At 40.1% G+C, this 144,179-nt stretch overlaps 1 protein-coding gene, 1 long non-coding RNA gene and 1 other non-coding gene across 3 annotated transcripts; all 3 read left to right on the top strand.

Moving 5' to 3' along the window:
• The first annotated feature begins 45,101 nt into the window (after positions 1–45,101).
• Positions 45,102–45,936, top strand: LOC126416271 (uncharacterized). Its single transcript, XR_007575428.1, has 3 exons — positions 45,102–45,415; positions 45,574–45,680; positions 45,857–45,936. It is a non-coding gene; the product is annotated as an uncharacterized LOC126416271 (long non-coding RNA).
• Positions 45,937–47,754: 1,818 nt separating this feature from the next.
• Positions 47,755–143,312, top strand: LOC126416618 (acylglycerol kinase, mitochondrial). The gene is made up of 8 exons (XM_050084374.1): positions 47,755–47,899; positions 48,264–48,383; positions 64,605–64,776; positions 81,300–81,500; positions 81,729–82,050; positions 101,556–101,711; positions 101,900–102,036; positions 142,950–143,312. Exons 1-8 carry the CDS (start codon positions 47,790–47,792, stop codon positions 143,061–143,063), a joined length of 1,332 nt encoding a protein of 443 aa, XP_049940331.1. The 5' UTR covers positions 47,755–47,789; the 3' UTR covers positions 143,064–143,312.
• Trnas-cga (transfer RNA serine (anticodon CGA)) lies at positions 115,844–115,918 on the top strand. The gene has a single exon. It is a non-coding gene; the product is annotated as a tRNA-Ser (tRNA).
• Positions 143,313–144,179: the final 867 nt, after the last annotated feature.

Here is a 144,179-nt window from a genome sequence, read left to right as displayed (position 1 = left end):
TTGTTTGGACAGATGAGTGCAAAGAAACTTTTCAAGAACTTAAAGATGCATTTCTCAGAGATGGATGCTTAGTTCACTTTGATCCTGACTAATTAGTTGTGTTGCAAGCTGACGCTTCCTCTTACGGAATCGGTGCAGTGCTTTCGCACAGATTTGGTGATACAGACAGGCCATTGCTTTCGCATCAATAGTGTTGTCCAGAGCTCAGTGTAACTATTCTCAAATCTAGAACGAGGCATTGGCTATTGTGTATGGTGTCATCAAATCTCACCACTGTTTGCATGGCAGAATATTCTACTTAGTTACGGATCACAAGCCATTGCACTGCTTGTTTCATCCAATGAAGGCGGTTCCTGTGCAACTGCCCAAAAATCGCAAACATGGGCTTTGTTGTTGTCTCAATAAAAGTACGAGATTGCGTATCGTCCGACAGCTCAACATGGTAATTCGGACGTACTTTCATCTCTTCCGATTGATCCTTACACAGACTTTGACGGTTCTGTTGCATTTTGTTGCCACATCGATGCTGAGAATTCTAAATTGCTTCAGTCCTTTCCTCTGAACGATAGGAAAATTGAACAGGCCACGAAGTTGATCAGATATGAACATTTTTCTAAAATACATTCGCATATCTAGGCCTCGCTGATTGCATAGCATAAAGAGCTCTACAGTGTGCCTATACTTTCCATCTCGGCATAGCCTCGCTATACCGCAAAGTGTGATTCTTGTTCAAAATGACAGTGGACAGTCACGTATGTAGATCACCAAAGCTTTGCAAAAAGAAGTGTTGTTATTACTTCACCAAGGACACTGGGGTATTGTCCGTACCAAACAGTTAACGCGTCGACACTGTACTTGGCAGGATATGGACACCCAAATAGAAGAGATGACGTCACATGTGCGGGACATGAGTCCGCTCCGTCACAAAAATTCTCTGCTTGGCCTAAGTCGCAATCGCCATGGCAACGTGAGCACATAGACTTTGCGGGATCTTTTTGGAACATTCGTTAGATGATTGTGGTAGACTCTTATATCAAGTTTCTTTTTGCTGTGTCAATGAACTCGACAACGTCACGTAGCACAATTCAGGCGTTGTTCTCTATTTTTGGCCTCGAAGGTTTGCCTGAAGTCATACTGTCGGACAACGGACCTCAGTTCAAGTCAAATGAATCTGAAACATTCTCTGAACGCAATGGCATACAGCATCTAACTAGTGCACCGTTCCTTCCACAATCAAACGGCGAAGCGGAGCGCCTTGTCAGAATATTCGACCAGCAGATGGCCAGACTTCGCACCGCAAGCATTACAACTCTTCGACCAGCAGATGGCCAGACTTCGCACCGCAAGCATTACAACTCTTTCTCGCCTCCTAACGTTCGCATCCACGAGATGGACCTTCGTCGTCGGAATTATTTCACGGCCACAGCCATAGGACACTGCTCCAACTGCTCCATCCTCCTCAGCATCCGGCGTCGAAGGAAGGCCGCAAGTATCGTTTCTCGCCACATGATATTGCGTTTTTCGGGGTTTTTAGAGGCAGCAGAAGGTGAGCGCGAGGCGAGGTCCTACGACGACTTGGCGCATGCATGTATCTCATTTCAAGCCCAGACGGACTGCAGTGCCATCACAATCAAATTGGCCACTGTCATGTGCACGACGATCCTTCTGTATCTCTTCCCCCAGATTCACGAGTACCAAGGACAGCGCGGCCACAGGAGTCGCCAGAGTGTGTCATCAAGACACCACGGGACGACCGCATGGAGACGGAGCCTTCGCCTTCTCCGCCTCCTGAACACGGTCACGCTGCAGCAGCCGACACTTTCGACATCTGGGTACGGGCCTCAGGAGGTGGATGCATACCGTTCTGGCCGTTTTCCGGGGGGACGTTTCCGCCAGAGCGCAGGCTGGATGGCGGGGTGCGACAGGAAGTCTGACGTCCCCTGCAGCCACAGCTTCCGGTCCATCTGAGCGTCCACGCTCCTGCCTCCCCTCCCGTTGTCTTGCTCCTCATAGGCCGGTATTACACTATCAAATTTCTTTGTCAAAGATTTGATCAAAGATGTGATCAAATATTCCGTCAAATATATTTGACAAAGATCTTTGACGTAGCGCTAGAAGGGGTATTACACTGTCATCATATCATATTTTTCGTCAAAGTTCAAGATGGCTAACAACAACAACTTGTTATTAACCGCAGCAGTTGCATGTACCACAGTTGCACTGTGTGCACAAAATACCTGGGTGAAGCCGTGGGTTTTACGACACGATGAAAGCATTCGACAAAACTTGTTACATGAGCTTATAGTGGAGGACGTCAAGTCGTACATCAATTACTTAAGAATGGATGAGCATACATTTCTGTATGTGCTCAATGAAGTGTATCCTCATATCACAAAGCACAATATTCACTTAAGAACTGCTACAAAAAAATGGTTCAAATGGCTCTGAGCACTATGGGACTCAACTGCTGTGGTCATCAGTCCCCTAGAACTGACCTAACTAACCTAAGGACATCACACACATCCATGCCCGAGGCAGGATTCGAACCTGCGATCGTAGCAGCAGCGCGGCTCCGGACTGGAGCGCCTAGAACCGCACGACCACCGCGGCCGCTGAACTGCTACATCTGCAGGAGACAGGCTCACTGTAACACTCCGATTCCTTGCTAAGGAGACGGTTAGGTTAGGTCAGGTCAGGTCAGGTCTCCAATCTTCTTAATCTAATTTTGTATTCAGCGTGATTCACGTTGTAAAGCGCCTCATCAGCTTCATACATATCTATTAATTTTGTAGTTGTCGGCACACACCAATTGTATTTACTGGCAATGTTCATAAAAACACTACAGACGACAGAACGCTGCAGCAATGCTAGCGCTCCATGTGGTAACATGTTACACTGCAGTGAACAGAAGACGAGCGACTTCTTTGATCAAATCTACAGCGAGGCCCTAGATTTGATCAAATATTGGACGACATTTGACAAAGTTCCCTATTACACCGTCAAATATCTTTGACAAAGATATTGGACAAAGATATTTGATAAAGAAATTTGATAGTGTAATACCGGCCATACGACGACGGCCCCTCGCTTTGTGGGAGAAGGGAGCAATGGTACGGCTTAAAATCAAGCGCCAGCACGCCAGTCGGGAACGATAGAGAAGAGATGGCTGTGAGGCGACATCAACCAATAGCACGCTGACCGACCCCTCTCCAGGACAGCAACGCGAAAGTAGCGGCCCCTATGTGAAGAGGACCGACCGGTGACAGCCAGTTGAATAGTAGCTTCAAGACTATGACTTGGATAGATGTGTCAACGCTCGTTACATCACTTGTACTCTCTATTGTCTATGCTGAAGAAGATTCATTATTTCGTATGTCTCCCTGTCCTTGCGATCCATCTGTGTAATTGCGAAGCTAAGTGTTGTATCTTTTCATTTTGTAATAAAACTCATTAATACGATTTGTTTGAGTGTCTGTCTAGCGAACCGAGCATGCAGGATTCCTAGACACGACGACGAGCACGGAGACATAATACGAGTGCTACAAGAGAACCTTCTGTATCCATACCTTGCACAGCGTATGCATGCATTATCAGCAGCTGATTTTCGTGCACAAGTACACGTCTGAAAATGGTTCATTCAACAGTGTGTCAGCCCTCACATTAGTGCAAATGTGCTGTTCACGGATGAGGTTTCGTTTCACGGCAGATCATTAATTTGTTAAAGAGTTGTAGAAACCGAGCTCTAACATGGCAATAAAGCGTTTCCAGACCCATATCCATATATTTTCTTCCTCTACGTGTGGGGAACGCTTCCTGCAAGTTTAACCGTACATTACTGTTACACCATTATACGTATCAGGCGAGAAAACGACTACTTGAAGAAAGCCGGTGCTCTTGCTCTTCCACTACTGAGCTGCTATTTTCTTAGTATTGTGTGCTACTTCACTGCATACACACACTGTGACAACGACGAGGTCATTAGAGACGAAAAGTAAATGACCAACGTGAAAGTTTTGTGTACATGATAAACTGAGTTCTTCTGGTAGGAAACCTAGCGCCACTGTGAGCCGTTACCCAGGCTGCTGCTTTGGTGCGGTGGACCATACGTAGCTCCGTTATTCTTGTAAAGTGCTTTACCACCTCCCCGATTGTTCGTCCAGGCGTCTGGGTAATTTATAGGGCTCTGGAGCCGAGAAACGTGCAGACTCCGAAGTAAACCAGGAATGCTTCATAAAGTGGCGTTACTGCGCCGCCAACTTTACAGCCTCTAAAAGACTCTGCCCTCGCTACCGGAGACATCGTAACTGCAAGCTTCAGAAGGAGGAAGGGGGTGATACAACTTCCTTCGACTATGAAATGGGTGGCGTTAAAAACCAAACGAGGGCATCAATCGACAGTAAAAAAATCATTGGCTCGCGCCTGCACATCTCCAGTTCCCAGCATTGTTAAAACGACGGTGGAAACTACACAGGACACTGCCCTAACACCGGCTACAATAAATAATCAATGAATTATGCATTTATAGTCTTTCAGCTCCGATCTCTCACAGAATGCATGTACTGGATTCATGAATTGTTTGCAGAATTTGTTTCACTTGTATATATTATAAAAAAATGTTCAACGTGCTTGCCGCTAAAACTCAGAAACGAGTACCGGTACCATCAACGGAGTTGCATGGTGAGGTATCCCTTTATCCTCCATCGATGAAGAAGTTTCCCGTTTTTACCTGAAGGGCGTGCTTTTGAAGATATAAGGGCTGGGAAGTTTCGCCCTCCATAAATATCTAAAACACCGCAGAACATTCGAGAACATTCCAGAATATCAGAGAGTATACGAGAGCATTCCACATTTCAGAATTCTGGAATGTTTCACAACGATCCGGAATGTTCAGGAACGTTCGGGAATAGTCTGGAACATTCTTAAAGATCCTAGAATGTTCGGGAACATCCCAGATTATTGTGGAACATTGTGAACCATTCGAAGTCTCTTCAGTACTTTCTGGAAATCGCCACTTGTGAGGCTACCCTTTGGTAGCGGTGTATAAAGAAAGACCCGATGTGGGTTCGAACGTCAGTTTCCTATCAGTGACGAAGGGAGGAGCCGAAAAAGTAGTACAGTGAGTGAATAAAAAAACAGTGAACTGTGAGTAGTCGAAGTGATACAGCAACTGAATATAAATCGAACATAAAGTGTGAAAAGTATGTAAGTGTACTTAGTCTATTAATAAAAAGTTGATTTTATTTATATTTTAGATAATGCCCAAACGTAAAAGAGGAGTTGATCTTGCCAGTTCTGAAGCACAACGGCGAAAACAGAAAGAACAGCGAAAAAACGAAACAGGCGAAGGGAGTGAAGCATGTTCAAGTTCCCAGTGGACGATGATGAACACCGGGAGAAACAGAGAAATCAAAGAAGAACGAAATGAACGGACTGAAGAATCCAGAACTGCGACACAATCTCATAATAAAACACTGCGAACTCAAGCCAGCCATGAAAATATCACGCCGGCCGGGGTGGTCGAGCGGTTCTAGGCGCTACAGTCTGGAGCCGCGCGATCGCTACGGTCGCAGGTTCGAATCCTGCCTCGGGCATGGATGTGTGTGATGTCCTTAGGTTAGTTAGGTTTAAGTAGTTCTAAGTTCTAGGGGACTGATGACCTCAGAAGTTAAGTCCCATAGTGCTCAGAGCCATTTGAACCATTTTTTAAAATATCACGCTACCAGAAGCGCGGACAAATGAACAGGACAACCTATCAAATGAACCATTCCCCTACGAGCCGACGAAAGAATATAACAAACACGTCGCAATCGGAAAAAGTGGGTAACATCCGCCAATTCTGCAACGCGAAAAAATTCACTGTCACTAGAGAAATATCAGGATTCTGTTGCATGAATGGATAAATTGGATTTCAACCATGGAAGCACCTCCGCAGGAATTTTTAGCATTACATGACAGGGGAAACTCTAGAATGATAACACTTCCTTCAAAAAGTAAATGCATACAACACCCGCTTCCAAATTACTTCTTTCGGTGTTACTTCCACCAACACTGACAGAGATGAAATCGATTACGTTTTGCTCCATCCAAGGACAAATCTATCATAACATTGATACCACAACCGAAAGAAGACCATAAATTTCCGCAAATATATTTAATCGGAAATGAACAAACAGAAATTAATCAACGATGTGCAAATATCAGTGGACTGATACGAGAAGCAGTCCAAGACGTACATAGGATCTTACACAAATGCATTCAACTGATTCACATATTCAAAACAGCACTAGACTGTATGACTTCTGATGACTATAAATTTATAATTCGAGCCGACAAAAAACCGCCTGTAGAACACGAACGTCAATCTAATGCACCTCAGATAGCAGAAGTCGCCATCGTAATTGTGGACAGAGAAAACACAATCCGTGACATGATTGTACTTCGAAGAAGAGGAGGACTACAATGCCTTACAGAGTCACACCGTTCTTATGACGCCCTCTAATATCCGTTAACATTTCTGCACGGAGAGGACGGATATCATTTTAATGTGAAACAAATCCAACCTGAAACAGGCGCAGTAACAAACGAAAAAATGCATGTTTGATCGTCAGCTGCTTTTTAAAAAAAAGAAAACGAAAAAAAAATATCCCCCAGCGGTAACCTTATCGCTTGATTATGTACAACGAGGTAAAGCAAGAAGGGAGGTGGCTCTACCGACTTTCGCTGTACGTTGTTTTGAAGACGGAGTGGGCGGAACCTGCCGCCATATTAAGTAGCCCAAACATTTGCAGACTACTGTTTATGATTACTTCTTGTCCATTCTTTCTGTCGTGTGCGAGCAACAACTGTTTCAAACACTAAACATCATAATGCATACATGCATAACATGGTTACCGGAAGGCAATTTCGAACGTTTGTCTGGTCTTGAATGCGTATTTGCTCTAGTAATAAGACACATTTGGCCTCGTTAACGTAGCATTTGTTTTGTTGCTATATTTTGGATAACCACAAAGCAAAGGAAGTCATGTGAAGAGCATGCTTTCGTAATCCATTTAATTCCACTTGTATTTGTAAGAAATTAAATGATTGTGTGGCATTGTCGCAAGTCTTATTTCAGGTGACTCCACAGCGGGCGACTTGAGTGTCGGTGACGATGAGGACAACACGACACCCAGTCCACCGAAGGAGAAAATCCCCGACCCACCCGGGAATCGAACCCGATCCCGCTGCATGGTAGACAAGCACTTAACCACTCAGTTAAGCATGCAGACATTGTAACGACAGCAAATGAAACTGGAACTCCAAAACCAATGCTTATTTGCGTAGTGGTGTCGGTACTGCTTCTTGTTCGTTACATTTTCAGCTTTCCACTCGCACGCACAACATTTTTAGTGTTCACATTTGCAAAAAACTTACCTACGTGTTCTTTGCTAGCCCACAAACGTGTGCAATGAGGAAAGAAGCAAGGCACGCTGTCGCATCTTGCGCATGTCAACAAAGTGAATGATTATTGAAATGAAAGAAACAGAACTGCATAGAGGTATACCTCAATGCAAAATAGAGTTCTTGTTTTATTCGATTGTCAGTACATTAGTCTCACTATAGTTTACCCATCTTCTCACTTTGAAATCTTACCATGACGTGTCATTCAGTGTGGCAATAATAGCAACTTACAGGGTAAAAAAAGATACAATTTTTGAACGTTTTCCAGCATTGTGGAATGCTATAAATGTGATAAAGACCCCTTAAATGGATTTTTTTGCTTTAACATGTATGTGATTAACATTTTAGTAATTATAGCCTAACCTGTGTAAGAGGTAGGCCTATGTTTCCAACAGAAGCCTATTTGCTTCCTTTCCCTGAATATTTCTCGCCAGTAACCCTGCCAGTTTTTCAGGAATAGCACAATTGGAATGCATGTCTACTTTGATTATCTGCTTGATTTCTTTTTTAATTTCGTTTTGAGGTTTTCAGAGTAGGGTAAGGTGGGGTAAATCCGACCGTGTGGGAAAACCCGACCGCTCTCTATTTGTGAGAAACGGCAAAGCGGAGCGATTTCGCATTAGGGTTACCCTATAGAGCATTCGAAACAACGAAAATGTCACCTTGACAGCTTTGCCGCATTTGACATTTAGACGCCCAAAAGATAAGAAGTGTGCTTTCGATTGTTTCAATTTAATTTTTGTGCAAAGTGCATCACTAGATTAATCTTATTAAATAAAACGATCGTAAAACAAACGGTAAGCGATTTTTGTAGTACATTTAGTGACCTATTCAGTGTATGTATCGTTTTTGTTGGAAATGTCGTGTAAATTGTTTCTATGTGTGTTAAATGAAACATGGCATGATGGGGTAAATCCGACCGCTAAATGGTGGGGTAAATCCGACCGCATATTTTTATCGTTTTTGTGTATGGAATTATTTATTTATGTAAACAAAGTTCATTTTTGTTTATTTTTAGGAAACTGGTACCAAATTACAAACAAAAAATGACAAAACGCAATCAAAACGATATTCGCCGAGCAGTTGCTGCAATGCAAATGGGAATGTCTTTACGAGCTGTCGCTCATGATTTTAACTTTCCGAGATCGACATTGCTGTTGAACCGCCGTGCAATGAAATCACCTTTTTTAAATTACAATTTACATTCGTTTAACTTTCAGTACATGTAGTACTCTAAACATTGTTATTTTTTGAATACATTTTGTTTATTTACGTAAAAAACATAATTGCTTTTAATTATTTCCCAAAAAACCGTTCATTTAGAACTATTTCTGTGCAAAATCAGCCAAACAAATAGGGGTCGGATTTACCCCACCATTTTTGCAAATGGCAAAAAAAGACGTTTCTTAAAATACGGATATCTCAGAAACTATTGATGGTATAACAAAAATATTTTGCAAACGGTTGCTCCTTTACATTACCTATAATTTAACGTATATAACGTTAAGATCCGACCTCGGATAAGCGTTTTGTAGCCACAAGAAATTATTAGGTCGGATTTACCCATCTTACCCTATATAAGTCTACACCATGCTATGTCATATACCAATAGTAAGTTACTTAGTTTCATGTTCCATGTATCATATACACGATAAATCGTAATGATACGGGACGAGTCATTACATATTGAAATCAATTTTTTGTGAATATGTCTCCATGCTTATCATTTATTAGTTTTTACGTTTTTTATTAAAGACAGACCGATGTCAGTAACTCCTACCCATCTTCTGTGGAACAGGAGGCGTTATCAAAGAGAAACATTTTTAGATTAGTTTCAAATCTTACTTTGCCGTGTGTCAGGCATTTTTTATCAATGGGTAAGTGATAAAAACTTCTGGTTGCAGCATTGTGAACCCCTGTTTGTGCTGCAGACAACCTTAATGTGGCCTACTGAAAGTCATCTTTTTCTTCTGTTATTGTAATTATGTACTTCATTATTCCTATTGAAGCGCAGCAGATTATTTACAACAAACTTTATGAGCTAATAACTATACTGTGAAACGGATAGATTGCTACTCACAAGCCGAGCACATGCCAGGCACGGCGGAAAGAGTGTCAACACAATTTTTTAGCGCAACCCTTCAGAAAGGAAGCACAGCACATATACACATTCATAAATCGTAAACACGAAACTCACGCACGCATGGCCGCTATCTGCGGTTGTACTAGCCATAATCTTTTTTGAAGGAGGAGGTGATGTGACACATAAATAATAATTATCGGCGAGAGGAATTTAGGGCATCAGATGTTGCCCCAACAATCGGCGCGGTTATGCAGCCGTGTGTTGAGCGGGGACGAGACCTTTGACGCAGTGTGGCTCGGATGTCGGAGCGTTTGCGATTTGTAAGGCAATGGAAAACACAGGAAAGAAGAAAAGAACGGACACTGAGTAAAGTAAGGCAAATCTGAAGTCAAATGACAGAAATAAAACCACTACAATAAAAGTAAACACTTCAACAATAATTCATTCATACAAGAGAAAATATTGCTTGAAACGTTCCACTTACGAATGAAATGTGATTCCTTTAAACTTTAGATTACGATCGGATCTATTTGTACACCCATAAACAACACAAGCTGACATTTTTGATTACAACTTACAATCAAAGCATCGATCACGGTCGAAGCTGGGCACGAGCACGTCAGAGTGACGTCATGGGCAAGGGTCACCGTGTGAACTACGGAGTTATGAATGTGGTGAATTTTTTGTTTCGGGCTAGTTAATATGGCGGGCATCGGCTTGAAGTCTGTGACGTGATGAAACGACCCTTCTTTTTTTTTACCTCCATCATTATGTATATTAAATGACAGCAGCCAGCGATTACATGTTGGCTTCATCTATAGATATCCTTTTCATAATCTATACTGATCATAAATGAAATAGTAACTAAATATATATAACTACAGATTTCATCACTGTTTCTAGTTACAGAATAATATTTCACTTTTAACAAAAATCCGTATAGTTTGTATATTTTGTATTTAGTTGTCAAAAGTACCAATGGGGACACTACATCCGATCATACCATTCAGAAATCTCAACTCACCAAAACTACGAAGGTTGCCCAGAGAGTAATGCACCGCATTTTTTTCTCAGCCGAAAACAATGCTACGAATGCGAAACATTACGTATGTATTATTTCAAGTCTCGTGAGTGAGCGCGCCAAGTTTCCGTCACTTCCAACAGATAGCGTAGCTGCAGGACAGTTTACAAAATGGTGTTTGTAAGAGATGTACGTTACAAGCAACATGCTTTCTTTGAATTTCTCACTGCAGGGAAAGAAACGGCAGAGAATACTCACAACGCTTATGCAAAGTCTATGGAGCATCTGCTGTCGGCAGAAGTACAGTTTTTCGCTGGGCTTGGAGGATGAGGTCATAAGAAGGCGGTTCGGCGGAGCTCTAGATTTGTAGCGGTTGGGGAGATCATCGACAGCTGTCACACCTGACATGTTGCAGCTTGCTGATATTGTCATTCGCCATTAACGGATGCCATTCGTGGAAGACATTTTGAGGACGATGAGGAGGTGATTCACACAGTGAAGCACTGGCTTCGTCACCAGGACAAGGATTGGTACTGAAAGGGCATGCACGACCTTGTTTAGCGCTGTAGGAAGGCCATAGAATGGGATGGGCATTAGGGTGTTTAGATAAAATACGATGTGGTTCTCATTATGTTAGATAAAGAACTTTTTGAAGAAAAAATACGCTGCATTCCTTTTTGGGCAACCCTCGTATGTAATAGAACAACAGTTATTGAATAACATCATCAAAGTCCAACTTATGACTGCAAAGTACGAAGGACACACACTATTTATTCCCAGAATACCACTGATTTCTACTGAACTGCATTCCAATTTAAAAGACTGCAATTTACAATCAAATTAACCTACAGTTTTGAAATTAACAAAGCACAAGAACAAACTTTAAAGTATTGCAGCATCAACCTCAAAGGCTCCTGCTTCTCTCACGGTCAGTCATACGAAGCTTTATCACAAGTAGGAAATTCGAAAAATTTGTACATATATAACTTGGATAACAAAATGAAAAATGTTTTTTCTAAACAAGTATTGTAAATAGTTATAATATGTTTTCAATAAATTTTTTTACCTCTTATGCCTCAACAAGTATTGTAAATAGTTAGGATAAGTTTTCAATAAAAAAACTTTACCTCTTATACTTTGAAGTTTATCCTTTTATTCCAACTACCACACAATCTCGTATCAACTCCCTGAGCGAAGCAAGGTACCCCAGCTAGGCATAGATTACAGTCGAGAAAATCTGTCTGTGTAGCTGATCAGTGGTTGAAAGGTTGTTACCAATTTTGTATGAAAAAGAAAAAAAGACGTTATTCCTGTACAGATGATTTAGTTATTATTTCTTTCATTCTGTTACTGATAAAACCACAAGAACGTTTCGCAATGTAACTAGTTTCAACTACACAGTGGCCATCTTCAATGTCTATAATAGATCTGTAGGTGGGGAGACATGGGAGCTGGTACCTTGCTAGACAATGACTGTGACGATGCTCTAAAGAACATTGTAGAGACAGGTCCAAGGGACTCCAGCCACTGTTGTCATCCTGTATGTTGGCGCTAAACCTCATTGGATGGACCTGAGGACAAGAACAAATTTGACAGGACTTCTGTCAATGCTGAAATGAAGTGAAATGATCGCCTGTAGTTCAAAAATGTTTGTATTGACGCGTTTTGGGTGGAGCCCATCTTCAGAAAATCAAATACAGTAGACTTTTTAGTATTCTGTGTGGAATGCTACAAGAAGAGAAGTGTGTCAAGAAAAATAGAACTTTATTTCTAGTACAGAGAGTACACGAGTAAACAATAACGTTTGGTTCTGGACATCAACTGAAACATCTTCACAATGAATGCTACTGGAAAGATCGTTCTGATCCGATGAGACTTGGTCTAACACAACGCAGTTCTCAAAGGTACAAGCTGTGTACACAATCTGTCACAGTAGGGAAACACTGCCATTGCCGAAGTCCATATAAGCTGCACTAATGAAGTCTTAGGTCCCACCTGGTGTGCACGGCACCCTGACAAACAGACTCGCTGAATTTCTGATGTCAAGTGTTGAGTCGAGATGTGGAGGTTCAGACTGGAACGCACAATGATTGGCGAGCTGCTGGGTGGCGTCCTATAAGGCCATCTGCAAGAGCAATACTAGGGTTGTGCCAGTGTGACCTTGTGGAAGTGAGCTAGTGCTGGCAACCATTCTATCCAGCAGATGTGGCGCCCCTGTGTACTGCAGCAGCTGTCGCAGGCAGGATAAACTGTGAGTTAGTTTCAGGTGCTTGACAGGACGGCAGCACACAGCGCTCTGTTGTGTGGTTGGCGACTGGATTGCAAGGTGCCAGTCAAGACATCCCTGTTTCATACAGAGGGGATGGCAGAGCTGTCTCACTGTGTGGCTAGCAGCTGTGACTAAGGTGATAGTGGAGGATGCAGCATTCCCTTCCCCTATGGAGGAGGTGGCAGGGCCATTTCCCACAGATGTAGCATCCCATCTTCCCCAAGGAGAGATAACGAAACCGTCATGCATAAGAAGCGCCACCCAAAGGAAGGAGACATCCCAACATAAACCAGGGGCGAGATGCTGAGAGTAGGGCACAACAGGCGCCCAATGCGGGACCCACAGGGCATGCCATGTAGTGCTGGCCAGGAGGCCATTGTCAGTGAGACAGTGGCTGATGGGAGACAGCTGTTCGAACCAATGGTGGCCACAGACACGCAGGTTTACTGATGGGCTGGCCAGGCAGCAAAAGCTGAAGAGAACACGATAGCGGTCGGGTCTGGCCACGACAGTGCTAGGTTAATGTTCCAGGAGATCGTCATTTTGTCACCATTTTTAGGAGGAGCCCAGGACGCTGAGCTACCCTCAGAGGGAAGGCCGATCTTGGCTGCAGAAGGCGCAAAAAGTATCTGGTGTGGCCAGTGGATAGTAGCCACCAGGAAGACTGGGACGTGGTGTGGGGAGGAGTAGACGTGGAAAAACGAGAGACATGTAGTACCATCGTCAAGAAGAGACAGTCAGACTGCTGAAGGCGGCGAGACGTGGTGCAGCAGGGCGTTGGTGCAAAACTTCCAAGACCAGTGTGCAGGAGATTCTGGGAAGACCATGAGGCCGCATGAGACGACAGCAGTGAAAGATGCCCAGGAGGATGGGAGTTAAAGGAACAGGAAACACCAGGGCTGTGACAATGGAAGAGAGCACTGAGTCAGTCTGCAGTGTGGCTTGTGGAGCAGGAGCCAATGGATACCATGTTGCAGGAACTGGCAGAGCCAAGGTACAGGAGCCACAAGACTTGTTGCTCAGGAGCTAGCAGAACCCATGGCACAGGAACTGGTGGAGCTCGAGGTTCAGGAGCAGGTGGAGCCCAAGATGCAGCCTCTGGTGATGGCGGAGCAGGGGGCACCAGATGAGCTGCCATAGTTGAGCAGGCAGCATACGAGCTGGTGGCAGAAGAATCAGTGCTACAGGAGCTGGTAATGTTGGAGTCAGTAGTACTGGAGCTGGTAGCACTAAAACTGGTTGCGATGGAGCCAGTAGTGCAGGATTCAGGATTCTGGGGCCAGTGATGCTGGAACCAGTGGCGATGGAACCATTGGCGCTAGAGCAGGTGTAACTAGAGTCTGCAGAGGCGCCAGGTCTGGAGGCGAGGGTGCCAGTGGCACTGGGATCTGAAGTAGCAATGTCGGATCAGGGGATGCCAGGATGGATTCAGAGGAGACAGCGCTGAAGTGTGCTGGAGGCAGAGGGGCCAGAGGCTGAAGATCTCCAGGCAGTCAAGAGAGAAATGTCAGGAATGGCAAAAGTCTGAAGAAGGGAGGGCAGTGGGTCAAGGAAGGTGGGTCGTGAATCCAAGGCATTGTCAAACTCTGGAGGAAGCAGCAGCAACAGAGATGAGCCCTGGACAGTGGGAGTCAGTGGCTGTGACCTAGGTGATAGCCGAGGATGCAGCAGCCTTTGTAAAAAGGGAGGAGCTACATGTGCACATCAACGCCATCAGCGCTCAACTGAGAATGTGACATTATTAGTCAGGAGTCGCTCTCTGTGGAGTTCGGTCGCCTTGAGTGAATCTTTCTGTTTCACGCCACTTCAGTTTGCACACTGATGTTGATGGGAGAACACACATATCCAGTCCCGAGCAGAGAAAATTTCTGACCCATCTAGGAATGACTGAAAATCAGCAACGATAATCACAAGACCACCTTGTACTTGGTGTGTAGGCTATTCTATCTGACGTTCTGAAGCTGGGCTCTACCTGAAAAGTATCAGTAAAAAATTTCGTGAACAGTAAGTGACCTGTTCATTTTTAGTGACCTATCTCAAGTCTATGGGATGATCGCAGACTTCCTGCATCCTATGACAAAAACAAAATTACGACACATCACATCATGAAATTTGGCTGGTACTGCTTGACTAAACATGCTGTTAGAGAGGAAGATTGTAAGTGAGGCAGTATTTCCTTTAGAGTGGGAAAAAGGGGAGTTGTGCAACAGCGACGATAGTTGTTAAAAAATAATTCTGTAGGCGAGATGAAAAATCCGAGTTCAATACACACCCATAGCAAATTTTGTAGAGTGCCAGAGGAGAGGGATATTCCTATTGTGGACATTTTGATGCAATGTTTAGGTGAGTAGAGGTAGCACAAAACTAGTTGTGTGTGTTAGCGACGACCATCAGTCGTTGGCAGTATCTCACCTCATCCTAGCTGCTATCCGACATCCGCCAGTTTCAAATAAAGCCCACCTCATTCTGCCTGCACACTCCCTCTTGCAGCATGAGTTGCTCACCACTGGCGACAGACGGATCGTTCCCTGGTGATGATGTGCAATAAAACACTCGGGTAGCCTATGTTCCATTTGACCCAAAGAAATTACTGAACACCCAGGAAGCGACCACAGAGTACAGTGATCGGCAAAAATATGGAAACACAATGAATACAACACATTACCATGCCTAATGCGGTGTAGGGCTACTGTTGGCATTCAAAACACGCCAGAATGGATAAATACGATTTTTAAGGGGATCTTATACCATTCTTCCTTCAAAATAATAACAAGTTCAGGTAATGATCATGAAGGTGGATAGCGATTATGCACCTTTCTCTCCAGACTCAATCACAAAGACTCAGTTATATTGAGATCTGGTGACGGTGGTGGCCACAGAAGCCTGACAGTTCCTCCTCATGCTCACAAGTGATCCTGTACTCTTCGAATACAGCTTCACTATTTGGGAACTAACATTGTACCACAGGATGGATCTGATGAGTCAAAATGGTCACATAATTCTTGGCAGTAATGCGACCTTGCAGAGTAATCATGAGGCTCATGGAATACCATGGTGTGGCTGCCCAAACCATCACCTTACTCCCGCCATGTTTCACTCTTATAGAATAAGCTCGGCCAGAAGTTATAAATGGTGTGCATCAAGACTCATCTGACCAAAAAATCTCTTCCATTGCTCCATCGTCCAGGGTTTATGGCTTCGGCACCACCTTTTCGTGTTAAGGGCATTTGTAACGCTAATGAGTGGTTTTGGGATTCCAGATCGCCCTGAAATTCCCTGATTATTAGCTCCATTTGTGTTGTTTTGGTTCTGACAGGGTTTGCAAGTGCGTCATCCAGTGGTGCCTTAGTTTCTGCAACTGTCATTCTCTTATTTTTCGTCAAAATTCTCTTCAATGACTTTCTGTCATGATCACTCAGCACACACTTTCATCCACGTTGTGACTTAGTGTATGATGTTTTTCCGCTTTCCGATTATGCGGTAAAAATATGCGCCTCGATGCGTTTTGAAATTCCAAATGCTCTGGCTCCCTTGGTTACGAAAGCACCCAATATAAGCGCAACAACAATTTACGCACATTCGAAGTCAGTTACCTCCGGCATAATCCTCTCACAATTACATAGAACACTTATGATCACGACTGACTCTTGCAATATATTGAGGACATTGCACAGGTGCGGTTCATAGTCAAACACAACAGTGCCACCGGCAGGCTCTCCTAGCATCTATGAGTACGTTCAACCATGGTTTCTCGGAGTGTTTCCGTATTTTTGTCCATCCCATGTAGTTACCAATTCAATGGGCATATTTTTGTTTTCTTTTTTTAATTTTTTATGTGTGACGGAAACTAATAATTGAGTCCCTTGTACGGCTGAAGATAACTGAAATCAATCTAGCTACAGGTCAAAACAGATATATTTTATAGAAACAAAGATTTTGTAGCGTATTCTATTGATATTGCTACTACTGCCGTATCTGACACTTATATTTCTTGTTAACTGCCAGTGCCACACACTAATGCAAAAATTTTCATAAGTAACCAATATTATTAATAACAGTTAGTTTCCCAATAGGAAAATAAAACAGCACACTTCACAAGAAGGACAAGTGTACACAGATTTGTCAAACAGTGTGAAACGTTCCTTCTCGTCCAGTGTAGAAAGGTTCTGTAACGTCTGGTGATGCCCCAGTTGCGGCCATGGCCAGAGATCACGCACCTTTAGCGTCATACAGTGTATGAGACAAATCACAGGGTGTATTGGTTCGTAGACTTCCTCCAAAAACGTTTATTGGGAGTCCTGGGTAATATCTCTGTACTGCTATATATAATCAAGCTAAACAAAGGCCTCCTGCCTTGCTTTGACACACGACACAGGATTCCTCTACGTCACTAATCAGTGCCCTCCATGTGCCTGACTACTTTCAAAAACTCCCAAACCCGAGACTGTTGGACTCGACAACGAAGACCACGGCAAGTAATTTCACCTTCACGAATCGGTTTCTACCATGTTCTCTCTAAACAAAACAGGATCACAGTCTAAAGCCAAAGAGACTAAGGATGTCACAAGAACTCCATACTTCAAATTTCCGTTACAGCAAAATGGAATTTACTATCTCCCAACCCTCGCCAAGTCCGCTTCATTCATTAGACAACGTCTCCAACTAGCCAGCTCCTCCACGCTCTTCAGCAGACCTTGTACACTCGCTAAACAGCAACACTGCTCAAGATTACGCACTTCCAAACACTTTCTAAGTTTTCACATAGAAAGAATAGCTGTATCAATCCCCCACTTCCGACTTCCTAAATACAGGCCGCCACACCATCTCCACCTCAGACGACTCAAAAATTCGACTCCAGCACCCCACCAGGGCTGCTGACCAACTGATCGACTTCACATGCTCCTGGCCGCCCCACCATGTTATTGTTAACCAGCGGGACCTTTGAGCTAATCAACCTCCAGAGCAGCAAGCAGACACTTACACTGGCCATTTCCTGTTAACGCTCGTAGTACTACTGTAAAGTTCTGCTGCCTGCTGACACATCCAGAAGTTTTTGTTCCGAAGATTATTAGGAAACTCCAGCATTACTACGAGAAACACTCATCTTTGAGAACAGCCATGACGTGCTAGGTCACAACCCTTTAGACAAATTTTAAAAAAAAGACTTATCTCCAGGCAGGAAAACAGTCTCCACTTCCCAAAAGCTGGGAAATCGGCGCTGTCACTCACAGCAGACACCAGCACTCGCTGATGGTCATGGCTTATAAATGATATGCCAGAAGCGTACATGATGTCACTATATGCAACCTGTGCAGTTATAGTACTGAAACTGACCACTGTATGGTTGAAACTGGTTATATTGTGAACTGTTACTGTGGCTGTGCCAATAACAGAATAAAAGGACATCTAAGTTTTCAGTTTTACGCATATAATGGAAAATGTTTGTTCATAGAGTAAAGAAGAATATCTAATTACAGTTAGTACGTCTTTCGATTAAGCTAGCACTGTCTGTTTAATATGAGGATAGTAATTGACACTTTTTCCCAATTTCCATTAGTGATACAGATGTCGTTGTTATCTTCAACGAAGACCATCCAGTCTTTGTGAAAGGTGTTCTTCGTTGAACGACTGCCGAAATCTGTTAACACTAGCAATGGTACACAATTTACTTGTCAGGAATTTAAACTATTTTTCGAAACTAGCTGCCGAAGGGAGTACCGTCAACTACGGAGTACATTTCTTTCACCTTGTACTAGCATAGATGGAAGTCCATCTGCTGACAGGCACAGAACACGATGCACAGCCACCACTAATACTTCTAAACCAGCTTTTAGACAGGTCAGTTCAGTGTCTGCAGCTTGTTCAGAATACTTCCTGCAAGGCTACATTTTGATTTAATAGTCGCTATCTACTGAGTGATAGGACAATCAACAAGTGTCTGCAAAATTACGTTTGGTCATAGTGACAGTATCATAGGCTTCCAAGAGACGGCGAAGTTGTTGATAATGCGTCGTATTAAGTTTAGGCCATCAAGTGCTATGCATCAAACTGTACCAAGTTAAGATATGTATATGTACACTGAAGTGACGAATCAAAATTAGTACGAAGGCTGTGATTCCAACCTGGATATCCTGCTCACTAAGCAGATATGCTAACCACTATGCATCTGCCTCGTGAGCAGGAGACATGGATTCAAATCTCGACCTTGGTACAAATTATCATCAATCACTTCAGCCTGCCTGCACACATCACAAATGTTTGAGACCTGGAAGGGTCTCTGGAACCATATAGTTCCTTTTGGTGCAGCAAATTGTTTTTTAACATACTCTTAATGAATGTTATTGGTTATTTTTTATTGTGTTGTCATATTTCTGTTCTACTGCTGTACTGTCAAGAAATTGTTTAAATTATAGTTATAGCAAGCAAAGCACTGTAGCAGTAAAGCACTTTAATGCTACCATGGACATCTGGCTGAATTAACAGTAACATTCAGTTGCAACATTCCCAACCAGTATGAAAAATTTCTTTGTAAAACTGGTCTGCACACTATGGATGAGCGAAAGAAGGTAGTCCTGGTTTAAGCAGATTGGCCCCTTATTCAGGAGGGTGGAGGCTCCAGCCTTCATCTGACCACCCTGGTCTAAGTTTTGTGTGGGTGCCCAAAATGCCTCGATGGTTCATACTACAAGACCACAGCTAACTACCTGTCCCAACCTTTTCAAATTAGACCTTTAATTATGTAAATGCCTTCGTATATGGATTACATTATTTTTGCTGTGCTTCGATTGAAGAAGAGAACAAATCCAAAACCTCTTTTGTGGGGAAATACAAAAAACTTCCTCCTGTTCTTATTTTTAATTTCATATCAACCAGACATTTATATGAGATTCTTTACATTACCCTCCAATATCAGTACCTTGGAAAGATGAATTGGATTGATCTGAAGGACACATCACAATATTACAATCTGAGGATTTGTTCTCTTGTTCAAACTGATCATGAATTAGGCACTAAAAATCCTTATTAGAACATCAGAAACAGTTATATTTTCACACAACTTTCATAATAGAGCATGTACAGGAAATGTCTATACTAATCACAGGGTTTTAAAGCATTATCTATCAAATTTACGACGAAAATCTTTACTGTCCTTCAATCTCATAGTCATCTGCAGTAGCTGTTGTTGGTCCCATCAACCTTTCCTCATAAAAAGATCTGTACTCATGTGGAATGTATGTAACTGTCTTGTACATACATCCTTGATCTTCTTGTCTAGTAATAGAATTTTTCCACTGTACGCCATTTCCTGAGGACTGTGGGACATACTTGCTCTCTTGCAGCACAGAAGTGTTCTTCACCACACCATCAGTGAACTCAGATGTGCTAAAATAACCTTCAGGTAAGAAGTATTCTAACTGTCTGTATATGGAAATCAAAAATGAGTACATTTCCAGGGATTTGATTATTGTCATTTTTGCCAAACTAACATGCTTTTAAACCATCCAGAATCATTCTTTATGAATAACTGTCATTCATTTAGTGAAGTATCTCTATTCTCAGACGCCAGATATTAAACACAAAGCAGTATTCTGATACACTGCAAACACAGGGTTTTAAGCAAATGAACAGCAGATACACACCAGCTTTTAGAGCAACCACAGCATTGAGGGTGGATAAACTCTAATCTGGCACATGTTCCTTCTTCAGACTAAAAAATATTTCAAAGTCCGATTAAGCTGACACCAGTGGTTTTCATTCTCTTTTTACAGATTACAGTGTGCATCTATACGCTAACACATGTTCGATGAAAACAAAAACAAAAATGTATGTTTTGGCGCTTGTTCCCTTCTTCAAACTACTGATTAAATTTTAATGCCAAGACATGTCCAATATCTTTTTGAAAGGTATCTTTACATGAATAAAACCACTACTACTACTACTACTACTACTACTGTTACTACTCCTACTACTTGTCTTACAGAAGCAAACTTGCCAGTTGCTTGGCAATTGTCTTACCTATCACAGTAGGTACCATGTCTAGAGCAGCTGGTAAAATAAAATTTTCTGCTGTAGGATGAGATTTCTTGTTCTTTACCACAGAGTAGGTAACTTTGTAAGAAGAAATCATAGTTTATTTTGTGGAAGGATTTTCTTTTTCTTTCATTTCTTTTAACTGCTAAGAAAAGTATTCTCATGATTTTTTACTAAGCTACAATGATTTGGCTATAAATGTCATTACATTTCATAAGCAAGCATGATTTCAATAGACTGTGTAACGAATGACACACTGCTGTCATTCTTCACTTCTGATAGTAGACCTTTTAAAACCAAAATTCAAGTAATGGTTATGTCACAGCCGAAGCCCAACACTGGCCAAAGTCGAAACTGGCTGGCCAGTCGAGAAGTGGCCAATGTCACTTTAAACTGGCTGGCCAGTGTCCGATTTTTCTGATTTCGGGATTCAGCCAACGAGTTCGTGAACTGGCTGTGACCAATCTGCCAAACTCCAAAGAAAGAAGGAAAGCAGGTTTGATTGAATAACTGCAAACTGTATAAGTCAGGCAAATTCCAACATTGCTGTAAATTGACTAGCCAATGTCTGATCTTTTCTTGAGTTCAGGATCTGGCTGGACAGTTTGCAAATTAGCATAGACACGTCAGCCAGAATAGGAAGAAAAATAAAGAACGGATGAACAGGTATAAATTCCAGCTGTACACATAAATTTATTTGCTCAATCTCACTTATAAAAAATACGAACTTTATACTATCTATTCACTTTATAAATCCTTTTTAATATGACTGGTGTTCACTTATTATAAGTTAAGCTTTTATAGCATTTGGGATTACACAATATTTTCTTATTTCTGCATTTGCATCGATTTGTGGCGCATTTGGTAGAGCAATTGCATCCATTGTACCCTTGGCCACTGGTGAGTGACTGTAAAGACGATGTGTTTCGCAATGGTTTTTCTTCTTTCGCCACGCATTCCAGCATGAGCTATTTCTCACGCAGAATGGCGAACTCGTTTCTGGTATAAAGTTGCTTGAGAATACCATGTTCTGTTCCCAGCTTGTAGAAAGTGTCTTCGACATTCATGACAACTACAAGAACGCAAATGGGCGAACCAGGAGCAAGTAAAAAAAAGAAAACAGATAAACAAAGAAGCAGTTTTTGTAAATAGCCAACGAACAGTATTCACAATTAATCCAATTTGTCAGGAAGAAAAACAAGGAGATAAGGTAGGACCTTCTTTGAAAGCAACAGCTATCATGTGCACGGGATGTTAACACTGAAACTGAATGAAATGCTGTCTATTGCACAATGTTGTCTCACCACAGTATGCAGTGCGATATAGCCAGGGATATCCTGATGTATGCACAATCACATCACATTTTAGCCAGGAATCTTCAGACAAATCGCAAAATAGCTGGCCAAACTCAGATCCACCCCAATTCTTTCAAGTAATCGGACTTTGGCCAATCCTCCCTGCCGAAGTGCAAAATGGCTGGCAATTCACGATCTTGCTGGTCTTCAGGCTTTGACCACAAAGTTATATTTCCTGCGTTTTCGTATAATCACACATTTAGAACTGACTCACTTGAAATATCATGTTGTAGTGCTTACAATTAAAAATTTGTCCATGCTGACAGAGAATCACCGGTCACAGAACACAAATAACAATTAAAAATTATAAAAATTCGATAAAACTGAACTTTTCACTGATCGTTACAGAATAAAAAAATGAGTCACACAGTACGATTCGACAGCCATCTACCATACTACCACAGTATAGTGTTGATTTTTTTGTCAAAAAATAAAACATGTACATGGGCATAAAGGTTGTAGTTACTCAAAAAGCAAAGAAATCAAACTATTATTTTTTTTAAATCACGAAGAGGGTCTTACTATAAAATGTGGCAACCCTTGGAAAAGTAATGTACAGTTTAAAAACACCAATGTAGTACTGCTCTTACCTATAATTTCAAGTCGAGTACGTCAACTCAGTAGGGACAAATATTAAGTTTTAGAATATAAGGTTTCTGATTTTCAATTTCTCTATTACATGGTTTTCTCGACCTCTTATGTGTGGTACAGTGGTACAGTAATGGATAAATCATTATTATGTTTCATCACAGGCAACTTCTGACATTCTTCTGTGAATAGACTTGAAATATTTAATAAATCTTTATTTTCAATTCGAATGTTGTCAGATATTGGTGAGATAAAAATAAAACACCTGACATGCTTTAAATCTGGTGTAATTCATCAAGTCAAGTTTCCAATATCCAAAAGTGATTATGCCTAATAAAAATTATTTGTAGTGTGAATTCTATAATTTCCCACTGATGTTTCTTCAAGTGACTTTGACTACTTATTTATTAGTTCTCAGTACTTTCACTAGGTTATGATATTTGTTGCAGATAATACATCACTTTCTTCAACTAATAGGTCCATTCAAAATGGCAATACATATTAATAGAAAAGTCTATAAACAATTAATGGCATTTTGCCCAAACGACATCTATTATTGAGAAACATTTTCAATAACTTTTCAATATGGAAACACAATCAACTAGTAATGAAGAAAGATTCAGGAAGAGCATGAAAGATTTTTCCGTTGATGACACCTACTATTCCATTGATAAATTTTTAGTGAATGTATAACAGCACCAACACCAGCATTAACAGCAGTAATGTGATTGGTATAAGTAAAATTTTTTATGGTATTTATTTTGATCTGATGATTATCGACTACAATAACCTAGTATCATTTAAAATATTTTAGAAGACATACATAAATATATCTGTGTTTCCACAGAGAAGAATTTCTTACATGTGTACCCCCCACCATCATTCATGTAAGTCAACTTTCGTGTGGAAATACTCTCCTTCCACACTGTCATGTCAACCTATATATAAATTTCTAAAGTTAAAAGCCAATTAATATCCTCACTGATGAAGGAAAAGGAAGCATCATATTTAAAACACCTGTGACCTATCAGAAGCTTGAGTTACTTACTAATATACCTTCATGGTGTTGTACATAGCATCCAAGTACTTAACGCAAAATTTTAGAAAAACTGTTTTTCCGAATGCAATATGTATACTGCAGTGATAAAAAAGATTATTGCACTCAGTAGACAGCTCCTTTACTAGTGTATTGAATACCTCCAAACGGTTTCTACAAGATACCTATTCCCATATTAAACATCTATGGGACTGTTTTTTCTTTCTCGACTTCATAATAATGGACTAAAAGCTGTGTGATCATATTTACCCCCACACGATTACTGGTTCAATTTGGGTGAGACAACCTTCTCCCTACAAGAAGTTTCATTTGTCGCCATCTTGAAAGTTACATAAATAGTGTTTCCAACTTCAGTTTGTAGAAACAGTTACTTTTGTGAAAGGGTAGTGGTGGGGAGATGCATGTGTAAATAATTTATGCCTGTGGAATCCTGGTTTATTAAGGGGTTTTATACTATCAGTACTTATCTATAAAATTCATTCATACTGGCTGTCACATCACAGCACCATCATGTCAGTGTACATTCACACCTTCCATAATGTCATGTCATGTGAATTCGCTTAGCCCAATACGTAATGTCGAAAGGAGCGTTACGAGTTACCATCCATGACACAAAAAGTCAGAGTAGAGTATCGGAATTGTGGAATAACAACAATAGAGTTTATTAATGGCCAAAACAAATTTCGTAACGTATATTCTTGATCAGTTTTGTATTGTAAAGTGGAGAGAAGTGAAACAACATTTCAAAACATGGAAATTTATTTGTTGGCAAAAACTGTATTACAAACACAGCAAACAGTTTTTATGGGGGAATAAACAGAGTATTTTTTTGTGTAGCTAATAACATCATGAACAACTGTATTTTTCTCCTTCATCAGAGCTGACTTCTTTACTTAAAATATGAATTAAGGAAAATTACTTCATCATCTTACATTCTTATTTATATATAGCATGTTGTCAGGCCTGTCCTGTTATTGTAAAACCTAAACGATCTTTCGTTTTCATATATCTGGCCCCACTTTTGGAAGAACACTCGATGGAAAAAGTCCGGAGCTCATGGTCTCACAGTCATGTTCTCACTTCCCGAGCACGGGTTTTCAGGTTCGATTCCCGGCGGGGTCAGGGATTTTCACCTGCCTCGAGATGATTGGGTGTTTGTGTTGTCTTCATCATTTCATCATCATTCATGAAAGTGACACGATTGGATTGAGCAAATGATGGGAATTTGTACGGGTGCTGATGACCGCGCAGTTGAGCACCCCACAAACCAAACATCATGATCATCTTCATCGATGGAAAAAATTTCTAAATCGCCAGTGAATATTTGAAGTTTGCCGCGAAAACAAGGCACGAAAATAAAAGAAAGATTAAGAAGGTAAGGAAGCACAAAATCCACTGCCAAAACATGAGTGTGCCAGGCGAAAATAGGTTAACTTTCGAAGTTAGCAGACAGCACTACCATCAATACGTGACATGACGTCCTTTGACGGCCTGTATGAGCGCCTCAATTTGAAATGCATTGTGGAATGTTTTGACATGATGAGACGGCCAGTGTGAATTGGCCTCTGCTTAGAACAGAAAATTTGTAACAGGTGTTGATATGTACAGCTACTGAGAGGGAAGTTGTAGTGCCACCAACTGTGAAATATGTATATACGCTTGCTTTGAAACTGTCCACTGTAATTCTTATTAAGATTTTATCGGTGTTCTTTAACATGGTTTAATTTTTGCTGTTGGAGATACTTATCGTTAGGAACAGCTCGGCCTGAAACAAGAATAACCAACAGCATTTCATGACATTCAAGTCGTGTCACGAGACGTCGTTCGCATGCTACTGTGGAGACTCCATATCGGATTTCTTCATATTCAGATTCTTTCTGTACTATAACTTTTCAGTCACAGCACTATGTCGCTTACAAGCAATGGCGCATCGAAGACTTATCAAAAACGTCGTTCCTAGTACGATTTTTTACAATTAAATGTCATTTAATGACACATCAGCAGAGATCCTATAATAAATAATTCTGAGCCCAAGACATCTATGTGAATGTTGTCATCTCACAGTATCTTTGCTTAGCAATTATACAACGCTAATAATTCAGATCGTTCACGAAAATAATTTAAAATATAGATACATTATTAACATTTCAACATTAAAGGTCGCTCCTGAAATCCATTACTGGCTAAGAGAAGTAACTAGAATCCATTCCGATTCTGTACATATCATGCAATCAGATACTGACAATTACTGTGTCTTTCTTAAATTTCTTAATCTGGTGACGGTTGACAAGCTGCTGTGAAAGTAGAGTATTGTAGCTTAATTTGTGCACAGACACGTATCAAAAATTAATGTTTCTATGAGAAAAGCTGGTTTCATATACAAAACTGTGAGAGTGTTGAGTGCCATGATCAAAATCAATAAACAATCAAAGATGCTCTTTCCAGATATGGATAGGGTAAAATCTATAGTTAATGAAAAATGCTCAATATTGGATAAACTGCAGTATTTCAGTGCTATCTGCTCAGTGGAAATGGAAATAAAGGCAAATATCCAGTCTCATATTTCTGTGGATAGTTCAAAACTCACATGTGTTTTTGTGGCAGGTCCAAAATGGTTCAAATGGCTCTAAGCACTTTGGAACTTAACATCTGAGGTCATCAGTCCCCTAGACTTAGAACTACTTAAACATAACTAACCTTAGGACATCACACACATCCGTGCCTGAGGCAGGATTCGAACCTGCGACCATAGCAGCCGCATGGTCCCGAACTAAAGGGCCTAGAGGCAGGTCTCAAGGTCTCACATTTGCAGCGAATCAGGTCACATCTGATAAGACTGTCCACCCTGTGTTTTTGTACTGAAAAATACTTTAACTCAGCGCCAAAAACTCACACTCACTGATGTTTGCTGCATAATGAAAAACCTCTTTCGGTTATTAGCGACAAAGCAGATACTTCTGATGTGCCCAACAGATCAAAGATTTTCCTCCTTTTGAGACAGCAGCAGTTCAAGGTTCACCCCTCTGAGAATACGACATGCAAAATAAAAAGAGACCGTTAGAAACAACCAAAGACTGCAAAGCTGACAAGTCATCCCACACAAAGCATTCCACATATAAACAGAAACAGTGTATTGTGGATGAATGAAAGGAAACAGGCAGCACATGTGAGGAACGTATGATATCAGCAGAGGCAACCCAGCCACTATCTGATGTTGATACAAATGGACAATGTGCACGAAGCTGTGACAAGAATGTCGAGCTCAAAAAAAACAGAAATGATGGAGCGGAAACAGTCTTGGGTTGTGATTGAAATACAGAAACCAGCCCCAGACACTCCAATGGTAACTCAAATAGAAAATAAAGAGGCAAGGAAAACTGCCAAACATGAGACTGTTGCAAACATTACAGAAACAATGCCAAACAAGGATATTCGAAGGCAAACATGGTGACTGAAGATGTAATTTGACACAAGATCAAATTGTAACCTAATCCAAAGATCTCTTGTAATAAAGGGAAACAAAACTGAGGACTACACAAGGCATAAAAATTTACATTAGCCAATAGTGAAGGAAGGATTTCATGAGAGAAATTCAAAACATATTAGTGACATAAAACCCCTGATGAAATCAATATCAAAAAGAGACATCTAGAGTAATTTAAAAATGAAGTAACGCTTATTTGAGGAAATCTTATTGCAAACTTCAATGACAGCACAATTTGTGATTTATTATATGTTCCACTTAATTGTTCATGTTTTCATTTACTTCTTTGTTATTGCAACAGTTGTTTATCTGTTTTCTTGTTGATTTTCAAATTTTTCTCATTTAAAACTACATTTAAACTACAAAGATGCAAGCCTATAAAGTTCTTATGAGATTACAATTTCAAATATTAACAAGATAAAGTCAGAACCAAAAGTTGTTGCCCTAAAATAATATTTATGTGAGTCATGGACAGGTATAGCCTTGTTGCAAGAAGTTTTGATGTCTGATTATAAGATCGCAGGATGTGTTGAAATACTGAATGTTGCACTTGAAACAAATTTTGGGACTGCCATTTCAATCAGAGAATGGATACCCGTATCTGAAAATGAGAGTTTATAATCCAGTGGAGCAATAAGCATAAAAGCTTTTGACTTCACTCTTATTAATCTCTATGCTCCTTCAGCAATCTCGAATAAAACGACAGTGCAAGAGTTTTGTAAAGAATAAATTATTTATTTATTATAAAGAAATCTGAAAGACCTTTTAATTGAAAGTTATTATACTATATTTTAAACAACAAAAATCAGACACCAGCTATTAATGTCTCTAACCAATTAAAGCACCTACTCACTGCCTTAAAACTTAAGGACATATGGAAACCAAATATTCAGTATATGTCAAGTTGTCTCTACAGTCCTGTAGTAGAATTGACAGAATCTACATTTTTCAGGGTCGTGAAAGATATTTGATTGAAGGTGAAACGACTGACTTGATGGTTCCGGAATCAGTGCATCCTAAAAGTACCATTATCGTAGGAAAACGACTTATAAGACAATCTAAAAGAAGTATGGGCGTTGTACTTGTGCTCGACTGATAGGCATGCAACAGTGATAGATTGGTGTTACAACAAGGCAAAAGCAAAGCTGAGGGTAGTTATTATCCAATACAGCCAGAAACGATCTAGAGATGTGAAAAATAACATAGAATCTTATTGCGCACCAGTGAGGAAATTGTACGATTAGGTGAATATTTCCAACATATGCTTACAAGATATTTTTAAAAAATTAAGGCCAAATCGCTAAGCATTAAGGAAAGAGGATGGAAGGACTCAAATTAAATTGTCAGAACTGTAATGGATGATAAAACTTCTTCTCTGTATCATCTCTTGAGGTGCACCAAGAACAGACAGTGAACCTTCATTGATGAACTCAGAACTAAGAATGGCATGGTCCTCACATTTCAGAAGGAGATAATGACAGAGCTTTCTATTATGAAAATCTCTATTCTGCAGATAAGATATGAGAACATCTCTTGAAGATTTCCTTGGCAGCATGGTCCCACAGCTTTCAGAAGAGAAAACTGAAGATCTTCTTAATGAAATCAGTGAAGAGGAAATACACAAGACCATCTGCACCTCACCTTTAAAAAGTCTCCAGGACCAAATGGCTTGCCTGTTGGATTTTATAAATGGTACTAGAATATACTTAGTGAAAATTTTATACAGGTGGCGAACGAAGCTAATCAGGAAAACAAATACCAAGTGTAATTGAGTAGGCTTCCACAGCTAGAATCAGTCGACATAAAAAGTTTCTGGGTATGCCGTCGTGTCATAATGTATAATATTATACCATACCTGGAAATCTTTTATGTCGAAATACCAAATGAATTTAAAAAGAGTGCAATAGTGTTAGTCTCAAAAATTAAACAATTCTCTCCTTTTTTCCCTGCTTAATTCTGTCTCTAAAATAATCTTAAGAATCATAAACAGCAGACTTTCACATATGGCCAAAAAAGATTGTAACATAACATCAGTCATGTGCACCTGGCAGAACCATATTTCAGAGCTAGTAGCATATAGAGAACCTCTGTGACTAATGTAAAATGTGCACTCATGTTTATTTATTTTCATGAAGCCTTTGGCTGTGTGGATCATAGGTTTATTACTCAGACTATGAGGAAAATGGGTTTTTATGAACAAGTTCTGAATGTAATTAAGAATATTGTGACAGGAAACAATGCTAATAGACCGGTAAATTATCAAAAAATGAAGCAAATACAGTTAAGATGTGGAATTTTCCAAGGAAGCTCACCCTCTATGCTCTTGTTTGTCTTTTACTTAGATCCATTCCTTCATAATTCTTATGCCAGACTAACAGGAATAACATTAACAGGGTATCAGACAGTCGTAAGACTGTATGCCAATGACACAGTGAAATTATAATTACAGTTCCAAATTAGAAATAATTATCAAAAAATACATTCTTGTATCAGGAGCAAACACCTACGAAAATAAATTCAAACTTCTAAATCTATGGGGCTTTCACCATATTAACACAGAATGGGCAAAGGCAGTAAGTCAATGTCAAGCACTTGGAATAACTCTGACCTCTTTTCCAACGAAGTTAATAGCTTTTAATTGGAGAAATATGTCAGGGCAGGAGTTACATGAGAGTATCTACACCATAATATAAACCAAGTGCAGACAACAAAATTAATCAACAACTGCATTCCCTCAATGCTTACTACGTGGTGCAACTGTTTATGTTACCCAAAATAATATTCAGGAAGGTTATGCCAACTGTCACCAACTACCTGTAGAAAGGAGAAGTATACAGAGTAGACACAAGAACAGCTACTCTAGAACCCAAAAACGGAGGTTTGGGATCAGCTAACATAAAAAACGAGGCCTCTGCACTTTTTACAAAAGGAATCACTGCTATTGTAAAAGAAAATTGAGACAGCATTATATCTAAAGTATTCGAAATTCTCAGGCCTGGAAGTCCCCGAGCACAGGTTGATGTACCAACAATAAACTGATGGTTCCAGCATGTAAGGACATACTTTGTGGAAATAAGTTACCCCAACATTGGAATCACAACTTCGACCAGGGACATTGTACTTCACAGAAAGAAACATGAGAGGAGAAATAAAATAGAAAGGAAATATTCAAATATGGAATTGGTTGGTATGTGGAAAAATATCAACAATGGCAGACTTTCTTCTGAAATATGCAGAGCATGGTGTAAAACTGTAAATAATATAGTTAGCACAAATGAAAGGCTGAATGAAATTAGGATTAGCTAAACAAACCTGTAATAAAAGTAATATTGCGAAAACAGTAGTACATAGACTTACACATGTTGGTAATAAACAAAGCTGGAAATGGCTCAGAAATCAACTAGCTTTTCTTACAAGATCTTCAGAAGACCATTTTGTACCAGCAATGTTCTGCATGCCACAGCCTTGATACTTTCCCATATTAAAGAAAATGCCGTTCATTGGTTAATGGGGCAGTATGTGAACTATGTCATTAATGATCTGGGGATGACAGTATAATTAAATTCTGAACATATATGAAGTACGAATTACATTCAATTATCAAGTACTCAGGCCAAAAAAAGAAGTATGGAAACACACTTAAAACTGTTTTTGATGGAGTGGGAATAGGATAACAACAGTAAACATATAAAAAAAACGAATATTATGTGAGGACTTGTGTGGCACATTTGAAACTCTCTTCCTTCATTTACCTTCAGAAGTAGTTCAAGCAACACATCAAATTGCATAGTGAATATGTTCTGCAAGAAGAAGTTAAATCATTTCATGCTGCGGATATGGTTTTTGACCTATATTGCCCCTTATTTCATTGTTTGTTTATTTTATTTTAGCACATTGACTCTTTTATTAATGTGACAGTTTGGGGAAAGGTTTGACAGTGATTCAGTTTTTGTTAACTTTTATGTTGTTGTTGTTGTGGTCTTCAGTTCAGAGACTGGTTTGATGCAGCTCTCCATGTTACTCTATCCTGTGCAAGCTTCTTCATCTCCCAGTACCTACTGCAACCTACATCCTTCTGAACCTGTTCAGTGTATTCACCTCTTGGTCTCCCTCTACGATTTTTACCCTCCACGCTGTCCTCCAATACAAAATTGGTGATCCCTTGATGCTTCCGAATATGCCCTACCAACCGATCCCTTCTTCTAGTCAAGTTGTGTCACACATTTCTCTTCTCTCCAATTCTGTTCAATACCTGCTGATTAGTTACGTGATCTACCCATCTAATCTTCAGCATTCTTCTGTAGTTCCACATTTCTTCTTGTCCAAACCAATTATTGTACACATTTCACTTCCATACATGGCTACACTCCATACAAATACTTTCAGAAACGACTTCCTGACACTTAAATCTATACTCGACGTTAACAAATTTCTCTTCTTTGGAAACGCTTTTCTTGCCATTGCCAGTCTACATTTTATATCCTCTCTACTTCGACCATCATCAGTTATTTGGCTCCCCAAATAGCAAAACTCATTTACTACTTTAAGTGTCTCATTTCCTAATCTAATTCCCTCAGCATCACCCGATTTAATTCGACTACATTCCTTTATCATCGTTTTGCTTTTGTTGATGTTCATCTTACACCCTCCTTTTAAGACACTGTTCATTCTGTTCAACAGCTCTTCTAAGTCCTTTGCTGTCTCTGACAGAATTACAATGTCATTGGCAAACCTCAAAGTTTTTATTTCTTCTCCATGGATTTTAATACCTACTCCGAACTTATCTTTTGTTTCCTTTACTGCTTGCTCAAAATACAGATTGAATAGCATCAGGGAGAGGCTACAACCCTGTCTCACTCCCTTCCCAACCACTGCTTCCCTTTCATGTCCCTCGACTCTTATAACTGCCATCTGGTTTCTGTACAAATTGTAAATATCCTTTTCGCTCCCTGTATTTTACCCCTGCCACCTTCAGAATTTGAAAGAGAATATTCCAGTCAATATTGTCAAAAGCTTTTTCTAACTCTACAAATGCTAGAGAAGTAGGTTTGCCTTTCCATAATCTATTTTCTAAGATACGTTGTAGGGCCAGTATTGCGTCACGTGTTCCAACATTTCTACAGAATCCAAACTGAGCTTCCATGAGGTCGGCTTCAACCAGTTTTTCCATTCGTCTGTAAGGAATTCGTGTTAGTATTTTGCAGCTGTGGCTTATTAAACTGATAGTTCGGTAATTTTCACCTCTGTCAACACCTGCTTTCTTTGGGATTGCAATTATTATATTCTTCTTGAAGTCTGAGGATATTTCGCCTGTCTCATACATTTTGTTCACCAGATGGTAGAGTTTTGTCAGGACTGGCTCTCCCAAGGCTGTCAGTAGCTCTAATGGAATGTTGTCTACTCATGGGGCCTTGTTTCCACTTAGGTCTTTCAGTGTTCTGTCAAACTCTTCACGCACTATCATATCTCCCATTTCATCTTCATCTACATCCTCTTCCATTTCCATAATATTGTCATCAAGAACATTGCCCCTGTATAGAGCCACTATATACTCCTTCCACCTTTCTGCTTTCCCTTCTTTGCTTAGAACTGGGTTTCCATCTGAGCTCTTGATATTCATGCAAGTGGTTCTCTTTTCTCCAAAAGTCTGTTTAATTTTCCTGTAGGCAGTATCTATCTTACCCCTAGTGAGATAAGCCTCTACATCCTTACATTTGTCCTCTAGCTATCCCCGCTTAGCCATTTTGCACTTCCTGTCGATCTCATTTTTGAGACATTTGTGTTCCTTTTTGCCTGCTTCATTTACTTATTTTTTATATTACACTATAATTCATTGTGTTTTAATACAATAAAATATTTTTGTGAAGAAAGGCATGGTTAGAGACATGTGGTTTTGGTGTTGGAGAAAGCAGGTTCATGTTCTGCTACATGCAAAAATTTGTTCCCCTTCTTTGCGTTTGTAACATATTCCGCTTCTTTCTTATTCATGTAATGGAAATATGTGCTGCAGAATTTGATATTGTGCGCATCTAAGAGAGCGTTCTCCCTCAGGAATGAGTTTTTCGATTTTGTGACTTTGGTTTCAATAAAAATCGAATGACGAAACTCCTCAGCAATGATATTTATATTGTAGCTTGTTACGTATATTTGGCTGTTTATTCTGAGTATGCCGCAATTTCCGAGGCTTTGGATAGGCAGGAATCTAAGACGATAACTTATATTGCTGTCAGTGAAACAAGAAGCAATCATATTTTTAGTCTTGCTTGTCACAAATACTTTTGCTTGTTATTCTGATTACGTCTCGATTTCCGAGTGTATAGTTAGATAGGAACCTAAGTGCACAGCTGAAACTGACGAGAGTGGAAAGATGAGCAATGACATTTATATTTTTGCTTGTCACAAATACTCGTATTTTGCTCCAGTCAAACCGTTAACATATTCAGCAGTCATAAAAAAGATCGGACCACGCAGCGAGTAGTAATGAACTCTGTGCAAAATAGAAAATGGACAATGATATCATGGGGCCTGACGGTTATTTGTACCGTTGTGACGTGTACAATGAGTGCAGTGGTCAACGACCGAGGTAGGTCGAATTACTAAAGAGTGTACATTGTATGTGTGTCATACCTTTGAACTGATGATCATTGATTGGTTCCCTTCTGAGCAACCATAACTCGCTCCATTGTTTGGCGGGTCCGGAACTCCTTTCAGATCAGTCTGTGAAATTATTTTGGTTGTGGCGGCTCCTGCAACTTGTTGTGATGCAAGATGTACATGCGCTCCTCTTCTATGTAATTAGCTTGAGCAGTGTTAAATAAAAAAGGGGTGTCAAAGTGCTTGTTACATGTGCCTTTCACCCTACAGTGGTGACCCCGAAGTTATTAGAGGGTAAAATTACTCTTCCAAGCCTTAAGTATGATCCAATGTAATTACGATGACACCTGGCCCTGTCAAGAGGGATCAACAAGGGCCACCGGCAATAGGATCTTTCCTACAGTTGCTTATTGTGCCTGAATCGCCTCGTGCCTCTCCTGGCAACACCTTATTGAGATAGGGTATGTAAATCAACCACCTTTTTGGCCTATGAGGCCTCAATTGTGGTTTGAACAAGTGGACGCCATTTCTCAACTGCACAACATTCCTTCAGATGCAGACTAATTCGCAGACTTAATTTTGCAGCTGGACTTGAACGTAATCGAACCTGTTCTGACTGCTCTGATTCACCAATCTTTTACTATGTTTAAGAAGACTGTCTTGCAGCGATTTATTGACCCCCCCCCCCCCCCCCCCCACTCCCAGAATCTCGACTGAACAAGATTGTGCACAGTATTTTTGGTGTCGAGAAAGCCCCATCACAGCTGCTACACTCGCTCTATGTTTTGGCGGTTCTGAAACTCTTTTCAGATCAACCCATGACATTATTTTGGTTGAGGCAGCTCCCACAACCTGTTTGTGAAGTTTTATCCGCATTTCCTGACGTGTCAATGGACGAATTGGCTTTGATGTGTGTGTGTATCAAAACATGTGGTGTGTAGTAGAAACCTTCTCAGTGACAAATCTAAAGTGTTCCGTGAGAAAAATTTACGTGTGCTACAATAAGAATGCAGTGGGAATGTATTCACATCTGTTGGACGAATGTTATGAAAACGAACACTCCAAACATTTCATGACAATTAATCTGTAAAAAACACACCACGTGTCATAAAGAAAGCGTGTAAATCGTCTGAGGATGAATCACAACGATTCAAAACCGGTAACGGTACCCTTTGAATAAAGGAACTGAAAGTAAATTTGTGGCTGGTTGCTGTCTCAACACCATCAACATTTGTCTTCAAACAATAGCCACGGTCTCCATCATGTCATCAAATGACAAAATTGCATTATATTAAGCTTATTTATTTATTCAACTAAAAATCGTTCAAGACTGCAGGATAGGCCTACATAATTGGTTTTCAAATATTGTACAAACACACACGCATACACACATTGCTACAGAAAATTAAACATAGAGAATTGCAGATTCGAGATGACGTGTTACGTAAATTCGATCAAGGCGACATGCAGAGTGACTCGTGACATATGTATAGTCAAGTTTGTTGCCATGTATCGTCTCCCATGTATCGAATACATGCAATTCCTGTATCAGTTGCCGCAGCTCGTAGCTTTTAATGTGCGCATACAGCTGAAGTCGCCTCCAAATAAGACATGTTCATAACGACCTAAGAATAGTGGCGCAATCTCCTCTGCATAAACAGAGATCGACTGCGCCTTCTGTTGGACCCCTACGTTTCACAGACGTTGATGATTCGTACTCTTAGCACTGTGAGCGCCTGTTTTCGCACTGACGGTAAGTACACCACGACCTCGGTTTCTATGCCTTCTCACAGAAGTATCACTGTTCCGCTGCCGCTGTCTGTAGTGGGTATAATGCATGTTTTGTACTCATAGAGATTGGGAAAGCTCTTGACACATACTTCCTATAAAAGGACGATGTCGATGTCGGATGCACATAGCATCTCTCGTAATAGTTGCAATTTGATTGACATTCTAATTGTATGAATGTTAATAGAGGGTGTTCGATACGCTTGCCGCTGTTTCTCAGTGTGTAAATCGGACGTGAATGCCTATGTTAACTAGTGTGATGCTGCTCGGCGACATGGTGTTGGTGCGACCGTCTGCTTCTTTCGTGCGGTTAACATCCTGTGGACGCCGCATCCACTATTGCGGCTGCGTCGTCGATCTGTGGACCAGTATCCGATTCATTGGCCCAGTTCCTGTGCTGATTGTCCGTCTCTCTTCAGGCTGTCCATCGTAGATGATTATTACTCTGCATCCGTCGATGAGCAAGTATGAAAGTACATGTTGTGTCAGTTCCTTTCTGATCTGTCACACCCCACTGATAACTGGTAGGTCGTGAAGTTCGACATTTTCCCTCCAAGTGGCTGAGCACCCTTCCATATGGGCATAGAGTATCGATCACCAAGTCAGACGGAAAATTCGAAAATTCGTGTGCTTCATAATCCCTGTCGTGCATGATCAATAGTTACCTCTCCAACACGTCCATCGGAGAGACGAAATTTGAGATCATGTTTAGTAACTCGAATGACTTTGTCACGTACTTCATCATTAATCACTTTGACGTACACATCGTTGCTCACTATGGAGAGTTGTATTCAAATAAGTTCGTTTTAATCAAGGTTAACTTAGTCTCGTAGGAACCTTTCCATTTCATAGGCTTTTGGTCAAGCTTGTTCATTCTAAAAATAAATCTTGAGTGTCGACTTTCAGTATGCATGTGCCATTTTACAATGAAGCGCAAAAGAAACTGGTATAGTCATGCGTATTCAAATACACAGATATGTAAACAAGTAGGATACTGCACTGCGGCTGGCAACGTCTATAAAAGACAACAGTGTCTGGCGCAGTTGTTAGAACGGTTACTGCTATACAGTGAGAGGTTATCAAGGATTAAGTGAGTTGAACATGGTGTTACAGTCGGCGCATGAGCGATGGGACGCAGCATCTCCGAGGTAGCGATGAAGTGGGGATTGTCCAGTATGACCATTTCGTGAGTGTACTGTGAATATCAGGAATCCGGTAAAACATCAAATCTCCGACATCGCTATGGCCGGAAAAAGATTCTGCAACAATGGGACCAACGGAGACTGATGAGAATTGTTCAACTTGACAAGTGCAACCCTTCAGCAAATTGCTCCAGATTTCAACACTGGGCCATCAACAAGTGTGAGTGTGTGGACCATTCAACGAAACATCATCAATATGGGCTTTCAGAGCCGAAGGCCCATTCGTGTACCCCTGATGACTGCATGATACAAAGCTTCAAGCCTCGTCCGGGCCTATCAACACTGACATTGACTGACTGAAAACATGTCGCCTCATTGAACAAGTCTCTTTTCAGATTGTATTAATGCGAATAGACTTGTATGGGTATGGAGACAACCTCATGAATACATGGACCCTGCATGTGAGCAGGGGACTGTTCAAGCTGGTGGAGGGTCTGTAATGGTGTGGGGCCTGTGCAGTTGGAGTGATACGGGACTCCTGATGCATTTAGACACGACTCTGACAGTTGACACGTAGGTAAGCATCCTGTCTGATCACCTGCATCCATTCATGTCCATTGTGCTTTCCGACGGACTTGGACAATTCCAGCAAACAATGCGACAACCCACATGTCCAAAATTGCTACAGAGTGGCTCCAGGAATACTCCTCTGAGTTTAAACGCTTCCGCTGGCCACCAAACTCCCCAGCCATGAACATTATTGAGCATATCTGGGATGCCTTGCACCGTGTTGTTCAGAAGAGATCTCCACCCTCTCATGCTCTTGCAGATTTATGGAGAGCCCTGGAGAATTCATGGTGTCAATTCCCTCCAGAACTACTTCAGACATTAGTCGAGTCCATGCCATCTCATGTTGCGGCACTTCAGCATGCATGGAAGGGGGCTCTAAACGATATTAGTCAGGTGTACCAGTTTCTTTGGCTATTCAATGTATATCGGTGTCTTCAAAACCAGCGAGGATGCCAGACAGGTAAACATCCGCACACCCAAAGTTCTGCAGCAGGGACGTAGACAGACATCCGAGTCGCAGCACCACCGAAGGCAGACTGAAGAATTGAGCTACAAACAATGTACATGAAGTTGGATAAAACTACAATTTTCACTAAAAGTTTAATTTCGTTGAATGACGCTATCCTTCATCGTAATAGCTGGATAGCATGTCTCGGAGCTAAATTACTGTTAGCTTCAGAGTGCTAGACATTTGTAATTAAGTTAGGGACCGTGTGTGTCGACGAGTTGGCATTTTTCCAGTACAGTGGAGCTACATTTTATGCACCTTCTCATTCTTTCGAACACTCAAAAACTATTTTTCAGGAGTTTTTACTGACGTAGTTGTACACTGTACTACTACATTTGTAACCCATTTTCCGAAACATAAATTCCAAAATAAGACATCACTCTGATTGAGCTTTATGACAGTAGGAGCAACGAGCTAGCCAGTGACGTCATAGGCATCACATGACTCAAATGGAGCGTTTTAGTGGACTTTCAAATTATTTGACTTTCATTTCAGTTTTTATAAAAGAATACTGAAAATCAAGCGGAAAAAAGCATGCTATGAGCATAAAATGACATAATTAACGATTTAAGACGCTTTCCAGAAAACAGTCAAATACCATAGTACCTTTCTGTGCAACCGAATACTCACTCCATAGACGTTTATAGCGGCTTTTTTTTCAGTTAGACACCATTTAGTCACTGCTGTGTAATAATAATATCCATGTTCACTCAGTATCCGCTTCTTTTAGTGTAGCCTCTCTTTTCCTGTTCCTTATATTTTACTATTAAAGTTTATCTGTCCATTACATATAAATTGGATAATCTTCTTGTAGGTTTTAATGTTGGGTTCAGATAACAAGGAATTGATTGGCATTGGCTGTAGAATTTTGTTCTTGATAACAAATGTTAAAAATTTGTTCCTTGCCTCACTATATTTTCTGCATCGAAATAATATATGGTTCATATTTCCCCGAGTAGTATCGTCACAATCACAGGCTGTTGTTGGTTTATATGCAGTCAGTATAAATGTACAGGAAATGTCCCATAGTTGAGCCTTATTCTGCTTAGTGTGGGTGTTGCTTGTCAGGGTCCATAAACATACTCAAACGAAGATCGTAGTTGTATTTCTGCATAGTTGCCTCCTTTGCGTCTTGAGCTTTGCGTCCATTCGTTCTACCAGGATTCGAATGTCCTTTTCAGAATAATTTGTCTATACTCTATATAGGGAAGCTTTATGTCTATGGTTTTCCCTTGCTCATAGGTTGCTTTTCCAATTGATATGCTTTTTTGTTGCCTTGGACTCCACAATCGGCTTCCACCCACGTAAAGGCAATCTGTTTTCGTCTTCTGATACATCCATAATACTAATAACGAACTTGGAGCAGGTACTCATTAGTGGTTTTTGAAACTTTCATATTCGATATTGCTTGAAGTATATTTTTCGAGAGTGATAACTTTGTATTAGGTCTGTATTTCTTATCCACACATCATTGTATTGCCTTTAATACTACGATTGTTTCGGCCAGATAGGTAGAAGTGGTTGCTGGTAATTTATATTTTTGGGCTATCTGCGATTGTCGACTGAATATAGCACAACCAGTGTTGTCCTCTCCTGCTATCTTTGATCCATCTTTGCATATATGGATTACCCATTGTCTTGTTTCATCCATATGTCTTTGCAGTGCCATAATTGTCTCCAAGAAATCAGACTTTTCCTCTGTCATTTGCAATGAGATGCAATGCGTGATGATGAAATAGTCATATTGGTAAATGGCGCACTGCATACTTGTGGCAATATCTTTGCGCTCATTTGCAAAATCGTTACATGGCAAATGAAGTCAAAAGGCGTTCTGCCCCAATTTCCTGGACAACAACAGTACAGTCATATTATTTGATGAATTGGATGCTGCAAGCATATCTATCATTCCACAAGCATCTTCCTCTTTATATGGAGGGTATCTCTAGCGCTTCCACCAGGAGTGTATTTGCTGGTGTGGATTTAATTACTCCTAAGCATTTGTGTATACAGTAGTACTGCAATCTATCCAGCTTCTCTAACATTTTGCAAGTCATGTATTTGCAGTATATACATCCATAATCCAATCTGGATCTAATGAGTGAGCAATGTAGGAGAAATGTCACTGAAGGATGTGCTCCCTATCTTATTGTAGTAAGTGATCGAATAATGTTAAGTATTTGCTCACTGGATTCAATTAAATATGTGCCATCTAAGTAAGCTTGCTGTCCAGTGTCATTCCTCAGAACCGAATAAGTGCTTCAAGTTGAATTACTTTAACATCTACATGTGTTAACGATATCTTGGTGCACAAATATTCCCAGTGAATATGTCCACTGAAGATTTCTCTGGTGTCATCATCAGGCCATTTCCGCAAAGCCACCAACTCAGATTCTCTACTCATGATGTAAGGTTGGTCATCGCCTCCTGTAATGAAAAATCGGATGTAAACATACGTATGTCATCTGCAAACTATATAATTTTAACTGATTGATTTACTACCCTCTCCATATCATAGGTACAGTATATTGCATGTATTAGTGAGCTGAGTACCAACCCTTGTGGTATGCCATCGTTCATCATGCATGCGCCCTTGAATCCAGAATTTTTTCTAATATATATAGTTCGTCCACTGAACAATGATGACATATCTTCTAAAAACTGAGGTTGAGCTCCTACAAGTAGTAGCTTATCTAATAGTGCATATGTCTGAATATTATGATATGCCTTTGCAATACCTGAAAATTGTGCTACTTTATCTCTCACCAAAGCCCCAGCTAACTGGAAACTAATATTGAAATGTTTTCTATGTATCTTCTACCTATATGCAACCTAAATTGCGACCCAGCTAGTAAAGATGAAGATTCTTCCCACCATTAGAATCGACTTTTTATTAAAGAAGAGGGCGAAAAAATCAGCCAAGCAGTTGCAAAACAAAGATTCACTAGCCTGTGGTCTAGGTTTTGATATTTCTAAAAATGGCTTGTTCAGAAGGAGTGGGTTTATTACATCACATGATGGTACATTAGATTAGCTGAAGCTGAGCAGCTCTTGTCATATAGAAAATCGAGCAAACAAGAATTATCCCAGGCTATGGCTTTAGATAGCAGCCAGATTACATTTAGCATACTTCAGAATGAATGCTCACTAGTAAATGCCCACAGGTAGAGTCTCTAGCCAACATAAAATTGTAATAGGAGTCACAGAATAAAATATTTGCATAAGTTACATGTACATCATGTTCACTACTTTAGCTAATACATGAAGACAGTGCAATCGGTCTGTAAGGAGTGACTAGTAATGAATCATTCACGTTTTTCATATATGGGGACTATGATCTGTCTCTTCCATTCTGGGGCAGATTCTTGATGCATCCAAATTCCGTTATAGATTTGAAGAAGTAATTCTACAGCACTGTCAGGCATGTTCTGTATCACAGAATATGTGATCTGATCCATTACTGAGGCAGTGTTAAGGCTCTCTTTGATGACTAATGTCAACTCACCAGTATTGAACTGGGTGGTTAGCATATGATGAGTTGCAGGAAAATCCCTCTGTCTCCTGAATAACTTATTGCAAACACATGGTGGAGCAGTAAGGTTACAGAATTTTTCCGTCCACTCATATGGTCGTATATTATTGACTACAGGGGCGATAATACTAAATCTGTTGAACTTTTGCCATATCTCTAACGATTTTGTATTCTCGCTCAAACTATTTCAATATTTTTCCAAATTTTCGATAGATTTCAATATTTTCTTGGTTATAGCTGCCATTTGTTTATAAAACAAAAAATTGTTCATCTTGGATCGTTTAACATGTTCACATAATGCTGCCATTCTAACTTGTATTGCTTTATTGGAGTCTTCATTCCACAATTGATTACCCAATCATCTAGCTTTTGTTGATAAAGGTAGCTTTGGAATGGATTCATTTGCTGTACGATATATGCTGTTCTCTAGTTGTGTAAAAGGCCTGTGTGGATGTTTTTTCTGTTGATTTTACCTCTAATTCAAGAATGTGGAAATGTTTATATCAATCTGCTTTGTTCATCTCCCAAGCCAATTTGTTTGCAATATGTGCTTAGTTGTTTGTCTAGTATTGTATATTCATAGTAATAGGGAAATGGTCTGATCCCATGGTATCCTGCACAACTGACCATGCTGTGACTAGTTCATACAGGGAGAAGCTAATGTTATATCCGCTGCAATTGCTCGCATCCATGGTCCTTGGTTTAATGTGATAAATCCATCATTGTATATTATCATGTTGTAATCATCAGTTCAAGACATTATGTACTCTCCTTCCTTATAAATCATATGATTCCACCATGCTGTGTGGTTGGCGTTGAAATTCCCACAGATTAGGAAGGGTTTTGGTATGTGTTCACAACATTGTGTACATTTGTTGTTTGAAATTCCTACAGGTTGAGGGATGATACGCAGATGTAATGAATGGAGAATTGGCATGTGTTAGTACTGACTTCTACTGCTAAGACTTCTAAGCCAAGGTTGGGTAGTGGCATGGTAAGTGGTTTATAGTTGAATTTTGTACTAACCAATAAGGCTACTCCATCTGTCCTGTCCCTTCGATCTGATCTTATTACGTACTTTATATCCTAGACATCTAACAGACATACTTGGTTTAATCTAGGTTTCACTTATGACAGTGATGAGTAGTCATTAGCATAAATTTGTGCATGTATGACTCTCTGTTAGCATATACAGTTCTGGCATTCCACTGGAGGACTTTAATAATCATCACTCTGTTTATATGAGTGAAGTGTAAGTATGGCCTGTTTCTGTGCTGATCCATATTTTTTTATGCTATTGAAGCAACCGTTTTGTATATATTAGCTTGATCCAACTATCGTTGTTTAATGAGGTAAGCTGTGTTATTAGATTTGTTATTCTAGGTATCAGCTGTTCGATTATCGCCATATTCTTGTCCTCCACTCCTGATACAATTGCCTGTTGTGGTACGGGGGTATGTGATTGTGGTGCTTGTGGATTATCTTTAATAGAGATATTAGTAAATTTATATTTGCAAAAAGAGGACTTGGAGTTGGCATAGTCTTTATTTGTTTTGGCCTACTGTGGTGAACAATTGTCGTGAATCTGTCCTGAATGATTTTTATGGGGAGTTGGACGGACTGTTTCTCCCTCTGCAATTTACTCCTACCAAGATTCCCTGCCACAGTAGCATGTAGTCTTTGGTTTATATATTCTTCAGCTTCCTTAAAGGATACACTGTATCTAGCTGATGCTTTCTTGATCTCTAGTTGTTTGAGCTATATTGGGCAAGACTTATCTCTCAATGTATGGTTCCCCTTACAGTAGAAGCAGCATATTGTTTCGCTTGTGCATTGAGCTGTCTCATAGTTCCCTCCACTTTGATTGCATCGAGCCTGTGACTAACATTGGTTACTAAGACGGCAACATAAAGGCATCTAAAACACTGCGACACCAGGGGTTTGTACGGTCTAACATTGCACGTCATGCCATATGTTGTCACATTTTTGGTAGGAACTGCGATGTGAATGTGGCCACACATGTTTGCCTGGGTATGTGGTTCGTCGTTTCCAAATTATTTATTCTCTTGTTCATTCTGCATACATGGGTGAGCGTCTTTCAGCTCCAAATCTGTTAAATCGGAATCTACGTTTCTAAAAAGTCCCTGCAGATTTGTTCTGTGATTTAGTATGTATGCTACCATCCATTTATGATGTAGCAGGTTGTTCTCTGCAATCTTGTTTGCGATGTGTATTGGTCATCTGGCTAGAAAGGTATGTTGTATTAGGTTTAGGTGCTCCGACGTGGATGGAAGAACTGTGACACACAAATATACATCTTTTGCCCTGTGAAACTTACCTAAAGTTGTACAGCAGCTCATTGGATGTGCTTGCAGACAGATACAACTAAGGAGTGGTTTGTGTTACTGAATATAGTGTCAACGAGACTATGTCCATCCTGGGTGGCACACTGTCAATCACTGTAGTAAACACTTGTCCTTACGCAAAGCTATAGGTAGCTCCGCTTCCATAGTCTCGCAGGCTGATCTCCACTACTAACTGTAGCTTCAAGCACCAGCCTCGGAACTCCGTACTAGAACTGTCATATATCAACACCAAACACGAAACCCGTTGATACCTGTGGCCGCTGTTTGTCACAATGCGGAAGTCCATCTCATTGGCGGCGGCACGGAGCTTGCTGATTGGGCTGTGCTTCTGGTTGGCAGCGATATTCAAAGCATCACCCATAGCACTAGTTGGGAGCTGTCTGAGTGGGCTAGCTCTGGTCGCATTCATTGGCAAGGTCACTACAGTTTGCAGTCTCCCTTGTTGGTAAATCAATATGAATTCTTTTTCCCCCACATTCTAGAGATATGAGATGTTCTGCTTGTACCCAGAATCTGAGGTAGATAGTATCTTCCCCAGGGTCATGGTGTGGGATTACCATTATCACTGTGGTTACCATTAAGCTCCTCAACAAATACATAAAATGGGACTGCTGTATCATTATAGTACCCATTTTTCGACATATGTTAGCACTGTATTTGTTTGCGAACGGTTTTTCCTTGGTATATTATTCTTTAATTGCGTAAGTTATGTTCTAAATGAGTTACCGTCCAGTACAGTCCTCAAAATCCCTCTACGGGGAAGGGGACTTGATCCTTCACTTATATCAAAAAGTGTCAGACATGCATGTGTTGTGTGTTGTCTAATTTGTTGCCTCCTTTGTTATTTGTTGCTGGTGTTAAATGGTGACTGCTCGCCTCTTCTCTTTTACTTCTTCCTTCAGCCCCAATGTGCGTTTTGCTGCGGAGCTCGTCGTTTGCTCGACATTCATACTCATGTTCAGGAGAGACCTCTTCCCTCCCCAAATGTGCCACTGTCCATATTTATAGTACCAGTATTTGTTCTGATTATGCAGAGTTTTGGTCCTTTTTATTTATTTAACACACTCGGTTTGTATGTGTCGTAACAACTTTGTCCTGCTGTTTTCGCAAAAAAATGAGAAATTAACTATTGCAATCCCATTTATTCCGTTGCTAACCAAAGATACAGAATTTAATTTATGTTTATACACAATGGTACGTTCCAAAGATAAATGTAAACAATTGATGTTGACTGTTGATATCTTTGTTGTATTGGTCCGGAGTAGTGATGGGCTAAACTGCGATTTTCCGATATCAGTGATTTCTGTGAATGCTACTTTTCAGTATCTGTTATTCTTAACTGTGATTTGTCGCAGTTAAGAGTCGCAGTTAAGGAACCTAAGTCGCGTATCCCTCCGCCACTGCTACTTCTGCTACTTCCGCGATTTCTGCGACTTCTGCTACTTCTGCGACTTCTGCTACTTCTGCGATTTCTGTGACTTCTGCTACTTCTGCGATTTCTGTGACTCCTGCGATTGCTGCGACGTACCACCGTATGAAAAAGTTACATCTGTCCACACAGAAAATTGCATCTCAACAAACCTGTCATTGGTAAGTATGTTTTACGTTTATTCTTCCGTTGGCTTTAATTTTGTATTAAAGAAACAACTGTGAAAATATTAATAGTGTAATTAATATGTAAGTAGCCGCACAGTACCGTAATAGTTCGTGTTTAGAAAATGAATTCTAACATATTGTTATGTTCATAGGTACCTGAACTACATTTCAGTCACTCAGTAAAGTGATAATTCAAAATATCATTGTCAACAGATCTGAAGAAATTGCCAGTCTTTAGACCGTTTTCGTCAGACGACAGGTTAGTTTCTAAGCGTTTTGATGGACTTAATTACTTCAGTGAGATCGTTCTTGCGAATGTGATATAGCAAATATTAGCAAATGTGATATAGCAAATATTAGCAATCTACTCTGTCAATTATATTGCTAGTAATTAGTGACAGCAAAAATTGTTTAATAATCCTTGTGTTTTTGCAGACGCAGTTCTGACTGATTACTGGTTGCTGTACATATCTATCCACATCAAGGCTGTTGAGAGAGACTCGTGAAGATTCAAGACAGCTCTTAGAGGATTTGCAGTTTAAAAGTGAAATAATTATGAAATAAGTGTATGACTGATTAAAGTGTTTTATTGAAGTTGTTGTGCGATTTTAAAGGAATAATAAATGTTAAATACATTGAGTGGATAATAAAAATCTCATTTTCCACATGTTAAGCCGTCCTATACCCGTAATTTTCCGCCACTTATTTATTGGTAAACACTTGTTGGAGAGTGACATGCCGCCCCCCCCCCCCCCTTTCTCCACAATCTTGGTGTGACACTGACCTGTAACATATCCCGAAGTCTACGATATGCATTTTGAGGCTGTTGATATGAAAGTGGGAAGTACAGATCTTCCAGTTAAATCAGGAATAGCTTACATGCATTACTTGAAAGTGACACAGGAAAAGCTTACTTATGTAGGTGGTAGTAGTGTCGGCAAAAAGTTCTTGTGTGTGAAGTTGCCATGTAGAACACCAGGTGTAAAACTTTTCTCCCGAGTCTTGAACTGTGAGGCATTCATATGACTGTTTTCATTTCTCTACACTTATACAGATGTCTGAGTTCTGCTGTGTTAACATTGCAAAGTCCTGTAGGCATGTGGAGTATTAACCAAAACTGTCATATTGGAAGCAGAATCAAACACATTTGTTACGTTACTCGATATTTTCAGGAGAAAAAGGCAATGTCGCTTCTTATTAATATAATACATTCAGAGTCACAGCAGTATTTGACCAACCATAACTGATGCTGAATGTGCATGTCGTCATATAATATGAAGGGCTTATTTCAATAGTGGTACAAGTCCATTACCTACACTTTTCTGTCTATAATGCTTCTGAAATTAGTGATCCAAACAAACATAAATAAAGGCTCCTCTCTAGCAAGAAGCCATATGGTGAATATTTCTGGTATCTCAACTGCAGATTTTTCAGCACTCATTTAACTTTACGACTCTATATCTCAAAATTAACAAAAATGGACTTGTACCACTATTGAAATAAGCCCTTCACATGCACACACAGCACATCGATCTCGTGAGGCACAAGGCTCTCATAACGTACATACGTCGGTCAACAGATGACACTAGGAGAAGTATGTTAACTGCGCTTTTTAGTTGCTACTTGCGACTCTTAGTTGCGATTTGTCACAGAAATCGCAGTTTGACTCGGTAGTGAATAGCGTAGTATGAACTTTGCTCAACAGATGGCAGTGCTAACTGCGCTTTTTAGTTGCTACTTGTGACTCTTAGTTGCGACTTGTCACGGAAATCGCAGTTAGACTCCATAGCGTATCGCAGAGATGGACGTAGTACGAACTTTGACCCACAGATGGCACTGTTAACCGCGCTTTTTAGTTGCTACTTGCGACTCTTAGTTGCGACTTGTCACGGAAATCGCAGTTAGACTCCATAGCGTACCGCAGAGATGGACGTAGTACGAACTTTGACCCACAGATGGCACTGTTAACCGCGCTTTCTAGTTGCTACTTGCGACTCTTAGTTGCGACTTGTCACGGAAATCGCAGTTAGACTCCACAGCGCACCGCGGAGATGGACGTAGTACGAACTTCGGCCAACAGATGCCACTGTTAACCGCGCTTTTTAGTTGCTACTTGCGACTCTTAGTTGCGACTTGTCACTGAAATCGCAGAAAGCAGTGCTAAATTCGACCAATAGATGGCTCACGTCTTTCAATGTGAAATACTACTTGCGACTGCTAACTGTGACTGAAATCGCAGTTAGATTCTGTAAAGTTGCTACTGTGATATCTGTGACTTCTCAGTCACTGTGATTTCTAACAGATACGCGATTTCCTGCCCACCACTAGTCCGGAGCACGTGTAAGATGTGTCGTCTGCTACTGTAAACATGTCTAGAATTGTGAAGTTCTTTAGAGTTATAAGAAATAATTGGAAGAAAAGTGTATTTGGAACAGCTGCTTTATCATATGGAGTGTCTTATGCCAAGGATAAATACGAGTAAGTATGCTTTGTAATCACATTTACATTATGAGTTTTCTCGCTGTGCTGTACAATACTGTCAATGTTACGGCTACAGTAAAACTGTGACCAAAAAAATAGGCTAATGTAGTGTATGCCCGGGTGTGATGTAATTGTTGGTTTTTTATTTTCATTTACCTCTTTGTCAAAAAAGTCGCAAATTCATATTCGTTTACAAGTTTGTCTGTTGTATGCTGACCGTGCAGTTGAAAATTTGACAGTTGCATTTCTTGTTAACGTAAAAATTTTCCTTCGATACATTCTTATGTCGCTGCTGTCGTAGTTGTTCCATTTTTGCCTTTGCTAAACTTCGATAACATTCATTTTAATTTTGATTCAACAGGACCAATCAGTTGATGAGAGACTACTGTTTGAAGGCGTTAGAATATGGGTCACTACCAATTCCAAACGAATATAATCCTAAGAAAATAGTGGTGATACTGAATCCAGTTGCTAACAAAAGGTAAGAACGCTCGCCATCTACTCAGTTGATAATTCTAGTTGTTGTTTTGCATACTGCTGTTCTTGGTTCTCATAACATAGGCCTGCAAAACCTTTGCTGTATAATTTTTACGCATATATGGGAGAAAATTACGGAATGCCTACAGCAAAATAAGTATGGATCTACACTTTTATAACATCCGGTGTGCATACAGGGTGTCCCATTTATTTTGACCACCCTAAATGACTGTTTGTCCAGATGCAAATTACAAAATGTTTCAAGCAAATGTTCTTTAGCCATCACGGGGACATCAATCAGCATGATTGCCTTCACTGTAGCTTTGTTTTTTTACAAAGATATGAAAAATGGTATGACTTTTTTAAATGGCACCCTGAATTTTTTATTCGGTAATTCATTTCCTCACCTAAACACCTATTCAAAAATGTATCACAGTGTACCATTCACCGAAACTCAACGTTATTAATTACACAACACAACATTGACATTGACGCTGCCAGCATTTGGTGCAGGTACGGGGGGGGGGGAATGGATCACATCCACGTGCTGATATTGACAGAGGACAAATGTAAACATAAGTAGAATGCTTACCCGTCATTCCATCAACTATCGTCAGTTGAAGAGTTGTGTGAGTAGAATACACACCAACGAAGAGAAGGTAGACATGCTACTCATCTATGGGGAATGTAAGTTAGCAGAACAGTAATTACAATACTGTTTTGTTGTGTACGGGTGCATTTAGTACAATAGTTTAGTCCTTTTAAATACTGTTGTGTAGAGTGGGCATACAGTAAAGGCTGTGCTTCCTACAAACTGCATCGACGTAAGATTTATTTTATTGTTGTTATTGAAGGTAGGTGAAATGCTACGCAGGCAGTGGAACTGTACAGAGAGCAACATCCTGACAAGAACCCACTTTCCTGATGAATGTTTTCTTGTCTTGTTGCAACGCATCAGGAAACGTTAAGTTTCAACCCATGTCAACGCAATCGTCATAGCACTCACACAGACGAAGCTGCCGAAGTTACTGCTCTCACTTCCGCTGCTATGAATCCACATGTGAGCACACAACACCTCGAACACGAGGTTGGCATTTCTAAAACCAGTGGACATCGTATTCTTACACATCACCGGTTCCATCCTTACCATGTACACTTACATGAAGAATTGCATGGGAATGATTTCCAGAATCGTGTACAGTACTGTCAGTGGGCACAGCAGCAAATTCTCACCAACCCGAACTTCTCCAATGTTCTATTTACTGATGAATGTTCCTTCTCAAACAAAGGACTGGTAAATACAAGGAAGGCGTTATTGGTCCAGTGCCCATGATGGCTTAGACAGGTGGAACATCAGCATCAATAGGAGAGTGAACGTCTGGTGTGGGATGCTTGGTACTTCAATTATTGGCCCTTATTTCATCAATGGTAGTCTAAATGGCACAACAAATGCCAGCTTCCTTAGATGAATTTTTCCTCCTCTTCTGGATAAAGTGCTACTAAGAACCAGGATGCGTATATGGTATCAGCACGATGGATGTCCAGCACGTAATGCCTTGCATGCACATCATGTTCTGAACCGAAGGTATCCTGCCAGATGGATTGGTCGAGGAGGAACAATTACTTGGCCTGGTAGGTCTCCTGATGTAAATCCACTGGACTTTTTGCCTTGGGGATGCATTAAAGACATTGTCTATCGTGATTTTCCAACAACTCCAGAGTACAAGCAGTTACATATCGTGCTTGCTAATTCTCTTCAGCAGGCAGCACTGGAAGCAATAAATAATTCTTTCATTTAATGAGTGCACCAGTATATCTGTGTCCAGGGTCACCACTTTGAGTACCTTTGAATGTTCTACTCCTGGGCAATGGTACAGGAGAGTCAAAGTCAATTTTGTGTTATGTGTATATTTGGTTTTCATTTGTTTTCTGACAACTCCAGCAAGTGGACGAGTTTGTGATTCCAGGCTCAAAGTCAGTGTTGTGTTATGTAATTAATAATGTTGTGCTTGAGTGAATGGTACACTGTGATACATTTTTGAATAGGTCTTTAGGAGAGGAAATGAATTACTGAAAAAAAATACAGTGTGTCATTTAAAAAGTCATGTTGCTGTTCATATCTTCGTAAAAAACAATCATGCTGGTTGATGTCCCCCTGATGGATAAAGAATATTTGCTTGAAACATTTTGTAATTTGCATTTGGACAAACATTTATTTGGGGTGGTCAAGATAAATGGGACACCCTGTATAATAATAAACTGCTGCTTTCTCGAGGCACTTTAATCCTACCTTAGTAGTAATCCGCAAGGAAAAATTCAAGTTTCTGCAAGGTAGATAGCTTATACACGCAGGATGTCCTAGAAGGAATGGTCAATATTCAGGGATATGACAGGAACAATCATTTGAAGCAAAAAAAAAAAAAACATGGGTTCTGAAATGTATATCTTAAGAGCCATGAGCGCTTCTTCATCTTTGATACAGTGAAATGCATCTCTTGTTCTCAACAAGTACTCATAGCTCATAAGGTATGCATTTTAGAGCCCTTGTTTACTAGATTTTTTTTTACTTCAAATGATTGTTCCAGTCATATGCCTGCATATTGACCATTCATCAGAGCACACCCTGTATAACTGATGTTAGGATGATGATGATGGAGACATCAGAATGAAATACTCCCTCTTCATGCATTGATACAAACATGATTATGCTGTGGGAAACGTTGCTGGCAGACTCTTTGTGTAAAGATTATCACATTGTAAAACTTCAGAAGTAAAAGAGAGAGAAAGCAACAGATGCTTAAATTTTTCAACATATAGCCTTATTTACACATTAATTTGTGATGTGAATATAAAATGATTCATTCCACATCATTAAGATTTATCATTCAGATGATCCATGGAACATGAAACTAACAAAACTAACAAACAAACTCAGAGACTTTGTCTTTAAATTAACACTTCGGTTTCCAAAACTACCTTTTCCTGTGATATTACATTCCTACAGATGTTTCACAATAATTAATTTGTAATAATTTGCTGTTAGGTGTGTGCTGCAGTCTTGCCAAACAAATTAGAAAGATACAGAATAAATGGTAATGCTTTGAGATAGTTAAAATTGTATTTAACAGATGGAATGCAAAGGGCAGTAGTAACACCAGGAACTGAAAATTGTTTCTCATACTGGAAAATTATTTCACACGGCATCCCACAAGATTCCATCTTAGACCCAACCCTGTTTTTATTTTATGTAAATGATATACCACTAATGATATGAATATAATAGAGGGAAACATTCCATGTGGGAAAAATATATCTAAAAAGAAAGATGATGAGACTTACCAAACAAAAGCGCTGGCAGGTCAATAGACACACAAACAAACACAAACATACACACAAAATTCAAGCTTTCGCAACAAATGGTTGCTTCGTCAGGAAAGAGGGAAGGAGAGGGAAAGACGAAAGGATGTGGGTTTTAAGGGAGAGGGTAAGGAGTCATTCCAATCCCGGGAGCGGAAAGACTTACCTTAGGGGGAAAAAAGGACAGGTATACACTCGCGCACGCACACACATATCCATCCGCATATACACAGACACAAGCAGACATGCTTGTGTCTGTGTATATGCGGATGGATATGTGTGTGTGTGTGTGTGTGTGTGTGTGTGTGTGTGTGTGTGTGTGCGCGTGTGCGAGTGTATACCTGTCCTTGCTTGTGTCTGTGTATATGCGGATGGATATTTGTGTGTGTGTGTGTGTGTGTGTGTGTGTGTGTGTGTGTGTGTGTGTGTGCGAGTGTATACCTGTCCTTTTTTCCCCCTAAGGTAAGTCTTTCCGCTCCCGGGATTGGAATGACTCCTTACCCTCTCCCTTAAAACCCACATCCTTTCGTCTTTCCCTCTCCTTCCCTCTTTCCTGACGAAGCAACCGTTTGTTGCGAGAGCTTGAATTTTGTGTGTATGTTTGTGTGTCTATCGACCTGCCAGCGCTTTTGTTTGGTAAGTCTCATCATCTTTCTTGATATACCACTAAGCTGCACAGGGTAGCCACGTGGTCTAAGGCGGCTTGTCACGGTTCACACGCCTTGTCACAGTTCACGCGGCTCCCCCCGTCAGAAGTTTGAGTCCTCCGATGGGCTTGGGTGTATGTGTTGTACTTAGCATAAGTTAGTTTAAGTTAGATTAAATAGTGTGTAACCTTAGGGACTGATGACCTCAGCAGTTTCATCCCATAGGAACTTTACCACAAATTTCCAAAATATACTGCTAAATATAACATCGCTCTCAGTTTTATTTGCAGATGACACATCTGTACTCATTGGGATGAGACCACAGGAAAAAATTCCCCAAAGAATCATTGACACACTAAATTGTTAAGAACATTTATGTATGGAAAAAACACATCTCACATTTAAAACTAAACAGTCTGAATCAAGTGACTTCCAAATTATCCATAAAAATCACTAGGCTAATTTAAGGAAGCAGAATCTGTCAAATTCCTGGGGATATTTTTAGAAAAAAATTCATCCTGGTCTTTGCATATAAGTTACTTGGCAAACAAGCTAAACAGTATAGCATTCGCAATGACAATATTGCCCTATGCAAGTGACATTGACACTAGGGAAGTTGTTTAACGCAACTATTTTGAAGCCATTGTAAGATAAGGAATAATCTTTTGGGGCAATGCAAGTAGTGTAAATAGAATATTGTTACTCTGAAACACTGTTATTAGAAAAATGTGTAATAGTAAGCCTAGAGAGTCATGCAGACATTTATTCAGGAGTCTTAAAATTTTAACTATTTGATGTACTTACATTAAGAACCGTTTTTCTTTACCCGTACCAATCCAGAATTATTTATAGAAAACCATTTTCAACATATGTGTGACACAATTAACAAAGACAAATTCAAGTTGCCACTTCATAGACCAAAACTCTACTCTCAGATTCCTCATTACATGGCTATGGAAATCTATATAAATTTAAAATGTAAAACTTTCACAGTATGAAACTAGGTTTACTGAAGATAAGATTACATGCCACTCTAGTGCAAAATATTATTATTCACACATGGAATTTTTAAAAGATGATTTCTTTGTAGGGTACTGAAATAGATTTGTATTGTTGTATGTATCTCTGGTAAATTATCTATATTGATGAGTCCCCTGTACAATCAATGATTTATATATGTATGTCATGTGACTTTAAAACTCTGATTCTGATTCCACACCTTGAGTCCAAAAACATTTCCCATTTTACTTGTAAGGATGATGTGTTGGTCACGAATAAGAAAATAACAGGTACCAGTAGTGCTCAGACTGGAAGCACGACGAAGAGGTAACTGTCATAGTTTTGAAGGAAAACCTTTAAATTTGTATGAGGCAAGTATTGTAAGTGCAATATTCCTTCCAGAAATTCTTTTCTTGCACAGAATTTGTGTAGCAATGAAACTTAATAATAGATTAAAACTGTATGCCACATCAAGAATCAGACCAAATATTTTGTCTTTTGTATGCACTTGTGTGGCAACTTAGCCTCCAGAGCATTCACGATTAATCTGTATAGGCATGTATCATATTGTCTGTTAGTCCTGGAACAGTTTGTAATGGAAGGGAGCCTCTATGCTACATATACCATGTAAAGAAACAGAAACTATGGCATGGTAGGTGTAAAACAAAGCATGAGGCTACAGAGGGAGAGAGATGCTAAGTGACATTTGGCTAATTTGACTGTGAGAAGAGTAATGTGTGAAGGCTTCAGTGACTACCATCCCACAATTGCACTGAAAGACCTCTCTAAACTAAAAAGCTCCATCCGAACAGGTCTCGAAAGACCCAATGGTACTGACCAACTGCCGTGTCATCCTGAGCCTATAGGTGTCTCTGGCTGCAGACATAAAGGGGCTTGCGGTCAGCACACCCCTCTCCCAGCCATTGTCAGTTTTCGTGACCGGAGCCACTACTTCTCAGTCAAGTATCTCCTCGGTTTGCCTCACAAGGGCTGAGTGCACCCCATTTGCCATCAGCGCTCGGCAGACTGGATTGTCACCCATCCAAGTGTCAAGACCAACAGTGCTTAACTCGGTGATCTGCCGGGAAACAATGTTACCACTGCGGTAAGGCCATTGGTGAAAGACCTCTCACAAAACCAAAAGAAATTGCCATCATGTGTAGTGGCTGTCAGTGTCACCAAATTTTGTGTCCAGACATACATTGATAAGACAGGATGTGAAATTGAGGGTAAGAAAGCAAAAGCAGACATGTTTGACACTGTTTTATAATGCTCCTTTACAAAGATAGAGCCAAGCTTACTTACCCAGCTTAATTCTCACACGACTGTAGGGTCATTAAAGTCACTGGAAAAGTTTGGATTGTGGGAAGGAAATCAGCAGTCTCCAGTGAAAGGAATCATCCTAGCATTTACCTTAATGCAATTTAGATAAATATTAATCTGAATGGTCGGGTGAAGATTTGACCTGTCACCCTCCCAAATGTGAATCCATTTTGATAACAATTTCACCATGTCGGTCAATAAAACTTTTCTTAGATTTCTTATATATGATCCAGTTATCCGTATTGGAGTGCTTTTTAAATGCAGGTGGACAAATATCCAGTCAGTTTGTATAATATTTCAAACTGCTCGAAAGATTGGAAATTTGTTTTAAATGTTCAGAAATGTAAAAGTGCTTGCTTACGAAAAATTCAGAAATGTAGTGTTGTGTGATTATATCAGTGAGTCACTATTAAATCTGTTGTCTCATACAAATGCATGGGTATAGCAATTTGTGGGGATACCAAACAGAATGATCACATAGGCTCATTTGTAGATAAAGTAGGTGGCAGATTTTGGTTAATTGGTAGGAGACAAGGAAAATGCAGTAATTCTACAGTGGGGACTGCTTGCAAAATACACATGTGGTTCATTCTACCATATTTCTAAAGTGTGTGGGAGCCACGTCAAAAAGAATGAACAGAGCATATTGGACATACTGGTATACAAAGAAGGGCAGCATGAATGATCCAAGTTTTTTTTACTCAGAGGAGGGTTTCACAAAAATGCTTGCTGAGAGCTGTCAACTATCTAGTGAAAACCTACTTATAAAGTTTTAAGAATCAGTTGAGGAATCTATAAACATGCTGCAGCCCCTTACAGACTGCTCCTTTTGAAATTGCAAAGACTAGGTTACACTAATTGTAGTGTGTACAGAAGTCTTTCAGTCTTTCCTTCTCATCCCGTGCGGTAAGGCTCCCCTGACCTGAGGTTCTGGGCGACTTTTCTGAACTGTACCTGTTTCCCTAAACCTCTCCAGCCCTTTTCCTTTACCCCTCTTCCTCCCCCTTCAACTCTTATGCCAGAAAGAACCACTGGCTCTGAGAGCTTGTAAAAGTTAAACCTTTTTGTGTGCGTGTTCTCCTCCCGCTGATTGGTGAGTAGACTTTTTATCTATCCATTTACATTGTATTGTCAGTAATTGATTATTATCATTCAGGTATTTAAATTATCTTTTGTTTTGTGCTCAGTGCAGGAAAAACCCACAATATGCTGTACAATGGGAGTACCATTTGCCATGCACTTCACATTCATTTGCTGATTGTAGTTGTTGATATAGAGTAAAGGTAACCACTCACAATATGGTGTGGTCCAGGCGTTGAATAGCAAGCAAGCACATAAACAAGACTGAAATCATCAATAAGCTTTCAGGCAATGTCTATATAACACACACATTTTTCTGACATTATAGCATTACTGTGGTGAAGACATGCAGCAGTGAGACATTTGAAAACTTTGTTAGTTAGTTAGTTACTATCATGTTCCACAGATCATTCATACGATTAATCACAACGATGTGGAACTAGTCATTTTACATTCACATACACTTTCATTTGGAAATATGGCTACATGCTGACGATTTACAAGAGTATTAGAAATTCAAGAATAGAATTTTTTCTGTGGAACAGGAATTGTCAAGGACAAACTTTTTCAGTTTGTTTTAAAATTTAACTTTGCTGTCTGTCAGACATTTTATATCAGTGATTGTTGTGGTTGTTGTCTTCTTCAGTTTGAAGACTTGTTTGATGTAGTTCTCCACACTACTCTATTTTGTGCAAGCCTCTTTATTTCTAAATAGCTACTTCAACCTATATCTTTTTGAACCTGCTTATTGTGTTCAACTCTTGGTTTTCCCCTACAGTTTTTACCCTCATGCTTCCTTTGAGTACTAAATTTGTGATCTGTTGCTGTCTAACAATGTCATGTCAAACGATCTCTTCCTTTAGTCAAATTATGCCACAAATTTCTTTGAAGCTCAGTTCTATTCAGTACCTCCTCATTAGATATATGAAGTACCCATCTAGTCTTCAGCATTTTTCTGTAGCACCACATTTCAAAAGCCTCTATTCACTTCTTGTCTGAATTGTTCTGGTCTATGTTTCACTTCCATACAGGGCTACACTCCATACAAATACCTTCAAAAAAGACTTTGTCACACTTAAAACTGTATCCAATGTTAACAAAGTTCTCTTCTTCAGAAATGTTTTTCTTACCATTGCCAGTATACATTTTATATCATCTCTACTTTGACAACCATCATTTATTTTACTGACCAAATAGCAAAGCTCATCTACCATGCTACTTTTAGTGTCTCATTTCCTAATTTAATTCCCTCTGCATCACTTGATTTAATTCAACTACATTCAGTGACCCTTGTTTTGCTTTTGATACTGTTCATATTATATCTTCCTTTGAAGACACTGTCCATTCCTTTTACAATCCAAAGGGTCCACAGTGTAGAAGATATCTCTTTGAAACATTATGTACTAAAGTCCAGATTGCTACTATAGTAGTTTAATGGTGCATTGTCATGGATCCATTTGAGTTAGAATGCTGTCTTCAGATCATCTTTGAAAGGTTACATAACATTTTTTGTAACTTTCACAGATGGTCTGAATATGGCATACTATTAAAAATGGATCCATTACAATAAATACATAATTAAATTACTATAGCAGCACCGAGCAAGGTAGCGCAGTGGTAGCACACTGGACTCGCATTCGGGAGGACGACGGTTCAATCCCGTGTCTGGCCATCCTGATTTAGGTTTTTCGTGATTCCCCTAAATCGCTCCAGGCAAATGCTGGGATGGTTCTTTTGAAAGGGCACGGCCGACTTCCTTCCCCATCCTTCTGTAATCCGATGAGACCGATGACCTCGCTGTTTGGTCTCTGCCCACCAAAGCAACCCAACCAAACCTACTATAGCAGCAATGAAGACTTTATTACATACTGTCCATGCCCAGCCTCATAAACAGTTCAAAATTTCCCAGTGGGAAACTATGTAGATATATTGTTACGAGTAAACTTTTTCAGTACTAATTCACAACCATACATTTCAATATATTGATCACTGCAAAATCTACATTTTCAGTGCTTTTGAACTTTAGCTCTGCCTTAACATGTGTAACAACTCTCTCCTTTTCACATATTAGTTTTATATGAGTAAAATGCTGAAGTGTAATATTTTATATTTAACGTATCTAACCTGATGGTCATATGATAGGCACAAGGATTATATCTTTCCACAGCTCTCTAAGTTTCCCAAACAGACAAGCAGCTCTCTTGCTCATTGATCAGTGGAGAAATTACTGATAATTATTAGAAGAGACTGGAAGGTAAGCAGATGGATCAGGTGACAAATGTCATTATAAAATGAAATTGTGCTTTTCATGAAAATGAAATGGAAGTGGGCAAGGCATGTAACCATGTGAATTGATGGTAGGTAGACTAAGAAACATCTTTTCTGGACTTGAAGAGAAATGGTCATTTAGTGGAAAACTGGTAGATGGCCTTAAAAAATGTGAGGAGGCAACATTAATCCTTGTATCTAAAACCTTAATGCTTAAAAAAGGCAAGTCCTATATCCAGCAGAAGTTGCCAGATGGATGACGAAGACGACGACGATGATGATGATGATGATGATGATGATGATGATGATGATTCAATAGAAACTACAGCAATCATTCAATGAACATAAGAGAGAAAAATGAATTTCCAACGGATAACATTTCTGTAACCTTTGTACGTGTACACTGATGAGCCAAAATATTATGACCACTGCTCACTGCAAAACCGAATACTGCCTGGTGGCACTGTGGACATGGAACACTGTAAGAAAAGTAAAAAGTGGAGCAGAGATGAATGGGGAATCATTTAGCAACGATACAGGATGAAGATGGGGAAATCCACCGATATGAGTGACTGACAAAGGGCAGACTGTTATGACATAGCACCACAGAACAAGGATCACAGGAATGGCAAAACTTGTTGGCACTTGCATGCAACAGTTGTGAGCATCTATAGACATTGGTTGAAGGATGGTGAAACCACAGATAGGTGACAAAGTGTCAGACAACCCTACCTCATCATACAATATGTAGTTCGGAGGCTTGCCTGCTCTGTAAAACATGATAGATGATGATCTATGGCTGATCTCACAACAGAGTACACAAGCATAAGTGTCTCAGAACATGCCATTCAGTGCACATTGTTAAACATGTGACTCCTCTATGTACTGCCCCTGAATACTACCGTGTAGAACCGAAATTGTCATCATTACAATTGCAATTGACATGGGACCATCAAGATTTGACCAAGGATGAAAGGAAGCATGTCACCTGGTTGAATGAATCAGTTTCCTTATTACACCAAGTTGATGGTCATGTCAAGATATGCCAGCATCCATGCTCTGTACCATGGGTGCAGGCTAGTGTGTGTGTGTGTGGGGGGGGGGGGGGGTATTATACTATGGGGAATATTCAATGGTCTTTCATGGGACTCACGGTAAAGCACACACACTATAACAGCTATGTAAACATTTTTTGAAACTACCTGTCTCCCTTAATGCCTGATGTCTTTCCTACCAATGATGGCATCTTCCAGTATGATAACTTCCTTGTCACTATACCAGAGCCATGCCACAGTGATTTGAGAGCATAATAGTGAACTCATATTAATGTCCTCGCCACAAAATTCGCTTGATCTGACCGCTGTTGATCACATCTGCAACACTATCAGGTGCCATATCCGCAAATCACTAGCCCATAATTTATGGTTACCACATTATTTGTGTCTAGAATTGCTGGTGAATTAAATAAAAATTTAGTTTCTGCTGGAAATTATATAACTTTCTTGGCAATTGCCTTTCCGAGATTGACTTCTGAAATACTCCTCTGTGATACAGACAAGAGGGAGATTGAGTCAATAATTAAATCACTGAAGACTAAGGACTATCATGGTTATGATGGAGTGTCTAGCAGAATATTAAAGTACTTTGCTGCACATGTTAACCCTGTATTTAGCCATATTTGTAATTTTTCCTTTAGGAATTGTCAATTTCCTAAATGATTAAAGTACTCAGTAGTAAAGCCACTTTATAGAAAGGGAGAAAGGGTTAATGTAGATAATTTTAGACCTATTTCTATGCCATCAGTCTTTGCAAAAGTTATTGAAAAGGCTTTCCCCTAATAACGAAGTTCGGTGGCAGGAGGAACAAGACTTTTGGCCAGGTGAATACAGGGTTATAAATACAAAATCAAATAGGGGTAACGCAGGAGTAGGTTTAATAATGAATAAAAAAATAGGAGTGTGGGTAAGCTACTACAAACAGCATAGTGAACGCATTATTGTAGCCAAGATAGACACGAAGCCCATGCCTACTACAGTACTACAAGTTTATATGCCAACTAGCTCTGCAGATGAAGAAATTGATGAAATGTATGATAAGATAAAAGAAATCATTCAGGTAGTGAAGGGAGATGAAAATTTAATAGTCATGGGTGACTGGAATTTGACAGTAGGAAAAGGAAGAGAAGGAAACATAGTAGGTGAATATTGACTGGGGCTAAGAAATGAAAGAGGAAGCCGCCTGGTAGAATTTTGCACAGAGTGTAACTTAATCATAGCTAACACTTGGTTCAAGAATCATGAAAGAAGGTTGTATACATTGAAGAACCCTGGAGATACTAGAAGGTTTCAGATAGATTATATAATGGTAAGACAGAGATTTAGGAACCAGGTTTTAAATTGTAAGACATTTCCAGGGGCAGATGTAGACTCTGACCACAATCTATTGGTTATGAACTGTAGATTAAAACTGAAGAAACTGCAAAAAGGTGGGAATTTAAGTAGATGGGACCTGGATAAACTGAAAGAACCAGAGGTAGCACAGAGTTTCAGGGAGAGCATAAGGGAACAATGGACAGGAATGGGGAAAAGAAATACAGTAGAAGAAGAATGGGTAGCTTTGAGGAATGAAATAGTGAAGGCAGCAGAGGATCAGGTAGCTAAAAAGATGAGGGCTAGTAGAAATCCTTGGGTAACAGAAGAGATACTGAATTTAATTGATGAAAGGAGAAAATACAAAAATGCAGTAAGTGAAGCAGGCAAAAAGGAATACAAAATCTCAAAAATGAGATCGACAAGAAGTGCAAAATGGCTAAGCAGGGATAGCTAGAGGACAAATGAAAGGATGTAGAGGCTTATCTCATGAAGGGTAAGATAGGTACTGCCTACAGGAAAATTAAAGAGACCTTCGGAGAAAAGAGAACCACTTGCATGAATATCAAGAGCTCAGATGGAAACCCAGTTCTAAGCAAAGAAGGGAAAGCAGAAAGGTGGAAGGAGTATATAGAGGGTCTATACAGGGGCAATGTTCTTGATGACAATATTATGGAAATGGAAGAGGATGTAGATGAAGATGAAATAGGTGATATGATACTGCATGAAGAGTTTGACAGATCACTGAAAGACCTAAGTCGAAACAAGGCCCTGGGAGTAGACAACATTCCATTAGAAGTACTGACAGCCTTGGGAGAGCCAGTCCTGACAAAACTCTACCATCTGGTGAGCAAGATGTGTGAGACAGGCAAAATACCCTCAGACTTCAAGAAGAATATGATAATTCCAATCCCAAAATTTAAATTCTAAAGGTGGCAGGGGTAAAATACAGGGAGCGAAAGGCTATTACAGTTTGTACAGAAACCAGATGGCAGTTATAGGAGTCGAGGGGCATGAAAGGGAAGCAGTGGTTGGGAAGGGAGTGAGACAGGGTTGTAGCCTCTCCCCGATGTTACTCAATCTGTATATTGAGCAAGCAGTAAAGGAAACAAAAGAAAAATTCAGAGTAGGTATTAAAATGCATGGAGAAGAAATAAAAACTTTGAGGTTTGCCGATGACATTGTAATTCTGTCAGAGACAGCAAAGGACTTGGAAGAGCAGTTGAACAGAATGGACAGTGTCTTGAAAGGAGGGTATAAGATGAACATCAACAAAAGCAAAATGAGGATAACGGAATGTAGTCAAGTCAACTCGGGTGATGCTGAGGGAATTAGATTAGGAAATGAGACACTTAAAGTAGTAAAGGACTTTTGCTATTAGGGGAGCAAAATAACTGATGATGGTCGAAGTAGAGAGGATATAAAATGTAGACTGGCAATGGCAAGGAAAGCATTTCTGAAGAAGAGAAATTTGTTAACATCGAGTATAGATTTAAGTGTCAGGAAGTCGTTTCTGAAAGTATTTGTATGGAGTGTAGCCATGTATGGAAGTGAAACATGGATGATAAGTAGTTTGGACAAGAAGAGAATAGAAGCTTTTGAAATGTGGTGCCACGGAAGAATGCTAAAGATTAGATGGGTAGATCACATAACTAATGAGGAGGTATTGAATAGAATTGGGAAGAAGAGGAGTTTGTGGCACAACTTGACTAGAAGAAGGGATTGGTTGGTAGGACATGTTCTGAGGCATCCGGGATTGGTTGGTGAGACATGTTCTGAGGCATCAATGGATCACCAATTTAGTACTGGAGGGTAGCGTGGAGGGTAAAAATCATAGAGGGAGACCAAAAGATGAATACACTAAGCAGATTCAGAAGGATGTAGGCTGCAGTATGTACTGGGAGATGAAGAAGCTTGCACAGGATACAGTAGCATGGAGAGCTGCATCAAACCAGTCTCAGGTGTGAAGACCACAGCAACAACAACATTTAAAAGGCTGTGTATGTAAGGATAATTTATCATTTTATATCCCACGATTTGCTATCAAATGTACAGTTTGGCTTTAGAAGTCGTTTAACAACTGAAAATGCTATATTCTCTTTTCTCTGTGTGGTACTGGATGGCCTAAACAAAAGGTTTCAAACACTTGGCATATTTTTTGATTTAACTATGGCATTTGATTGTGTTGATCACAAAATATTGCCCCAGAAGTTGGACCATTACGGAGTACGGGGAGTAGCTCACAATTGGTTCACCTCTTACTTTAGCAACAGGCAGGAGGTCATAATTCACAATGTTGATAACGTCAGTATTGGGGCCACTGCTGTTCCTTATTTATATAAATGATCTGCCCTCTAGTATTACAGGTAACTCTAATATGTTGTTGTTTGCTGATGACATTAGCTTGGTAGTAAAGGATGTTGTGTGCAACATTGGCTCACTTTCAAATAGTGCAGCACATGACCTAAGTTCATGGCTTGTAGAAAATAAACTAACATTAAATCACAGTAAGACTCAGTTTTTACAGTTTCAAACACACAATTCAATAAAATCTGGCGTTCTATTTCACAGAATGGGCATATGATTAGTGAAACTGAACAGTTCAGATTTCTAGGTGTTCAGATAGGTAGTAAGCTGTCATGGAAACCGCACATTCAGGAGCTTGTTCAAAGACTTAATACTGCCATTTTTACTATTCGAATGGTATCTGAAGTGAGTGATCATTCGACACACAGATTAGTCTACTTTGCTTACTTTCATTCGCTCATGTCATATGGTATTATATTTGGGATAACTCTTCCCATTTTCTAAAAGGATATTTTTGGCTCAGAAATGGGCAGTTCGAGCAATAAGTGGTGTAAGTTCACAAACCTCTTGTCGATCCCTGTCCACGAGTCTGGGTATTTTGACATTGGCCTCTCAATATATATATTCCTTACTGTCATTTCTTATTAACAGTATTAGCTTATTCCCAAGAATAAGCAGCTTTCACTCGGTTAATACTCAGCAGAAATCAAACCTGCATTTTGATTGGACTTCCTTAACTCTTGTGCAGAAAGGTGTGCAGTATACTGCTGCATCCATTTTCAATAAGCTACCACTCGAATTCAAAAATCTCAGCAGTAATCCACGCGCTTTCAAATAAAAACTGAAGAGTTTCCTCATGGGTCATTCCTTCTAGTCTGTCAATGAGTTCCTTGAAAAATTAAGCTGATTCTTATTGTATTGTTGATTGCATTTACTTAAACTTATGGACTGACTTTTTGCAGATTCATAAACATTTATTTTTATGTGTTATCTGTTATTACTTTTATGTCGTAATTTCATGTACTGACACGTTCCATGGCCTTGGAGATATGCTCCTCAATTTGGTCCTACAGAACTAGATGTGTAAATAAAAAAATAAAATAAAAATTTAAAAAAAAAAAAAGACATCTAGTTTCACATACCTACCAAGGATCTGTCAAATCCATGTCAGCAGAATCACTACTGTGATGCATTCTACAGGTACACAAACATGACAATAGGTAGGTAGTTGAAATGTTTTGGCTCATTGATGTATACATGTATGTATGTATGTATGTACTATTCTACAGGTTACACTTTCAGAGAATTTCCAATACGAATGAAAAGTGTGGCTAATGATGTTCTGATTTTAAAATCTGGAATCTTTTGCTGGAATTTACCATTTGTATGATACTACTGTGAAAAATCTATTGTTTTGTGAGTTTCTTCAATCAATGTTCTTTGAATTGTGCTATGTAGTGAATTGTTGGCTCATAATATGCCGAAGAAGCTAAAGGCAGAAGTACAATAATTGATGGAAACAGAAAGTTGTGTCTGTATATACTTTCATCCTTGTGCTGTACCATTGTCTACTGTATCCACACAAATAAATCTATAATGGCAACAAAAGGATGTAGTTGACATGTCTTTCACTAAGCGACATGTGAGGTGTTCGTTGTGTTCCGTCAGTATCTTGAGAATCCAATAAAAATGTAAACAGACAACTAGAAATACATAGCACAAGGAATTATGCATTTATATTTCAGTTTATTAATGTTCATAAAAAAATGTGTTCATTGCACATTTATTGGTGTTCCTTCTTCAGTTTTCAATAATTATACTGTTCATTGCAATAGTGTTCATTGGTATAATTCTCTTTTCTGTATTTAATTTCAGGAAAGCAAAGAAAAATTTTGATAAATACTGTGCTCCATTACTTAATCTTGCAGGAGTATTTGTTGATGTTATGCAGACAGAATCTGTCGGCCATGCTTGTAATATAATAGAGAAAATTGATGCCAGAACTGATGCAGTTGTTGTTGCTGGTGGAGATGGGACTCTCTCTGAGGTAAAGAAGGAAACAAAACTCTAAACCCAAATATGTCTGTTCCTTTTTTTTACATATATAATGTAGGAAGGTATTTTTCACGTACCAGGTATTACGTTTACATTCCTAACTGCAGCAGTGCTTAACATGAAGTTACATACATTCACTGTATTGAGGCTGTGAAATAACTTTTGTCGTTGTTGTTGTGGTGGTCTTCAGTCTGAAGACTGGTTTGATGCAGCTCTCCATGCTAAGCATCTTCATCTCAAAATAACAACTGTAATTTACATCCTCCTGGATTTGCTTAATGTATACATCTCTTGGTCTCCCTCTGTGATTTTTACCTCTCACACTGCCCGACAATACTAAGTTCATGTTCCCTTATGTCTCAAAATGTGTCCTTTTAACTGATCCCTTGTTCTTGTCAGGTTGTGCCTCAAATTTCTTTCCTCCCCAATTCTGTTCAGTGCCTCCTCATTAGTTATGTGATCTGCCCATCTAATCTTCAGCACTCTTCTGCAGCACCACGTTTCAAAATCTTCTATGCTCTTCATATCTAAATTGTTTATCATCCATGTTTCACTTCCATACATGGCTACACTCCATTCAAATACTTTCAGGAAAGACTTCCTGAAACTTAAATCTCTTACTTGATGTTAACAAATTTCTCTTCTTCAGAAACATTTTTCTTGCCATTGCCAATCTACATTCTATCCTCTCTACTTTGGCCATCATCAGTTATTCTGCTGTCCAAAAAGCAAAACTCATCCTGTTACCCAAAGCACAGCAGAGTGAGTGGCAGGTGGTAATGTGTATGCATCACTTGAGGCTTCGTCGACTTGTGATAGTCATGGCCGCGGATTTCTAGGCCTGCATTGTCAAATAGGGATTTTAGTAATCCCCTTGATAGGTCAGGGGTGCACAAAATGAAGGAAGCAGCTACTTGGGTAGCAGAGTACTTGTGGAGTGCACATGAGGGTTTTTAGGCTAGATGGTAGCTCTGATGAACACTCACTGGTCGATGCACAGCAATAAATGCGTAGTAAAGTAAACTGACAAAATATTTGTAATAAAGTTCCTGAATTTACTGCTCTCCAGGAAAGTTCTCACATGCAGATTACTCTTGGATCGAAAGTTGGCAAAAACCCAAAGTGGAAAGCTCTGAGATATTTACTGAGCAATGGAAAGTATATCGGAAAGACAGATTTGAAGCCATAGGAGGGGGAGGTTCATTGCACTTGACAAAAATTTTGTCTCTGTTGAGGTTGAAATTGAGTGTGACAGTGAAGTTATCTGGTCACGTATAATAGGTGCAGGTGAAACCAAGTTAATTGTTAGATGTTTTTACTGGCCACCTGATTCCACTGTGATAATTCTAGAGTCATTCAAAGGAAGTCTTATGATCAATAGTGTGTAAATAACCAGATCGTGCAGTACTTCTTAGAGATGACTTTAACCTATGCTAGCTCAGCAGCTCACATGCAATGGAAATATCTTAGACCTTGTAGCTACAAATAGGCTGGACCTTATTGACAGTGTCAGTATAGGAAGGGGGATTAGCAATCATGATGTAATTATAGCAATTATAGTTACAAATGTTAATAAATCACTCAAGAAGGCTGAAAGTGTGTTTCTGCTAGATAGAGCAGATAAGAAATTGTTAGCATCTCACTTAGAAAGTGAACTGACATCACTTTGTTCCAGTAAGGTGGACATAGAGGAATTATGGGCAAAGTTTAAGCAGATTGTAAATTGTGGTCTGGAGAGTTATGTGGCTAGTAAGTGGACGAAGGATGGACCCACCATGGTTTTATAACAACATTTGTAAGATGCTGAGGAAACAGAGGCTGTTGCACTCTTGATGCAAAAGAGAACACACAATGACAACAAACAAAGGTTAGTTGAAATATGTGCATCTGTGAAAAGATCCATGTGCGAAGCATACAACTACCATCGTCACACCTTAGCAAAAGATCTGGCAGAGAACCCAAGAAGTTTCTGGTCCTATGTAAGATCACTAAGCAGGTCTAAGGCTCCTATTCAGTCCCTTGTTGACCATTCCAGTGTGGCAGTTGTAGATAGCAAAATAAAAGCCAAAGTTTTAAATTTCACATTCAAGAAATTGTTCACATGGGAGAATCGTACAAACATACTGTCATCTGACCACTGGACAGACTCCCATTGGGACAACATAGTAATAAGCATCCCTGGCGTAAAGAAACAACTGAAAGATTTGAAAGCAAATAAATCACCTGGTCCAGATGGAATCCCAACGTGGTTTTACAAAGAGTAGTCTGTGGCAATTGGTCCCTTACCTAGTCTGCATTTGTCATGAATATCTCACCCCACAAGTGAGTAGAAAAAAGCTTAGTTGATTCCAGTATACAAAACGGATAAAAGAATGGACCCACAAAATTACAGACCAATATCCCTAACTTCAGTCTGCTGAAGAATCCTTGAACATATTCTCAGTTCAAATGTAAATAATAATAATAATATTCTTGAGATTGAGAAGCTTATGTCCAAGGATCATCAAGGTTAACGAAAGCATCACTTGTGTGAAACTCAGCTTGCCCTTTTCTCACATGGTATATTATGAACTGTGGATGAAGTGCAACAGGCAGATCCCATATTTCTAGATTTCTGGAAGGCTTTTAACACGGTGCCCCATTGCATGCTGTTAATGAAGTTACAAGCATTTGGAATAAGTTAACAGATATGTGAGAGGCTTGAAGACTTCTTAAGTTGTAGAACCCAGTATGTTGTCCTTGATGGTGAGTGTTCATCAGAGACAAGGGTATCATCAGGAGTGCCCCAAGGAAGTGTGATAGGACCACTGTTGTTCTCTATATACATAAATGATATGGGAGACAGGCAGGGCAGCAATCTGCAGTTGTTTGCTGATGATGCTGTGGTGTACAATAAGGTGTTGAAGGTGAGTGATTGTAGGAAGATACAAGATGATTGAGACAAACTTCCTAGTTGGTGTGATGAATGGCAGCTAGCTCTAAATGTGGAAAAATGTAAGTTGATGTGGATGAGTCAGAGGAACAAACCTGTAACATTCAGAGAGAGTATTACTATTGTCCTGCTTGACAGTGTCAAGTCATTTAAATATCTGAGCATAATGTTGCAAAGTGATATAAAATGAAACAACCATGTGAGAACTGTTGTAGGGAAGGTGAATGCTTGACTTTGGTTTATTGGGAGAATTTTAGGAAAGAATGGTTCACCTCTAAAGGAGACTGCATATAGGATGCTGGTGCAATCTATTCTTGAGTACTGGTTGAGTGTTTGGGATCTGTATGAAGCCATATTGAAGGAAGACATCGAAGCAATTCAGAGGCGGGCTGCTAGATTTGTTACCGGTAGGTTTGAACCACACATAAGTGTTACGGGATGCTTCAGGAACTTAAATGGGAATCCCTGGAGGGAAAGCGACATTCTTTTTGAGAAACACGATTGAAAAATTTTGGAGAACCAGCATTTGAAGCTAACTGCTGAATGATTCCACTGCCACCAACGCTCCCACCAATACATTGACATAAGGACCATGAAGATAAGACACGAGAAATTTGGTGTCATATGAAGGCATATAGGCAGTTGTTTTTCCCTCACTCTGTTTGCGAGTGGAACAGGAAAGGAAATGACTAGTAGTGGTTCAGGCACACCATATGGTGGCTTGCAGATTACGTAAGTATATGTGGATGTTATACTTTAAATGTCTCATTTTCTAATCTAATACCCTCAGCATCACCTGATTTAATTCCACTACATTCCATTATCTTTGTTTGCTTTTGTTGATGTTCATCTTATACCCATCTTTCAAAGCACTGTCCATTCTGTTCAGCTGTTCTTCCAAGTCCTTTGCTGTATCTGACAGAATTACAATGTCATTGGCAAACCGCTAAGTTTTTATTTCTTCTCCCTGAACTTTAAATATAAATTTTTCTTTGGTTTCCCTTAGTGCTTGCTGAATGTCAGATTGAATAACGTCAGGGATAGACTACAACCATGTCTCACTCCCTTCTCAGTCTCTACTTCTTTTTCAAGCCCCTCGACACATGACTGCCGTCTGAGTTCTGTAAAAGTTGTAAATAGCCTTCCGCTCCCTGTATTTTACTCCTCCTACCTTCAGAATTTCAAAGAGTATTCCAGTCAGCCTTGTCAAGAGCTTTCTCTACGGCTACAAAAGCTATAAAAGTAGATTTACCTTTCCGTAACCTGTCTTCTAAGATAAGTTGTAGTGTCAGTATTGCCTCACATGTTCCTATTTTTTCTGCAGAATCGAATCTGATCTTCCCCCAAGGATGGGTTCTACCTGTTTTTCCATTCTTCTGTAAATAATTGTTGTTAGTATTTTGCAGCTTCTTGAAGTCTGTGGGTATTTCGCCTGTCTCATACATCTTGCACACCAAATGGTAGAGTTTTGTCATAGTTAGCTCTCCAAAGGCTATCAGTAGGTGTGACGGAATGTCGTCTACCCCGGGCGCCCTTGTTTCAATGTAGATCTTTGAGTACTCTGTCAAACTCTTCTCGCAGTATCACATCTCCCATCTCATCTTCATCCACGTCCTCTTCCATTTCTATAACATTGCCTGCAAGTTTATCTCCATTGTACAGACCCTCTATGTACTCCTTCTACCTTTCAGCTTCCCCTTCTTTGCTAAGGGTTGGTTTTTTGATCTGAGCTCTTGATATTCATACTACTTCTTCTGTTTTTCCAGAGGCCTCTGTCTTTCCCTGATTATATGTGCTTGTAAATCCTTACATTTGTCCTCTAGCTATTCCTCTTTAGCAATTTTGTACTTTCTGTCAATCTCATTTTTAGACTTTGTATTCCCTTTTGTCTTCTTCATTTGCTGCATGTTTATATTTTCTCCTTTCATCAATTAATTTCAGTATCTCCTGTGTCACCCAAGGATTTCAACTAGGCCTTGTCATTTTATCTATTTGATCCTCAGCTACCTTAACTATTTCATCTCTCAAAGCTAACCATTCATCTTCCTTTTTTTCCCTTCCCCTGTTCTAGTCAATTGTTCCCTAATGCTCCCTCTGAATCTCTCAACAACCTCTGGCTTCTTTCAACTTATCCAGGTCCCATCTTAATTTCCTATCTTTTTGCAATTTCTGTAGTTTTAATCTACAGTTCATAACCAATACAGTGTGGTCAGAGTCCACATCCACCCCTGGAAATGCCTTGCAATTTAAAATCTGGTTCCAAAATCTCTGTCCTATCAATGTATAATCATTCTGAAACCTACTGGTGTCTCCAGGTCTCTTCTATGTTTACGGCCTTCTTTCCTGATACCTAAGCCAAGTGTTAGCGATGATTAAATGATGCTCTATGCAAAATTCTACCAGGTGGCTTCCTCTTAAATTCCTTGCCCCCAGTCCATATTCAATTACTGTTTTTCCTTCTCATCCTTTTCCAACTATCGAATTCCAGTCCGTCATCACAATTAAGTTTTTGTCTCTCTTAACTACCTAAATAATTTCTTTTATCTAATCATACATGTCTTCAATCTCTTCATCATCTGTGGAGCTTGTTGGCATGTAAACTTGTACTGCTGTGATGGGTGTGGGTTTTGTGTCTATCTTGGCTACAATGATATGTTCACTATGCTGTTCACAATAGCTTACCCATATTTGATCTTATATTATAACCCTGAATTCACCTGACTATAAGTCCTGTTCCTGCATATCTAATTTCAACCTATCCATTTCCCTTTTTTAAATTTTGTAATCTACCTATCTGATTAAGGGTTCTAACATTCTGCACTCCAATCCATAGGATGACAGTTTTTTAAAATAATATCACAATAAAAAGTATTTCTGCTAGCACCTAAAATGTTCTATAACACTGTGATGACAAATTTTTGGATTGCAAGTTATTACATAACACAATAAGATTGTGTCATGTGCTCAACTAACAGCAAAGTACACAGTTGTATACATGTATCTCTGTAACAGGGGAACACACTTACCACTTCTGTTGTATGCAAAATTTTGATTGAAAATATCTCCTAAGTTAATTGTACATATTCCGTCAATATATGACTCCTTGTTATGAGTATGGTTTAGACATCATGACATGGTGTGAAAGATGACAGTTCTATGTTCTGAATATCAAATAAACATACTGGTACTTCAAGATTTTTCATTTATCTTATGACAGTATCCAAGACAGAAATTGTAGATTTTTAAACTTCCAGTTCTCTCATGTAGATGAATTTGGAAATGGGAAGAGAAAAAGGTGTAGATAAGTGGGAAGGGAGGTTACTCCAAATCCCAGAGTAAATGAGACAACAACCACTTAGGAGCAATTGAAAGTTTATAAAGTGCAATTGCAAATGAAAGTCAAAGAGACAATTGTAGAAGTGGTGAACTAAATAATTATAAAAGGGAAGTGGGAGTATTAATTTTTTCAAGTACACATTAAGCCAAGAAATAAGAGGGAAAGGCTGTTGAGGAGTACTGAGAAAATGTGAAGGATAAGTAGAGCTATAGTAGGTGTTGAGAACCAAATTTGTACTGAAGCCCAGTTTCCCTTTTTGAGTGTTAAAAGTAGGGTTGTTGGGAGTAGGGTCCCAAATGGACAGAATAGTGAAGCCAGTGTACAGATCTGTTGCATTGTTAATCAATTACATGTTGTGTTATATTAGTGTTAAGTTTGTTTTCTTCTTACACCTTGTTGGAATATTACAGGAATGGAAATTCTAGCTTATAAAAAAAAAAAAAATACCAACATGACAAGCAACCACTTAACTACAAATGTAAAGTGCATGGTGCGTAGGCACTATTAAACAAGAGCTAATACAGATGGGAGAGATTGGCTTCCATTTATTCATTTTTATTTCTTACATGGTTGTTGGAAGTTTGATAGCGACCATCTCAGAATAAAATTATAAGTAGACTTTTCATCTCAGGTGAAACAACAGAATCATATCTTTAAAATTGCTTGTCTCTTTACTACTAAAATCTTGCCAGTAGGTCAATTCATATGTGCAACACTTAAGAATGGAAGTAACATTTCCCTCATGATATGTAACTACAAAGTAATGTAACTCGATGGAAGTAGAATCATACATAGAAAGAACTGCTGTGGCATAGTACAGAAGATAATTGAAAGAAATACACAATGACAGAAACTTTTGTTCAAAGCAATAACCACACTGAAGTCACTGCAATTAATGATGTTCCCCAGGGCATTACAAAAGATGGGACATAGTTCTTAATAGAGTGTGTGATCACTGTGGAGGGCAATGCATGCTTTGCAATGTGCTCCCATGCTGAGCACAAGGTTTGGAAAGAAGTTCTTGTTGTAGGGTGTTCCATTCATACACCAGTGTGGTTGACAGCTGGTGGATAGGCTCTGGTGCATGTGGGCATTCTGCAATATGTCTCCCCAATGTATACCTCACAGACTCAATGGGATTTAAGCAGTGCAATGGGCAGGCCAGTCCATTCACGGAATATCCTTGTGGTCCAAGAGCTGCTCCACCTGCGTTGTTGAGTGGGCTCACACAATGTCATCCATAAAAATGAAGTCCGGGCCATATGGACTTCTGAAAATATGCACATCGGGAAGCAGTACAGTGTCACAACACTGACCAATGAGTGTACCATGTTAAAAGATTTGTAGTTCAGTATGCCCTTTCAATGTAATGCCTTCCCATGCCATAACACTTGGACCACCAAAATGATCATGTTCAGCAATTGTGTGTTCCAAAATGTCGCCATTTGAGGGACTAGGGAACCATCACAGTTTGCGGTGACTTCAGTGTAATCGCTGTCTTTGAATAGAAGTGTCATTTCTGTTTTATTGTATTTCTTTGAATTTTCTTCTTAACTATATGATAGCAATTCTTTCTATGTGAGGTTCAAGTTTCATTGAGCTATGTTATTTGGCAGTGTCACGTCAGGTGAAAGTTACTTTCGTACTTAAGTTTTGCACACCAGTGTATGCCCTGTTTACTAAAGCTGTTCATGTGTGGGTAGATAGTATGTGGGTCATGAAAACTCTCTCTGTGAGTTGTCAGAATAATTTGAGTCTATTGCATAAGGAAGTTATAACATGATACTCTACATATCTTGGAAGTGGCCATTCTGACAAAAATCGTCTGACTGTATATGGCATATAGACTTTTGTCTAATTATTGCACACTAACAAAGGAGCAATGACTTCACTTTATAGACATAAAAGCTCATGAGTTGACTTCATTTGTGGATTATTTAATAGTAGGAATGATGCATTATCATACAGTGCAGGCTTTCATAGCCGATATTTGTGTGCTTTCTGATTTTTACTTTATGCACTTTAGGCTGTGGTCCAAGGCATATTTATTTGCGTAACATTTTGTTTTCAATGGTAGAGACATCATCAGAGGGTATAAAGACTCAGAAAGCAGTACTGAACTTAAACAAGTGCAGAAGCCTAACTGCTTATATATAACCATGTAATGTTCGGTTCATAATATCTTCAGATCGTTGCATAAGATTACAGGTTTACGCTGAATTGTGTTGTGGAGCTTGCAGTGGAGAAGAGTTGGTGCTGTTTGCTTTATTTATTACTAAGAGTCACAACTTGTGTGATTTAAATCCCTTTTTTTTTGGGTGGGTGAAAGGTTTTTCTGTGATTTTGAGTTTCAGCGGTCTCTCTGTATGTCCTACCATAGTAGTTGCTGCTGATAAACCTTTCAGGATGTGAGGTCGTGGTCCAAGAAACTTTTCTGTTCCTGACGTATCATCCAGGATTGCGCTGAACATCTTCAGAGACACTCCTTCGCTGAGTCTTGGCAACTACTATAGTAGTGTTTGGACCTTGATAAAACCGTAGTATCGAAGAAACAAATTTGAGGCTCCCGGGTCTCAGAGCATGATCTGCTATGTTATACCCCACTTAAGGAACACAAGAGCAGTTTTCATCTGGGAAAGATGGATAAATTGGCAGTAGATCGTGCTCCAGGACCAGTAAACCACCAAATTTGTTTCTTTGATACTGTGGTTTTTTAAGATCTAACGATTACTATGTTAGAATGTACGGAGAGGCCATAGCAAATTAAAAGCACAAAAATAACTTTAACAGAAAAAAAGGATCAAAACTGGACAAATTGTGGGTCCTAGTGATAAATGAAGCTAACAGTATCAAATGTCCCCTACTACAAGTGCATAGCACACATTGGCACAACTGCAGAGTCTTAGACAGCAGTCTGATGACATCATAAACCAACCATTCTCTGGATATGTATAAACAGTGCAGCTTACTGAGCTGCTTTATGTTCGAAATTGCTTTCTTACTCATTATAGCCTCTGATGACATCTGTAGCTCTGAGAGACAGAATGTAAGGCAGAGAAATATGCTTAGGACAGTGACCTAAAACCTATAAAGCAAAATTCATCAATGATATATGAGTTAAGCTTTATTACTTTTGTATTAGTGTTAGCATGTGGCAGGATGGATTAGGAGACTTGTGACATAAGTTCATGTGAATTGTTTTAGGAAGTGAGAGCCTCCATGAGATCAGTCATGTACTTTGTGAATGTACATCAGAATGTATGTGTGACCGTGAAGCTCATGACTGTGCAAAAAGAAACATTTTACATGGAATGAATGGCATGTGTATATATAAAGAGACCATTGTGTGTTGGCGGGTTTAATGAGAACATGACTCTGGAATAACCTCTGAACATTTGTATGACAAATAAACTGAGAGGTGGAGGATGATGGTGACCTCTTCCTCCATCCCACCCCATATTTTTATTCATTTCCTCACTCAGGTCATTATTATTCTTCCTTTCCATGTTTTCATCTCATCTGTTGTTGTGTATATTTATTCACTTCCACACCCCCGTATTTTACACATGGTGTTTTTTCCCAAAGACATTTTGTCGTATCATTGTGGTTTTTACTCCTTACCTTTGATATTTTGTATTCTTCCTGTTCACTGTTAGAACTCAGGACTTGACTATTGTTTGTTACCAGTTACTTTTGTGTGCACTTTTTGCTTTGCCGTTCCTGTCACTTGGCTGCTTTTCCACATGACAAAGAAATTGTTCTTAAGTTCGAGAAGATCAGGAAATGGTGTATATTTCCTTCTGGGATTGTTCCTAGATGGCAAGAGTAAACTTCTTTTCTGTCTCACATAGCAATCCTCTGTTTATTTCTCTTTTGTATTTCATATTTGCATATTCAAATCAGTGGACAATCCAACGTGGAATAATAGGAGATGTAATATCCTTTGTCCCGGCGTTGCATCTTCCGTCCCACCTGTGAGCGTGGCTCAAGTCCCTAAGGAAGATCCAGTTGGAAGGCCTGCCACATACGTGTAATGATCACATCCTATTCCGTTCCTGCCATCATCATTTCCCACCCCATCAGAGGCAGGGACACATGTGAAAACCTTCATGTTGTTGTTGCAACTTAATACATTTCACTTCACAACCTAATTATCCATGTGGGTGATTGACCGCATGTAGGCTTGTCCCAAGGATCAACTGCCCAATGTAGAACATGCTGCTCAGCTCAATGTGAATGATTTTAATGGTGGGTGCCATCTGTGCCATCCCCCACCCTCAACACCACCTCCTGAAGTACACAGATGCCGGCTCTCCTTCCAACATAACCCATTCCTGCAAATTTCCTGGCACAGTCTCCACTATTCCCTGCCCTCCACCTGCGTCTACCCCTATGTCAGATAACACACCATTCCACCATTCTGTTCCAAGCCAGCCAATATACTCCATTGTAACCTAATTATCACATTGTCTCTGTACCTTTTCACTCAGGATCATCTAACTTCCCATTGTGCTATATTCTTAGTGATTTTCATATTGTCATTTCCTATGTGCTTGTTTGCTACTAAATGAGTCATCTGTTCCATAAATAGACATTTATCCTCTCTCTTTTTTACCCACTGAATCAAGCGTCAAATTATTTGTTACCTCATAATTTAAATCTGAGCTATTATTTTCTGTTGTTACTTTTATCCTCATTATTCATCCATAGTGCAATTTTTTTTATCTATGACTGAGTGGGACGGGCAGTGGTAAACACAATGGGCTCATAACCTGGAGGACAGCAGTTCAAGTCCGTGTCTGGCCATCCATATTTAGGTTTTCCATGATTTCCCTAAATATCATACGGTGAATGCTGGGGTGGTTCCTGATAAGGCACAGCTGACTTCTTTCACCATTCTTTTCATCCAGACTTCTGCTCTGTCCCTAATGACCTCATCATTGACAGGATATTAAATCCTAATCTTCTTTCCTCTCCTGAGGTCCAAGGAGTCTTAATTTGGGGCACGAATAACAGTGCAGCCACAATTAACCAAGGCTTATTCATCCATATACAAAATAACAACAAGCTGTTACAAGTAAACAGTAAGAACACATCTGTCAGTGAGTGCCTTGAGTGCCTGCTGTGCTGTCTTTATATAGAGAAGGGCTCCGGTAGACAGCACAGCAGCTGCCATGCCATGTGCACAAGTCCTGCGACCCACCACAGGTAGCCTCTTGTGGGCAGCCCACACAGACGCCATTGGCAGGCAGACATTTGAAGTGTAGTGCATCAGTGGTCTGGTGCCATGGTACATATACAGGTAATGTGTACAGGGTCATTGCACCCCTCCTCCATTGGGGAGAGGAGCTCCTCCGACGCAGAAGTTGAAGCAACTTATGAATTATCCATGGCCTCTGCAGTGTGCACCGCAGGTGATGACTGCAGCAGTTGGAGGAGGTTTTGGGCCAGAACGGGTGAGGAGGGGTGGAGGTGAGGCATTGGTGGACATGCATGGTGGCCGCCTCTGCCTCCTGCATAGTACCATAAAAGAGGACTGGTGAAAAGGGCAGTGGTATCATCTTGACTTCCAGAACCTTAACGTGGCGGAACAGCACCGACAGTGAAGTCCCGGCCACTTGGGTGGGGATACCACTAGTGAAAGACCATACAGTATCAACACTGCCGGTGGTGGAAGCACTGGTGGCAACAATGTGTTATGGGAAGGACCAGCAGCATGCTGTGCCCCAAAGGAGAGGGCAGGCAGTGGTGAATCTGTGGCCCTCACTGTTGTACAAGTTCGCAGCTGATCATGGTGGTGTGCCACCAGCCTCTCACTGGTGCGTGCACACTGTACAGAGAAGGCAGCTGCAGAAGTCGTGGCCAGTGTACAGAATCCACTCTGAGGAGCCAAGAGCAAACTGTGACAAAGGCTGTGCTCATGGGTGTTGTTGGGGCAGCACAAGCAGATTCAGGAAAGTGGGTGGCGACTATGGAGCATATTTAGAAAGACTCTGATCCCCCATCAGTGTAAACCCGTAGGAACTCGAGAAGTGTGCCAAGACATCATCTGTGGAGTAGTCCGTGATATACTTTTTCATTTGAAACTTGAATGTGCTGATGAGACATTGTGCATTACCACTAGTCTGGGGGTGGAAAAAGAGGCACAGTCACATGGTGAATGCCGTGATGGGTGCCACTGATGACCTCACCGTTGAGTGCCCATAAGCTCCTCCTTGATGGGGGCAGAAATTGTGGAAGGTCTGAGATGCAAACTGTGGAGCTTTATTCATCACAAGCATATATGGCAATACTTAAGTAGAAAAATAAATAAATAAATAAATAAAATGGAGAGGACCTGAATTGTAACTGCAGCTGACAGCAAAGGACAGCATACAATGTATGGAAATTTAGAGAAAGCATCGACAACCAACAGCGAGTAAGAATTAAGGAAGGGCCCTGCAAAATCAACATGGACGCATTCCCATGGTGCAGGTGATGAAGAGAGCATCGCATGTGGTGCCACCTTTTGAGTAACGCTTTGAAAGCAGGCTGCAACAATATGCGCTGGGCCAAAACACGTGCTGATGGGCCAGTGACTTAGTAAGGGAGGATCTCCCTCTCACCCACCACCCCCCACCTCCTCCCCCAGTATCTCTGATGTAGAATCTGATGCACATCCCACCATAGGGCAGCTGTGATCACAAACATGGGCGCCACCATTAAATACCGAAAGGTTGTGACGGAGGGCAAAATAGTTGTGCAGAGGATCATAAACCAAGCCCAGAGGTCTGTCTGGCCAACCATACTGAACGAGGTGAACAAGTTGATGCGAAAATGGGTCGGCAGTGACAGCAGCTGCGATCTGAAAGCCTGCAGCAGGAAATCCTTCAATTGTACATTGCGTCTCAAATCTAAATGGAAACACATTGCGTCTCAAATCTAAATGGAAACAAAGGAGTTCATCTTCGTCAAAAGTAGGGTCCGGCCCCATCATAAGCTGGGACAGCACATCGGTGTTCGCATGTTGTGCGGTAGGCCAGAAATGTATTTCAAGGTTGTGGCAAGACAGAAACAAGGCCCAGCACGGGAGGCAATTACCAGCTTTGTCAAGCAACAAAGCAGTAGGATTAAACAACAAAAGCAAGGGCTTGTAGTCAGCAATGTGGTGGAACTTAGACCAATAAAAGAACACATGAAAGTTTTTGATGTCATAGACGATAACAAGTGCTTCCTTTTCAACTTAGGAGCAGTGCTTATAAATGGAGTAAAGCGTTTTTGTTGTTTAAGCTATTGAATGTTTGGAACCACTCTCATATCAGTGTATGAGAATGGCCCTGAGACAAGAATGAGAGGCATCTGTAGCCAAAACCGGGTGGTGGCCAGGATGGAAAGTAGCCAAACGAGGAGCAGAATGTAATTTATATTTCAAAAGCTTGAAGGCGTGCTTACAGGCTGGTGTCCACTGAGAAGGAATGTTCTTGTGGAGCAACTCGTGGAAGGGATGGGCCACACCTGGAATAAATTTGTGAGAGTATTCAGATTTACATAAGAATGCATGAAGTTCTTTGAGGCTTGTAGGGCAAGGCAGAGCTGTGATGGCAGCAACATGATGACATAAAGGCTTAACACCATGCTGAGAAACTTCAAACTCCAAAGTGGATGGCTGAAGAATGTGTAACTTGGCCAAGTTGCATTTGAACCCTGCAATATTTAAGAACATGAACAAGGTGCATAAATTATGTAAATGCTCTTCTGTGGATGCACCCATAATGATGATATTGTCAAGATGGTTGAGGCAATCTGAAAGGGACATTGTCAGTTGTTCCAAAAAGTACTGAATCATTGCTGGGCCACTAGCCACACCAAATGGGAGGTGCTGATATTAGTACAACCCAAAGAGCGTGTTAATCACAAGGAGCCATTTAGAATCCTCATCCTACATAACCTGTAAATAGTCTTCAGATGAATCGGTTTTGTAGAAAAACTGACCCCAGTGACTTTAGCCAGTAACTCATCCTGACAGGGCAAATTCAGCTTTTTAACAGTCACGAGGGGGATAGCCCACTCACTCAATGTAGTTGGCCCAATGACATCAGGTATCCAGTTCTTATTTCACTTTATTGTGCAAAGTCACAGAATAAGGCGCACATGGAAATAGTGTCGCTGTGCCATAGGTTTCAGGGTAATGTGGATCACTAAATTAGTGGCACATCCAAAAAAAGAAGTGAGAACTCAGAACATCTAACTGCTGGTAAGGGACCTGGTCTGAAATGAGGTGCACCGTATCTGAAATGAAAGAACCAAAAGCATTGAAAGCATCCAGACTGAACAAATTGTCAGTGAAAGCGTCACCCACTACCAAGAAAGGCAAGGAACGAACCACAGATTTATGCACAGTGGGAGCTGTAAATTACCCCAAAATTGGAATATGCTGCTCATTGTAACTCACCTAATGTCAAGTAACTGGAGACAGTGCTGCAGGTCTCAAATCCACATATGCATGCAAGTTCAATGAAGTCACGGTTGCACCCATGTGCACATGTTATCTGAACTTTGTGTCCCATCACTCACACTTCAATAAACAGTTGTTGTGAGTCATAAACAATGGAGAGAGACAATTAACGTACATGTCCATGTCCACTTGGGCGGGGGGCTGGGAACAACACACAGACTATATGTGTCCTTTTTGCTACAGTTGTTGCATGTTGCCAAGCACTTAGGGCATGTAGCCCTGTAATGTTGCACAAAACTGTATGGGCAAAATAGGAGGGCAGAGCACCATCATTGCTATGATGGTGGTTGTTCGGCAGGGCGTGGAGGCCACATTCGTACAGCTTACATGTTGTCCCTCTCCCAATGACTGATGGCCCCTGGCCAGGGACAGGAGCCGCTGTGGCAATGTGACACCAAGCCTCAATATGATCACCTGCAGCACAAGATACTTTGAAAGGTTCAGCAGTATTAAAACACTTCATCCAAAGATGGATTCTCACACTCCAATGCATGTTCCTTATTGGAAGTCAACCAAATGATTGTGTCATGGACCATAGAATCAGCATAGGAATCAAGATGAGTGCTGGTAACAAACTGACAATTGTGACTGAAGCTATTGAGCTTGGCAGAACTGGCGATGCTGTTTCTGATGACGAAAGAACTTTTATGTGTGGCACAATGACGTGTGCATTTATGGCCGTAATTTGACAACTTACACATTTTATCAAATGAAAACAACGCAGGTTCCTGGAATATCATAAGGGGGAAAAGGCGGCAGCTACAGCGACAGCTTGGAATCCACCATTGTAGCCGATAAGTTTGTGATAGCAAGTGTAAGAGCCTCTGGTTCTCAAGGAGAGAACACTGTCTCCATGGACATGTAGCCAATAGACTAAGCTCAAGGAAGTGTATGCCACACTCCACCAATTGTGTCATAACGCAAGATATAAATAACAGTGCAGGACTAATTAACCAAAGTGTATTCATCCATATACAAATGAACAACGCACATAGAAGCTGAAACGATAAGAACACGGTTAATAGCCAGTGCCTGCTGCAGTGTCCTAATATAAAGGAGGGCTCCAGTAGACGGCAGCTGCTGTGCCGTATAGACAAGTCTTGTGCTTCTCTGCAGACGGTCTCTGGTGGCTGCCAGTGCAGATGCTGTTGGCAGATGATTTGAAGTGTAGTGCACCAGTGGCCAGGTGCCATGGTGCATATCCAGGTATTCTGTACAGGGTTATAGCATAAAGGTTCTGGGTGACTTCCTTGTTCCTCCACTGCTTTTCTAATGGTAACAACTGAATAAATCGCTGGGCACTTTTCTGATATTGTTTACTTCCTATAGTTTTCCTTTTGCTCTTAAGCTCTAAAAGCTGCAAATTTGTTACACAGTCATAAAAACTGATTACAGTGTCATACTGGTTTTACCTGACATTATAAAGTGAATAGTTATTATTGTTTTAATATTTGATTTATGACCTCTTATTTTAGTCCTACCATGACTATTTACTTCACACATAGGGTACTGTAACTGGCAATCACTGGTATTACACAAAGGGAGCAGAAAATTCTTAGGAAGAAACTCATGGTATTTGGTGAAATATTTTAAACTTGAAAGAAATACTTACACTGTATTAGGTGACTCACATTCCTTTCCTTAATATTATTATAGTTAAGTGTTAGTGGTAACTGACATTGTAGTTAATGCACTCTCATTTGTACCAGCAACTAATGTATAGTACACATAATTATGCATATGATTTATTAGGTTGTCACTGGTATGCTCCGCAATGGAAATGCAGTTAATTATCCTGTTGGGGTAATACCACTTGGCCAGACCAACACACTTGCCAAGTCACTGTTTTATGATTCTGATACCAATGTTGTGAAACATATTGCTGAGGCAACAATGGCTGTAATTCGAGAGGCAAAGAAACCTGTAGATGTAATGAAAATTGAAGTCTTAGGGGTAAGTTAACTAACTCATAATTTAAAACAGTGAGAATTATTATAATGTGCTTGGATACCTGTGAGTTCATATAGATCAGTCCAAGACCTCCATTCCTAACATTTGTCAAAGAGAAGTTGCATTAGTGTTCTGAGTATTATTCCTGAATTTTGTCATGATTTTGTTGGTAGATCATTAATATTTAATTATCTTCTGTGCAGTTATTATTTTGTCATTCTTTATGTACAGGAAGACGAAAACAAACCAGTAAAGCCAGTGTATGGACTGGGGAGTATACAGTGGGGAGCCTACCGAGATGCGCATGCTAAGAGGGATAAATACTGGTACTGGGGAAGCTTACGGTCCTATGTTACATATGTTTTCACTGGTCTTAAAAGTGAAAAAAGTGGGATATCTTGGCAGTGTGATGCAGAGTTGGACTACATCTATCCATGTGGTGGCTGTTCAAAATGTTTCAATCCAAATGTTGTCAGGAATAGAGCCACTGCATCACAGCCGAGACGTTGGTGGCAGTCATTTCTTCCAAGACAGACAGCTGTATCAGGAACAGGTTAGTGTACAAGTACAATCAACAAAGCGAAACTGTTCGCCTGTCTTGATAAGCTTGATTATCTTCGGTTGTGTACAGCTCGCACCAAAAGGAACACAACACACACTGGCAATTCCCACAGCACCACATGTAGCGCACTTTCAGCAGTTTATTTGTTCCCTTCTTAATGTAATTATTTTACTTATAGACCTTTCTAATTTTCTCTGATTGCATATAATTTCCACGTATTGTTTTATGTATACACTCTACTACTTTTATCTGTTTGAAACACCAAGATGTCTGTGCCTCAAATATGCAGTTAAGAGCAGAGTTTTACAGTTATGTGGTAGCTGCATGGCAAAATTTGAGGATCAAGATTTCCATGCAAGTAATTAAGGTTTGCATCCCCTTGGTACCATATACTATTTTTACATTGTATTGTTTGTTAATGTATTGCAAATGTAACATGAGTATAGCCGAGGTATGCCGAAAATGAGAACATACAGTACCATTGATGGGTATATGACAGTTATTTACTGACAGGATGTCTCAGCGTACATGGGCCATGAGAGACACTGTCCTGGCACTCGTCCAGTATGGCGCACTGTGCACTGTGCCAATGATGTGATCCAGTTCCAGGAGGACCACTCACTGATTTACACAAGTCAAATCTTTATCAATGGTTTATGCAACAGGCTGGCATCGACCTGATTGATTGGCCTGTTTGAGTGGCAAACTTGAATCTCATTGAAAATTTTGGGCCAAAGTGAAGCATCGCATTAACTTAGACTGCCGTTTCTAGTGTTAGATACATAGGAGAGTATTGCAGTCAATGAGATCTATTTCCAGAGGCTGACCACCTTCATACCTCATCAAATGAGACAGGTAATTGATGCCAGTGGTTGGGTAGCTTTCATACTATCCTCACTCCTTACATGGAACTTTCCTTGTCTTACATTACTCCACATCATATTACAACATTCGCTACAACTGTACATTTGTTAATTAGAAATTTACATTAAATCATTGTACTTCACATTTTACTTATCGAGTTCTGCTACTTAACACTTAATACATCTAAATTACAGAAAGAAACCTCAGAGAAAGTTAATTACAATGAAAATAGAAATTGTGTGTTAATATGAGACGGTCAGAGAAAACACTTAATATCAACCAATATAAGAACAGGTAAAACCTAAAATAATAATATTCTCTTTCTTACTGCCTCTCCAAGATTTTATGTGTTTACTGTGCAAAAGAAGTGTAGTCAGGATTTATAAAAGCTTGTTTTCAAGTTAACATTCTTCGGGGCCCAAGGATAGCATTCCATGCACTGTGCCCATTTCTCTGTTAGTTTTCAGAGAAATGTCCACTACAAAATATGCGTTCAGTGTCTTCTCCTTCAGATTGTACATCTGAAGCATTGTCCTCAATTAACTTTGCATCAACATATGAATGACTGTAAGACTGAATCGTATTTTTTTTTCTCTTTCTATTTTTCTTTCCCAGGAACAAAACTTTTGCTTCTGTCTCCTTTGATTCCACTACAACTCTCATCTCTGATTTTTTCCCAACATTCCCTGTATGGAAACTATGCTAGCTATGTAACAGATTCAGAATGTGCACTGATTTTTGTAGATCAGGTGGTTCTTGATGTAGCATGCAGATTTTGGGAGCTTGTCAGCTACCAATTGGACTCGCATTTACTCTGCTGTTTTCATCTTGTATGTCATACTCCTGGTGTATTGTAAAGTCATTGTCTCTAAGTTTATGCCTGTTCTGTGGGAACAGTCCCATTTTCCAGAGGCCGTTTATAGCATTTTCCATTGTCACTGGTCTCAAGTAGGTAACTCCATAGAACCTCATTATCAAAAATGAAGTTGCTACTTGACTTGTGTTTTTGCCCACCAGGTTTCTGTTTCTTGAGGGTAATGTGTTTTAAATGGCCTCATGAATCCCCACAAGAGGCTGTATTTTGTGCATGGAATGGGGTGATTGACAGATGATGTGGACAGAGTTTTCTCTTGCTTTATCTATCACTCAAATGTGAAATGATGCCCATCATGTATTAGCACAACAGGATCATTGGCTTCTTAAATTTTACAAACTTGTCAAACCACTTAGAAAAATATGAGTCTGAATTCAGCTGCAGGGTAGCAAAATGAAGTTACCCTAATATTAGATACCATGTCCTGTTGTCTTATGCTGGAAACCTAGCCACATAGTTACATTGCTGAGTTTGAAGGACAGTTGATTACAGCAAATGAAAGAGTACTTCGTGAATGATGTAATGTATGAATATTGTTGCAACAGCTACTCAATTTTAGATATTAAAGTGCCACAAGCATATATCTCAAAAAACTTGACATTTGGCACTTTTAAAATCAAGAACACTCCAAAATATCCAGGTCCCTGATTATGTTATTGTCACTGCTCTATGCCACAGGCACTGTAAGAACAATGTTCTGATACCTCCCAGAAGAGCTGAGAACTTATTGTAGTCATAATCTAGCCTTCTCACATTAACAAACTCTCTCATAACAGGCACCTTTCATCTATATTCAAAGTTATTTTCAGTAGTGATAGTATCTCTGGTTAAATTAAAAACAATGTCAAATCAGAACATAAATAGTCATTTTCTCAAATTAAATTCTAATTGCAGTAAAGAAAAGAGTTGTCGTTCTGTCATCTGATGTCTGTAGTTTCATACCTACAGGCCACTGACATTGCTAAGTTCCATTTTCCTTGAAAATTATGGAGAAACAAACCATAATTTTCTGTTGGAAAGTCATATTCTGCAATTGTCTTGTCAATTAGTAGGTTGTGCAATTTTGTATGTGCTTACCCCTTTTGGATAATTAAACTGGATTTTAATAAATATTGTCTGGCAGACTTTAAACATTGAATAGCTGACCTTATTTTTACCAGCGTATTTGCAATTTTACTTAGAGACCAAAATGTATTAGCTCATTGTTATCTTTCTTATTCAAGTTCATTTTAATAATTTTTTCTGATGCATTTGCTTTCCCATTCTGTCTGGTACTTCTGTGAATAGCTTTACACATACAGACAGAACTTTTGCATCTTAATTCAGACCTGATTGCTTTTGACATTGAGATCAGGTCAAAAGTTTTTCTGTTGATCTTAGCACTTACATCTGAGTGCATAATTTGATAAATGGTGTATCGTTATGAGTTTCATTCATGCCAAAGAATTCAATATTCATTCAGTTAGTTACTCTCTCCAACATTTGATATACGAGCTTCGTAAAAGATAAAATTTTGCTACAAGTCTGATTGTTTACTCTCTTCATTGTGCCTGTCTGTGACGCAGCATCTCCTCTGAGCAGTAAGTAGCAGCCTATCCTTTTCATAATATTTCTGATCAAAAATCATTTTCTCCTCAATGTAGTAATATTCTCACACACCTATAAAACAAATATCTTTACTATAACTTGGATGAATTTTGTTTAGCATTTTGTGAATTTATCTTTGATACTGTTTTCTTTATCTCATACTACAATAGCTCTCTTAAAGACTACAGATACCATGCATCATTGTTGTACTCATTAGGACAAGAGAAACTATCACAGAATGGCTATTGGCACGTACCAGATGGTGGAAAAAAACTCGTTCACCGCATGATGATCAGGCATTGACTGCGAGCTACTTGATACTAACACCTCCGTCGGACTGCATCTAGCGCTACCTGTCAAATCACTACACTTTTCATGATTGCTGTTGATGCCCTATACTTCTGTGTATAATATTTAATTGGTATTAATTTCCATTGTCATGTGTAGTACATCTCACTAGTATGATAATATGTTGTTGCTCGACATGGGCGTTAATGGTGCAAAAGCATTGCCACAAATTGCAACAAGGCTGTACATGCCAAGAATGCCTGATGTGGTACTTTGTCATATTTTGTGCAAACAGTTTTGTTTTGTTGGCTGTAATTGAGAAATAAATAAATAAAATAAACATTGGTCTTGAAATATGTCTGCTTGTGTCTGTATATGTGTGGATGGATATGTGTGTGTGTGCGAGTGTATACCCGTCCTTTTTTCCCCCTAAGGTAAGTCTTTCCGCTCCCGGGATTGGAATGACTCCTTACCCTCTTCCTTAAAACCCACATCCTTTCGTCTTTCCCTCTCCTTCCCTCTTTCCTGATGAGGCAACAGTTTGTTGCGAAAGCTTGAATTTTGTTTGTATGTTTGTGTTTGTTTGTGTGTCTGTCGACCTGCCAGCACTTTCATTTGGTAAGTCACATCATCTTTGTTTTTAGACATATTTTTCCTACGTGGAATGTTTCCCTCTATTATAACCATAAAATAAACATTATTATGAGAAGGAAAGTTGCTACTCAGCATCTCTGCTATATGGTGAGTAGCAACTTTCCTTCTCATAACATTGTTACATTCCATCCTGGATTTTCCATTCATCATCATCATCATCATCATTTAAGACTGATTATGCCTTTCAGCGTTCAGTCTGGAGCATAGCCCCCTTATAAAATTCCTCCATGATCCCCTATTCAGTGCTAACATTGGTGCCTCTTCTGATGTTAAACCTATTACTTCAAAATCATTCTTAACCGAATCCAGGTACCTTCTCCTTGGTCTGCCCCGACTCCTCCTACCCTCTACTGTTGAGCCCACAAGTCTCTTGGGTAACCTTGCTTCTCCCATGCGTGTAACATGACCCCACCATCTAACCCTGTTCGCCCTGACTGCTACATCTATAGAGTTCATTCCCAGTTTTTCTTTGATTTCCTCATTGTGGCCACCCTCCTGCCATTGTTCCCATCTACTAGTACCTGCAATCATCCTAGCTACTTTCATATCCGTAACCTCAACCTTGTTGATAAGGTAACCTGAATCCACCCAGCTTTCGCTCCCATACAACAAAGTTGGTCAAAAGATTGAACGGTGCACAGATAACTTAATCTTGGTACTGACTTCCTTCTTGCAGAAGAGAGTAGATCGTAGCTGAGTGCTCAGTGCATTAGCTTTGCTACACCTCGCTTCCAGTTCTTTCACTATGTTGCCATCCTGTGAGAATATGCATCCTAAGTACATGAAACCGTCCACCTGTTCTAACTTTGTTCCTCCTATTTGGCACTCAATCCATTTATATTTCTTTCCCACTGACATTACTTTCGTTTTGGAGATGCTAATCTTCATACCATAGTCCTTACATTTCTGATCTAGCTCTGAAATGTTATTTTGCAAACTTTCAATCGAATCTGCCATCACAACTAAGTCATCCGCATATGCAAGACTGCTTATTTTGTGTTCACATGTCTTAATCTCACCCAGCCAGTCTATTGTTTATATGATCCATAAATAATATGAACAACAGTGGAGACAGCCTTGTCTTACCCCTGAAACTACTCTGAACCATGAACTCAATTTACCGTCAACTGTAACTGCTGCCTGACTATCCATGTAAAGACCTTTAATTACTTGCAAAAGTTTGCCTCCTATTCCATAATCTCGTAGAACAGACAGTAACGTCCTCCTAGGAACCCGGTCATATGCCTTTTCTAGATCTATAAAGCGTAGATACAATTCCCTGTTCCACTCATAACACTTCTCCATTATTTGCCGCAAGCTAAAGATCTAGTCCTGACAACCTCTAAGAGGCCTAAACCCACACTGATTTTCATCCAATTGGTCTTCTACTAATACTCGCACTTTCCTTTCAACAATACCCGAGAAGATTTTACCCACAAAGCTGATTAAAGAGATACCTCTGTAGTTGTTACAATCTTTTCTGTTTCCATGTTTAAAGATTGGTGTGCTTACTGCTTTTGTCCAATCTGATGGAACCTGTCCCGACTCCCAGGCCATTCCAATTATCCTGTGTAGCCATTTAAGACCTGACATTCCACTGTATTTGATGAGTTCCGACTTAATTTCATCCACCCCAGCTGCTTTATTGCACTGCAATCTATTGATCATTTTCTCCACTTCCTCAAATGTGATCCTATTTCCATCACCATTCCTATCCCATTCTACCTTGAAATCTGAAACATTACTGATCGTATTTTCACCTAAATATTCCCTCCATCTGCCCAAGGCATCCACAGGATTCACCAGCAGTTTTCCTGACCTGTCCAAAATACTTGTCATTTCCTTCTTACCTCCAGAATGGTTTTCCAGCAGCTTGACCCATAGTCTCCAACCTGTTTCCAAGGTCTTCCCAAGATTTCTTCTTGGATGCTGCAATCATCTGTTTGGCTTTGTTTCTTTCTTCAACATAACTTTCTCTGTCTACCTGAGTTCTAGTATGTAGCCATTTTTGATACGCCTTCTTTTTCCTTTTACAGGCTGCCTTGACTGTGTCATTCCACCAAGCTGTTTGCTTCATCCTACTTTTACACACTACTGTTCCAAGACATTCTTTAGCCACTTCTAGTACTGTGTCCCTATACCTTGTCCATTCCTTTTCCAATGACTGTAATTGACTACATTCAACTAACTGGTACCTTTCTGAGATCGCTGTTATGTGCTTGTGCCTGATTTCCTTATCCTGAAGTTTCTCCACTCTGATCCTCCTACATATGGACCTGACCACCTGCACTTTCAGCCTCACAATCCCAATTTCACTGCAGATTAAATAATGATCAGTGTCATCAAAGAATCCCCTGAATACATGTGTGTCCCTCACAGCCTTCCTGAGTTCCTGATCTGTTATTATATAGTCAATGACAGATCTGGTTCCCCTGCCTTCCCAAGTATACCAGTGAATGTTCTTATGTTTAAAAAAGGAGTTTGTGATTACTAAGCCCATACTGGCACAGAAATCCAAGAGTTGTTTCTCGTTCCTGTTGGCCTCCATATCCTCTCCAAATTTACCCATAACCTTTCCACATCCTTCTGTTCGATTTCCAATCCTGGCGTTAAAATCACCCATGAGCAGAACACTGTCCTTGTCCTTTCTCTAACAACTACATCAGTGAGTGCTTCATAAAAACTGTCCATCTTATCTTGATCTGTCCCTTCACAATGCGAATATACTGACACAATCCTAATTTTCTTGCTAGACACTGTCAAGTCTATCCACATCAGTCGTTCATTTACATACCTTATTGCAACTACGCCGGGTTCCATTTCTTTCCTGATGTAAAGCCCTACACCCCATTGTGCTATTCCTGCTTTGACTCCTGACAGGTAGACCTTGTATTCTCCCACTTCCTCTTCTTTCTCACCCCTTACCCGAATGTCACTAACAGCTAAAGCGTCCAGCCCCATCTTACTTGCAGCCTCTGCAGCTCTACCTTTTTCCCAGAGTAGCCCCCATTGATATTAATAGCTCCCCATCTCATTACCATTCATTTGCCAAGTCGTATCTTAGGAGTCCCTGGTTTGTCAGTTAGAGGTGGGACTCCGTCACCTCCAAAGGTGCGAGGTATTTTGCTCTGATTGTTGCCAGCATCATATTTAAAGTACCAGGGAAGCAGGTTGCTAGCCTTACTTGCCCCGAGTCCCATTGGGTTTTACCCCTAACGGCTGAGGGACTAACCGGTGGATTTGGTAATCTTTGCCCATTGTTTAAAATAAACATTAAAAATAAGTCATGCTGCTGAAGTTATTAAGGTGCAACAACTTTAGTAGTAGTAGTAGTAGTAGTAGTAGTAGAAGTAGAATAGTCCAAAAATTGCCAGAGATTTAATTTTTTATGTTTTACACTTTAGACTTACATTGCATATTCAAAAATGTGATATTGCATCACAGAGACAGGCTGCTTTTACTACCAGCATTTCTGAAATTGCAAATGTTTATTTCCTGTTTCCCTGTCTCTATTTGTATATGCTTCTTTTCTCCACTTTCAATTCAAATTTGTACTTTCTTACAATAACGTACAAACGGATGTTAGTGACTTGTATATGTTGATGCTTTCAACTCTTCTCCATTTCCTTACAGGGTTTCTGAGTGGTATTTTCCAATTTTTTCATAGTTTTTGTTTCTGTTTGTATACTGAAATTGTCTTCCATTAACAATAAATGCCAAACGTTCTAACTAGCTGCACTTTCCTAATTATAGCATTACATCCAGTGCAGTGATCTCACATTAATCCTAAAAGCTGACTATCAAGTATTGATTCTGCAGATTTTTTAAAATGATTTTAAAGCATATTGACAACATGTAGGAATTTTGCAATGGAAATAGTTATTCACCATTATGGAGTGAACTACTGCAGTTGAATTTGTTATGTGCCACATTGAGCACTAACCTGTTATTGCCTATACTTCTACATGTGCCAGGCACCATGTGCTTGGCCAGATACCTCACATTGCATTACCTCTGCAGCCTGACTCACACTTGACTGAAAATTTCCCTCTGAATTTTGTCACTGCTGAGACAAGATAAGTACAGAGACTGTAAACGTTATTTTTGCACTTGAAGTTTCCAACCTCCAGGTATCTCTGAAGATATCACACTGAAAAGTATAGAGAGATCTTAAACCCTCTTTTGAAATTGAAGATAAGGCCTTTCCAACAGTTTCTGACATGATTTTAGCAGCCTATGATTTGCCCAGTTAACCTCAGCAATTCAGTCTCCCGCTTTAGGTACTCATCCATAATTCCTTCAGTTCTGGCTATGCTATCTCAAGAAGTGAATAAATCTGTCAGTACATAAGCTGATATTTTTAGATCACACATCATGGTATGATGTTTGAAATGGTGCATATTACACCATTAACTGCCTGTAAAAGATACACAGTCGAGTCACATTAATGTGACTGCTACCCATGTTTGATATCAGCATACAATAACCAATCACAGATGGCATATGGCAGCAGCAGCAGTGGAAGGTATATAAAGTGTGCTGTGTGGGGTTGCAGAAAACAGTGCAGCCGTTGTCGTAATGCACTATCCAAAACTGGTGCTGAGGCAACTGTGGTGCATCATGAACAATATATGACAGGGGTAAACAGTGGCTGCAGAGATATGTACGGGTGAATAGAAATGAAACTGTCAAACAATTGACTGCCCAGATGAATCAAGGGACTACCAACAGTGTCTCCTCAATGACCATTCAGCAAATGTTGCTGCTTATGAGCCTCCACTGCAGGCACCTGGTTGTGCACCCATGCTGACTGCTTTTCATCAGTGATGAAGGCTGGCATTTGCTTGTCAGTACTGCAACGGGTGTCCACTGAGTGGTGACAGGTGGCCTTTTCAGATGAATCACATTTCGTGCTCCATCGGACAGATGGCTGTTGGATCATCAGAAGAGTCCAGGCCAGAAGAGGGAGTGTTATGGTCTAGGGAATGTTTTCACGGCATTGCCTGGGTTAGCTTTTCATTCTAGAAGGCACATTGGATCAACATAAGTATGTACTTATCCTTGGGGACCTTGTCCTCCCCTACGTGCAGTAGGTTCTTCCTTGGCAGGATGGCATCTATCAGCAGTACAATGCAACATGTCACACAGCTCAAAGTGTACCAGAATGAGTATACCATACTTTGCTGGCCACCAAACTCCCTGGATTTAAACCCAATTGAGAATCTGTGGGACTATCTAGTTTGGGCTGTTCGCACCATGGATCCTCAACCAAGAAACGTAGCACAGCTTGTTATATTGCTAGAGAAGGCCGAAATGCACGCTATAAGCTCACGCAGGATGGCGTGAGGTCTGAAACAGGATACGTAATGAATGCTATAAAGAAAAGTACGTAGCTTCTGGAATACTTAACTTTAATCCATCATTTGTATACATCGTTCTTGATGAGACATGCTTCATACGATAACTATCAATTGCTATGGCGCCTTGCTAGGTCATAGCCATTGACTTAGCTGAAGGCTAGTCTATCTATCTTCTCTGCAAATAAACGAGGCTTCGTCAGTGTTGCATCGCTAGCTAAGTCGTCCGTACAACTGGGGCGAGTGCTAGTAAGTCTCTCGAGACCTGCCGTGTGGTAGCGCTCGGTCTGCGATCACTGACAGTGGCGACACGCGGTTCCGACATGTACTAATGGACCGGGGCCGATTTAAAAGCTACCACCTAGCAAGTGTGGTGTCTGGCGGTGACGCCACATTCCTCCCTCGCAAATCGGCGAACGGTCGTGTTATAAGGCTTCCGCCCGCCGTGGGGAGGGCCCATGTTGGCGTCTGCGATGAGGTGGAGAGCCTAACAACAGGCGAGGCTGTGCCACCCGCACCCGGCCATTCGGTCCGAGGGGAGCTAGGAAACGCCTGAAAACCTAGTCCAGGGTGCACGCCAACATGCGGTGTTTGCGCCTGTAAAGAGACCGGAGGGGCCGAAGGGTCGACCTCCATCGAGTCGGAGCACCCGACTGGCGAAGACGACAGATGGTCCGGAGCGGGCAAGCGTTCCATGTCGGAGGACAGCTGGTCATGGGAAGCGATCGGCGGCGTGCGACCCAGGGAGGCGCTTGGCAGCGTCGGCGGGAGAACAGGCGGCGACGGCGGCGTGTCGCCATGGGGCAAAATGGAAGGCAGCGTCGGTAACACCTGGGGATGAGGCGAGCCAGTAGATGGGTCCCCAAGGCTCTGACCGGACGGCGCCGTCGCTGAAAGCAGACGGGGAGCGGCAGAAGCCGTGCGACGACAGAGGCGCAGCTGATTGAGATGGCGACGCACCTCACCAGAGGCCCCCAAAACCAGATACATAGCGCGGTCGAGGCAGCGAAGAATGCGCCCTGCGAGCCAATGCCGTGAACCGCGATAGTTGCGATAGAATACAACGTCGCCCGGAGCAAAAGCAGGAGTCTGCCGCTGCACAGGAACCTGATGCGGCGGATGCAACCAAGACATCAAGGTTCGATGAGGACGACCGTGAAGCAACTCAGCCAGCGAGCGACCGTCGCGGGGCTGAGAGCGATACGAGGACAAAAAGAGCAATAACGCTTCTTCCCGAGAATGCGACTCTTTCAACTTCAACTTCTGTGACTTGAAAGTCCGGACCAATCATTCAGCGGCACCGTTTGACTGAGGCGAAAACGGCGCGGATGTCAGATGTTGAATACCATTGGCCTCGCAGAATGACTGAAATTCTGCGGACATGAATTGTGGGCCATTGTCGGAAACTATAGTCTGCACACGTTCAATCACACCTTGTGATTCCAAATCGTGTAAGGTTCTTGCGACCTCATCACGCAATGCGTGGGGAACATTGCGCGCTCTGAAAAATTTCAGTTGCGCGTTTACTTTCAGTTCCAAATGTGCTTCATAGTTCTTAGCGCAACCAAGGCCCGGTGCAAAAATGTCTGCAAAGTCGTCACATAGACGAGAAACACTGGCTGAAGGCACAGTCTGGTTCACTGATCGGACCTGATTCACTATAGACAAGTTAAACAACTGAAATAAATCTAAACCAAACAAGTTCACTGCATTAGAAGAACGAAGTACGTAAAATGACACCAGTTTTGTTTGTCCCTTGTATGTTGCAAGAAGGCTGCACTGTCCTAACACAGGGATCGTGTGACCTGAATATGTAGTTAGCTGAACATTTGCGGCACGCAACGGAGGAGCGCCCAGTTGTTTGTACGTGTCTTTATTGATCAATGAAACTGCAGCTCCGGTATCGAGCTGGAATGGGATCACGTTGCGATTAATGTCTAAGTCTACAAAAAGTTTATTGTCCTGCTGACAAGAGCGACTGTCTCGTGCAATGTGAACAGACACTGGTACAGAATCACTTGCCAATTGACGTGATTTCCGGTGATGTCGACGTACACTTTTTGTGGGACGCACACAGTCACTTTTAGAGAGAGTGGCACTGGGCGGAGTGGAATTAACTACATGAATTTCCATGGGCGAAGGTTCACGAGCCTGAGTATTCTTGGTTCGATTCCGGCGCAAAGCAAAGGGCCTGGAATGGTTTTTAGTGTCCGATCTGAGCTTTTTCTGGCGAACACTCTGAACATGTCCTTTTTTATTACAGAAAAAGCAAATAGCTTGGCGTGACGGGCAATTCTCACGTGAATGTCTAGTAGCACACCGCGGGCATGATTTTAGTACTGCGTTTGCATGCTGGCGCGGGACACGTGGCTGCGCGGACGTGCGCGAGGGATGTTTACAGTTCCGTGCAGCTCGCCCGGCGGGCCGGTTAATGTGACACACAGCTGGCGAAGTTTCAAATGATTCCTGAGCAAAGTCAAGTGTGTCTTGCCTATCCAATATGTCCATCACTTGTTGAAGGGAGGGATTGACTAGTTTCAAAATTTGCTTCCGTATGCAAACATCAGAAACATTCTGTGCAATTGCATCACGTACCATAGTATCTGAATAAGGGAGTCCACATTCACACTCAAAAGCACAATCCCTGGTAAGGCCTTGCAAAGTTGCAACCCACTCCCTATTAGTTTGAGCGGCCGTACGTTTTGTACGAAAGAACGTATACCATTTTGCAACTACATTGACTGATTCCTTGAAATATGCATCTAATGCACACAAAATTTCGTCGCAGGACAGAGTTGCTACGTCGCGTCGGGGAAATAATTTCACTATCACACGGTACGTTTGCACCCCTACACACGCCAATAAATGAGGCTGCCGCTCGTTACCTTGAATTCTATAGGCGGCGAGGTGAAATCCAAATTGCCGTGACCAATCCGTCCAGCTTTCCATCGCCGCATCGAATTGTCGAAACTGGGGTGCAACAGCATGTTGTGGCTGCGGTAGCAGTGAAGTGGCGGCTGCCGCATCGGTTTGCATTGCGCGCTGACCCTGGACAAGCTGTCCAAGGGCATCCAATAACGCCTGCGTCTGCTGATTCTGCAAGCGATAAAATTCGGACAGTACATCTGGAGATTGTGGCGAAGCCATGACACAAATAAATTAAAGCAATACGAACGCGAAATCCTCTTTCAAGCCTCGTCGCCACTTGTTATATTGCTAGAGAAGGCCGAAATGCACGCTATAAGCTCACGCAGGATGGCATGAGGTCTGAAACAGGATACGTAATGAATGCTATAAAGAAAAGTACGTAGCTTCTGGAATACTTAACTTTAATCCATCATTTGTATACATCGTTCTTGATGAGACATGCTTCATACGATAACTATCAATTGCTATGGTGCCTTGCTAGGTCGTAGCCATTGACTTAGCTGAAGGCTAGTCTATCTATCTTCTCTGCAAATAAACGAGGCTTCGTCAGTGTTGCATCGCTAGCTAAGTCGTCCGTACAACTGGGGCGAGTGCTAGTAAGTCTCTCGAGACCTGCCGTGTGGTGGCGCTCGGTCTGCGATCACTGACAGTGGCGACACGCGGTTCCGACATGTACTAATGGACCGCGGCCGATTTAAAAGCTACCACCTAGCAAGTGTGGTGTCTGGCGGTGACACCACACAGCTAGCTCTCAGCATGGCTCCACATCCCTGTCTGTACCTCCAGTACCTCATTGACACTCTACCTGCATGTCTCACAGCGGTCCACACTGAAAAATGTGGTATTCAGGCTTTTGACAAGTGGTCACATTAATGTTCCACATCCCTGTCTGTGCCTCCAGTACCTCACTGACACTCTACCTGCATGTCTCACGGCAGTCCACACTGAAAAATATGGTATTCGGGCTTTTGACAGGCGGTCACATTAATGTTCAAAATGTCCTATAGCATTACGTGTAAGTGAGTGAATTATGCTAACCATACATTGTTCTATTGCTGTGGCATCATTGTAAAGCACAGTACCAAATATATTATCAAAAATACAGATTACTTCTCACTATAAAGATGGCACGTTGAGTTACAGACAGGCACAACATGTGAAGACTGTTCCAAATTGAGCTTTCAACCAGTGCCTTCTTCAGAAAGGAAGATGTGTTCGCATTCACACAAGCAAGTTCACCTCGTGCATACATGATAGTGGTCATTACGCAATGATTTGTGCAAGTTAAAAATTAGCACACGATCGTATCTACATATTTGCATAACACTTTTCTCATGATGTGTGATCTTAAGCTTCCCTGATGAATCAGCTGTTTGTATTGTTCTCTGGTGTCAAGTCAGATGCAGTCTTTTACAAAACACAATATTTCAACAGAGTATTTGTCCTCATCTTCAGGTGATACTTATAGAATGAATGTCTTTGCTACGTCATGCCTCCTGTATACTCGTATTGTTCCCCACCTTTTCTCTCACTACCTGCCTGCGTACTGCATTAGGTGGAATGGTGAACACAATAACACATCACTCTTAAAAGCTGAGGTGTCTGTGTGATAGGACACAGTTCAGAATTAACTGACAAATTTGAAGCAAATAAGCTGTCCTTAATGCATGGATTGGAAATAAAGTTATCTGCAAGACTTTTCAAAAAGTAAGGGTCATTTGGTAATTAAAAATATACTAGCTGAAAAAGCTTTTATTGGCACTTTTAGTTTTCTACAGACCTCCTTCACTTTTACATGTAATCATCATTTGCTTCTAAACACTTCTTGTAACATTGCACTGTCTTGTAAAATGCCTGTAACATTGCACTGTCTTGTAAAATGCCTGTGTATAGACATTCTCCACTTATAAATTGAACCAGTTGACACTGGCAATTTTCAGTTCCTTACTGTCTTCCAACTGTTGTACTTCAAGCCATTGTTTCAAGTGGAAGAAGATGTAACAGTTACTTTGTACAAGATCAGGACTACGGGGTTTCCAGTGCGTAGCATAAAATAATAGAAAATAAAGGCTCTTTACTCCAGTGTGGTTTGTTATGATTGTGAGCATACCATGAAAAGTACTTCGTGGTATTGTCTTTGCTTTAAACACATTGTAGGTTAAAAATGCAAATGGTAACTTTAATGACTTCACTTTTAAATAGACTGAGCAGAATTGCCTTCAGCATTTCTATTAAGTGTGCTTGCGGAGCTGTGGAATTATTACATAACATGCAAACCTTTTCTTTGAAACATGATCTCTGTTATTTATCTAAGGTGTCTGGTTTGATGTATATGTAGACAATACAGATTTTATTTGGCCAAGTTCACTGAATATCATTTACTTAACGTAAAGTAAAATTTCTCTGTTCCAGCTGCTATAATGTAATGTACTCAACATATGAAATCTGGTAATAGTGAAAGTTGAAGCAAAATTTGAAAATTCTTATGACTATTATTCAGTATTTCATTAGATGCTAAGAATTTATCACTTCTCGTTAGCAAAACTTGGCTCTCTGAGCCGTATTCAACAAAATTAATATTATGTGCTGTAATGGTAACCAACAATGGGAATAGTCCACTAATCTTAATGTTGTACTACCTAGGAAAGGACACTTCTTGTACACAAACAGAAGAATATTATCTTAAACTTTACAATAATAAATATATTTTCAAACACAAACCAGGAAATTATTAATTGTTACAGACATTGAGAAATATACCTTGAACCAGATGTTAGTGCATCCATTCATTTCAGCAGTACTAGCCAGAGGGATGAAAGATTTCATCAAATAAAAAATTTGCCATATTGTTTTTGTGATGTCTTTGTTCTTTTCTATGCAGTCAAACGCACACACTACTCAATTTTATGTCTTTGGTTCAATTCACCTTGCAAATTAAGCATGAGAATATTTAACGTACATTTAATGTCTCTACTAAAGTCAATTGCAGGAGACAGTACAAGCAGCAACATGCATTGTTGTAGAGTAGGAATCTTCCAAATGACATTTTACCACAGTGTCAATTTTTGATGGCTTTTCTCAGTTTGGTTACACGTCAGCTGTAGTTGTTGATCCATGTTCCCCAAAATCAACCAGAAGAATGCCCATTATGCCACAGAAAATGTTAACCATCATGTTTTGACTCAAGTAGGGAAACAGCTTGAATTCATTTGATTTGGGTGAAGTTGACTGGTGCCATCGCGTTGATCGTCACTTTGATTCTGCATTAGTGTAGGATATACCTGTTTTATTACCCAGAACAATCTGAGATTACAAATAATCTCTTTCTCATTGGTAGCAGCCCCCAAAAAAATTTTCTCCTTGTTATTCTTTTTGTTGATCCATAAGCATATTCAGTAAGTTGTGGTATCTAAACTTTTCTGTGGGAGTCATGTAGAAAGTGGCATGTCCAACATGAAGAAATTGATCAGCTGGTTATTGTACAAATAAATTAAAATGTAACTAAGACTGCAAATTCTGTAGTTTATTCAGATCTCGAGGTCTCTGGTCTCCTCCAATAGTCAAAGCAATGACATTTCATCACTTTTAAAGTCTCAAGACTATTGTCTACCTTTCATTAACTACTGTAGGCCCATGAACTTTGCACAGGTCTTGTGGAATCTGAGTAAATGTAGATTCTTTGCACTCAAAAATTGAATTGCAGCACGCATTCCTCTGCTTCTGAATGCAACGGACCCTCGTGTGGAGGTCCCAGGTTCAGTTCCCAGTGCTGCCAGAGTTTTTTCCTTGGTGGGGGAACTGGACTGGAGTGCACTCCACTTTGTGATGCCAATTAAGAAGCTTCCTGATTGAGAGGTAGCGGCTCCAAGGTCTGAATGTCGACATTGACTGGGAGTGAGGTGTGCTGGCCTCGTGCACATTCACATTGCATCCAGTAATGAATTGCTGAGGGTGACATGCTGGTCAGCTGACTATCATGTGGTCTTAAGGGCCTAATTGTGGGATTATCGTGTTTCTTAATTCCTCAAGTGGCAAAAGCAAAGAGTTTTGAAGCTGTTGGTTTCACCCTCTGCGTTCTAGGCACTTCAGGCTGGAACTGCGCGACCGCTACAGTCGCAGGTTCGAAACCTGCCTCGAGCATGGGTGTGTGTGATGTCCTTATGTTAGTTAGGTTTAAGTAGTTCTAAGTTCTAGGGGACTGATGACCTCAGATGTTAAGTCCCATAGTGCTCAGAGCCATTTGAACCATTTTTTTCACCCTCTGCCAGGCAACCATGGAATCAAAATGATGATTTCTGTAGGTTCATAAGCAGTCAGTAGATAGCACATCATTCATACAACTTTGTGAGGAGTTACCGCCGTTTAAATGTAATCAGCAATAAACATTTAAATATAATCAATACTGTTCAGATACACCCTGTTGTATTGACACAATACTCTTGATATTTAACTTATTGTACTTCACACATGACATAGGCATACAACATCTGAAACTTCAGTATTGTGTGTGTTTGTCAGTGCAGTAATTCATTGGAAAGAGGATTCAAGGTACATATAATTGTGAATTTAGTTTCATTTTATTGTGTGCAGTGTTTAATGATCAGTACTTCTCATTGTTAAAAGTCTTGAAACATGGTAGTGGTGTGTTGCATGTTTTGCACTTATGTCTTGTTTCTTGGCACAAAATTTGTATATTTATCAGGTGTTCAGTAAGAAATATGAGAAAAGATGAAATAATGATTGAATCATTCATTAGTTGACATTGTGCCTTGAATATGAATAATTAAATATGCTGTTAAATAAACTTTCTTGTGTTTCTCAATATAATGTCTTGGTAAAAAGTGCTTGTTTTACATGTGGTGTAGTGACACACTTAGATTGTTCTTATTCAGAACAAATATCTACTGTGTCTTTTGTAGAAACAAAAGTATAGTTTGTAATACACAGTTTTATGCATGGCTTAGGACTGTTACCTTGACACTATATACAAGAGTCATCACAATTATGAATATTGAGGAATTTATTGTTGCTGTCACTTTTCTTGGTTTTCTTCCTCTGCTCCACACAGATGCGTTGTCATCAATTGTATATTTTACTCCAATTACATAGAGCAGAAAAGTAAAGAAAACAGCACCTTTATATCAGTCTTCACATATAGTTGGTCACTATTTGAAATCAAAAACAGAAACAACAGACCACAACAGCAAATGAGCATATAACCCCAAATAAAAGGCCAAAAATCTGAACAAGTACTAGGATATTTAGATAGAAATGTGGCTGTATGTGCCAGCGTGTACACAATACCCAGGTAACTGAGTGGCAGTGCTTTTGAAAAATCCGTAATATACATGGCCATTTAGTGTGATGAGTAAACATGTCTACAGCAGAGGAAAGTCATTCCAGTGTGATTAAACACATACTCCGCATTTGGGGAATAATGCAGACCAAGTCAAAAAGTTAATAATTTTAAGTGGTGACCCACAACAGTGGCAGAGTATTACAATAATCTTAGTTCAACTCTGGAGCAAAAGAATAAAGTGTTCATAACAAGATCCTATCAGTATTCGCATTTGTCGATAATAATAGAGTGAGTAAATAAATTCCTAACAGGAGTACAAATTTAGTTCATTTGAACAAAATGGAAGAAAATAGGAACCTGATAGCGTAAGATGCTGTAGGAAAAGCACACGATTAAAGAAGAAGAAGAAGAAGAAGAGAAGAGAAAAGAAAAAAGATGGGCGTGCATTCTTATATAGAACAAAACACAGATAATAATGATACACCACGCACAATATTCTGGGCATACATATTAACTGACTTCCAGCGCAGTTCATTGACTTAGTGCTTAATAATTTGATAGAAAAAGAAAATAGTATGTTATTACATCGCGGGCAGGGCACAACATTCTAAGAACCATGTACTGAGCCGGCCGGAGTGGCCGAGCGGTTCTAGGCGCTACAGTCTGGAACCGCGCGACCGCTATGGTCGCAGGTTTGAATCCTGCCTCGGGCATGATGTCCTTAGGTTAGTTAAGTTTAAGTAGTTCTAAGTTCTAGGGGACTGATGACTACAGCAGTTAAGTCCCGTAGTGCTCAGAGCCATTTGAACTATGTACTGAACGTTAGAGTGATGCTATGTCGTAAACCAACTAATTCAGACACAATACTTTATTTACTAAGAAAACTATTTTGAGACACTTGTGGTATATATAAAATGTAAACATCATTGTATTTGGTCTTAGTTTAAGTTGATGGAATGGTACTGAAGATATTACTTGCAAGTGCACATTGAGGAGCAGTGACTTAAGTTCTTGACAATCACACACAGCAGGGCTTGGTGCTGTCACAGAACACAGTTTCACAGATGAAAATGACAACTTGATGTTGTTGTCAACATTCCTGGTACACTTGGAACCTCGATAAGGCTGCTAGATCCAAACTGGTGATTTGGCTGCAGTGCCCTAACAGTACAGGCAGTGCAACATGCCCTCTTCAGTTCTCGTACATTTACCACCACACTTGGAAGAGATGCAAAATTGATACAGTTGACTGACTCCTTGGTTGATGTATCTACATCCGTGGTAGGCAGGATGTTAAGAATTCACACAAAATGCTTAAAGGCAAAATAAGATTTGCATAATAAACTTGAGAGAAAGTGAAAATGGCACAGAACTGCCTACTATTAATACCAACATAAAATTTCCTGGAATCTTCCAAGTATTAGTTTAACAAGATATTTCTAGGATTTTCCCAGAATCTGCAAATATTAAATGGCAAATACTGGCAGGAAGGCAGAAAGGGACCGGTGTATCTGTAGCAGTCTAATAATTAGAGCTGGCCGAAGAAAAGCTGTGTCAATATTTCACTGAAGTTATTGGAAAATTATAGATAGGCTAATTATCAATGTATTTTGAATATAAAAGTGTTCTTTGTTTATGTTTTCAGAATTTAAAAAGAAAATTGACTACAGTCAAGTTGTTAATGAGGAATGTGGAAATGCTCACAACCTGCAAATATCAACAGTTGATTTGTCTGTGACAACGTCGAATGTTTATCCCAACTGTGATCAAGAAGGAGAGCCACATATGAAAGTTAAAGTTGGTAAGACACAAAATGGCTCTATACGTGTTATGTGTTTATCAGTAGCACCACCCTTTGTCTCTCTCTCTCTCTCTCTCTCTCTCTCTCTCTGTCTCTGTCTCTGTCTCTGTCTCTCTGTGCATGTTCCTATATTCCTCTCTCCCACATACCACATGCATTAAATTTTTAACTGTATCACTTTTTTGTAGGACCTCCAAATGTGGGATACTTTTCCTTTTTAACTGAAGGCTGGAGCTCAGAACAAGGAAATGACAGGACAATTCAGAATGAGCTCAGCGTACGAGAAATTAATATTAATCCTCTGAAAGTTGTGGACACGCCTGAAGTAAGTTATAAAATTTATAAATTACACATAATTATATCATACTAATCTATTTTATATTTTTAATGTGAAAATTGTGTTTTACATGCTTTACAACACAAAAATGGATAGGTAAAAATAATCTACTTACCCAGTGATGGCAGGAGAAAATACATATTAAAGTTATGGAAATGTGCACGCTTGTGGAGCCAGTGGCTTCTTCTTCTGGCAGAAGGGGGAAATATGGAAGCGTCCGATCTAACCCGTCGGCTTTGACCCATGACGTCACAAATATAGCGGAAACGACAATTCCAATATGGCGGATATAGAAACGTTGCATACGTATCACAAAGACGAAAACACATAGAAAAACAACACACACGAAGGTTTCACAAGAACAATCTGCTAACATTGATAGCAAACAAAGATAATAATAAACAAGTGGTACTCAAGGCCAGGCAGGGGGGGGGGGGGGGCTGCGCCCCCTCCTGACCCCCCCCCCCCCCTCCCGCCAGAAAAAAACTCCCAACCTAACCTCGTATTCAGGGCTACGCTACAGATCAATGTGTAGGTCAATCAAAAGATAAAAAAAAAGAAACAAATAAAAAAAAAATAAAAAAACAATGTTGATTCATTAGACATAACGAGTAGCGACAAAACATATAGACCATAAAGATTGAACAATCTAATGGCAAACTGATAAAAGCCTCATACACGACGTTAAAACAAAAAGTACAGTAAAAAGGTAAACTATATATTACAGGCCCTAAAACTCCTACTAAGGTAACGTCAACGAGGCAACATCTACAAACACGCCACACTCACAAACCAAACTCCACGCCGTAATGACGTCACACACCACAACACCCTTACGTCATGGGTCAAAGCCGACGCGTGAGATCGGATGTTTCTGTTGAGCCCAGAAGGGTTGAAAGGAAAGGAAGAGAGATGAAGGAAATGGGGAAAGTTATGGGAAAGTCAACCAGAATCCTGAGACTTACAGGACAGCATGAGAAGGAAAGACTGATTGTTGGGGTCTGCAAAAGCTTGTACATTTCCATAACTTTAAATGTACTTTCTCTTCCCACTGCTTGGTGAGAAGATCTTTTTTTTTCTATTCAGTTATATTTTAAAAATTGATTATTTTGTTGGTGTATTAGTTTTTACAGTATAAAATCATTGCTTCATTTAATTCTGATGATTAGGAGTCACACACACACACACACACACACACACACACACACACACGTCAAGAAGTACCTGTCTTGGTACAGGTGGGTGGCATATCTGTAATGGGAAGTAGACTGATAACCATGCCAGACCCTCTACACAGTGCTTCTGTAACCCCAAAAATCCTTGTGTGTCGACTAACCAACATCAACTATTAGTTCATTTACTCTTCTTATCAAACCAGCAATATCGTTTTTCTGGACTTTGACTACCTCTTGTCATGTAGCCGGCCGGTGTGGCCGTGCGGTTAAAGGCGCTTCAGTCTGGAACCGCGTGACCGCTACGGTCGCAGGTTCGAATCCTGCCTCGGGCATGGATGTGTGTGATGTCCTTAGGTTAGTTAGGTTTAATTAGTTCTAAGTTCTAGGCGACTGATGACGTCAGAAGTTAAGTCGCATAGTGCTCAGAGCCATTTGAACCATTTTCTTGTCATGCATTGAAATGGGGGTTACCTTACAAAAACTTACCCTGCTGAGCCAAAGTGATGTTCTCCCACTAAGTCAACATGTACAGTATTCTACTTGATGCCAATACTAGTCTTGATCCCAGTCTTGGATATCACAATTAACTGTACTGTCTATAACCCAGATGCAGAAGCTGCTATATACCCACACATCATTTCTTGTTGAAGTCTTGTTGCAGGTGTTTCCTATTTAGATCTACATACATACACTGCGAACCACCATATGGTACATGGTGGAGGGTACACTGTATCACTGTTAGTCATTCCCATTCCTGTCGCACTTGCGAATGAAGTGCAGAAAAAAATGACACTCTGTATGTAAAAGCTCTTGTTTCTCTTATATTGTCTTTGTAGTTCTTATGCAAGAAATACATTAATGGCAGTAGAATCATTCTGCAGTCTGTCATAATGACCAGTTCTGTAAACTCTCTCAGTAAGAATGTATTCTTTCCTCCAGTGGTTCCCATTTGAATTCATGGAGTATTTCCATGGTACTAGCATGTTGATTGAATCTGTTGTTGTTGTTGTTGTTGTTGTTGTCTTCAGTCCTGAGACTGGTTTGATGCAGCTCCCCATGCTACTCTATCCTGTGCAAGCTTCTTCATCTCCCAGTACTTACTGCAACCTACGTCCTTCTGAATCTGCTTAGTGTATTCATCTCTTGGTCTCCCTCTATGATTTTTACCCTCCACACTGCCCTCCAATGCTAAATTTGTGATCCCTTGATGCCTCAGAACATGTCCTTCCAACCAGTCCCTTCTTCTTGTCAAGTTGTGCCACAAACTCCTCTTCTCCCCGGTTCTATTCAATACCTCCTCATTAGTTATGCGATCTACCCATCTAATCTTCAGCATTCTTCTGTAGCGCCACATTTCGAAAGCTTCTATTCTCTTCTTGTCCAAACTATTTATCATCCATGTTTCACTTCCATACATGGCTACACTCCATACAAATACTTTCAGAAACGACTTACTGACACTTAAATCTATATTCAATGTTAACAAATTTCTCTTCTTTTGAAACGCTTTTCTTGCCATTGCCAGTCTACATTTTATATCCTCTCTACTTCGACCATCATCAGTTATTTTGCTCCCCAAATAGCAAAACTCCTTTACTACTTTAAGTGTCTCATTTCCTAATCTAATTCCCTCAGCATCACCTGACTTAATTCGACTACATTCCATTATCCTCATTTTGCTTTTGTTGATGTTCATCTTATATCCTCCTTTCAAGACACTGTCCATTCCATTCAACTGCTCTTCCAAGTCCTTTGCTGTCTCTGACATAATTACAATGTCATCGGCGAACCTCAAAGTTTTTATTTCTTCTCCATGGATTTTAATACCTACTCCAAATTTTTCTTTTGTTTCCTTTACTGCTTGCTCAATATACAGATTGAATAACATCGGGGAGAGGCTACAACCCTGTCTCATTCCCTTCCCAACCGCTGCTTCCCTTTCATGTCCCTCGACTCTTATAACTGTCGTCTGGTTTCTGTACAAATTGTAAATAGCCTTTCGCTCCCTGTATTTTACCCCTGCCACCTTTAGAATTTGAAAGAGAGTATTCCAGTCAACTTTGTCAAAAGCTTTCTCTAAGTCTACAAATGCTAGAAACATAGGTTTGCCTTTCCTTAATATTTTTTCGAAGATAAGTCGTAAGGTCAGTATTGCCTCACGTGTTCCAATATTTCTACGGAATCCAAACTGATCTTCCCCAAGGTTGGCTTCTACTTGTTTTTCCATTCGTCTGTAAAGAATTTGCATTAATATTTTGCAGCTGTAGCTTATTAAACTGATTGTTCGGTAATTTTCACATCTGTTAACACCTGCTTTCTTTGGGATTGGAATTATTATATTCTTCTTGAAGTCTGAGGGTATTTCACCTGTCTCATACATCTTGCTCACCAGATGGTAGAGTTTTATCAGGACTGGCTCTCCCAAGCCCGTCAGTAGTTCTAATGGAATGTTGTCTACTCCCGGGGCCTTGTTTCGACTCAGGTCTTTCAGTGCTCTGTCAAACTCTTCACGCAGTATTGTATCTCCCATTTCATCTTCATCTACATTCTCTTCCATTTCCAGAATATTGTCCTCAAGTATGTCACCCTTGTATAGACCCTCTATATACTCCTTCCACCTTTCTGCTTTCCCTTCTTTGCTTAGAACTGGGTTTCCATCTGAGCTCTTGATGTTCATACAAGTGGTTCTCTTATCTCCAAAGGTCTCTCTAATTTTCCTGTAGGCAGTATCTATCTTACCCCTAGTGAGATAAGGCTCTACATCCTTACATTTGTCCTCTAGCCATCCCTGCTTAGCCATTTTGCACTTCCTGGCGATCTCATTTTTGAGACGTATGTATTCCTTTTTGCCTGCTTCATTTACTGCATTTTTATATTTTCTCCTTTCATCAATTAAATGCAATATTTCTTCTGTTACCCAAGGATTTCTACTAGCCCTCGTCTTTTTACCTACTTGATCCTCTGCTGCCTTCACTACTTCATCCCTCAGAGCTACCCATTCTTCTTCTACTGTATTTCTTTCCCCCATTTGTGACAATCTATTGTGATTGAATCTACTGGAAGTAGATCTAGCAGGACGCCTCTCAATTGCTTCGATTTCTTTCATCATTACAATCTGTTGGGTATCCCAAACGTTCAAGCAGTACTCAAGAATGGATCACAAAATTGTTCTGTGTGTGGTCTTCTTTATAGATGAGCTACAGTTTCCAAGAATTTTCCCAGTAAAATAAAATCAACCAATTGCTTTCACTACAATCGACCTTAAGTGCTCATTCCATTTCATGTCACTTTGCAATATTATGCCCAGATATTTAATCTCTGTGTCTGTGTCAAACAGCACACCACAGATACTGTATTCAAATGTTACAGGAGTGTTTCTCCTCATCGCCACTTTTATGTGATGAAAAGTAGCACCCCTTGTGAAAGCAGCCACATCATCTTCCAGTTGTACAGGAACTACCTTCAGTTTTGTGTGTGTGGAGAGGGGGAAGGAGGCACAGGGTAGGCAGGCAAACAGCTTTCTGACTGATATGGTGTGGCATACCAGGATTTGCTGTGTTGTGCCAATCTCTTCCTCTCAGAGTATCATTTACCCCCAACATACACAAATATTTATTGAATATATTCCAGTTTCTGACTTTGCTTACAATTTCCATACTCAATAGCTGTGTTTAGGTTCATTGAAGTCTTCCCTGATGTCTTAAATATGTCATATGAACCTGTTCCATCTTCTATCTTTTATTTTCTACATATTTCATTCATCACCAATTCTGTTGAGAATCACCTCATTACATATAAGTGCACTTCATTAGAATTAAATTACTACACAAACATTAATGTCATAGGAAAGCTCTTGTAGACTGTAAATACTTAGGTATTAAAGGAGACCACTTACCGGAAAACAGAAGCATCGAGTTGTCCATAGGTACACAAAAGATAGAAAACTTGCTAGCTTTTGGAGTCATTACTCTAGCTTGTAGAAGGATAACTCTGAAAGCTAGCAAGGCTTCTTTCTTTTGTGTGTCAATGTATCTGCTCTGGTGAGTGGTGTACTTCAATCCTGAAGTATTTACACCACCTTTTACATTGCCAGAGCAACTAAGCACCTACTGCTACTGCCAAAATGTGGCAAACTGCGAACATGACCTCTTGGTTGCTGAAAATGCACACCAGAATAGTGACTTCAGCAGCTGCCATCTGGAGACAGCTTCTCAGTACCACCTCCACTGGACCATTTGCGTGGCAGCCATCCCTCAGACATAGCCACCATTACAACATTCTCTTGGCTTAAACATTCACCAGTCTCAGTTCTCTGCTACTCATCCTTATTCCCTTTTCCTTACCTTTAGTGTTCCCTCTCTTGTTATTTTGACATTGTGAGTCAAATGTGTATTAAAATTTTATTTTTAGCAGTGTTTGTAGCTGGATTTCAACATTTTTTGCCAAATAAAGTATGATTTTCCTGTTATTCCTGTTAAGGATCATATATGAAACAGACCATGTGCTGTTGATCTAATCAACTGAAAACAAGAAGTGCATAATTCTCTACATGCATTCCATTTCCCTTTTGTGAACACCTGCAAAATTTTGTTGGAGCTAATATTACTTCTCAGTTTTATTTTATATATATCTTTGCATAGTACTTTGTCTTTTTTATTCAAAGATTGTACTTTAGCATTTCAGTATCCTTATTAGGTTGGGGTGGGGATTATGCTTACCACATCCATAGAATTCATAAAACTATTAAGTTCCAAATGGCAAGCACCACAGGAATCACGGAGAGCACTGGCTATGTTGAGATACATAATATGCAGTGTTTCTGATGGTTTACATATTCTCAGCACCCCTGCCCAAGTATGACAATAAGTCAGTCTGCCACAATCTGGACACCACCACCTGGCTGAATACCCAAAAGCAGTCCGAGAAAAAGAATCCCAAGAAAAAGTCTGCCTTTTTGGCAGATAAAATCAGCTTTGTGCTTTTTTTATGCATGAAGTGATGGTCCCATATCTCATCTGGAGAAATGAATTGGGACATAAAATCAGTTGCCTTCTTTATCAAATGTTCCAAACATTATTGAAGATTTGGTTTTAGCATTTGCTTTTGGGCAACATTCAAGAAATGCAGCACCCAGCTGACATAAAGCTTTCTGATGGTCTGTCTGATCATGATGCACAGCTAGTTACAGTATATGATATACACTACTGGCCATTAAAATTGCTACACCACAAAGATGACGTTCTACAGACGTGAAATTTAACTGACAGGAAGAAGATGCTGTGATATGCAAATGATTAGCTTTTCAGAGCATTCACACAAGGTTGGCACCAATGGCGACACCTACAACGTGCTGACATGAGGAAAGTTTCCAACCGATTGCTCATACACAAACAGCAGTTGACCGGCGTTGCCTGGTGAAACGTTGTTGTGATGCCTCGTGTAAGGAGGAGAAATGCATATCATCATGTTTCTGACTTTGATAAAGGTCGGATTGTAGCTAATGCGATTGTGGTTTATCGTATTGCGACATTGCTGCTCGCGTTAGTCGAAATCCAATGACTGTTAGCAGAATATGGAATCGGTGGGTTCAGGAGGGTAATACGGAACGCCATGCTGGATCCCAACGGCCTTGTAATCACTATCAGTCGAGATGACAGGCATCTTATCCGCATGGCTATAACGGATTGTGCAGCCACATCTTGATCCCTGAGTCAACAGATGGGGACGTTTGCAAGACAACAACTTCTGCACGAACAGTCAGACGATGTTTGCAGCAGCATGGACTATCAGCTCGGAGACCATGGCTGTGGTTACCCTTGATGCTGTATCACAGACAGGAGCGCCTGCGACGATGTACTCAACGACGAACCTGGTTGCATGAATGGCAAAATGTCATTTTTTTGGATGAATCCAGGTTCTGTTTACAGCATCACGATGGTCGCATTCGTGTTTGGCGACATCATGGTGAACGCACATGTATTCGTCATCACCATACTGCCGTATCACCCGGCGTGATGGTATGGGGTGCCATTGGTTACACGTCTCAGTCACCTCTTGTTTGCATTGACGGCACTTTGAACAGTAGATGTTACATTTCAGATGTGTTACGACCCGTGGCTCTACCTTCATTCGATCCCTGCGAAACCCTATATTTCAGCAGGATATTGCATGACCGCATGTTGCAGGTCCTGTACGGGCCTTTCTGGATGCAGAAAATGTTCGACTGTTGCCCTGGCCAGCACATTCTTCAGATCTCTCACCAATTGAAAACACCTGGTCAATGGTGGCCGAGCAACTGGCTCGTCACAATACGCCAGTCACTACTCTTGATGAACTGTGGTATCGTGTTGAAGCTGCATGGGCAGCTGTACCTGTACATGCCATCCAAGCTCTGTTTGACTCAATGCCCAGGCGTATCAAGGCTGTTATTACGGCCAGAGTTGGTTGTTCTGGGTACTGATTTCTCAGGATCAACGCACCCAAATTGCATGAAAATGTTATCACATGTCAGTTCTAGTATAATATATTTGTCCAATGAATACCCGTTTATCATCTGCATTTCTTCTTGGTGTAGCAATTTTAATGGCCAGTAGTGTAGCTCCATACAGTAATGCAAAACAGTCCCCCAAAGTAGTGTGTTCAATTACCGATTTAACAATTGAAAATTTTAGGGAAAGCTTACAACAGTTAGACTGGGATGAGGTGTATGGGGAACCTTATGCTAATTTAAAATTTAACCAATGTCATAATACCTTTGTGAGTATACGAGGGCGGTTCAGAAAGTAAGCTCCGATTGGTCACAGTGCGGGTTGTGGGGGGAGTAGCGGCGCCATCTGTGCGTTCACGCACTCAACAGGTCAGTCGGCATCAAGCCGTGGTCGAGTGAACGTCGTACCTGCGCTAGTTTAGTTTTTGTGGCAGTTTGAAATGTGTGCTGCAATAGAAAACCCCGCCAAATGTGAAGTGCGTGCTGTCATAAGGTTTTTTACAGCCGAAGGATATTCTGCAGCAGCTATTCATCGTGAGCTTTGTGCCGTGTACGGACCAAGAGTTATGAGTGAAGGAGTTGTCCGTGAATGGGTACGTTTATTTAAAAGTGGACGAGAAAACGTTCATGATGAAGAGAGGAGTGGTAGACCATCATTTGTGACTGACGAACTCGTTCAGACAGTTGATGCAAAAGTTCGTGAAAATCGACGTTTCTCAATGTCGGAGTTGTCTACTGGTTTTCCACAGGTTTCTAAGACTCTCTTGTACGAGATAGTGACAGCAAGATTGGGTTACCATAAGTTCTGTGCATGATGGGTGCCCAAAATTCTTACCGACCACCACAAAACTCAAAAAGAATGGCCTCTGCATTAGACTTTTTGTCACGTTATGAGGACGAAGGAGAACCATTGTTAAACAGAATCGTGACCGGTGACGAAACCTGGATTAAGTACGTGAACCCTGAGACAAAAGAACAATCAAAGATGTGGGCACATTCAAATTCGCCTACCAAACCAAGAAAAGCCTCGCAAGATTTTTCTGCCAGAAAACTGATGGCAACGGTGTTTTGGGATGCCAAAGGGGTGTTGTTGGTTGAATTCATGGAACGTGGTACGACCATTAATCAAGACGTGTACTGTGAAACAATAAAAAAGTTACGACGGGCTATACGGAACAAATGCCGTGGTATGCTGACTTCCGGTATCGTTTTTTTGCACGATAACGCCCGTCCTCACTCTGCTCGCAGAACAACGGCCCTTCTTGAGTCCTTCAAGTGGGACATTATCAACCATCCACCTTACAGCCCAGACCTGGCGCCAAGTGATTATCACCTCTTCATGCATTTGAAGAAATGGCTCGGGTCACAGCGGTTTGATGACGACGAAGAGCTCAAAGATGCGGTCACAGGCTGGCTCCAGGCACAAGCGGGTGATTTTTATGCAGAAGGAATTTCAAAGCTTGTGAAGAGATACGATAAGTGCCTCAATCGCTATGGAGACTATGTAGAAAAATAGTGCAAAGATGTAGTTGTAAGATGTATATATTAAAATATTTTTATTTAACTTGGTGTATTTTTTTAAATCAACCGGAGGTTACTTTCTGAACGGCCCTCGTATTTGAAGACAGTTTCCCTAAGAAAACGGTGAAATATAATTGTAAGAAACCATGTAAAAAGCCATGGCCTACTAAAGGGATAAAAATACCGTGTAAACAGAAAAGGGAAATGTATCTTATTGTTTGGAGGAGTAATGATCCCAAAACAGTGAAACATTATAAAAACTACTGCACTGTATTCAGAAAAGTTATTAAAAAGTCCAGAAGTGTGTGCATTATGTCTGAGATTAACGCATCTCATAATAAATTTAAAACAATTTGGAATATTGTTAAAAGGGAAACAGGCCAACTGAGAACACAGGAAGACCGTATTTCTATCAAACTCAATGAACAGTCTGTTAACAAGAAGTCAGAAGCAGAAAACATTTTTAATAATCATTTTGAAGTGTTGTAGAGAAAATAGGATCCAGCTATTCATTAGAAAATTCAAGGCAGTATATGGAAGAGGCAATACCCATGTTGTTGTTGTCTTCAGTCCTGAGACTGGTTTGATGCAGCTCTCCATGCTACTCTATCCTGTGCAAGCTTCTTCATCTCCCAGTACTTACTGCAACCTACATCCTTCTGAATCTGCTTAATGTATTCATCTCCTGGTCTCCCTCTACGATTTTTACCCTCCTCGCTGCCCTCCAATGCTAAATTTGTGATCCCTTCATGCCTCAGAACATGTCCTACCAACCGGTCTTCTTGTCAAGTTGTGCCACAAACTCCTCTTCTCCCCAATTCTATTCAATACCTCCTCATTAGTTATGTGATCTACCCATCTAATCTTCAGCATTCTTCTGTAGCACCACATTTCGAAAGCTTCTGTTCTCTTCTTGTCCAAACTATTTATCGTCCATGTTTCACTTCCATACATGGCTACACTCCACATAAATACTTTCAGAAACGACTTCCTGACACTTAAATCTATATTCGATGTTAACAAATTTCTCTTCTTCAGAAACGCTTTCCTTGCCATTGCCAGTCTACATTTTATATCCTCTCTACTTCGACCATCATCAGTTATTTTGCTCCCCAAATAGCAAAACTCCTTTACTACTTTAAGTGTCTCATTTCCTAATCTAATTCCCTCAGCATGCAATACCCATCCAATTTGATAAAATTGAAGTTCAGCCCACCTCTCCTACTGAAATTAGGAAAATAATAGATTCACTCAAAAGTAAAAGCTCACATGGAATTGGTGTCATTTCCAACAGAGTACTAAAAGCTTGTTCCGAACAAATAAGTAGGATTATCAGCCACATATGTCGTAGCTCACTGAAACAGGGCATTTTTCTAGATACACTGAAATATGCTGTTGTTGAACCATTGCATAAAAAAGGGGATAGGTCTGATGCGAGCAACTACCGCCCAATCTCACTTCTGACAGCTTTATCCAAAGTTCTTGAAAAAGTAATGTATTCAAGAGTGGCATCACATATTCGTAAAAATGAAGTACTAACAAAATGTCAGTTTGGTTTTCAGAAAGGCTTTTCAACAGAAATTACTATATATACTTTCACTGATCAAATATTAATTGCAATGAATAACTGAACATCACCCATTGAGATATTTTGTGATCTCTCAAAGGCTTTTGATTGTGTGAATGTGAATCATGAAATTCTTCTAGAGAAGCTTAAGTATTGTGGTGCGAGTGGGACAGTGCACAAATGGTTTAATTCATATTTAACTGGAAGAATACGGAAGGTTGAAATTAACAGTACAGATAGTCTGCAAAAATCACCAGAGTCCTCTAACTGGGGAGGTATCAAGAATAGTGTCCCATTGGGTTCAGTCTTGGGTCCCTTGGAATCCACCAGAAAAAATGTATACCCACTTTAAGGAATGAAAAGTATTACTTATGTGTTTATTTTACATGTAATAATTAATCACACATGTTGTACAACCTTCAGTTTAGCACATGGTTACTTTAAATTTTCAGAATGTTCACTGTTAGCGGCTATACACATAACAGAACAAAGAGCAGTTGCCACAACTACGTCAGTCAGTGTTACAGTGGAGATCGCTACACGTCACTCTAATCTGCTGGCAAAGTTCCTCGAGCATGCGTGGCTTACGTCGATAGATGTTATCTTTCACAGTTCCCCACAAGTAAAAGTCCATAGTTGTTAGATCTGGTGACTGTGGAGGGAACTCAATCCAATGCCCCGGAAAATTGTCATCCAGGAAATCATGTACGGCTAGGTGGTAGTATGGTGGTGCCCCAACCTGTCAGTATAAGACCTCTTCATCATCTCCATACATATACCTGGCAAAATTGATGTGATTAACATTTCCAGGTACACTTCTCCAGTGACAGTAGCATCAAAGAAAAAGGGTCCTACTAACCCCCTAGATGATAGTCCACATCACACATGAACCCATGATAAACTGACCACTTTATCCACATAAAAATGCGGATTTTCCGGTGCCCAGTACACACTATTATGCCGATTCACGGTTCCATTAAGTTTATATTGTGCCTCATCACTCCACACTATGTCTGTCAAAAATTTTTTGTCATCAGTTACCATTTGCTGATACCATTTGCAAAATTGCATTCGGCTATCAGGATCATCTTCATTATTGCATGCCATAATCATGGAATGTAAACTTTCCACTTTGCAGCTTTCAGAATTCTTCGTACACTTGTACTGCTAACCCTCACTTCACATGCACATTGAGTAGCAGACTTCCATGAAGAATTAACAAACATTTCCAACATGAGAGCCGACGAAACTGGACTTGTAGCTGTACAATGTCTTCCTGATCTTCTTTGTGAATATCACAAATTGTTCCATGCAATTCAAACCTGTCAATGATTCGTTTAATTGTTAGGCGGGTTGGCGGTTCTGTTTCAAACTCCCGCCTCCACTGATGTTGCACTTCTTGAAAAACCACTTCAAAATACATTTTTGTTGCTCGAATGTCAAGTGTGCTCCAGTCATCTTGTTTTCTCAGTACTGAGATGAAAGTACTAACATCTGTTGAGCCAAAGACCATACTATAACACACTCGTAACTCAAATCAAATGACAGTATCGATACCTCGATAGAGTCTGACAAGGAGTGTATACATTTCTCTGGTGGACTCTGTATATTAATTACTTGCCACTGTAAACATCTGCTTTAAAATGCATATCTCAAAAGTTATGAGCACTTGTTCTTTAGAGAGTTGTATTTCAAAGTAGAGAAGATGAACAAGTGCTCATAGCTCTTAAGATATGCATTTTAGAGCACATGTTAACTGGACATTTTTTTTCTTGTTTTGGTCCATACTACCACTTCCCAAAATATGGAAAGCAAAGAGCTTGCATCAGAAGAGATTTGTTTCACAGTGTCAAAGGTCAAGAATTACTGATAGCTCTTAAGGTATACATTTTAGATCCCATGTTTACTTGACTTTTTTGTTTCGAATGATCATTCCTGTCATATCCCTGAATATTGACCATCACATTTGAAACACCCTATATATTCATGAAGATGCAAAGCTAGTTTTTGTCGCTGATGATACAAGTATAGTAACCACATCCAACAAGCAAGAATCAGTTGAGGAAACTGTAAATAATGTCATTCAGAAAATGCAAATTCTCTGCAAATGGACTCTCACTAAATTTTGAGGAAACACAGTTTATACAATTCTGTACAGTAAATGGCATAACACCATTGATAAATACAGACTATACAGAATGAGATTTTTCACTCTGCAGCAGAGTGTGCACTGATACGAAACTTCCTGGCAGATTAAAACTGTGTGCCGGACCGAGACTCGAACTCGGGACCATTGCCTTTCGTGGGCAAGTGCTGTACCAACTGAGCTACCCAAGCACAGCTCACGCCCCGTCCTCACAGCTTTACTTCTGCCAGTATCTCGTCTCCTACCTTCCAAACTTTACAGAAGCTCTCCTGCGAACCCTGCAGAACTAGCACTCCTGAAAGAAAGGGTATAGCGGAGACATGGCTTAGCCACAACCTGGGGGATGTTTCCAGAATGAGATTTTCACTCTGCAGTGGAGTGTGCACTGATATGAAACTTCCTGGCAGATTAAAACTGTGTGCCAGACCAAGACTTGAACTCGGGACCTTTGCCTTTCGCGGGCAAGTGCTCTACCAACTGAGCTACCCAAGCACGACTCACGCCCCGTAATCACAGCTTTACTTCTGCCAGTATCTCGTCTCCTACCTTCCAAACGAGATACTGGCAGAAGTAAAGCTGTAAGGACAGGCGTGAGTCGTGCTTGGGTAGCTCAGTTGGTAGAGCACTTGCCTGCGAAAGGCAAAGGTCCTGAGCTCGAGTCTCAGTCCAGCACACAGTTTTAATCTGCCATGAAGTTTCATATCAGCGCACACTCCGCTGAAGAGTGAAAATCTCATTCTGGAAACATCCCCCAGGCTGTGGCTAAGCCATGTCTCCGTAATATCCTTTCTTTGAGGAGTGCTAGTTCTGCAGGGTTCACAGGAGAGCTTCTGTAAAGTTTGGAAGGTAGGGGACGAGATACTGGCAGAAGTTAAGCTGTGAGGATGGGGCATAAGTCATGCTTGGATAGCTCAGTTGGTAGAGCACTTGCTCTCGAAAGGCAAAGGTCCTGAGTTCGAGTCTCGGTCCGGCACACAGCTTTAATCTGCAAGGAAGTTTCACAGACTATACACTTTCTTCTGGTATACCTGCTCCATTACTATTTTACATACCAGTACTCTCTGATCTTCCAATACCATATTGTGTACAGTATCCATGTTTACTCTGTGATTGTAGTTTTTTTGTTAATGAAAATGCAGATGATGTGCAAATACAAGACTAAGTTACATTATTCTAGTTTAGTTTTATTATTGACAGTCATCTTTTTTCACCATTTTTGGCATGGTATCTTTCTCAGTGTTCATTACACATCACACATACGCAATCTTCATTTGTCTGGTGGACTATCTTATTTAGACAGAAATTGTGGTAAAGAACCATGTTTTGCATATCGTGTTACTACATGTTGGAGTTTGCAGCTTGCCTGTTTCCATTCTTCCTTTATTATGACATCAGTTGAGTAGAAGTTGTTCCAGAAAAAGTTCTGTTTTTCTATGAGTATTTGGCATGTGCTTTTGTAGACCATGGTGTTTGGCAGAAGCATCTGTGTTCTGATGCCTTCTGTGAAGATGGTTTCTTTCATTTAAGATGTAGGCCAGTCTTGAAGGCACTGTTTTCCTGATGCCCAGGATTCATTTCATATAGCGGGATTTGCCCCCCCATGAACCATGGACCTTGCCGTTGGTGGGGAGGCTTGCGTGCCTCAGCGATACAGATAGCCGTACCGTAGGTGCAACCACAACGGAGGGGTATCTGTTGAGAGGCCAGACAAACGTGTGGTTCCTGAAGAGGGGCAGCAGCCTTTTCAGTAGTTGCAAGGGCAACAGTCTGGATGATTGACTGATCTGGCCTTGTAACAATAACCAAAACGGCCTTGCTGTGCTGGTACTGCGAATGGCTGAAAGCAAGGGGAAACTACAGCCGTAATTTTTCCCGAGGACATGCAGCTTTACTGTATGATTATATGATGATGGTGTCCTCTTGGGTAAAATATTCCGGAGGTAAAATAGTCCCCCATTCGGATCTCCGGGCGGGGACTACTCAAGAGGATGTCGTTATCAGGAGAAAGAAAACTGGCGTTCTACGGATCGGAGCGTGGAATGTCAGATCCCTTAATCGGGCAGGTAGGTTAGAAAATTTAAAAAGGGAAATGGATAGGTTGAAGTTAGATATAGTGGGAATTAGTGAAGTTTGGTGGCAGGAGGAACAAGACTTCTGGTCAGGTGACTACAGGGTTATAAACACAAAATCAAATAGGGGTAATGCAGGAGTAGGTTTAGTAATGAATAGGAAAATAGGAATGCGGGTAAGCTACTACAAACAGCATAGTGAACGCATTATTGTGGCCAAGATAAATACGAAGCCCACACCTACTACTGTAGTACAAGTTTATATGCCAACTAGCTCTGCAGATGACGAAGAAATTGAAGAAATGTATGATGAAATAAAAGAAATTATTCAGATTGTGAAGGGAGAAGAAAATTTAATAGTCATGGGTGACTGGAATTCGAGTGTAGGAAAAGGGAGAGAAGGAAACATAGTAGGTGAATATGGATTGGGGGACAGAAATGAAAGAGGAAGCCGCCTGGTAGAATTTTGCACAGAGCACAACATAATCATAACTAACACTTGGTTTAAGAATCATGAAAGAAGGTTGTATACATGGAAGAACCCTGGAGATACTAAAAGGTATCATATAGATTATATAATGGTAAGACAGAGATTTAGAACCAGGTTTTAAATTGTAAGACATTTCCAGGGGCAGATGTGGACTCTGACCACAATCTATTGGTTATGACCTGTAGATTAAAACTGAAGAAACTGCAAAAAGGTGGGAATTTAAGGAGATGGGACCTGGATAAACTAAAAGAACCAGAGGTTGTACAGAGATTCAGGGAGAGCATAAGGGAGCAATTGACAGGAATGGGGGAAATAAATACAGTAGAAGAAGAATGGGTAGCTCTGAGGGATGAAGTAGTGAAGGCAGCAGAGGATCAAGTAGGTAAAAAGGCGAGGGCTAGTAGAAATCCTTGGGTAACAGAAGAAATATTGCATTTAATTGATGAAAGGAGAAAATATAAAAATGCAGTAAGTGAAACAGGCAAAAAGGAATACAAACGTCTCAAAAATGAGATCGACAGGAAGTGCAAAATGGCTAAGCAGGGATGGCTAGAGGACAAATGTAAGGATGTAGAGGCCTATCTCACTAGGGGTAAGATAGATACCGCCTACAGGAAAATTAAAGAGACCTTTGGAGATAAGAGAACGACTTGTATGAATATCAAGAGCTCAGATGGCAACCCAGTTCTAAGCAAAGAAGGGAAAGCAGAAAGGTGGAAGGAGTATATAGAGGGTCTATACAAGGGCGATGTACTTGAGGACAATATTATGGAAATGGAAGAGGATGTAGATGAAGATGAAATGGGAGATATGATACTGCGTGAAGAGTTTGACAGAGCACTGAAAGACCTGAGTCGAAACAAGGCCCCCGGAGTAGACAATATTGCATTGGAACTACTGACGGCCGTGGGAGAGCCAGTCCTGACAAAACTCTACCATCTGGTGAGCAAGATGTATGAAACAGGCGAAATACCCTCAGACTTCAAGAAGAATATAATAATTCCAATCCCAAAGAAAGCAGGTGTTGACAGATGTGAAAATTACCGAACTATCTGCTTAATAAGTCACAGCTGCAAAATACTAACACGAATTCTTTACAGACGAATGGAAAAACTAGTAGAAGCCAACCTCGGGGAAGATCAGTTTGGATTCCGTAGAAACACTGGAACACGTGAGGCAATACTGACCTTACGACTTATCTTAGAAGAAAGATTAAGGAAAGGCAAACCTACGTTTCTAGCATCTGTAGACTTAGAGAAAGCTTTTGACAATGTTGACTGGAATACTCTCTTTCAAATTCTAAAGGTGGCAGGGGTAAAATACAGGGAGCGAAAGGCTATTTACAATTTGTACAGAAACCAGATGGCAGTTATAAGAGTCGAGGGACATGAAAGGGAATCAGTGGTTGGGAAGGGAGTAAGACAGGGTTGTAGCCTCTCCCCGATGTTGTTCAATCTGTATATTGAGCAAGCAGTAAAGGAAACAAAAGAAAAATTCGGAGTGGGTATTAAAATTCATGGAGAAGAAATAAAAACTTTGAGGTTCGCCGATGACATTGTAATTCTGTCAGAGACAGCAAGGGACTTGGAAGAGCAGTTGAATGGAATGGACAGTGTCTTGAAAGGAGGATATAAGATGAACATCAACAAAAGCAAAACAAGGATAATGGGATGTAGTCTAATGAAGTCGGGTGATGCTGAGGGAATTAGATTAGGAAATGAGGCACTTAAAGTAGTAAAGGAGTTTTACTATTTGGGGAGCAAAATAACTGATGATGGTCGAAGTAGAGAGGATATAAAATGTAGGCTGGCAATGGCAAGGAAAGCGTTTCTGAAGAAGAGAAATTTGTTAACATCCAGTATTGATTTAAGTGTCAGGAAGTCATTTCTGAAAGTATTCATATGGAGTGTAGCCATGTATGGAAGTGAAACATGGACGATAAATAGTTTGGACAAGAAGAGAATAGAAGCTTTCGAAATGTGGTGCTACAGAAGAATGCTGAAGATTAGATGGGTAGATCACATAACTAATGAGGAAGTATTGAATAGGATTGGGGAGAATAGAAGTTTGTGGCACAACTTGACCAGAAGAAGGGATCGGTTGGTAGGACATGTTCTGAGGCATCAAGGGATCACCAATTTAGTATTGGAGGGCAGCGTGGAGGGTAAAAATCGTAGAGGGAGACCAAGAGATGAATACACTAAGCAGATTCAGAAGGATGTAGGTTGCAGTAGGTACTGGGAGATGAAAAAGCTTGCACAGGATAGAGTAGCATGGAGAGCTGCATCAAACCAGTCTCAGGACTGAAGACCACAACAACAACAGCGGGATTTGACAGTCTCGTAATGTTGTGAGGTCATTGGTTTTTAGTTTCCCTTAGATTACTTGGATCTCTTTAAGCTGCTTTTGGTGCTAAAGGCATTTTAAATAGTGTCATTGCTGTTTTTATTGCAAGTCTTCGAGTCAGTTGGATATTGTAAATTAATTTTATTGTTGCTGTTGCTCTTTATTTCACATGGGTGTTGTTTGTAGGGTAATTCCAAGATATTTGTGTTTTGGTTCCCTCTGTAGTGTTTTATTTTGAAGGGCCAGTGTACTCTTTGGTTTGAGATTACCATCTCTTTTTTCCTGTGGTTTATTCATAGGTCATTTTGCAGGGCCAATGTGAGTCTGTTTAGTGTATTTTGTACTTTCTTTGTCTTCTAAACCTATTACCATATTTTCTGCATAAAGTATGAGTGTTGCTGGGCTGTCCATAATGATCTTCATTATGTCTGCTGTCATGATGTTGAACAGTGTCAGGTCTCCTTGTAGTACACCATTGTCCGCATTAAATTCTTGGATAGGGGAATAACATCAGATATTTTGATGTGGTTTTCTGTGAGGATGTGTCAAAGTAGTTTTGTTATCTGCATCTACCTCTATACTCTGCAAACCACTGTGAGGTGCACAGAGAGGTTACGTCCCATTGTATCAGTTATTAGGATTTCTCCCTGTTCCATTCATGTTTGAGCACGGGAAGAATGATTCATTGAATGCCTTCGTGTGTGCAGTAATTATTCTAATCTTATCCTCACGATCCCTGTGTGAATGACACATAGTGGGTTGTAGTATATCCCTAGAGTAATTATTTAAAGCCAGTTCTTGAAACTTTGTTAATAGACTTTCTCTGGTAGTTTACATCTGTCTTGAAGAGTCTGCCTCTCAGTTCCTTCAGCATTTCTGTGACACTCTCCCGTGGATTAAATAAATCTGTGGCCATTCGTGCTGCCCTTCTCTGTATATGTTCAATATCCCCTGTTAGTCCTGTGTGTTATGGGTCCCACATGCTTGAGCAATATTCTAGAACCGCTCGCACAAGTGATTTGTAAGCAATCTCCTTTGTAGACTGATTGCACTTCCTCAATATTGTACCAATAAACTAGAGTCTATCTCACCTGCTTTACTCGCATCTGAACCTATGTGATCATTCCATTTCATATCTCTACAAAGTCTTACACCCACGTATTTGTATGAGTTGTCCAATTCCAACAGTGGCTCATTGATATTATAGTCATAGGATACTATGTTTTTCACTTAGTGAAGTGCACAGTTTTATATTTCTGAACATTTAGAGCAAGTTTCCAATCGCTGCACCACGTTGGAATCTTATCAAGATCTGACTGAATGTTTATGCAGCTTCTCTCAGATACTTGATTACAGATAACAGCATCATTTGCAAAAAACCTGATTTTATTATTAATATTGTCTGCCAGTTCATTAACATACAACGTGAACAACAAGCATCCAAACACACTTCCCTGCGGCACACCCAAAGTTATCTAACAACGGCTCTCCGTCCAAGGTAACACGCTGTGTCCTCTCTAATAAAGAGTCCTCAATCCAGTCACTAATTTTACTTGATACCCCATATAATCATACTTTTGACAATAAGCGTAGGTGTGGTACTGTGTCAAATGCTTTTCGGAAATCAAGAAACACTGCATCTACGTATTTGCATTGATCCAAAGCTTTCAATATGTCATGGGTGAAAAGTGAGAGTTGGGTTTGGCATGATTGAGGTTTTCTAAAACCATTCTGGTTGGCATTGAGAAGGTCATTCTGTTCAAGACACCTCATTATGTTCGAGCTCAGAATATGTTCTAAGATTCTACAGCAAAATGATGTCAAGGATGTTGGATGGTAGTTTTGTGGATCAATTCTGCTACCTTCTTGTAGACAGGTGTGACTTGTGCCTTTTTCCAGCAACTGGGCATGGTTTTTTGTTTGAGGGATCTATGATAGATTATAGTGAGAAGAGCGGCTAAGTCAACCGCAAATTCATTATGGAATCTGACTGGGATTCCACCAGATCCTGGAGCTTTATTCAGTTTTAATGATTTCAACTGTTTCTTATCACCACTGACACTAATACTTGTCATTCATCTTTTCAGTGGTATGAGGATGAAATTGGGGCAATTCTCCTTCATTTTGCCTTGTAAAGAAATGTTGTGTGTCATCAGTTTATAGGCTGAGATTTTGGACGAGTGTTTTTCTATTAATAGTGTTGAAGACTTTGCTATAGTCAGTAAAGACTAAAAAATATTATATCCCCAGATGTTGGAGAGGGGAGCTTGCTCTATTGTACAGTTCACCACAAGTAGGTTGCTTCTTCCCTTTCTGAAACCACATGGACTTTGTGATGTTTGGGCATCTGCTTCAGCAGTAAACCTGCAACTTAATATTTTCTTGAGAATTTTGAAAGATGTGTTTTCTATGGCTGTGCCTCTCTGTATGAGTCTGAGTTGCAGGTTTCTCCTTTCCCTTTGAAAAGTACTTTCGTCATTGATGTTCTTCATTGCTATGGTATTTTTTCTGTGCCCATGCAGTTTTTTAATAGGGTGTCGAGTATTCTACTATCATGTGATAGCATTCTTTGAGGTATTCTGTGTATATGCCATCTGGTCCTGAAGAATTTGTTTTTGCCTTTGTTATTGCTTCTCTTATTTCTTGTTTTGTTATGTTGGCATGATTTTCTTCCTTGTACTGTAGTTGCTGGCTGTTTCCTTGGGTCAAAGTTTTAGGGTGGCATCAAAATGGTTTTCACAGAAATTCCCTTTATTGCTGATGATCTTGGTTTTCTGAGTGCTATGAGCAGGTCTCTGAGCATGTTCTGCTCACCATCTAGCATCTCCTTCTATGTGATGTCCCTTCTTCTTTATTAGTGTGTTTTGTATAACTTTCTCAGTTTGGTGTATAGTAACAGGTCATATTATTGCATTGTGGTTTTGGCTTGGTGTAGTGCTGACAGCATCATCTTTTGTTCTTCATTACCCTTCTTGACAAACCACACTTGTTATTTCCTATTTTTGATTTGCATTTGAAATCACTGCAGAGTCTTTGTGCATAGTTGTACTGCTTCTGTAGCCTGATCTCACTGTATTATATGTTGCTTCTTCTATTATTCCTAGGCTTTCTTTTAATTTCTCTCTGTCTAATTTCCTGGACATACTGTTTGACACAGGCTTGGTTGTTGGTTATGGTCGACTGAATTCAAAAGTTGTAATTGGTATATGTTTTTCTGGTTGATGCTGCCATTGATATCCAAAGTATTTTCTGGTTCATTGGATTTATGCCTTTGCCTCATAATAATATGAAATCTGTTTGGCTGGTTCCTTTGGGCACTACTTTTTTTTTTTTTTTTTTCCAGGTTATCTTTCTTCCAACGTTTCCACAATCAGTTCCTTTTTAGCATTTGGTTTGACCTTCATTTGTGTTTGTACTTTTGTTTGTCTTTCAATTTCATCTTCAGCCATAATCAGTGGTTCAGCATATATGCTTACCATTGTGATGTGATTTGTTTTGCAATAACTGTGTTTTCACCTCTTATTATTTCCCTTATTATTCTTAGACATGGTTTGAGGGAGATGGAAACACTCCCTGCTGCTGTACCTATGGCTTGGCATGTGAAAAAGTGAATCCCATAGTGTTCTTTTATGGTATACTCTTGTATTAAAAAAGTTTCTGTGATCAAACAATGGAAAATCCAGGATGGTATATAACAGTATTAAGAGAAGGAAAGTTGCTATTCACCGTATAGCAGAGATGCTGAGTCGCAGATAGGCATAACAAAAAGACTCTCACAATGAAAGCTTTCAGCCATTAAGGCGTTCGTCAACAACACACACACACACACACACACACACAAACACACACGACTGCAGTCTCAGGCAACTGAAACCACACAAGTTTCTATGAGGATGATATTGTCATATATAGTTAGTGTCTCTGTTGGTATGAATGATATTGCATTTTTCAAGGCTTTGTTCCATAAGAGGATATTTGCATGCTTAATGCAGTTCTTCTCCTTTGAGTGTCAGGTTGTCTGAAAACAAAATCTGCTTCCTCTTACTAAGATTCCCATCTAGATAACTTCTAACGTTTTCTGAAGTGGTGTTTTCTTTAGGTTGCCTGGTTACACCCAGGCCTTTTTTCCTTGAGTTCAAGATCATTGTCTTCATCTACTGTTGTCCCAATGATGTATCCGATTGGTAAATTTGCAGCCAAACACACATACCCATTGCCATGACAAGACTGACTGTCATTATCGATAATGGCTGCCTGCTCAAATGGAGTTTGAGAGTGGGTACTGAAAGATGCATAGGGTGAGGATAGTGGGATAGCGTGAAGCAAGGGTTCCACTGATGACTTGGCAGCCACACAGTAAGATAAAAGGAGTTTAGAGGGTATAGGAAAAGATGAGGGGAAGGGGGGGAGGAGAGGAAGGTGTAGATGAAGAGGGAGAAATGGGGAGAGGAGAGAGAATATGCATGCATGAGGAGAGAGGAAGAGTAGTGGGAGAAGGCAATGCACAATCTAGATGGGGAGGAGGTGTTATGGACAGAAGAGAGATGGGAAAGGGTAAGGTGAGGTAGTGGGGAAACAGATAGCAGAGGTTTAGGCTTGGGGGGCTGCAAGAACACAGGATATGTTGGAAAGACAATTCCCACCAATAGTTCATAGAAACTAGAAGTCATTAGTGTTATAGTGTGCAGCATGTTCGGTAGCCGGGTGGTCAAGCTTGTGGTTTGCCACCGTTTGGCAGTGATCAGTCATGTGAGTAGAAATTTGGCCACTCGTCATGTCCACATGGAATGCTGTACAGTATTTGTAGTATAGCTGATAAATAACATGGGTGTTTTCACATATGCCCATGCCTTTTATAGGGTAGGAAACGCCTGTGACATCACTGCAGTAGGAGACGGTGGGTTGGTGTAAGAAGTAGATCTTGCACCTGGGTTGACCGAAGGGAATGACCCATGAGGTGCATGATTGCAACCACGATTTGAATAGGGATATACAAAGCTACTCTGTTGGTTGGGTGTGCAGCAGAACACAACTTTGGGTGATGTGGGTAGGATTTTAAAAAGGAGATCCCTCATCTCACAGCCATGCCTAGTAATTAATCTGAAGTATTTTTTCCCTAAAATAAAGTATTGAAACAATTTAGCAAAATGTATAGGTAGCAAAACTTCTAGAATGTAATTGTGTTCTGAGTGTTATTTAGGACACTGTAATACTTTCTTTTGTTGTAACATATACGTATGTTTCTCCATCACTATGAAACTTTTTGTCACTTGGCATATTTTTATCTTAAAAAGGGAATGCTATCATGATGCAGTGATAAATATTTTATCCATCTTAGTGTAAATTTGAGGAAAGCATTAAATCATACACCAGTTGTGTGAACTTCTTTTCATTTCCAAGAGGGGCTCTTCATAGAATCTGTGACACCTTCTGTTTCAAGTTATGTGGATGGGTCAAAAAGTAAGGTAATAAGTCCTCTGCAAGATAAGGTTAACTCAGAAAACCAAAGATACACCCAAAATAATTTAGGTACTAGTATAATTTCACATAGTCATCATGGTTATCTAAGCACTTGTTCCATTAGTAAACCAGGCTGATGAAAGTAAGCTAAAAGAAATCAAGGTTCAGGTCTAGGAGTCACTTAACCACAGCCTCTTGGGTGTTGGCATCAATTTTGAAATGGCAACCCGCCAGGAATTTCTTTAACGGTCCAAAGAGAAGGAGAATAAATGAACAAAGAGTTGTTCTTATGGGGCAACTGCAACTGTACAAATCCATTCTGAAAAATGAAGAAACCACAGGACAGTTGCTTAATCCACACTCTTTTACTGTGTACACAATTGGTTTTGAACACTTAAAGTTCCATCAAATGGTGTAAAACAATAAAATCATTTAATCATCTGAGGTCATCCTCACCCCATTGTTGTCATGGAAGCAAAGGTTCCAAGTCAAAATGGTAAAAGGGACAAAAATTCCATGACAGCTGTTCCCCCATGCTGCACGACCAGGAAAACAAGCAGGAAAACTGTGTAATAGTAAATACTAGTCATGAGACTCACTGGCAGCATTTGTGGGTCTCTCCACAGGTGAGGAAATAAGTCACCAGCACACCATCCACAACCATAACTTTCCACATGGATACCATTGTTTAGAACTTATTGGGGTAGACACTGGATGCCTCCTTGACATTGACATTTGCTTTATGCCTGGTGTCACATGATGCAGCATTGTTTCATTCCATGTGATGATATGGTGCAATAATGGAACACCATCCAACTGATGCTGCAGTAAGTGCTGGAGAGACAACCCCACTTGCTTGGCTATACTCTCGACTTAAAATTGCTGAGGAGTTCAGTAAGGACATGTTTTCTGGTGGTCCAATGTGTTGTGCACATAATCCAGTACATTTCCAATACAGACACTGACTTTGTGTGCCACCTGCCTCACGTGAGTGCACTGATCACCTTGAATCAGCCCTTCAGTATAGTACATGTTGTCATCTGAGTTGGAAGTGCTTGGCTGCCCTTACCTTTGCTCACCTCTCGCTTCTATTCACCTCTATCAAATTCTTGGCAAGGAAACCACACTTGTTTTCATGAAATTCCACATTTCATAAACTTCCACTAGTTGGCAGTGAAAGATAAAATTTTCCTTAAATGCAGTAATTACATTACATTTCACACTTCAGTTGCCAACCATTCATTCATAAGACCTGTATCTTGAAGACGTAATACAAAATGCTGCTGCACAGTGATCCCCAGCATTGTTTGGATACTTTGATTGTTTCTTCTACCTAGACCAGCAAATTAATTCACATTTGGTATTTATATACTCTCTTTTACTTTACTTATTGAACCACTCTCATATTTATTTAGATTTACATTTTATAATTCAAATAAATTATTTGCAGTACTGCGCGTGTTCACTTAGTGCTAAGTATATCAGTAAGAAGAGTGATAAGCAAGTAACAAAAATTCAACAGCCATCATAATCACGGGAATACTGTCATCAGATCTAGCAGAGAGAGAACAAAGCTAGTGACACTTATGTTAAATACAATAAAGTGCAAATGTGAGGACTGTGTCAAAATTGTATGAATGCAGACTAACATGCAGAGAGGTCAAATATGACACAGGTAGATGGGGTTGAAGTGGATGCTGAATGTAACAAAAACTTTTGCACTTACAAACTGCAACTGTGGAGAGTTGGAGAGATAATCACATATAGTTGTGCATACACAGGTTGTAGAAAAAACTACATATACAAAAATATAGTTCCAGAAGACAACAACAATTCTTTTTTATATGACAGAAATGTCACAGGTGCTCCATTTCTCCGCTACGTTATAACAATTTTCACACTAGTGAAGCTGAGAGACAGTGTTCAAACTGCTGTGTGATGAATATTGTTTTACAGATGTTGACTCTTTTTCAGGGGGAAATGAAGGTTTGTTGTACGGGACACTTTAGACACTCAACAAGAGTTGGTTGCCCATTTGAAATGCAGATGCTCATTGTGCATTAATGTTAATGGACAACATTTTCAGCAACATCTCTAACTGTAAAACAATATTCATCATGTGGCAGTTTCAACATCATCTCTGAACACCATTAGCGTCTAACTCTTCATAGACCCCTAAGAGAGATATGATGCACCTGTGGCATTTTTTTTTCTTTTTATCTCTTCTAAAGGCAAAAAATTATGTGTGCATAGAGTTTTTACACTCTGTGTAAAGAAACATGAGAAACAGGTCAATGCATAATAGGAAGCTCTTTATCTTTATAAAATAAAGTACAAAATTGTTTTCATCAAACAAATTTTCATATGTGACAAATTATATGCTTTCTTGAAATATTTAGATTGCTGATAATAATATTAAAAATGTACATAAAACAAGTGTACAAAAGCACAGATAAAAAATAATTAGCATGACAAAATATTACATGTGATGAATGAGAAGTCAGATGTTATGCAAATATAATTAATACTAAACCATATGGCTACTTGGCACAAACATGAAACTACCAATGAAGTTCAGAAATAACAGTTCCTCTAGAAAGGAGAACATCACAAAAAGTTCACAAAGAAATATAAAATGCGAAGGAAAGGAGCAGTATCAAGATGATAACAAAAGAGGTAGTGTAATGTCCCTGTCCCCCCCATGAACCATGGACCTTGCCATTGGTGGGGAGGCTTGCGTGCCTCAGCGATACAGATGGCCGTACCGTAGGTGCAACCACAATGGAGGGGTATCTGTTGAGAGGCCAGACAAACGTTTGGTTTCTTGAAGAGGGGCAGCAGCCTTTTCAGTACAGGGGCAGCAGTCTGGATGATTGATTGATCTGGCTTGTAACACTAGCCAAAACGGCCTTGCTGTGCTGGTACTGCGAATGGCTGAAAGCAAGGGGAAACTACAGCTATAATTTTTCCCAAGGGCATGCAGCTTTACTGTATGGTTAAATGATGATGGCGTCCTGTTGGGTAAAATATTCCAGAGGTAAAATAGTCCCTCATTCGGATCTCCGGGTGGGGACTACTCAAGAGGACGTCGTTATCAGGAGAAAGAAGACTGGTGTTCTACGGATCGGAGCGTGAAATGTCAGATCCCTTATCGGGGAGGTAGATTAGAAAATTTAAAAAGGGAAATAGATAGGTTAAAGTTAGATATAGTGGGAATTAGTGAAGTTTGGTGGCAGGAGGAACAAGACTTTTGGTCAGGTGAACACAGGGTTATAAATACAAAATCAAATAGGGGTAATGCAGGAGTGGGTTTAATAATGAATAAAAAAATAGGAGTGCGGGTAAGCTACTACAAACAGCATAGTGAACGTATTATTGTGGCCAAGATAGACACGAAGCCCATGCCTGCTACAGTAGTACAAGTTTATACGCCAACTAGCTCTGCAGATGATGGAGAAATTGATGAAATGTATGATGAGATAAAAGAAATTATTCAGGTAGTGAAGAGAGACGAAAATTTAATAGTCATGGGTGACTGGAATTCGATAGTAGGAAAAGGGAGAGAAGGGAACATAGTAGGTGAATATGGATTGGGGGTAAGAAATGAAAGAGGAAGCCGTCTGGTAGAATTTTGCACAGAGCGTAACTTAATCATAGCTAACACTTGGTTCAAGAATCGTAAAAGATGGTTATGTACATGGAAGAATCCTGGAGATACTAGAAGGTATCAAATAGATTATATAATGGTAAGACAGAGATTTAGGAACCAGATTTTAAATTGTAAGACATTTCCAGGGACAGATGTGGACTCTGACCACAATCTATTGGTTATGAACTGTAGATTAAAACTGAAGAAACTGCAAGAAGGTTGGAATTTAAGGGGATGGGACCTGGATAAACTGACTAAACCAGAGGTTGTAAAGAGTTTCAGGGAGAGCATAAGGGAACAATTGACAGGAATGGGGGAAAGAAATACAGTAGAAGAAGATGGGTAGTTCTGAGGGATGAAGTAGTGAAGGCAGCAGAGGATCAAGTAGGTAAAAAGACGAGGGCTAGTAGAAATCCTTGGGTAACAGAAGAAATATTGCATTTAATTGATGAAAGGAGAAAATAAAAAGATGCAGTAAATGAAGCAGGCAAAAAGGAATACAAACGTCTCAAAAATGAGATCGACAGGAAGTGCTAAATGGCTAAGCAGGGATGGCTAGAGGACAAATGTAAGAATTTAGAGGCTTATCTCACTAGGGGCAAGATAGAGACTGCCTAGAGGAAAATTAAAGAGACCTTTGGAGAAAAGAGAGCCACTTCTACGAATATCAAGAGCTCAGATGGAAACCCAGTTCTAAGCAAAGAAGGGAAAGCAGAAAGGTGGAATGAGTATATAGAGGGTCTATAGAAGGGCAATATACTTGAGGACAGTATTATAGAAATGGAAGGGAATGTAGATGAAGATGAAATGGGAGATATGATACTGCGTGAAGAGTATGACAGAGCACTGGAAGACCTGAGTCGAAACAAGGCCCCCGGAGTAGACATCATTCCATTAGAACTACTGACAGCCTTGTTAGAGCCAGTCCTGACAAAACTGTACCATCTGGTGAGCAAGATGTATGAGACAGGCAAAATAATCTCAGACTTCAAGAAGAATATAATAATTCCAATCCCAAAGAAAGCAGGTGTTGACAGAAGTGAAAATTACCGAACTATCAGTTTAATAAGTCACGGCTGCAAAATACTAACGCGAATTCTTTACAGATGAATGGAAAAACTAATAGAAGCCGACCTCGGGGAAGATCAGTGTGGATTCCGTAGAAATATTGGAACACGTGAGGCAATACTGACCCAACGACTTATCTTGGAAGAAAGATTAAGGAAAGGCAGACCTACGTTTCTAGCATTTGTAGACTTAGAGAAAGCTTTTGACAATGTTGACTGGAATACTCTCTTTCAAATTCTGAAGGTGGCAGGGGTAAAATACAGGGAACAAAAGGCTATTTACAATTTGTACAGAAACCAAATGACAGTTATAAGAGTTGAGGGGCATGAAAGGGAATCAGTGGTTGGAAAGGGAGTGAGACAGGGTTGTAGCCTCTCCCCGATGTTATTCAATCTGTATATTGAGCAAGCAGTGAAGGAAACAAAAGAAAAATTCGGAGTAGGTATTAAAATCTATGGAGAAGAAATAAAAACTTTGTGGTTCGCCGATGACATTGTAATTCTGTCAGAGACAGCAAAGGACTTGGAAGAGCAGTTGAACGGAATGGACAGAGTCTTGAAAGGAGGGTATAAGATGAACATCAACAGAAGCAAAACGAGGATAATGGAATGTAGTCGAATTAAATCAGGTGATGCTGAGGGAATTAGATTAGGAAATGACGCTTAAAGTAATAAATGAGTTTTGCTATTTGGGGAGCAAAATAACTGATGATGGTCGAAGTAGAGAGGATATAAAATGTAGACTGGCAATGGCAAGAAAAGCGTTTCAAAAGAAGAGAAATTTGTTAACATCGAGTGTAGATTTAAGCGTCAGGAAGTCGTTTCTGAAAGTATTTGTATGGAGTGTAGCCATGTATGGAAGTGAAACATGGACGATAAATAGTTTGGACAAGAAGAGAATAGAAGCTTTCGAAATGTGGTGCTACAGAAGAATGCTGAAGATTAGATGGGTAGATCACATAACTAATGAGGAAGTATTGAATAGGATTGGGGAGAATAGAAGTTTGTGGCACAACTTGACTAGAAGAAGGGACCCGTTGGTAGGACATGTTCTGAGGCATCAGAGGATCACAAATTTAGTGGCAGCGTGGAGGGTAAAAATCGTAGAGGGAGACCAAGAGATGAATACACTAAGCAGAGTCAGAAGGATGTAGGTTGCAGTAGGTACTGGGAGATGAAGAAGCTTGCATAGGATAGAGTAGCATGGAGAGCTGTATCAAACCAGTCTCAGGACTGAAAACCACAACAACAACAAAAACAACAACAACAATGTCCATGTAATCACCAGGAAGCAGTGAGCTATGAAACAAGTTGATGGAAGATCTGAGCATGAGCTGAGTGTGAAATGGGTAGGTTGGTGAAGTGAACATGAAGTATTGGGTAGCAGGAGCAACAATATCCACTCAAGTTTCATAGATATAAAATGGAGTTAACTGATAATCTGATAAGTATTGCATATCTGTCTTCCCCTGCCAGACCTAGAGTTCTGAAGCTCATGGTCTGTAATCCTATGCTTGAATAAGAAAACAAAATTCATTGTCCACATGATATGTCACAACAAATTCTTGACCACCACATTGAAAGGAACGGTTTTAGGGAAGAAAAAAAGAGGAAGGCTGTGGAAGAATAATATGAATTCACTTAAATTCAAACAGTACGCTGACTAGAAATGCTCAACAGAAGAGAGACATATGGCTGCAGTAAAAAGGCCTAGCCTTTAGAACATATTGATGATGAAAATGGAGCTGTTGTATTAGGCTCACACACAAAGGATAAAAGACAGATTGGACTAAGATTGCTTGTTTGGAATATTTAGAGGCAGCAGTCATCTACACTCAAAAAATTCAGAATTGTGAGAAGTCTTTCTATATTTGAAATAGTAAATGGACAACTTTGCGTATGCATCCGCAAATCTGACTTGGGTTCCCAAAATGTGGCTTCTTAGCTGTGGGATGTCTGGTCTATACTCTTACAATATAGAAATTTTATTTTACGTATGCCAGATTTCGAAAACTTATTCTTATAATCTATAATTTTGTGCCTCACAGCAAACACAAAATGTGATTAGACAAGAAAATTGTTTTAACATTTAATTGTAGATTTTTAATGGCTTACTTCTGTGGTATGTCATGTTAACATGCTTAATTATCTTGTCAAGCTGCTTTTCTTTGTTGCTGTCTGTGCGTGGCCCACAGGTTTTATTTTTTCCTTGTTGTTTTCACAATGTTATGTCTTCATTCTGAAATGTGGTTTAATTAATTAATTAATTAATTTATTTATTTATTATTGTTCCGTGGGACCATATTAAGGAGAAGTCTCCATGGTCATGGAACGAGTCAATACATGAAATTATAACACGATTGTAGAAAGAGATAAAATGAAATATAAGAAACATATTCAGGTGACAAGTCGTAAGTTTAAATAAAGAAAATCAACAATGTAACACTGGAATTTGCTTAATTTTTTTAACTCTTCCAGGAGCTCCTCGACAGAATAGAAGGAGTGAGCCATGAGGAAACTTTTCAGTTTAGACTTAAAAGTGTTTGGGCTACTGCTAAGATTTTTGAGATCTTGTGGTAGCTTATTGAAAATGGATGCAGCAGAATACTGCACTCCTTTCTGCACAAGAGTCAAGGAAGTGCATTCCACATGCAGATTTGATTTCTGCCTAGTATTAACTGAGTGAAAGCTACTAACTCTTGGGAATAAGCTAATATTGCTAACAACAAACGACATTAAAGAAAATATATACTGCGAGGGCAATGTCAAAATTCCCAGACTATTGAATAGGGGTCGACAAGAGGTTTTCGAACTTACACTACACATAGCTCGAACAGCCCGTTTTTGAGCCAAAAATACCCTTTTTGAATCAGAAGAATTACCCCAAAAAATAATACCATATGACATGAGCGTATGAAAATAAGCGAAGTAGACTATTTTTCTTGTTGAAATGTCACTTATTTCAGATACTGTTCTAATGGTAAATAAAGCAGCATTTAGTTTCTGAACAAGATCCTGAACATGGGCCTTCCACAACAGCCTACTATCTATCCGAACGCCTAGGAACTTCAACTGTTCAGTCTCGCTTATAATATGCCCATTCTGTCTTATCAAAATATCAGTTCTTGTTGAATTGTGAGTTAGAAACTGTAAAAACTGAGTCTTACTGTGATTTAGCATCAAATTATTTTCCACAAGCCACAAACTTATTTCATGAACTACATTATTTGATAATATTTCAATATTACACACAAAATCCTTCACTACCAAGCTGGTGTCATCAGCAAACAGAAATATTTTGGAATCACCTGTAATACTAGAAGGCGTATCATTTATATAAATAAGAAACAGCAGTGGCCCCAGCACCGACCCTTGGGGAACGCCCCACTTAACAGTGCCCCATTGGGACTGAACATCACTACCACTCTCAATATTGCGGAGAATTACCTTCTGCTTTCTGTTCTTAAAGTAAGAGGCGAACCAATTGTAAGTTACTCCCCTTACTCCATAGTGGTCCAACTTCTGCAGTAATATTTTGTGGTCAACACAGTCAAAAGCCTTCGTTAAATCAAAGAAAACACCTAACGCTCGCAACCTTTTATTTAATCCATCCAAAACCTCACAGAGAAAAGAGAACATAGCATTTTCAGTTGTTAAGCCATTTCTAAAACCAAACTGTACATTTGACAGCAAATTATGTGAATTTAAATGCTCCAGTAACCTTGTATATACAACGTTCTCGATAACTTTAGCAAACATCGATGGCATAGAAATAAGTCTATAATTATCAACATTATCCCTGTCTCTCTTTTTATAAAGTGGCTTCACTACCGAGTACTTTAATCGGTCAGTAAACCGACCACTCCTAAAGGAAAAGTTACAGATATGGCTAAGTACTGGGCTAACAACCATAGAACAATACTTCAGTATTCTGCTAGATACCCCGTCATATCCATGAGAGTTCTTGGTCTTTAGTGATTTAATTATTAACTCAATCTCCCTCTTGTCAGTATCATGGAGGAGCATTTCAGGTAACAGTCTCGGAACACTTTTTTCTACAAGTGCTGTATGATTCCCTGTTGGGACTAGGTTTCTATTTAGTTCACCTGCTATATTCAGAAAGTGATTATTAAATACTGTACATATATGCGACTTATCAGTAACACGGACATTCCCACTATGCACTGATTCTATATCCTCGACCTGTCTGTGCAGACCAGCCACTTCCTTTACGACTGACCATATGGTTTTAATTTTATCCTGAGACTTAGCTATTCTATCTGCACACCACATACTTTTTGCCTTCCTAATAACTTTTTTAAGCACCTTACAATACTGTTTGTAATGGGCTGCTGCATTTAGATTGTGACTGTTTCTAACGTTTTGATATAATTGCCACTTTGTTCTACAAGATATTCTTATCCCTTTAGTCAGCCACCCAAGCTGCATGTTTGTTCTAGTACCCTGTTTTGAGCATTCTAACGGAAAGCAACTTTCAAAGAGCACGAGAAAAGTCTTGAGGAAAGCATTATATTTATCGTCTACTGTATCAGCACTATACACATCTTGCCACTCTTGTTCCTTGATAAGGTTTACAAAGGTCTCTACAGCAACTGGATCAGCTTTCCTAAAAAGTTGATAACTATATTTAATATGTGTTGCAGCACAAAAATCTTTTAGAGTTAAAATTTGTGCATCATGATCTGAAAGGCCATTCACCTTTTTGCTAACAGAATGCCCTTCTAGTAATGAGGAATGAACAAAAATATTGTCTATGGTTGTTCTACTGTTCCCTTGCACTCTCGTTGGAAAGAATATGGTTTGCATAAGATTATATGAATTAAGGAGGTCTACCAGCATCCTTTTCCTTGCACAATCACTTATGCAATTAATATTGAAGTCACCACATATAACTAACTTTCCTCTAGCTTTAGCAAAAATGTTGTGAAATCAGAGTCTGGGGATCTATAAATAACAACAGTAAGAAGTTTAGCTCCACTAAATTTAACCACACCTGCACAACATTCAAACACCTTTTCAGTGCAGTACTTTGAAACATCAATTGACTCAAATGGGATACCGTTTTTCACATACATGGCTACTCCCCCACACCGCAAAGAGCTCCTAGAAAAGCTGCCAGCCAACCTGTATCCTGGTAAAGGAAGCCTCTGAATTATCCCCTTAGTTAAGAAGTGTTCAGATATACCAATAATTTCAGAGTCAACATCTATAAGCAGTTCACTAACTTTATCTCTAATACCTTGTATATTTTGATGAAATATACTAATTCCCTCATTAATCGGATACCTAAGCTTTGTCGAAAGTGGTTTCTTTGTTAGAGAGACTTCCCTTAAGCAGGAATACCTATCAGCTGACTTCAATCTAAAAAAGGTACAGCTCTAACACCCACAACTACCGGAATTTTCCCATGAGTGATCCCACCACCCCCACCTATGCTGTCACCTATAAGCTTTGCCAACCTCCCCTTTCCGTACCTGTTGAGGTGCAGGCCATGTCTAGTGAAACCCGTCCTGCTGATAGACTCCACTGACACCACTGAAATGTGACTCATGCCTTCTGTCATCAGCGCACCCCCAAGTCTCATGTTATTACGCCTGACGGCTGTATTAAGATGAGGCCGATTATGATGCTGAAACAGTTCCACGAAATGTACATTCGTGTTGCCAGTCTGAGTGGCTATCTCTTCCATGTCACCATCTATGTCATATTCCCCATCCCTGTCAATACTATTACCAGCCCCATCCACAATCACTACCTGATCCTCTTTAGTAAAATCCCTACATAACCCCTCTATGTTAACAGTCACCTGAGCCAATCCTGCATCAGGCTTCACAATGCTGGTGACCTGGTACTCACTCCCCAACACTTCCTGCAACTGCTGGCCTACACCTCTACCATGAGAACTACCTAACAACAGAACCTTCTTCTTTCTCTGAGACTTTGCAAATGTCCTAGCCACCGTAACTGCTGAGGTCTGCTGCATACTTCCTACATCTACAGCTACTAGAGATTCCTCTCCACTAGACTCTGACAGTTGGTCATATCTTGCATTTTTCCATGCTAGTCCATCCCGTGCAAGGCTTTTCATCTCTGCATAACTACTGTAACCTTTATCCATTTGGACCTGCTTAATATATTTAAGCATTTTCCACTAAGATATTGCCTATCTTCCTCCCTACTTGCTTCCATTGCCAAACAATTGTTTTTTGATGCCTCAGGATGTCCTCTATCAATGTATCTCTGTCTTTAGTTAATTTATGCAATAAAGTTTCCTATCCCCAGTTTGACAAGTTTTTAGCCTGTATACCCTTCTTGTCTGTACCATTTATCATCCACATTTCACTTCCATATAATGCTACTGTCCAGATATATAACAACTGTCTTTTTCAAGAATATGTGGGATGTTCCGAAAATAAGTTATGTCATTGTTTTTGAAAGAGAAGATGGTACACTAGGTGATACAAACAAACACCATATGAATGCACACCCATTGCCAGTTCAGTGACAGAAGGGGCATCAGCAGAGGAGGAATGACATATGCACACAATGCCAAAGAAGAGAGAGAGTACCAGCAAACCGGCATGCCCAAGTTTATTTGAGAACACGATGGCAGACTGACATATACTGACAGTGTGGTCACCAGTGGAAGTGCTTGCTGTTATCCAGTATGAACGGGCATGTAGAACTAGTATGTCCATCATCCATGAACACCTACAGGACATGTATGGTGAAGAGGTCATGTCTCGGCAAATGGTTGGTCGTTAGGTTGCATATTCAGAGAAAGCAGTTAGTGGGAGGGGGATGAAGGTCGAAGAGGACATTTCTCCACATTCACAAGTGAAAACAACATTGCTAGAGTACAGGACATTGTTTTAAGGGACAGGCACACAGTGGTGTTAGATGTGACATCTACAACGTAAATTAGCCATGCTCATGTCTGTCACATACTCCGTGATGTGTTGGGTTACCAGAAAGTGTCTGCAAGATGAGTGCCAAGAACCCTGACCCCAGATCACAAGAGTGCAAAAATGGGAGCCAGCCTCGATCACTTGATGCAGCATGTGCGAGAGGGAAATGAGTTCCTGTTCAGAATAATCACAGGTGATGAGACATGGATGCACCACTTTACCCCTGAATCGGGGCAAACTCAGTGATGTGGAAGCATCTTAGTTCACCAGTGAAGAAAATATTCAAAGTGTCACCCTATGCAGGAAAGGTTATGGCCACAGTGTTCTTGGACACAAAAGATGTGATTCTCCTTGATTTCCTCCAGCAAGGGACCATCAGTGTGGCATGTTACTGCAACACCCTCAACAAACTCAGGTCTGCCATTTGATGAAAGAGACCAGGGCTTGTGAGTGAAGTTGTTTTACTCTCGGACAACACTGCAAAACCAAACACGGCAAGGCTCACATAGTATCATATTTGTCGCATTAGATAGGACAGATTGGATCACCAGCCCTACAGCCCCAATCTTTGCTCATCATATTTTCACCTGTTCCCTGCACTGAAAGTCACACTCTCAGGATGTCACTTCCAAACCAATGCTGAGGTGAAGCAGGCTGTGCGACAGTTTCTTGTCTCACAATGCACCGAATTTTACCAGACTGGTTTCTTCAAACTGACTGTATGCTACAACAAATCTCTCAATGTCAGTGGCGACTATGTCAAAAATTTTGCTAGATGTATTGTTCATGATGCCATTGTGTGTTTGTTTTTAGCAATAAAGTATCAGTATGAAAAACACAGATGAGACATACTTTCAGAGTGTCCTTTGCAATTTTCTACGTGTTTTCAGAGAGCACTTGATATCCTTTTTACTTCAGCCACTGGCATTTATTTTGATGCCGAGATAGCGAAACTCATTTCCTGATCTAATTCCCTCAGTGTCACTAGATTTAACTTAACTACACTCCTTTACACTTGATTTACTATTGTTTATGTTCCTTGTGTAAGCTCTCTACAAGACACAATGTATTATGTTCAGCTTATTGTCCAAGTCCTTTGCCATTTCTGGCAGAATGACACCAACAAACTTCAAAGTTTTTATTTCTTCGCCCTGAACTTGAATTCTCTTCACCGATTTCTTCTCTATGCACAAACTGAATAACATTGAGGATAGGCTACAACTCTGATTCACTTCCTTTTCAACAACTACTGCCTTCCCTTCACATCCTCCAAATGCAGCCTGGTTTCCACACAAGTTGTAGATAATCTTTTATTCCCTGTATTTTATCCCTGATAAGTTCAGTAATCAAAGAGTGTATTCCATTTAATGCTGCCATACGCTTTTTCTAATTCTATACCTGCAATAAATGTCGATTTGTGTTCCTTCAGTGTAGCTTCTAAAATACATTGTACGCTCACTATTGACTTGCGTGTTTTTGCATTTCTCCACAATTCAAACTGGTCTTCCCAAAGGTTATATTTCACAATATCGGTGTGCACTTATGAAGTCGGATAGTGCACAGTGGCTAGGAGCGTTGTATCACGCAATATTCCACCGGCCAGTAGTATCATTCTTCTGTAGTATTAATTAGGAATGGCATAACGTAAAACACAAGTATTACAATAAGAAGTAAAAGAGAGAGTTTTCCAAGCATATAAATTCTACTAAGAGAAGTCAGAAGCAGAAACAGTGGTCCAGTGTAGTGCTCATCCCAGCATTGCCAATCACCAGTGTAGTCAACAGCTGGAGCAGTGTGAGGTGTAGGGGACAGACAGAGTGCATACTAGCAATGCTGCAAAACATTCTCCCCCCCCCCCCTCCCCCCCATCTCTCTCTCTCTCTCTCTCTCTCTCTCTCTCTCTCTCTCTCTCTCTGCACAGTGCAGCTGACTTCTAATGTGTACACCACTTTACACTTTAGTCATTCCATTCTTCTGTTGATTATCTGCACTAGTACTCTGCAATCCTGACTTATTAAAATTATGGTTTGCTAATACTCACATATCGTCTTCTGCCTTCTTTGTTGTTGTTGTTGTTGTTGTTGTTACATACTACTTGGAGCTTCGGGTAATTTGCTTGTCTCATACATCCTGCATATAAAGTGGAACAATTTGTCATCGTTGGTTCTCACAAGGCTCTTAATGATCCTGCAGGAATGTCACCTACTCCATGTGTCTTGTTTCTAGTTAGCCCTATCAGTGCTCTGCCAACTTCTTCTGACATTACCACGTCACTTACATGTCTTCACCCTCTTCCCCTTTCCTTTCCATAATATTGCCCTTTCTTTTCTTTATGTAGCCCTTCCACCTCTCAGCCTCATTTGCTTAGTAGTGGCTTGCCATCTGAGCTCTTGATGTTCTCTCAATGCTATCCATTTATTTCCTTGTGTATTTCTTCTGCCTATTTCTTAGCACATCCTGTGGTACATCCAACTACTTCAGATTGTTCTGCCATATTCAGGTCCCATCTCTTTAATTAACCAACCTTCTGCAATTTTGTCATATATATTCAGCAACTAATAAATTATGATCTTAGTACACATCTGCTTCTGGAAATGATTTCCAATTTAAAATCAGTTTTATAAATCTCTGTTTTACCATTATGTAATTTATCTGAAGCTTTCTGGTGTCTCCAAGTGTCTTCATCTTGCAATAGTTAAATTATGCACTGTGAAAATTCTAAGAGACAGCTTCCCATTTCATTCATTTCCCACAGTCCATTTTGTCCCACACTCACCTTTCTTCTCTTTGTCACTACTGATTTCCAGTTCACACATCCCTTAATTGACTGACAAATGCCTTATATCTCATCATTTATTTCAGTCTCTTCATCATTTGCAGAGCAATCAGCCTTATATATTTCAACCACTGTGATGGATTGTTGTTGTGTATGGACTCTGGCTATATTAATCCATTCAGTATGTTATTTATAAAAGTTCACCCTCATTCCTATTTCATAGTTTTTGTTAGACCTACTCCAGCCGTCCCACTATGTTTTAACTTTAACCTACCCAGTTCTTTCTTCAAGTGCTCTAACCCACCATATGAAATGGACAGCTATAATTATCTTCAAGTGTGTAAGCAACCACCCACAGCAAGGTCCAAGGTTTGTGGCTTTTGCTATGTCTGTATCAATATTCACCCTGTAGCCATTTTAGTGATGATGTTTTGTTTAAGAATATTAATATCCTTTGTTGTTTTGTAAGGTATAATGGTAACCATATTAACCAGTAAAACACAGAAATGAAAATATCTCTTGCAGTTTTATATGTTGTAGAAATATGCATTCGTAATTACATCTGTATGCATTGGTTGTTTTACAGGAGGTGAGGAAGTGGGGTAGGGAAGACCAAAGATGTATTGCTGGATTGTGTAATAGTATGACCTAGATAATTAATGTTTCCTGTGTATTCTACCACTGGGATGAATCATGTATCTCAGTGTGTAATACTGTTTTTAGTACACTGAGGTGTCAAAAGTCATGAGGTATCTCCCAGTATCATGTTGGACCACCTTTTGCTTGGTTTAGTGCGACAACTCGGTGTGGCATGGACTGAACAAGCCATTTTAAGTCTCTTGCAGAAATATTGAGCCATGCTACGTTTATAGCTGTCCATAACTGCTAAAGTGTTGTCGGTCCTGAATTTTGTGCACGAACTAACCACTCATTTATGACCCATAAATGTTCGATGGGATTCGTGTCAGACGATCTGGGTGGTCAAGTCATTTGCTCAAATTGTCCAGAATGTTCTTCAAATCAATTGTGAGCAATTGTGGCCTGGTGACATGGTCCATTGTCACCCATAAAAATTCTATCATTGTTTGGGAATGTGAAGTCCATGAATGGCTGAAAATAGTCTTCAAGTAGCCAAACATAACCATTTCCAGTCAATGATCAGTTCATTTGGATCAGAGGATTCAGTCCATTCCATGCAAACGCAGTGCAAACCAGTACGGAGCCACCACCAGCTTGCGCAGTGCCTTGTTGATATCTTGGGTCCATGGCTTCATGAGGTCTGCGCAACACTCTAATCATACCATCATCTCTTACGAGCTGAAATCAGGATGCACCTAACCAGGCTGCAGTTTTTCAGTCATCTAAAGTCCAGTCAATGTGATCAAGAGTCCAGGAGAGGTGCTGCAGGCAGTGTTGTGCTATTAGCTTAGGCACTCGCATCGGTCATCTGCTGCCATAGCCCATTAGCATGAAATTTCACTGCACTATCCTAATAGATACATTTGTCGTATGTCCCACACTGATTTCTGCATTTATTTCATGCAGTATTGCTTGTCTGTTAGTGCTGAAAACCCTAAGTAAATGCTGCTGCTCTCAGTAATTAAATGAAGGCTGTCAGCCACTGTGTTGCCCACGGTGAGAAGTAATGCCTGAAATTTGATATTCTTGGCACACTCTTGACATTGTGTATCTCAGAATACTGAACTCCCTAACAATTTCTGAAATCGATGACCCATGTGTGTAGCTCCAACTACCACTCTGCGTATATAGTCTGTTAATTTCTGTCTAGTGGCCATAATTATATCAGAAACTTTTTCATGTGAATCACCCTTGTACAAATGAGAGCTATGCCAATGCCCTGCCCTTTTCTACTTTGTGCCTGCAATTCTACTACCATCTATATTTGTGAATATCAGTATCACATTACTTTTGTCACGTTAGTGTATACTGCCTTCCACACAAGGTCTGGAAGAACATACGTTCAAGGTTGTTAATGAAAATACTGGTGAGTGTGCCAGCCAGCCAAACCTGTAATGTTCAGATGCAGCATTAGTAGTATCCTGCTTGATACAGCACATTGTTTAAATATCTGGGCCTAATGTTGCTAAGCACATGAGGATTGTGGTAGGAAGGGCGAATGGTACTTTGGTTTATTTGGAGAATTCTAGGAAAGTGTGGTTCATCTGTAAAGGAGACCTGGTGTAGGATGCTAGTGCGACTTATTCTTGAATACTGCTCGAATGTTTGGTGTCCATACCAGGTGGGATTACAGGAAGATTTGAAGCAATTCACAGGCTTGCTGCTAGATTTGTAATTGGTATGTTTGAACAACACGCAAGTGTTACAGAGATGCTTCGGGAATTGAAATCAGAATCCCTGGAGGGAAGGCGATGTTCTTTTCAAGGAACACTGTTTTGAAAATTTAGAGAATCAATCATTTGAAGCTGACTGCAGGATGATTCTGTTGGCTCCAAAATACAATGCATGTAAGGACCACGAGCTAAGATACGAGAATTAGAGCTCTTATGGCGATGTATAGATAGTCATTTTTCCTGTGTTCTGTTTTTGAGTGGAACAGGAATGGCAGTGACTAGTAGTGGTACAGGGTACCCTCTGCCAAGCAACATAAGATGGATTTGGGGAGTATCAGTGTCGATGTAGAATGGCTGGTTAGTCCTAAAGTTCACAAGCTAAAGTTTTCAGGTAATGGTGGGAGACAAATAAGGAGTAAGGGGAGCTATCCACTTTCCTGTTACTTCCTTCCTCCGGGAGGTTGAGGAATGTTGGAAAGGCAGGCTTAATCATTTAGTCCGCAGGTTGACAGGTATATTGCAAGCATGGGAAGATATACAAGGAAGCGAAGCATGAGAGAGAGAGAGAGAGAGAGAGAGAGAGAGAGAGAGAGAATGTATGTTTATTGGCGATACTTGGTACTTTACCTCCTGAAGATGAATACTGGTAGACCAAACCATAGGAGTATACAGTTGACTCAAGAGATGTGTGAAGTAGTATGATTGAGATTATTGGTTTAAATAGGCATACACCTTGTCTTGTTTAAATTGTTAACATTTCTATATTAAAAACAGAAAAATAAAAAGTTCAAGCAGTTTTATCATTGCACTTATCCATTTGAGTTACAAAATAATTATTTTTGAGCTTGCCATGCTGTCGTGGACAATGACTTTTCTTTTAACCCCCTTACCCACTATTTTCTTCCAGGGTAAGGATCAGATGCTGTCAATTGACAATGAAGATTATGAAGTGAGACCAGTGCATGTCACACTTCTACCAAAAATTGTTTCTGTATTTTGCAAGACTGAGGCTGCATTGTGAACTGGTAAAATATCAGTTTAGTACTGTTTGTGTTCAAATTTTGATGTGTGTATACCATTTGAAGTTGAAATTCACCTAAGTCAAGGTTCAGTGTTCCTGCAACTTAACTTCAAACACACCAAAATTTGTCAAATATATGTCCAATAATGATTTTTTGTATTACATATTTGTATGAATTTACAGTCATAAAACAGATTCTCAGTGCTACTGTATCTCATTTTATATTGTAAATATACTTTTGAAACTTAATTCAGTTCTTCATTACCTTCCTTTCCCTTTCTCATGCTGGAGTTTCGAAGCCTGTCAGAGTGTTTGTGCGTGTGCACGAGCGCGTGTGTGCCCACACATGTATGTGTGTGTCCGTAGTATAACTAAAAGAAAAGATAAGCCTTCACATATTATATTGGCCTTTTTTAGAGTGTGTTACCCTTTCAAATATATCAAACACAAATGTGCCAGTAAAATTTAAATAATGGCACGAATAGCAGATCTTCTGTGTCCAAAACTTTTCTATGTAACTGGCTCTCAGTGTTAAGTTTTGAATGAGAGTCAAATGCTCGTTACTTAAGAAAACCATTGCACATTCTCACATGTAACATCATTTATTCCACGTCAAGGAAATTTACTTTGAAAGTAACGGTTCTCAAACCACCATTCACAATATTTTCCTGCGACCTGTTAAGGGCTCCACAGATGAGCAATGAATCGCAGCAATCCATCTAATGTGTTGCTTGCCTTGACAGCCCATGCATGACCAATTTGCCAAGTAATTTCAATCAGTATTATGAACATCACTGTGTTGAGGAGTTCTGTTATGGCAAATGAACTGCTATGTTTAGCAGCAGCTGCAACTGATTTCCGTATCTCCAGGAATACTTGCAAGGCATAAATTTAAAATAAATTAGATTTAGAATTTATTAAACTTGTTTTGAAGTGCTATTCTTGGGAAATGTAGGTCACCTTACAGAATACATTACATTTTTCACTGACGCCATATGGGCTGTGTACATATTTGCAGTGTGCTGATACACTTAGTATTACATTTATTAGTCCTTAATTCCTTTTTATTCATTAGTCTTATAATTTAACAAATATTTACACTATTTACTCGATATT

This window comes from Schistocerca serialis, chromosome 8 (genome assembly GCF_023864345.2).
Source record: "Schistocerca serialis cubense isolate TAMUIC-IGC-003099 chromosome 8, iqSchSeri2.2, whole genome shotgun sequence".
In the NCBI taxonomy this organism is placed as follows: Eukaryota; Metazoa; Arthropoda; class Insecta; order Orthoptera; family Acrididae; genus Schistocerca; species Schistocerca serialis.
The sequence above is the reverse complement of the archived record's forward strand: the minus strand, read 5'-3'. Positions and strand labels throughout refer to the sequence as shown.

Coding starts and splice junctions, on each gene's coding strand:
- LOC126416618 (XM_050084374.1), top strand. CDS start 47,790: ATGTCTAGAATTGTGAAGTTCTTTAGAGTTATAAGAAATAATTGGAAG. Junction 82,051..101,555: donor GACAGCTGTATCAGGAACAG/GTTAGTGTACAA, acceptor TTATGTTTTCAG/AATTTAAAAAGAAAATTGAC. Junction 101,712..101,899: donor ACATATGAAAGTTAAAGTTG/GTAAGACACAAA, acceptor ACTTTTTTGTAG/GACCTCCAAATGTGGGATAC.